The following is a 144179-nucleotide window of genomic DNA, read 5'->3' as shown; positions in this document are numbered from 1 at the left end:
GTCTCTGTTTAAACTACTGGCACACAGCTCGGACACCCATGCATACCCCAGAAGACATGCCACCAAAGGTCTCTTCACAATCCCTAAGTCAAGAACAGACTACAGGAGGCACACAGTACTACATAGAGCCATGGCTACATGAAACTCCATTCCACATCAGGTAACTGATGCAAGCAGTAGATTTAGACATACATCACAGATAAAAATATATCTTATGGAAAAGCGGGGACTGTAAAGAGACACACACAGGCGCAGACACACATGCACCTGATAAGACACACAATCTACACACACATGCACATGGATGTTGTATTGTAAATATTTGGTGGTGGAGTGGTGGTCTGTGGGATCACACTGAATGTGTTGGTAAGGTGTTATAAAATGTAATGTTATGTAGTATTTTAAAATGTATGTAACTGTTTTATGTTGCTGGACCCCAGGAAGAGTAACTGCTGCCTTGGCAGGAACTAATAAATACAAATACACCAGAGCATGCTAGGTGTTAGTATGAATGCATTGCTCATGCACCCTATTAATCACCCCTCTTACCAGATGTATCTCATATGTTAGAACACATTTCCCTAAACTCTTAGAAAAAAAGGTTAATTGTGGTTAATTGATAGCATCTTTTAGGAGTGCCATATATGAAACTCTTTTATCTAAGATTTAATCAATTTCATGTCCTTTTTATCCTTTCTCTCGTGTTTTGGAGGTCAAGCGTCAAATGAAAGCCTTATATCTAGAACGTGTCTCGCTGCTGGACACAATAACTGAGAGCAGAGAGGTGTTTGCCAGACTTCTGCCACCATAAGCCAGGACTCACTTTATGTCTTTCTGAATCTATTCCATCCTTTTCATCCTCCCTCCACAGCTGTTATTTTCTCTCTTCCCCTCTTTGACCAGCCCAGTCCAGTCCTGCCCAGTCCCCTATATCCCTCCAGTTAGTAGCCCCCCATCAACCACACTGACCACTGAATAACTCCACTCCCTCCTCATCCCTCTATCCATCCAGTTCGCCCTCACCCAGGAGAAGTTAATCCTCTCTTTATTTATCTGCTGATATTTGGCACACACAGCAGTGGCAGCCCTGCCTACCCTATCCTGGGCCTTTTGTGGCATCAGTTTAATCATTCACAATGTCTTTGTGTATCCCTCATCCTGCCTGATAAAATCATGCTATGAGCCTTCGCTCTGACCAAATGAAAATGAATGACGGAGGATATGTCCCAGAAGGCAGCCCTATTCGCATAGGGTTCTTGTTAAAAGTAGTGCACTGTATAGGGAATAGGGTGCCAATTGGGACACATTCAAAGAGGGAGAGGGGCTATGGTACGTTTGGGATGTTTTTATTGACTTAGCGTGGACTTACTTGCTTAATGGCGATGTCATTTTAAAACAGACTAAATGATCCGTCATGATGAATAAGTTACATTGAGCATTGAAAATCACAGATGCGGATTAAATCAATGGGCCAGTCTGACCTCATCCTTACTCTCTTAAAGAACACTTAAGTTAACTTCTCAAACCCTACCTCTTCAAAGAGTAGGAATGCACTAGGGGAGAGGAATGCACTAACTGTACTCCACTCTGGATAAGAGCATCTGCTAAATGACTAAAATGTCAAACGTGACTGTATCCACATAAAAAAAAACTACAGTTTACTATAGAATACTACGGTACTTATGGTAATAAAGAATTATGTAGAATAATATACTACACACTAGTATCCCTCGATTATGTGTAGTACTTACTAAAGAATGTTGTAGTATAAACACTACAGTCCGCAAAAATAATACACTTTTTTAACTATAGTAAATACAACAGTATTTAATTTGCATATACCTGCATGTCAGTCTCTCCTGGCTCAAAGTTGAGGAGAGATTGACTGCATTACTATTGGTGCGAGGTATTAATGTATTGAAGGTACCAAACTGTCTGTTCAAGCAGTTGGCACACAGTTCAGACACTCATCGGTACAACACAAGACATGCAACCAGAGGTCTCTTCACAATCCCCAGGTCCAGAACAGAGGCCGGGAAACGCACAATACTAAATAGAGCCATGACTACATGGAACTCTCTGCCACCCCAGGCAACTCAAGCAAGAAAAAAACAGATAAAATAACACCTTACTGCACAAAGGGGACTGTGAAGATACACAGCAATTTTATATATATTGTATTGTAATTTGCATTGTACTATATACTAGACCTAGATATTGTGTATATGTACTGATGAGTGAGAAACCTACATGCCAAGTATAGAGCATGTAATGGGGATTCTGATGTTTGTGCTGTTCTATAAACCTAGTTCTGTGCTCATGCAAGTGGTTGACTGAACAAATCCTTCTCTTATCAGTAGCTGCAATTTGGCAGTACACCCAGACCTTGTTTTGAGAACAAACTAAATGTATCTCTGTGTCAAGGTCTCAGCTTAAAGAGGAGAAGTCTTGTGAGGTGTTGGTCTGTCACATGTTATGAAACAGTATTGGTCAGTCACATGAATAAACAAAACGGTATTGATGAATTAATTATTCTAAATCATGCAAATATAACTTGTCTGTGTATAGCCGTATATAAGACAACTACTGAGTCTACCCAGGGAGAGCTCTTGATTGACATGTGTACTATGGTGCATTGAGTTGGTTGGAACATCTCCAGCGTGCTGACAAATAAACAATGATTCATTTAAGATTGACTTCGAGTGTCCCTGTGTAATAATTTCCACGGCAACCATATAATGTGTTCCCTACAGGCTATAGAAAAGAGCAGAAGACCCCAGTTCCATTTAGAAATTTGCTCTTTTAGTATCTTCTCAGTAGGTTTCCTGGAGGCGAAAGCCTTCACTTTGATGTCAAAGATAATAAACCACTACAGTAAATACTAAGGTATACTAGTCTGCAACACTACAATGAATACTATAGTACATAGTACATTTTAATTGTATTACTGGAGTTATACTATAGTTAACTGTAAATACTACAGTATACTACATTAAATACTACAGTCCACAAAAACAGACTTTAGTCCACAAAAACACTACAGTGAATACTACAGTAAAGTCATCAAAACACTACAGTGACTACTGTACATTACTATTCATACCATAGTATGCTATTGTATTTTTTCATGTCGCTAAGAAGTACAGGGATATTTATTTCTCCAGCATTAATTGTTTATTGCTATCTTTCATTACAAACCCTGCATCATAATACTTTTCATTTATACCCAATCTCCACATACAGCAGACCACACAACACAGTGCAGTAAGCAATCTGAAATGGTGCTATTCTATCTCTTACATTCAGAAACATTATCAGGTGCTTAATGAAAGACAAAACAACAACAACATATGGCCTGATGAATGAAGGAATTGTTTTAACAGGTCAAGTAAGGTAATGTCAGCAGCAGCGGTAGTAGTAGTCTAGTCGGCATCTGAAAATTCTGTCGGGGTGAGTTTCAGGCAACTGTATTAGGGTAAAATAAGGCCTCATGAGATATGTAATGTATTGTTAGAAAGAGGTTAACTTTTTATGATACTATTAGCTTAGGAACTTACTTGGTGAAGGCCACAGAACTGAAAATGAAGGAATTCAATGACAATGTCTCTGTCACTAACAAATACAGTCATTGGTGGTAACTCTACAATTCACGCAAAAAGGCAAGGCACACTGGGGAATTATATTGGATGGCTTAGTGTGGGTGTGGCTTTCAGTTATTTCAGCTATTTTTGGTCAACCGTGGGTCAGTCGCTGGACCAGGTTCAAGTCCGAGGCCGGGTTACCTACCAAGTTCCTTATATTGGTGTCAGGAGTGGGATCTGTGTACACGTGTACACGTGAGGGACTTAATATATAGAGAAGGGGTACATTTTTGCCACTAAAAAGGAACAAATGGCTTTGTCACTGTGGTGGTACCCTAAAAAGGCACATTTGTACCTTTTCTAAAGGTATGCTTTTGTATCTGTGGAATATATGTAACTAAGGTACTATCTCTGCACTTCTAACTAAAGCTACAATTGATGTACCTTACTGGGTGCCACTACAGTGACAAGTGTTTGTACCCTTTTAAGTACAATTCACAACTTTCTTTTTGAAGAGTGCACACACTTGACCTCCCGCATGTGGCCACACCACACATTGATTGTGAAAGCTCTTGTGAGGTCTAAGGCAAACGCTGTCACTAAATTCCGTATGGATATCAAGCTTGGTCCCATTTATCATAGGAACCGGAAACTGTCATAACACCCCATGGCTGTGAGACGATGTGGTGCGGGAGCTGGTGTCATAGGTCATGTGAAACAGATCGATACAGGGGGAGAACATCCCCTGTGTGTGTGCATGAGCGTGTGTAAACATCACAGTCGGTCGAGGTGAAGGATGTGGATCTGCCAGCAGTGTGCACTCAGCACAGCATGCTGCAGTAGGGTTGGTAGGTGTGTGTGTGTGCCTTGGTAGAGCATGCCATGGCATGTGACAGCCTGCCACCTACTCCCCCTATAGCCCTCCCAGTTGCTCCCTCCAAGTCTCCCCAGCCCCCCTTCAGCCCCTCTCCAATCCCCCATGGAAAGTCTGACAGGTTCAGGTCAAGGCCTCTCTGTAAAGCATCTAATGTGTTAGAATGCCACTGGACTACATCCCTGTGTTCCCATGGATCTTCTCCTACTCTATTTATATGCTTTATTGGGTTGCCATTGTATTGTACATGCCTATATTACTTCAAAGCTTAATGGCGTGATTTTCACAACCCTATTCTATTCTTATTTCTCGTGTGGAACAAGACATACTGTACGTCAGCCAGTCCATCTCTGACATGGTGGATCTGGGATTCGAACACATGCATGACACAATGACCTCCAATAGCACCGCTAACACCACTGACCTACAAAAAGCCAAGACATTTCTGAGTCTGGGAAAGTGGTACACTATTCCCTATATAGTGCAATACTTTTGAGCAGAGCCCTACACCATTTTAAGAATGGACGTGAGTCTTTGGCACTAGCACAGCCACAACAACCACAACAATTGCTGTGGTAAACAGTAACACATCAGCATACTATTACATTTTATTCACAGACAGACAGGACAAGCTCCTGATGATGGAAAAATCCCAGGCTAATGTGTCTGACATTCCTAACCTTTCATATCCGTCTGTACCTCTTCTTCTTTTGGTCCTGGCACCTCTACTCACCCCTACTCTGTCTAAGCCGGACGCTAACAGCTGTCCGAGCCCTGGGTGCTGCTTTTGGGAATGTTGCTGGCTTTAGATGGATGGTATTGGGTAACAAAGTCTGCCACCTGGAGAGCTAATGGGAAGAGTGGATATTTTCAACCACAGCCCTGCTCGTCAAATCTTTAAGGTCTTCTAGGAAACATTCAACAAGGCTTGGTAAATATTTAGTCAATTAAGGAAGAAGACAGGTACTGTTGTATAATAACCTGCTTTGCTTTTTTTACTCTGAGCCATCGCTATTGCATAATTGTATTTATTTGTCTAATAGGTGCCTTTCCTATAGGCCTGATAGCCCTCTCAGATTTGAAAACAAAATTCAATAACACACACAAAAAAAGAATATATAGTGCCAAATAAGGGTTATTTGGCTTGTAACTAGCAGAACCCTTTTTGGTGCTAAATAGAACCCTTTTTTGAAGGTTCTATCAAGAAACATGCTCACAAAATTCTAAATTGAAATAAACCTTTCCTAAGGTTCTACAAAGGAACGTAATAAAGGTTCTATATAGCACCAAAAAGGGTTCAGCTATGGTAGCAACCTATTTTTGGTGCTGTATGGAACACTTTCTTTTGGTTTTTAATATAATCTTTACAGAGAATGTTTCTACAAAGAACTTCTCTCAATCGCAAATGTTCAAGAAACAAACTTTTGAAGAACAGTTTTTAAAAATTCTGGTTAGCCATATTGTAAAAATTATAATTGTATTAATTCACAAGTTGAATCAGGTGTGCTAGCTCTGGAACGGCTGGGGTCCCTGATGAGAGAATTGAGAACTACTGATTTAGTCAACAGTTCTCAACTGACACAATGCCTCACACAATGCCATAGCTATATTTGACAAGTAAAGACATAACACAAAAGATTAGATAAACTGTAATGACACTCACTCACAGTTCCACAAAAAGAGCTGTGAGCAAACCAGACCCCTTTTCTGAATGGTAAAGAACCATTAAAGGGCTCAAAGGGTTCTTTGAGTCATTATGGTTCTGAAAAGAACCATCATCCTTCCCAAAGAACACTTGAGGAATCCTCTTTTCTTAGTGTGTAGACTAAAACAATATTATGTAGGCCTATTATTTTTTACTCTTTGCACTAGTATCAAATATGTAACTAGGCCTACATGAGTGTGCAGCACTCGCCAACAAGGCTATGTTGTTTTCTCTGTTGTTGCTATTACTCTCTTGCTCCTTTCTAGTTTTATATGATAGAAATGACAGAAGGAAAACATTACATTAGATTTGCAGACTAATCACTCATGTTTGTAGTGGCTATGTCATGTTTCTAAGAAAAGGGTGAGTGAGATAAGATTGAATTAACCAGAGGATCTAGCCGTGTAATGATGATGATGATGACGACGATATGAATGCTTCCTAATTAGGTGTTATTGTTTACGGTTGTCAGTGAGGAGAGGCAACGTATCCTGGTATCCAGACCAGTATTTGTTTCCTTTTAAACACTTTTCAGCCTTTTATTGAGCCTGCCTGATGGGTGGGGGTTGCACTTTTGGTATTATTCTAATGATTCCATCGCATCAGGCATCTCAATCAAGCGCAGATAAAGTATTGGAAGTGAAAACAAATGCTATTTTAAAACAGAGGGGTGTACTACAAAGCAGGATTAATGACATCTAAATATTCTGAAATATATATATTTGAAGATAAGCTTGAAATGGGTATGGTCTAATTGACTCAACAACCAAAAACGTATACTTAAGTTCAGCTTTCTTAATTAACTGAAATAAATAGTTATTTTTGGTTGTTTATCAAAGTTAGCTGGCTAACTCATTGATCCTCCTTTATACTATACCCCTCTGGTCTGATTCAGACCACGAAGCAGCTAGGCACAAACCATGGACTCGTCACCCTCCCTGATGCAATGTCATTTAGATGTGGTACTCCACATTAAACCACATAATTCTTTTGTTATTACAGCGCTGCATTGCAATCCCTTTTCCACATTCATGTACTGTCTATTATGCTAATTAGAGTATAATTAGAATAGAATCGGTATCATTAATTCAAGATTATGATTACAGTTAACCATAGCACTTTCTTCAACAGCTAGCTTATTGTGCACATTGCTGATAATATTATGATATATTTACTCAAGGTAATTTTACTCAAGGTAATTTTACTCAAGGTAATTTGAATGTACAGGATCAGCCATAGCCTTTTGGGGGCCCTAAGCGAGATTTGGTTGCCCCCGCCTCACAGGAAAATATTTTAAGTGGACCCCTCTTGATGACGAATAGAACGTTTTTAGTTGTAATCTTAATTTCCTGCAATTCTACACATTTTGTCATGGGGTGGAGATAAATGTTAGCAGTTTCAAAGCAAATGATCTGCAATTCTACACATTTTGCAAAGATTAATGTCATGTTAATTGGTAGAGGCTAATTGGAGGAGCTATAGGAGAATGGGCTCATTGTAATGGCTGGAATGTAATAAATGGAAAGGTATCAAACACATCAAACATATGGAAACCACACGTTTGACTCTGTTCCATTTATTCCATTCCATTCATTACAATGAGCCCACTCTCCTTTTGCTCCTCCGACGAGCCTCCACTGATGTTAATGATATCTGAGTGAGAGTGTCTAACACAATCAATGGGGCCCCCCAAAGGTCAGAGCACATGGACACATGCCCAGCATGCCGGTCGGTATTCGGCCATGATTACCACAAGTTTAGATAGCTGGCTAGACTAACTTACCAATCTAATAATCGTTAGCTGATATTGCTAATTGAGTGAATGTCAGTAACTGACATAACAACATAGTAATTGCTGATGCACAACCACATTTTTAAATTGCACCTTGTGTATTTTAGTGTTCTAACTCTCAAAAGTAAGTTGAGACCCAGAATGATTTTGGACGGGGGCTCTAAACGAACGCTTCTGTCGCTTATGCCTGGAGCCGGCTCTGTGACTGTATTTTCTTACAAAGCCAGGAATTCAGGGATGCACCTGCCCCTGAACATTTTGGTTGTGTTCCAATTGGCACCCTATTCCCTTTATAGGTCTAAAGTAGTGCGAATAGGGGGCCATGGGACGCATGCATTGAATTAACTAGACTAGAGTGTTTGAAATGTGTTTTGTCAATTGTAGTTCATGGTGTTGTAATGGAAGGTTGGTAGGTCTGGGGTTCAACTTCAGACTGGATTCCAGCTCTGTCTGGGTATATTTTAAGGCCAAGGAACGAATTCAGAGTACACTTTAAAGGTCCCGAACAGTCAAAATCATGTTTTCATGAAATTGGACATTTATTTGGATGAAACCAGATCGAAGTATAATGACCAAAGTATGAAAAATGACTGTTGCTTCTATATTGCTAAAGTTGAATCATTAAGTTACTGGTCCCCTCCCCCATGTCAAACACTTGGATTCTGGAGGTGGGATTAAGCAACGTTGCAGAAGGCATGTTCACAGAGGGGTGTTGTTTACATAGCTAGGTAGCTAATCTACTGATGATGCCAATATTTTGACTGCAACGTGTCAGCAAATACAATTAGAGGTTTCCCCCATTCATCTGTGTCTGGTGTTAGCTAGTTACTGGCTAGCTAGGTCTTCAGCCAGCGTGGAACAAAAGCAAGGGAAGGGTTGCAGTTGTCATGTCATTACATCAAGAGACATGCCAAATGGGAAATTCATAATGTACAAACTTCTAGACATCATTAATAGTCATGAGTTGTAAACATTGTCAGGTAACTGCCAAAATAAAGGAAACACTTGAGTAAATGAGGGATACAAAGTATATTTAAAGTAGGTGTTTCCACACAGGTGTGGTTCCTGACTTAATTTACCAACTAAATCAAAATCAAATCAAATTTTAATGGTCACATACACATATCTAGCATATGTTATTGCGGGTGTAGCGTAATGCTTGTAAAAACATCCCATCATGCTTGGGGTCATATATGAAAATACCCAGTTGCCCATTATTTAGGCTGCTATGGCTAGAAGAAGAGATCTCAGTGACTTTGAAAGAGGTGTGTGCTCAACCCAATTTAACACTTATGGGAGATTCTGAAGCGGCACAATAGACAGCATTTCTAACACCATCAATAAAACACTGAATTGTGGAATTTCTCGTGTTGCATCCCTCTGAGTTCCAGACACTTGTAGAATGTATGCTAAGGCACATTGAAGCTGTTCTGGTGGCTCTCTCGACTGGTGGTGGCCCAACGCCCTAGACACTTTATGTTGCTGTTATTTTGGCAGTTACCTGTGTATACAGTGCCTTCGGGAAGTATTCAGACCCCTTTACTTTTCCATATTTTGTTAGGTTACAGCCTTATTCTCAAAAGGATGAAAAACATTTTTCCCTCATCACAATACCCCATAATGACAAAGCAAAAACTCCACCAAAAGATTCCCCAAATGCAGGTGTGCAAAATGTTCTTTTTTGTTTTAAACCTTTTTAGAATACGGCTGTAAAGTAACAAAATGTGGAGAAGTCAAGGGTTCTGGATACTTTCCGAAGGCACTGAATGTAATGTGCCCAGACTTCCCCCTGTAAAGTTTCCACTGAAATTGTTCAAGATGAACTGGCTAGCTAGCTTGATAAACAGTGCTGACGATTCCATTTGAGCTAGCTAGCTAAGATATGCAGCCAACATTTTGTTTATATTGATGCTGTTACAATAACCAAACAGTTGAATAAACAAATAATTTGTGAAACCATGATGAGACGTATGACAGTTTCCTGTCAAAGACGTGGACGTCGATTAAGGCAGCCCCACGCACCTCTCCGATTCAGAGGGGTTGGGTTAAATGCAGAAGACACGTTTCAGTTGAATACATTCAGTTGGACAATTGACTAGATATTCCCCTTTCTCTTCCCTTTCCCTCCACTTGCCATCTGGTGTGGTGCAATGGAACACTGGGGTGGGCTTTGGGCCTCAAAGACAATTTCCTTGATTCCTTGAAAGCATTTGATCCAGTGCTGGGTAAAGCTCACAAACTCACTTTTGCAAAAACCGAGGACTTCATAAACCAAGAGGACTTTATAGGGCCATAATAACATTGTCATGTTTGTGTGTGCTTAAACGCCACTAGTAGAATGAAATTGTTTCCAAAATAGGCTATCATGAATGGGTCATTTTTCTCTCATTGACCAAAGAGAGGAAAGAGGCCACCCTCTCTGTATCTATTTGACTGAAATGTTTGTATAATCCTTTCAGTCTGATGATTCATTCATCCCATTTTTACCAGATGCTCTTATCCAGAGTGATTTTATAAATGCTCCTACTGGAAGTGAACCCACAACCATGATGTTGTTGTGCCACAGACTACCAACTGAGCCACACGGGAACACCATCTCTCATTAGACATATACAGGCTTCAGAAGCTTTTTAAAAAGTTGTACTAAAATGGCCTTTCCAATAAATACAGCATCAGTCGTTCAGTAGCTGGTGTTGTTCCTCAGTCGTTCAGTAGCTGGTGTTGTTCCTCAGTCGTTCAGTAGCTGGTGTTGTTCCTCAGTCGTTCAGTAGCTGGTGTTGTTCCTCAGTCGTTCAGTAGCTGGTGTTGTTCCTCAGTCGTTCAGTAGCTGGTGTTGTTCCTCAGTCGTTCAGTAGCTGGTGTTGTACCTCAGTTGTTCAGTAGCTGGTGTTGTTCCTCAGTCGTTCTGTAGCTGGTGTTGTTCCTCAGTCGTTCAGAAGCTGATGTTTTTCCTCAGTGGACACAGGGGCTGGTTTTGTTCCTCAGTCATTCAGTAGCTGGAGTTGTTCCTCAGTCGTTCTGTAGCTGGTGTTGTTCCTCAGTCGTTCAGAAGCTGATGTTTTTCCTCAGTGGACACAGGGGCTGGTTTTGTTCCTCAGTCATTCAGTAGCTGGAGTTGTTCCTCAGTTTTTCAGTAGCTTCCTCATTTAGGGATCATCACCCTGCTACCAATTTATTTTCTTGTTTATTACCTGCGGCTGCATGGTCTAAAACAAAATCCAGTGTGTTGTCCATTCAGATTTTGCCTGATGGCTTTCTCTCTTGCTTGACCCTGAAGTACATACTGTAGAAGTAATTGTATCACCCAGCACCACCGTCTTTTCTATGTGCAGTAACTTTAGCAGAATGCCCTATGAGGAAAATCTTTGCAGCACCAACTAGTTGCTCCTTATTCTCTGTAATCTATCAGTGTGGAGTGTAGAGGGTAAGAGAGAGAGAGAGTGAGAGAGAGAGAGAGAACTTCTTTGAGTGTAATGTTTACTATACATTTGTATTGTTTATTTCACTTTTGTTTATTATCTACTTCACTTGCTTTGGCAATGTTAACATATGTTTCCCATGCCAATAAAGCCCTTGAATTTAATTTAGAGAGAGAGAGAGAGAGAGAGAGAGGAGGGATAGAGAGAGAGAAGGAAAGGAGAGAGAGAGAGATAACTCAAATCAAAATGTATTTGTCACGTGTGCCAAATACAACAGGTGTAGACCTTACAGTGAAATGCTTGCATACAGGTTCTAACCAACAGTGCAAAAAAGGTATTAGGTGAACAATAGGTAAGTAAAGAAATAAAAAACAACAGTAAAAAGACAGTGAAAAAGAACAGTAGCGAGGCTATATACAGTAGTGAGGCTATAACAGTAGCGAGGCTATATACAGTAGTGAGGCTATAACAGTAGCGAGGCTATATACAGTAGTGAGGCTATAACAGTAGCGAGGCTACATACAGGCACCGGTTAGTTGGGCTGATAAAGATAAAGAGGGGGAGAGGGAGGGGGGAGAGAGGGGGGAGAAGGAAGGAGAGAGAAAGGGAGAGAGAGGGGGGGATATAAATGGTGAACAGACCATTTGTCACTCCTCTACGGGCTCAGGTTGCTGTGACCAGCTGCAGTGCCACCCTGGACCCTGTACCTAACCCTCCCTTAACCCCTATATCTGGCCCCTCACCACTGTCTGGTCTAGGTTGTGCCTGTATGTCCGCCTGCATGTGCCAGGTTGAGTGTATCTTTATCCTTTAATCCAGGTCCTTTGCAGGACAAAAGAGAGGAGAGGACATGAACCAAATATATACCATGTTTACAATACCTTCCCTTACATGTATAATGATTGCTTTAAAAAACAAAATCATATTTGTCTTTAACACTGCATTGTTGGAAAGGGACCCGTAAGTAAGCATTTCATTGTTAGTCTACACCTGCTGTTTACCACACATGTGACAAATAAAATGTGATTTGATTGGAGGGTTGATTGTTCAGACTCAAAGAAAATGTTATCTGGACTAGTTTCAACTAGTCTTCTCTTATACTTTTTGCCAGCTGATAGTACCTTATACATACTGTAGGACAAGAGTACCAAGATCTTACAAGATCCTCTAAGATCTTGAACAAGATTGCTACCAGGGTAGTGGCTTATTCGCTCATTCAGGTCTGGGTAGAGTTACCATCAAGACATACTTGGGATTTTCGGTTTTACACAGGGGCATGTGCTGTAGTGCTATGCGGTTTGAGTCTTATGTCTCTGTGTGTGTGTGTGTGTGTCTGTTGCCTGGGGCCACTGTCAAACAGCAGATGCAGGAAATGGAAACAAGTCTTTTGGGTATTAAGAAAAGTATTCAGCTGGTCTGCTCCACAGTACCAGATAGTTATTTCAGCCAATAGAGGATAACTAACTCAATGGGAAGAGAGATAATTATGAATTATGCAGTGTGATACAATAGCAGTAAAACAATTTTAAAAATGTATTCACTGATTTTGCCCAGTTATAGAAGTACAAAGCTACAAGTATCTAACACATTACACTGTTATGTGAAAAGTATTATGCAATATTATTCATAATTCATGGTGCAAGCCATTCATTTCAATACTTTTGAAGTTAAGTTAGCTTTGTACAATACAAGACATGATGGATTATTTTCCACCAGGTACAACCATGGTGTGCACATTCCTATTTGAAATGAATGCATTACACAGATCATATCTCTGGAGCTATTAATGTCATAACTTGCTCTATAACTTATTGCTCCCAATCGACAATGGCAATCAATGACCGACCCATTGAAAGATGGAATGATGTGGGTGGCGTAAAGGTTTCTGGGACACAAGCTCAATTTCACTCTGAAAGCGGACTCCCTAAACGTGGGCATTGTGCGGCTGTTCGGCCATGGAAACCCATTTCATGAAGCTCCAGACAAACAGTTTTTGTGTTGACTTGCTTCCAGAGGGAGTTTGGACGTGTTACGACCTTCAACACTCTGTGGTCTGTTCTGTGAGCTTGTGTGGCCTACCACTTCGCGGCTGAGCCATTGTTGCTTCTAGATGTTTCCACTTCACAATAACTTACTGTTGACTGGGTAGCTCTAGCAGGGCAAGAATTTGACAAACTTACTTGTTGGAAAGGTGATACTGCCACATTGAAAGTCACTGAGCTATTCAGTAAGGCCATTATACTGCCAATGTTTGTCTAAGGAGATTGCATGGCTGTGTGCTCAATTTTTTTTTTTACACCTGTTAGCAATGGGTGTGGCGGAAATAGCCGAATCCACTCATTTGAAAGTGTGTCCACATACTCCTGTATATATAGTGTAGCTAGATGAGACAACCACATATCCACATATGACAGTCGTAGTAAGTACATTTAGCAACTTAAGTGCTAGTACGAAAAGAACAAGACTTTGTGATGTGGTTTGTCATGTTTCTGACTGCTGCTCTACAATTTGAAAGAGGACAAAAACGTTTTTAGCGCAAGAGCAATGTGTTGCATGCTGTCTTGTTACAGAGTGGCTTGTCTCTGATGGTGACTGTGCTTGGCATGACACCAAAGAGAAGTCAACTGTATCTGGCAAAGCTTCAAAGTCGGCATTGAGGAGTCAGAGCTAGTTAGGCTTTTGAAGCCCCTGGACTGTCCGGTTCTTGAAAATGTCCTCTACCACCTTGCTAAGTTGTTTGAATGGCTCTGATAGGTAGCATCACAAAACAGTGTATTATTGACCGCTGGTATGAGCAGGCGTATTTCACACATTTGATCATCAAGATCAAATATACAAACATTTATGTCCACATATAAAACATTTTTAATGCTAGATGCCAAGGGATAAACAAAGTTATCCACTGCGTGTAGTTTTCCGAGGCCAGTTGCCCAACTATCATCTTGTTGTTGTCTATCATTGTGAGGTACATACAGTATTTACTTGCCCCATCTCCCTCTTTGGTAGACCCTGAGGTATCCTCATACTTGGAGGTGCAGTTATTTTTCAACTGGGCAGGTATTTTCTAACCCCTATTTTCTAACATCTGTCATTCAACTGTATTATAAATCACTGCAACCTTTCGACACTGTCACATACTGTCAACACGTTCAGACAGAACAGGTCAGGAACTCTGGTCCAAGAACATGAGCACTAACTGAACTGACCATTGGGGCATACCAATGATACATGGTTAAAACTGGTTAAAATTACATCATTATACATTTAAAACCAGTTTTTGGTCCTTTTGTAATCTGGTTGTAACGGCATCACATTGTCTTTTAAAAACAAATCTGCCAAAAAGTATTTTGATTTGACCCTGACGTCCCCAAAGCAAAAGGGAACCTAGCTAACCCTGCTGCTCTTCTGAGGCAGGTTTTGTCTGGCAGGTTCAATCCAGCAAACACCGGAGGGATCACAGGTCTGGAAGAGAGCTGGATCTGTCTGAAAAGCTAAGTTCCCATTCAGGTTCAATAGCAAGAAAGGGTTTTTCTGGTCATATTTTGCTTGGGGAGGGAGGTGGATTGTTTTGTGTTTTATAGCTCTAAATTGTTGTCCTTTGATTCAGATTTTGGAAAATCACAAATATTCAAAACGTTGATAAATGGTTGAGCAAAAAAAGTGTCAAATTTTGTTAGATTAAAGATTATCGAACAATAAACTGCTGCTAACACCTGGTCTCTGTCTCTTATGGGTTTGCATAATGAAAGTTAGTCCAACATTTCTTATTGGGATGTTTGTTTGCTCATATACAACTTTATTGTTTGCATAAACAGGGGAGGTGCGGGGGTGGAGGGTGGAGGGTTGAAAGGCACAATAGAAGAACAGAAGCTCACCAACAGTAGCCAGAACCGCTACCCTGCTACACTGCCACACTGCAAGGCACTTAACAATATTGGACTATTATTTCCTTTTGAACAGGAAGTAGCCTCAATGTGCCTTTCCTAGTCACTACTTTTAAATGAATAATTCAATGAATAAATGGATTATTAAATGGTGTAACCAGAAATGGATTGACTCCTTACTCTATACTTTCTCACCAATGTCCCCCTCCGTGTCTCACTTTTATTGCCCTCCTCCCTTGGCGGTACATACCCAGCCAACATGACATTGGCATGATGTGGGCCCAATAAGGGCTAAAATATTGGCCCCCACGTAGGCTTCCCACATTGGGCCGATGCACCTTTGCTTGTACGGCTCCACATTGGCCCCCAAGGCATTGGCCCAGTGTGGCACATTGTGGGCAGCCCTCATTTCGCCTGAATAAAACCAAACCTTTTGGGTCGGCTGCCCATTACATTGCATCAGAAAGAAAAGAGAGATGTTGCTATATAGATGTTTTTACCACTTAAACTTTTATCTTATTTGACATGCACTTATCTAAGTATTTTTACAGACTTCATCAATGGCAGTGTTTATCCTCTTCGGTGGAGTTTAACGGCGTTTGGCATCCAATATTAAAACCCAGCACCTTATTACACTACTTTAACCCTATCTGATCCTACCCCAGGCCAATGGCCTGAGAGGACGGAACACTACCACTCCACACACCCTGTAACTCTTCTGAAGTCAAATATCGTACACCTAAGTACGTCTCTGCAGCTGCCACCACAAAATCTATTTTCTGTGACATACATTCCATCTCTACAGTACAGTTGATAACCATTGCTATGAACAAGAAGAAGCTAACCTTACTGAGAAGCTAACCTTACTGAAACATATATCCTTCATTGGCCTATCCCTGTGTTCTGGCACAGATCTACTATTCACAGGGATCCTCTCAGAGTCCCTCAACTTTGATCCACCCTCCTCTACTTTCTTCACTGCCTCAGCATAAGATATCTTCTGCACTACTCTGACCCTGGCCACCTCAACCTGCCTTTCTCGCACCAGACACTTCTGATCTCCAGCAACATGGGCACCCCTATAGTTGACACACACAACAATTCCCACCGAAACTACACATTCCTCTGTCCCATGTCCTCCTGCACACTTCCCACATCTTGGAATCTACCTCCTACACACTGCTGCAACGTGACCATAAACATGACACCTATAATACCGCAGTGTATTCGGTACAAAAGCTCTAACAGCATAACTCATATAGAGACTCTGAATAGAAGCTCAAAATAACAGACTGTCATCTCGGTTTCACCATGCTCCCCACCGGATATGCGTTGCACCAAATAGCGGGCATCACAAACACCAGGAATTTCAGCTTAAATTGCTCCTCCTCCACACACGCTACCACAAAAATCACTCCCTTCAACAGAGCAAAGCAAGAAACAGGTATTTCCCCAAGTTGAGTCGCACAGAGCGCCTTCTCCCTCTGATCTGAAGAAACAAACAAACATCACAAGTCCACTTTAGCACCTGCTCCCTCTGATCTGAAGAAACAAACAAACATCACAAGTCCACTTTAGCACCTGCTCCCTCTGATCTGAAGAAACAAACAAACATCACAAGTCTACTTTAGCACCTGCTCCCTCTGATCTGAAGAAACAAACAAACATCACAAGTCCACTTTAGCACCTGCTCCCTCTGATCTGAAGAAACAAACAAACATCACAAGTCCACTTTAGCACCTACTCCCTCTGATCTGAAGAAACAAACAAACATCACAAGTCCACTTTAGCACCTGCTCCCTCTGATCTGAAGAAACAAACAAACATCACAAGTCCACTTTAGCACCTGCTCCCTCTGATCTGAAGAAACAAACAAACATCACAAGTCCACTTTAGCACCTGCTCCCTCTGATCTGAAGAAACAAACAAACATCACAAGTCCACTTTGGGTTTTAAATTATTGTTATTATTATATGTTTTTTGACATCACACAACAAAACACTTCAACTGGAACGACACTCCAAGAGATGTTCACACAAAAATTGCTTGTGACCTTAGAGCTACAAAGTCATATCTAAAAAATAAGATTCCAAGATCATTTGGAACGCTCATTGGCTTGAATGGTGTTTTTACATTTGGTTATTTTTCACTTATCAACATGAATTGGAGTATATGCTGAAACCACGGCCTCAAATTTTCGAATGAGAATTATGACGTAGCTGGGCTGTGCGGGGCTTGGTGTGGGCTAGCCTGTGCTGGGCTTGGTGTGGGCTAGCCTGTGCTGGGTTTGGTGTGGGCTTGGTGTTTTTGGCACCCACCAAATACCCACATGTGGCCAATAGCTTCATGTTTGCTGGGCAGTGTCTTCATCCCAAATAGCATCCAATTTGCTATATAGTGCACTACTTTTGACCAGGGCCCATAGGGTTTTTGAGTAATTCTTGACAAATGAGTTGATTCTTAGAACAGAACTGGAGTTATTATCTGACTCCATTTCTCTCTCCTCTGCCAGTTTGGTAGGAAGTGAATCAGATCACTTAGCTGCCAGAATACATCAAACACAAACACAAACACAAACACACACACACACACACACACACACACACAAACACACACACACACACACACACACACACACACACACACACACACACACACACACACACACACACACACACACACACACACACACACACACACACACACACACACACACACACACACACACACACACACACACACACACACAGCACTGACTCCAGAGTCAAGACTCCAGAAGTTGACATTAGTGTCAATCTTCATAAACTGTACACTTAGGAATTTTCCATGGAGCTCAGTTTTCTCCTGTTTTTCTCCATCATCCCTCTTCTCTCTTGAACACACGTGCAGGGGTGGAGGGTTATTGTCATCCGTTTCTTTTTGCTCTCTTCCAATACTGGATTTTGTCTTTGTGACATGATGACAGGGCAATTAACCATGTTTTTTTTCTCTCATTAATTTTGTATTCAGAGCAGACCTGTGATTTAGAGCACTCCTATAGATTCCCAGTTTAACCATAATATCTGTCACTAATGAAATATTGCTTTGTATCATTGCACATTTCCCTGACACTATAAGACTGTCTGTTGTGCAGAGATCATTGAAAGAAATGGATGTTATGTTAGAAACTTAAATTATATACATTTGTTAAATATCTTGGAGAATAAAACCACATTTTCACTCAATGTCACAGTTGAGATACATGTAAATGATGGGATGTAGAGATAAATCAGTGATAAAAACACTCCGTGGAGGATTGAAAAGTAGCCCAAAGTCTGACCATACTCTGGTCATACTTGAAATACAGCAATCCATTCTCATGGTCTTGGGAGTTACAGGAGCTGAAGTTGATTGGAAACCACAGATTGACACTCATCTATGAATAATAGACTAATTGTGAAGAATTGGAACACTCATTATGAGCAGCACAAAGATCAATACAATTACAGTGGACTGGAAGACAAGATGAGCGATGTACAGAGCAGGAAAGTGCCGGGGAAAGTGTGTCGAAGCAAGAGAAACTGAAATAGATGGATATACTGTAGGTGGAGTGTGTCAGAGTGAGAGAAATAGAAAGGGGTGCTGCTAATCCCTATTGGTTTAATAATAATCCCTAATGCGTTCTAGGAAGTCGACAAGACGTAGGACAGGGGTGCTGCTTATTATCACAAGCTAAACCACTACTGTAGAAGGTAAGACTTCTGACGCACATGTACAGGGTCCCTTCAAAACATACTCTACCAGAGCTGATCCACTGGCCCTTGGCCAATTCTGTATTTTTCCATATTGCATCCCAAATGGTACCCTACTCCCTATATAGTGTACTACATTTGACCATGGAGCAGAGCTTTGTTCAAAAGTAGTGCATTATGTAGGGAATAGGGTGCCATTTGGCAAAGACATATCTGTCTTGAGGATTGTTCATATTCTCAAAGAGGGACACTGAGATGTTCTCATAAATATATCACAAACTTTGTCTGGTTTATTCAATGGTTTGTTGCCTTAGTACTAGATACAAGATAAGGGGGGAGTTTCACAACATCCTACAGTAACCCCAGAAGCCTGATGATAGATATTTAACATATTATTTCCCTGATGGAAGAGAATACTTTTGTTTTTACGTGACCTCAATAACAGATTTTTAGGTCACTTTAAATCATTGGTGGTTTACTGTGTTACTGTATGTCAATATCTTAAATTATTATAATCATTATTACCATGGCAATGAACACAACATCATTTGATCATTCATTGAGGTTTTATTGAAAAAAGTAACAATATAATAGCATGTACAATAACAATAATAACATTATTAATAATATAAAATCTTTACATTCCATTGTTTTGCAGTAAAACTGGAAGACTCTGATACAAAATTACTGCAACAGGGAGGGAGGGAGGGGGTCTATGTACAAGAAAAGGAACATTTTAGCCGAATGGCCTTCAGTCAAAGAAATAGGAGATAGATTTGCCATAATGCAAACTCTATAGGCTTTCAATATATCTTATTAATATGCCTAGGTTACAGTACTGTTGGCTTAGTTTAAACCATGTTTTCCAATCCAAGATTCCCAAGTAAAACAATAAACAACTTAAAATGAAAAATAAAATAATATTTGATATCAAGGCATGGTAATCCTTAGGCATACTCTGGATATAAGTACATGTTCATGAACAGCAAAGACATTGATAGGGTATGATAGAGGGGTAGATGCATTGTATTTTATACTCTCCTTATTTAAAGAGAATTTAGGAGAAGATATTCTCTTTTTGTGATGGCCGAATTGTGGACGACCTAAGTACTAAGACGAAACTGATGTTTTGTTGTTTTGCTTAAACATATTTTTTACTGAAAAATAACTATTGTAACTTGAGTTATTTTTTGAGCATGTGCTAACACCTAAGAAAAACTGTTAAAACATGTTGCTGATCTAGTCTAGTCTGGCTTAGATCTTTGGCTTTGAATATGAAAATGACAGTAACACTTTACTGAAAGCCTCTCATCATAACTTTGCGTATCATGACTGTATCACAGTGAGATTGATTAAGTCTTATGCTGAATGAGTTCCAATTAAGTGCTGTGAACACATCTAAAAGGAGTGTTGGAAAATAAATATTTCCTCTACATTTTTTTTTACTTTTGAAAAATGCTCTACTTCTACAATTAACAAATAGATGAGACACTCAACAATTATTATGATGATAATAATACTCTTTGGCTTCTTCTGTTATCAAACCCTACAAAATGCAACAACATAGCAGCACTTTTTGAGAACATTTGTATGCTCATTTTCACTCCCCCTTGTCTTGTAGGCATTAATTCAGTTATGCTAAATTTCAATACTAATACCACCCTGCTCATTTCCTTCACACAAAACAGGCATGTTTCTATTGAATTGACCAGCATTGAACGGCCCTTACATGTACAGTATGTTATGTTGTATGTCTGTTATGAGACCAGCTCAAATAACAAAAGTCCATACAGGTTCAAATATCTGCTTTGGATAAGTACTGTATTGAAGTAGCAGTTCATATAAAAAGGTATCAAATTGATCATTTAGTTGTTGTTTTTTTAAAGGATTTGTTCCGCTACTTTACAACAGCTGCATAGTATTTTCTCCAATAGGTTAAAGCTACATTGAGCTACATTTCCTTTGGTGCAATTCACTAAAGCCTTCAAAGATTGCCCAGTTCACTGCAACATGAGGCTCTAGTCAAAGCCAAAATCAGTTGTGCATTCACTGGAAAATTGGTGATAAATTCCAATCTCATTATAAAGAAAAAGGGCTGAATTACAGCTTAATTGTTTGGATAAACATTAAATAACTTTATAGTACTTTGGAGATGGTTGCCCATGATCAATTAAAAAGTGCAAATTAGCTAAATAAAAACATATTTGGTTTTCACTCTGAAAGAGCAGAACTTTCAAAATGTCTCTCTTACTCTATGGGTGGACATCTTTGTTTGTTTTTCCCCAGTTCCTCTGAAACGAGAAAGTAGAGAATTTGCATATAGCAGCATTTTTCTTTTCAACTTAAGGGCAGTGAATAGAAATCAAAACTATAGTTCTTAAAACCATCTTGTTCATTATTTGCTGGACAGATACACAGAGACATGTCTGCTAATTTCAAGTCATTATATCTAACATCCCTTCCAATATTATATGGATGCATGTTCCTGTCTATCCATAGATGCTAAAGAGATGTATACTTTTCATTTTCTTGTGGGAACCATTTTTCAAGAACATTTTCCTTCATCTATGCACATTTCATAGTGCTGTTTTTGTTGTAATATGCAATTACATTGTTTTAAGAAACTATTACATACAAGTCCCCGGCTACCCCGTTCCCACAGCAGTACCTTCGGCATGAATCTGTCCTTTACACAAGGCCCAGCTCAGCTCAATGTGCCTTTTGGAACAACAGAACGTGATTCTAGAATCAGAAACTTCTTCTCTGTGAGGTGGTTTGAAGTCTCTGCACAGTTATATTTCAGATTCTCGCCTCAGGGGCCTGGGCTCTAGTGGCACAGTGGCCTGGTGACGCGCAGAGTCTGAGATATTGTCTGTGTGAGTTACGTCTGGGCCCACGCTACCCCCGTTCCCCTCGTCCGTCTCCTCTTTGTTAGTCAGCGCCACCTCGTTCTCGTAACAGAAGGAGTTGGAGCTGGACAGGATGTATTTTTTCTCTGCCAGGTCTCTGGCACTGCACAGCGGAGTGCTGGGCACCTCGTAAGTCTTATGAAAGCGAGAGTAGTCCACCTTGTAGTAGCTCTTCTCCTCGAAGAGCACTGGGTCAAAGCGGTGGCCCCAGAGGATCTCGCTGGCCAGGTAGGAGCTGCGGCACTGGGTGGTCATGGCCGTGGCCTCCACCATCCCCTCCAGGATCACCACGATCTCAAACTCGGACGTCTCCAGCTGTTGCTTGCTCATGTCATAGAATGGGCTGTCCTCGCTGATCTCGTGGACGATGGTGATGGGGGACACCAGGAAGATACGGTCAACTCCACTGTCGAAGCCCACGTCGATGTCCACTTGGTCCAGAGGGATGAACTCCCCCTCTGCAGTGGTGCGCGACTTGAGGAGCTGTGCCCGAACGTGGGCCTCCACCAGGTGGCTTTTCCTCAGGTTCCCCACGCGCCACATTAGACACAGCTTGTTGTCCCTCATGGCCACTGTAGCGTTGTGGCTGAACACCAGCGTCTCATTCCTCTTCTTGGGCTTGGCCATCTTGGCCATGACGGCGCCGATGATGAAGGCATCAATGATGCAGCCCACAATGCTCTGGAAGACCACCATGAAGACCGCCACAGGACACTCGTCGGTTACATAGCGGTAGCCATAGCCGATGGTGGTCTGGGTCTCGATGGAGAAGAGGAAGGCTGCGGTAAAACTACTAACGTTGGAGACACACTTCTGGGCGTCGTTCTCCAGGTCCCCATGGAAGATGGCGACCAGCCAGAAGACACAGCCGAAGAACAGCCACGACAGGAGGAACGCCAGGCAGAAGATGACGAACATCCACCGCCAGCGGATGTCCACACAGGTCGTAAAGATGTCGGCGAGATAACGCTGGCCCTTCTCAGAGACATTGATGAACTGCACGTTGCAGTGACCGTCCTTCTTGACAAAGCGGCTCTGGGGCTGGTGCCTCGTGTGCACCTTGCCCTTGCCGTACCCGTTGGGCACTGCCACAGTGGCCAACTTCATGCCGTGCTCCTCGGTTGACACTATGCTGTAGCGGTTGGCTCGCACACTTCCCATCACCTCGTTCTGGTGGGAGGGCTGTGGCGCTGCTTCTGCTTTGGAAAACAGTCTGAGTTTTTGGAAAAAGCGTTGGAGAAACAGTTTTGAAACGCTAAGGGGGACCAACTCAAGCAGGAAATGGGGTGGTGAAGTGAGGCGGACAGGGGGACGGAGGGAGGAGGAGACAAAGCCTCTCTCTCTCTCGGTCCTTGACGGCCTCTGGTATCCACAGGGCTGAGGATGATGAGTTGATCAGCGCTCTCTCATCGGGCGACCGGACCCCAGCAATGACGTATGCTGAGGGAAAAAGAGATAGAGAAAGGTGTTAGACTTACTGACGGTGTCAAAGAACGGATACAGAGGTAAAAATCTGTTAGTAATGATACGAGTCATGATAAAAGCAATATGAACTCAATGTCCTTATTTAACGGTAACAGCTTCCAATCTGAACTCTGTACATGAAATAGTCATGGATTATTATATCGTTATCCATTCGATTACCATGTAGTGTGTGCAGCCTGAGAATACCATCAAATACTGTATACCCAAGAGTAAGAACAAGTACGTCTCCTCAAGCCAACAATATTTCATTCAGTTATGACAAAATAACAACCGTATTCAACCCCGATCCTGGCTTTTCCACTCTCCACTGAGAGAGGTCACAGAGTAATTGGAGTAAGGTCCCACTGATGGTCATTCACAAAGCATACTTGTTTTTGTTGGCCTCAGTGTCGACAAGATAATTTCTTGTTGGATTGTGGGTTACGGTGTTTCTACGGGATCCCATGGACGGGATTCTTTGGACTTTTTTCAAGTTCTTGACCTACCGTTACTGTTAACTGATGACTGATCATCGTCGGATGCACATGTACCTTCAAAATGTTATATTTACCAGCACATTTGTTGCAACATGGAAGAGGAAATAACAGTCTTGTTAAAGCAGAAAATGAATGATTGGTTTAATATTGCTTAACAAGCAGGCCCGTCACTTCCACTCTGTGAAGTAGGGTTGTCAGTAGGCCCGTCACCTGTCAAGTAGGCCCGTCACTTCCACTCTGTGAAGTAGGGTTGTCAGTAGGCCCGTCACCTGTCAAGTAGGCCCGTCACTTCCACTCTGTGGAGTAGGGTTGTCACGACAGTAGGGTTGTCTCAATACCAGTATCGCGATACTACGAAACCTAATTTTCCATGGATAAAACTCTTTGGTCCTTTAAGAAACCTACTGTAGGTAACATATTGTGTGCTATAGCTTGGAAAATAAACATGTGATTCTGGTTGGCAACATAAGGCTGCTCGTTTCCATCATTAGAACAGTTTCCTTGGGAAATGTTGTCCGCTTCATGTTTTGTTTCCTTGCCACGATACCTCTGAGTATCGCAATTCTTTTACTGTGACAACCCTACCGTGAAGACGGCCACACCAGCCTGTTTGTCACGTTGCACGGTGCATGCACCACTCTTCCTGACTCATTGCCCACTCATTGCCCTGACTTAATGTCCATTTTCACATACCTTGCTAATCACAACCATACCCATTAAAACCAGTAGATGTTGATAGCGCTGACTTCATCCATGCATTCCAACTGAAAACTCCCAACGGCTCATGAAGCCGGAAGTATTTGAATTTGAAGTTCGCCATATGGCTGAATGGGGCTGAGTGGCACCAACAAAAACAAAAAAAATTGCTAAGGATCATGGAGAAAGTGGCCGTAACTAACAATGGATCATGGTCGATGTAATCGTTTTCATCATGCCTGAGAGTCAACTCCACGCTGCTAGATGACGTCGGTGTCAATAACGGAAGCCCCATAGACATTGGTTAGCCGGAAGCATCTCCACTTGACAGGCTCGTTGAATCTGCGCTCTCATCGGGAAAGCACATCACAACCCCTGAGGTGCACATGCAACGAGTGTGCATAAGGGCACAAGCCTCCTCGTAGCCTGCCAGTCTGTGATTGGTCTGTGCCAGCACGTGATCCTGAGTGACAACAAGTGTTGTCAGAATGGATCACCATTTAATTAAATATCTTGATTTGTAGCAAATGTTTTAATAATTAACTGTGTGGATTGAACTTGATCATAATAAACTAATTTTACAGGCCAAAATGGCCGTCAACATTTTTTATTGTTTGGCTGTTCTGGCTATCATAATTTACACAGGCTTTCTAGGGCAGACCAGGGCTTTTGGCACCGTGTAGTGGTGCTTGGTGTTTTCAGGTAGTAATGATGCGTTTTTAAATGGGGTGTCAGTGGTACAGAAATAACAGTTATTCCATTTGCTGTGTGACTTGACTACACAAATGTTTGTGGAAACTTTCCCGATTAGTGGGGAAATGTGAACATGAAAGTGTACACAGTATCCCTCTTTCTCTGGCTCATGTGTGCATTTGAGGGCATCAACGTAACTTGTTGACACAGAGTCCTCTGGGACTTCATCTTCTCTCAGCAGCAAAATGGCTGTCCTGTGAGGGCTCTAACTCTGGCACTACTGTAACACCACTCATTAAAAGAGAGCCCTTCCTGCCTGTGTCTGCTCTGTTATACATGTCCTAGCCATGGTTGCAACGGACATTGTGAACGCTTTTGTTTTGTTTGGTTGGGGTTTTTCCATTTACAAGAAATGTATTGAATTTAGTAAAGACTTTTGGGAGATTTTATGATATGAGAGTCAATGATGAAAAGGAACATGAGTGCGTCAGGAAAATATATATTTTCTTTGTGTTCCCTTGTTTGCAATACTTAAATCCCCAAATAGAATTACTTTTACTCAAAGTAAACACATCAGAGATGTTTAGCTATGATTAGACTGCAGTCTCTCTTTAGTTAATTTACAAACGTTTCTGTAGTGTGTAGACTGACTTCAGATATTTATTTTCATGTTTCTAAGTAAGTTTAAAGATGGAGTCCGCACTAGGGGAAACAGCACCACTGTCCGCCCCATGGATGTTATTGTTTTTGTTGACGAAACAGAGGTGGGGGGCAGTACATATTCTTATCCAGCAGCATACCACCCTGCATACCACTGCTGGATTGCTTCTGAAGCTAAGCAGGGCTGGTCCTGGTCAGGTCCTGGATGGGAGACCAGATGCTGCTGGAAGTGGTGTTGGAGGGCCAGTAGGAGGCACACTTTCCTCTGGTCTAAAAAAATATCCCAATACCCCAGGGCAGTGATTGGGGACACTGCCCTGTGTAGGGTGCTGTCTTTCGGATGGGATGTTAAACAGGTGTCTTGACTCTCTGAGGTCATTAAAGATCCCATGGCACTTATTGCAAGAGTAGGAGTGTTAACCCTGGTGTCCTGGCTAAATTCCCAATCTGTCCCTCAAACCATCATGGTCACCTAATAATCCCCAGTTTACAATTGGCTCATTCATCCCCCTCCTCTCCCCTGTAACTATTCCCTAGGTCGTTGCTGCAAATGAGAGTGTGTTCTCAGTCAACTTACCTGGTAAAATAACAAATAAATAAAAATGCTGCTGTTCTATAACACTTGCAATGACTGTTTGAGGGGAAAGAATATTGTTTACTGTTTGCAGTAACCTCTTTGCTGTTGTAATATCATAAAAGGACGTTTCACTATTAAGGATTCGATCTTTAAAGTGTGATATCTGCAGTATCAGCTCCTAGAATTAGTCCTAAAATATCTTATTAAATTGGATCTCAAATAGCATGTTGGTGATGAGTGGAGTTAAGAGCACCTCATTCATCAAACTTGGGCATTATTTGGGGAAGTTTGCATTGTTGGCAGTAATCAGTAATATGACATGCAAAGTCAGTCAGCATTACAACCTCTCCTCAATGAATATCAATTAGGATGATTGTCTGGTTTAGACAGTACTTGATTAATAGGAAGTTTAGTGTCGAAATTGAATAGATAAGGCTGTTTTGTTTCCTTTGTTTATTTAGATTTTGTGGTTTGACAGGATCCTTAATTTTGTGTTGCTTTTAGGAAGATCAATAGATACTAAACAGCGATATTCCTATCTGTTTCTATGGGACCATGGTAACAGAATGGAAAAGTATAACTGTCTATTATTCTATTATTACAGACCCTTTTTGATCAGTGGGGTAATTATGCTCGGTGGAAAACTGATGTCATGGTTAAAGTTTTTCTGCAGAAACAGAATTTACCGAATTTACGGTAACCCTGAGCTACTGCCAGCGCACAGTTGTTCACGAGTGCCTAAGGGATGGTCTTGCAATTGTTACAGTGCTACTATACCTCTGCAGCCACACACAAAAATATATATTTTACAATGTTTAATTTACGACTACCATTTTAACATACAATAAAATATGTATCTACAGCCAGGCTCCAAGCGGCACTCAAAATAAGGTAAATGCCATCTACAAATACGAACAGGTGCGGCCTAAAAAAAATGGGAACCAACTGCGTCTTTCAAACATTCAATTCAGACAAGTTAGAACTGTAGGCCTACACGCATATATGTTTACATTGATAATATAGGGCCTATGACTTACAATGATTGCATGGCAAATGTAAAATGTTTGTATTGCATATATTTGCAAGAAGTGTAGCCTATTGCATCATACATGCATGAATCAGCCCACCCATAAACATGACATGTTTATCGCACTTAAACGTATTATGCTGGGTTTAAATCGTTTGATCAAATGATTTAAATTCATAAACAATGATGAATAGCAGTTATATTCTCTGCAAGCTATCAGCCACAATGGATATGACTTTGTCGTGTAAATCGCCGGTATCCCTACTCCCCTGCGCCGCGCATCCATTCAAGTGCCACTGTTCCACGCTTTTCAAATAGGCCTAGAGATCAAATACAATAAAACGGAGTCTATTGAGTTGGCTAATAGTTATGTAATAGGCTCCAGTATTCTACCATGTCATGCATTCAGCATCATCAACTTCCCCAAAAGTTTGATACGAATTGCTAGAAAGAGGTTTTTAAACCTACCAGTTGCTCATTTGTAGACCGGATCAACGGACAGTTTAAATTATATTCCAGAAGTTATGTTCTCTGGTATCCACACTTTTCAAACCGTTTGTTTCTGTTTTTAAGTAGTTGCCTTGTTATGATGACAGCGATAACCGACAGTCCCTCATGTCACTAAAATGACTGGTCTTGACAATGTGGTTCGCAAATAGTTCGCCAGAGCAATTTAAATAGAGTATACCGGCATGCTCCGCCTTCTGGTCCTTACCCAGCCAATAATATTACAGAGACGAAAACGCGCTAATATAGTCGGTTGATACATTGACACTGCTGTTTGAAACTTGTGAGAAATTCCATAGACTATAGAATGAAAGTGGTGTTTGGGGAGACATGTCAGGGGTTTGGATAAGGACGGTCGTGCTTAACACCAACTTGGTAGTTTAGTGGTGTTAATTAATATTGATTATCGATAATTCGTTTTAGAGTTGCCGGGGATGGTGGATTCATTTTAAGCAGAACACAGGAACATAATTTCCCCCAAAGGGTATATTTTTATACTCTAAACCCCTCCGCCGGGACAAGTTATAAAACTCTCCTAAATGTTCTACAATGTTCAGGCAATAATGTTAGGCTACTGTCAAAGAATAAAGAGTTGTTAGAAATTAAAAGATTGAATCAAACATTTTATGCATTGTTGGCTTCAAAAGTGCCCATTACCTATACACAAGTTGAAACAGTTTTTCTATTTGCCTGCTGCTTCACATGATCCCATCTGAAGATATTCCCCTAAATCTGACCCTCTCAATAAAATAGACTTAAATATACATTATTCTTGATCTGTTTATCTAGGATATTTCCATGGTATCTAGAGCCTATGGTAAAATGCAAATGTATTTAGTAGGAAAAAGTTATTCTAACTTCCAATGTTATATTTTGGTTATCTTCCTCCACTATAAAAGTTCTGAGGATGTTTATGCCTCAAAAGTTTAATTTTAGGTCCAGATCTGTCTGTCTTGCTCCACAGCTGTTTCAGTTGGATGCCATAAGAGCAGGATGCTTACTAATGATAAGCTCTGACCCTTATCCTACCTCCTTTTCTGCACATATTGAACTGTTTATTTGTGCTATATGTCAGTGGCTCTATTAATAGCAGGTCATATATTTAGCTACCCGAACTTGCTGTGTGAGTTCTGAGTTGGCCATCGGCACTCAGCGCATGTTTGCTTTTCATGCCCAATTTACAACTACAGGAGTTAGAAGAAACAGTCATGCTGCTCAGGGCCACAAGGTGGAGAGCACGAGACTGATATTGGAACATGATTGGTCCCCACATGAGCTCTCCTGTGACGCTGTGGGGAGGAAGTAAGAGTGAGAAACATGGAGAGATGTCCATCAACTTGCATTCACTCTATATTGACATGGTGCCATATCTTTGTTCATGTCTGTGCCCTATGACCTCTCATATGATTGTCTTATGACTTAAAGAAGATATTGGGTAAGTAGGCCTATTAATCTCAATGTTCAGCTTGCTGTATATGAGCCATCATGACAGTGTAGTTACAGTAACTGTTTTAAATGTTACACCACATGTTTTGTATATCTTGGACAATATTATAGTTTTTTGATAGATTTATTATCCTCTTAAAAAACATTATACTGTCTTAATGACATTATGGCTTTAAACATCCCTGTAAAATCAAAGCAACTGAAAGGCACAGAGACAGTGTAATCTGCTTCCTTCACATCAAAGTTCCCTTGTTGTTCCTCACCTTTGTACTTACAGACATGGACCAGATTCATCAGATGCCAGGTGCTGCTCTGCCACCAATGACATGGAGGTGGATACTATAAATGCCAGGTATTGTGCTTCAGGGTATTGGGCTGCAGTGTGGGTCCAGTGGAAATAAGCATGCCAGACTAACAGGTGTTTACACCACAGTGACCACAATATGTCTCCAAATAAAAATGTACCCACTCAATTCCAAGTTAAATAACACTGATGATTCTTCAGTAACGTATTAAGAGACAAGGTAACATGAGTCGTGATTATTACTACTTTCTGCATATTCAAGGACATACATTTAGTCACTCATGATACACTCATGATTGATTTGTCAATGATGAAACTACCAACAACAAAACACCCCCACCTTCAGTGCTTCTACATCTAGTAAAAATAAAAACAGAGAGTGTTCAATTTAACAATGTTCCAGAGTCTATACAGGTCCACACTTTCCAGTGTTAAATTACCACACTGCTTAGTGTAAAGCCTTATTTATTTTTACCTTTATTTAACTAGGCAAGTCAGTTAAGAATAAATTCTTATTTTCAATGATGGCCTAGGAACAGTGGGTTAACTGCCTTGTTCAGGGGCAGAACGACAGATTTTTACCTTGTTAGCTCAGGGATTCGATCTTGCAACCTTTTGGTTACTAGTCCAACGCTCTAACCACAATAAGGCATCTATTGGTACCTGCCGCCCATATATTTGCATATATTCCAGTGTGCCTTTCGGGTGAAATGTAGAGTTTACCACCCATTACTATATTTGTTAGTGACAGAGACATGGTTGTTGCGTTCATTCATTTTCAGTCCTGTGGCTTTCACCAAGTGACGTCCTAAGCAAGTATGTTATCATTCCAATTTTATTTTTAAGACAATACATATTTCATAGAGCCTTATTTGGAGGGCCTAGTTTTACCCTAATACAGTGACCTGAAACTAATGGTTTTCAGTCCAAATCAGGCCTGCATGTCACATTATGCTGGCTTGCAAATTTCAAGCCAGCTAGAGTGGGGATATCCAATGTTTATTCACCTGTAACCCGCATTCAGAATGACTGCCAGGGTTGAGGAGACTGAGCTACAGTCTGAGACTATCTAAATCTAAACTGGAACAAACATTTCAGTAACGTGTAATAAATCTAAGTTACGGATTGAATTAGTTTTAAAAAATGAATGTTATTTATTTTTGAGTAGCTAAGATAAATTAATCAATCAATGTACATGCACAAACATAGATATTGAAACAAACAATTCTAAAAATCAACCTGCAATAGGGCATGCTGGTAAATATTATAATGATGGATGTGGTTTTTGTTCAACTCTGGTTATTAACACAAACACTGGGATTATTTTACACCACTGTTTTAATTGAACTTTTACGGAGTTACTTTCATTTCTGAATCAACACTAGAAATGTTACATTGAAAAATCAACACTAATTAACACTGGCCAATTTGCTGTGCAGTGAATCATTTTAATCATCAGTTTATAAAAGCAACAGATGTAAATGTGTATTGAACACAGCGTGTGCGCAAAAGTATCATGTTTTAAACGAACCACACAACAAGCAAAACACTTAATTCCACTGTGCTCAACATTTCTGTAATGTGATGGTACATCATTGTGTTCAACATACTCACATATAGTGCCGTCAGAAAGTATTCACACCCCTTGACTTGTTCCACATTTTCTGTTACAGTCTGAATTTAAAATGGATTAAATTGAGATTGTGTCACTACATACAATACCCCATAATGTCAAAGTGGAATTATGTTTTTAGACATTTTTACAAATTAATTCAAAATTAAAAGCTGAAATGTCTTGAGTCTAAAAGTATTCAACCCCTTTGTTACAGCAAGCCTAACTAACTTCAGGAGGAAAAAAGTTCCTTAACAAGTCACATAATATGTCGCATGGACTCACTCTGTGTGCAATAATAGTGTTTAACATGATTTCTGAATGACCATCTCAAAGACCAGGGAGGTTTTCAAATGCCTCGCAAATAAGGCATCTATTGGTAGATTGGTAAAAATACACATAAACAGACATTGAATATCCCTTTGAGCATGGTGAAGTTATTAATTACACTTTGGATGGTGTATCAATACACCCAGTCACTACAAAGATACAGCGTCCTTCCTAACTCAGTTGCCAGAAAGGAAGGAAACTGATCAGGGATTTCACCATGAGGCCAATGCTAACTTTAAAACAGATTTGAATGGCTGGGATAGGAGAAAACTGAGGATAGATCAACAACATTGTAGTTACTGCACAATACTAATCTAAATGACAGTGTGAAAAGAAGAAAGCCTGTACAGAATACAACGATTTCAAAACATATATACTGTTTGCAATAAGGCACTAAAGTTGTAAAACAAGTTGTAAAGTTGTAAGAAATTAACTTTATGTCCTGAATATAAAGCATTTTGTTTCAACAAATCCAACACAACACATCACTGAGTACCACTCTTCATATTTTCAAGCTTGTTGGTGGTTGCATCATGTTATGAGTATGCTTGTCATCGGCAAGGACTAGGGAGTTCTTTAGGATAAAAATTAACGGAATAGAGCTAGGCACCGGCAAAATCCTAGAGGAAAACCTGGTTCAGTCTGCTTTGGGGTACAAAGCACTGGGGGACAAATTCACCTTTCAGCAGGACAATAACCTAAAACACAGCCAAATATTCACTGGAGTTGCTTACCAAGACGACAATGAATGTTCCTATTTAGCAAAGTTACAGTTTGGACTTAAATCGGCTTGAAAATCTATGGCAAGATTTGAAAATGGCTGTGTAGCAATGATCAACAACCAACTTGACATAGTTTGAAGAATTTTAAAAAGAATAATGTGCAAATATTGTACAATAAGGTATGCAAAGCTCTTAGAGACTTACCCAGAAAGACTCACAGCTGTAATCGCAGCTAAAGGTGATTCTAGCATGTGAATACTTATGTAAATTTGATATTTTTGTTTTTAATTTTAAATAAAGTTGCAATAAATTCGAAATACATGCTTTCACTTTGTCATTATGGGGTATTGTGTGTAGATGGGTGAGAAAAACATATTTAATCCATTTTGTATTCAGGCTGTAACAAAATGTGAAATAAGTAAAGGGGTACTTCTGAAGACACTGTACATATTTTACAAAGCACTCACAAAATAAAACAGCATTTTATCTGACACCTCAAAGCATATTCTGAAAATAAATGAATCTCTATATAGTACTCTCTGTTGTAGATGACAGTATTAAGTTACCATAACCTCTCCATAAAAATCATGATTATCTTATTTTTATCCATTTTCTGTATCTCTTTGATTTCAGTAGTCTATCTATCATACTGAGGAGCAGACATTGTATAATTGTTTGTATTATATTGTGACTCCACCATAGATACTAAGTTTGACAAAAAACTTAGCAAGCAACACGACAGCAGTTTCCACATTTGTGTGTGCGGGTTGGGGGGGTTACTTCCTGCAAGACATTCCACTAAGTACACAGCCTGCTCTTACTGTTGCCTGTGAAGAAATGATCAAATTGTCCATGAGTTCATATGTTTCTGAATGGCCATTGATCACTGTGTTGGCATCATCATATCATTAGAACATCTATGTCAGAACGGGGTTCCTTGTAAGACACAAATGTCAATGATCCTCACAAACTGCTGCAATAGTGGCAACCGTGGCAACATGTTCTTCTGGTTTTGGGGTGCCATTCACCAGTTCTACAGTCACAGTCGGGGGTTTGCGATTAATGCATGGGCGCTTGGGGCGCGGCGAGTTGCGTGGGTAATGCCCAAGCTTCATTTGCTCGTACTCCTCTGCACTGACCTCCGGAACCAGGACCTTAGCAGTGTGGTGGAACATGGAGTAGTCTATCTTGTAGTACCTCCGGTTAACATTCAGCATCTCTTGGAACAGATGTCCCCAGTGGATCTCGTCGGGCGTGTAGGAGGTGCGGGTCTGGTGCAGGATGCCCGTCGAGTCGTCTGTGTAGGTGAAGGACACCACCAACTCAAAGTCATCTTTCCGAAGCTCCTCTAGGCTCATGCGGTAGAGTGGACTACTTGGCTCAATAACGTGGAAGATGGTGGTTGGTATCGCTAAAATTAAATCACTCTGTTTGATTTCCAGGTCCTTGTAGTTGACATCTTCCGTGCCTGTGGCGTGCATGTTGGGGCGGAAGATTTGGGCGCGAGCCTTCCCCTCCACCATGTGGTGCCGGCGGAAGTCCCCAATCCTCCAAGACAGGCACAACTGCCCATTTTGCAAGTTAATGACGGCGCAGTTGCTGAAGCCCACCGTCTGCGCCCGTTTCCGTGCCGATGCCATCTTCGCCACAGCGATACCGATGACAAATGTATCAATAAAACAGCTGATGACGTCCTGCACAGTCACAACGATAATAGCCACCATGCAGTTCTCCGACATCCCCCTAAAACCATAACCGATCGTGGTCTGGGTCTCCAGTGAGAAGAGGAAAGCCCCAGTGAAGTCCCTCACCTCGTACACGCAGGGGGCGTTAGTCGGGTCCTTCATGTCGCCGTTAGCCATGGCAATCACCCAATAGATGATGCCGAAGAAGAGCCAGGAGAAGATGTAGGAGAGGGCGAAGATGAGGAACATGACGCGCCATCTGATCTCCACCAGCGTGGTGAAGATGTCAGTGACGTACATGAGCCACTCCTCAGGAACATGGCGGAACAGGACATTGCACTTGCCATCTTTGCGGACGTAGCGGCACTTCTTGCGCTTGTAGTCGATCTCGGCCTTCACAGCGGACAGGGTGGTGGTGTAGGCGTTGACGGAGGGATCAGAGGGACTGACCTCTGTGTACTCTTTGTTCATCCTGTAAGATCTGGGAATAAGAGAGACAAGAAAATAATGTTTAATGATTGTATTATCTACTGTATAACACTGAACATGTTACTGTTATGAATCGTAGTCTCTAAAACTGGTGGCCAAACTGAGATTTGGTTCTGGGTTCCGAGATTATAAATTAAGAATTAAACAAACATAATTTACAAAATATCTGAACAAATATATTTACTAGAGTATGGTGGCATTTGAAGGACAACAGTTTTACAACAGCACACTCCATCCAGATACATTCACATGGTTTGTTGGTGGGTCATGGTCATTTTGAGTGTGTGGATTTGAGTTAGGTGTTTGTGTGTTAGGGAGGAGAACACTTATGTGGAGATGTTGTGCAATTCCATCATTATGATGGAACATTTCTGCGATTGGAATCAACTTGATGGTGATTTGGGAGAATTCTCTCTGAGATTCATTGGCAAAAGAATGTTTAGATGGAAAGCAGTTGAGTTGAAATGTGGTCGCTCTCTCTCTCTGACCCCAATTTGGTAATGATTTCAAAGAGACATTATCTATCAAGCAGTAACATTTTTATTTTATGAAAGTTTTGGAAGCAATAAAGAGTGATGGTCCACACTCAAAAAGGAGTAGCGGTAAAGCTTATTTCATTTTTTCAATATATTTACTTTCAATGATAGCTGTAAAAGCATCAAGTCTATTGTCATCACTGGCTTATACTATCATCAGACACCTCATTAAATTCTAACTTTCAGAATCCACACTTATTTAACTACGAACGATAAAGAAATCTATCAAACATGTTGGTGAAATGTGATGTACAGTATGTCATGAATAACGATGATTGAGAAAGTTACAGACACACAAATATCATACCTCCAAGAAATGCTAACCTCTCACCATTACAATAGCAGGGGAGGTTAGCATTTATTTGGGGGGGTATGATATTTGTGCGTCTGTAACTTTCTCACTCATCATTATTCACGATTAATTCAGGAATATCATTAATCATGGTAGCATCCACATTACGTAGAAGTGTTTAGAAACATATTCTATACTTATTTGCAACAGAAATGACTCCAAAATGACACAATATATTATTTACCATTAATTTCTATTGGGTACAAAATAATCTGAAACAGAACCAAAACAAACAGCAAATGCATCTAACAAGTTTGTAGAGTCACAAGCTTGATGTAGTCATTGAGCGCTAGGAATATGGGACCAAATACAGAACTTTTGACTACTTTAATAGACATATGTATACGTGAAATTGTCCCAATACTGCACTTTCGGTCCCCTAAAATGGAGGGACCACATACAAAAAGTGCTGCAATTTCTAAACGGATAATCCGAAATGGATGAAAATTTGCTCAAAATAAAGATGACAGTCTGCACTTTAACCTCATCGTCATCAAATCATTTCAAATCCAAAGTGCTGGAGTACAGAGCCAAAACAACAACAAAATTGTCACTGTCCCAATACTTTTGGAGCTCACTGTATATCCCTCTTTGACACACATGACCAAACAACTGGGAAGTAGTCCAGGTGTGACAAAACTAGAGCCTGTATGACCTGTCTGGTCGACTGAGATGTAAAAAAATATATATCTATTCTGATTAGAAGCACCTGCTGCTAACCAGTTCCCCATAAATGCTGTTTTGAATGACAAAAAAACATGTACATACACACTGAAGAAGGCTGCAAAGCTGAAATGTCTGTGTACACTATCTCTGATGCAGTGAAATGTTTTTAAAAAATGAAAAAGAAAGTAAGAATTTTGCCTTACTCTTATTAGCCTATAGTAACATATTGAATAACAGATTCATACATGGAAAAACAGATAGTCAAAAAATACATCAAAAGGAAGTTTGTTTTAAAGTGTCTGTCCTATATCTGAGAGATATAAGAAAGATCTTACATCTACACCACTGTACCTCGGCCACCTTCCGGCGCAGATGTGGAAGGCCATCGGTGGATTGAGACGCAGCTCATGCAAAATGACGTTTTTTGTATAATGCTAATTCGATTTTCTCGGGGCACATACATCGACTCTAGTTAACCTTTTATAAAACAGTAAATGGTTTAAATACTCCAAAATAAGCGGATTTAAAAAATTGTTCACACATTTACAGTCAAATGTGATGTAAAAAAACATATGTTTTTGAATGTTTTGTTATGTTTCTAACAGTTTCTAGCAAATTATTTTCATGAGCATGTCTGTTATTTATTCAAAGTGTTGTTTTTCTGTGATACTTAGAGTCTGAGATATTGGTGATCGAGCTAATCTGACATACCGGTACGACCAAAGATGGCTTCTAATATGGGTGATATGGGCACCGGTGCCAACAGACTTGTAGCTCTAACTTTAGAATGCTATGGGCTATCAGCTCAGTTCCAATTGAATCTCAAAGATGAGACTCTCACCACATACATTGATTTAAGGCAAAATATGTATTTCAATTCCTTAGTTATTTTTTTGTTATAGTGACTGCAATGCCCCACAGGGGCCAAATCTGGGGTGGCTACATCTTTTCAGTCTGCTTGCATTTACCTCTGTGCCAACTTTGGTGCTTTTATCACGAAATGCACAATTTAGTATTTTTGCTTAGTCGCCCCACTAGTGCACAAAAGTTAGATTAATTTTCATTCCTCCAAATGACACAGAAATCATTGCTGCAGCTTACTGCAGCTTGACAAAGTTGTAACATTTCAGATTGGTCCAACAAAAATATCAGTGCAGCATGAAACAATTTCAACGATTTTACTGCATTACAGTTCATATCAATACATGAATTAGGCCCTAATCTTTGGATTTCACATGACTGGGAATACAGATATGCATCTATTGGTCACAGATACTGTCACGCCTTGGTCTTAGTGTTTTGTGTTTTCGTTATATATTTTGGTCAGGCCAGGGTGTGACATGGGTTTATGTTATTGTATTTCGTATTGGGTTGTAGTATTTGGGATCGCGGCTGATTAGGGGTGTTGTATAGGCTTGGCTGCCTGAGGCGGTTCTCAATCAGCTGTCAGGTGATTCTCGTTGCCTCTGATTAGGAACAGTATTTAGGTAGCCTGAGTTTCGCTTGTCTTTCGTGGGTGATTGTTCCTGTCTCTGTGTAGTGTTCACCAGATAGGCTGTAATAGTTTCACGTTCCGTTTGTTGTTTTTTTTGTATTTATTTAGTTATTTCATGTATCGTCACTTTTCCTTCATTAAAGATCATGAGTAACCACCACGCTGCATTTCGGTCCGACTCTCTTTCAACGAACGAAGAACGCCGTTACAGATACCTTAAAAAAGGCATGGATCAGAAAACTAGTCAGTATCTGGTGTAACCACCATTATTCTCATGCACATTTGACACATATCCTTTGCATAGAGTTGATCAGGCTGTTGATTGTGGCCGGTGGAATGTTGTCCCACTCCCCTTCAGTGGCTGTTTGAAGTTGCTGGATATTTGCTGGAACTGGGGCACACTGTTGTGATATAGAGCAGCTTGACAAAGTCCTAACATTTCAGAAGGGTCCAACAAAAATATCAGCGCAACATGAAACAATTTCAATGATTTTACTGGTCAATGGGTGACATGTCTGGTGAGTTTGCAGGTCATGGAAGAACTGGGACATTTTCAGCTTCCAGGAATTGTGTACAGATCCTTGCGACATAGGGATGTGCATTATCATGCTGAAACATGAGTTGATGGCGGCAAATGAATGAAAGGACAATGGTCCCTTAGGATCTCGTCACAGAATCTCTGTGCATTCAAATTGCCATTGAAAAAATGCAATTGTGTTCATTGTCCGTCGCTTATGCCTGCCTATACCATAACCCCAGTGCCACCATGGGGCACTCTGTTCACAATGTTGACATCAGCTAATGCCATATACGCTGTTTGCCATCTGCCCCGTACAGTTGAAACCGGGATTAATCCGTGAAGAGCACACGTCTCCAGTCTGCCAATGGCCATCGACGATGAGCATATGCCCGCTGGAATCGGTTACGACGCCAAACTGCAGTCAGGTCAAGACCCTGGTGAGGATGACGAGTTTGTGGAGAAATTCTTTGTGCAAACCCACAGTTTCATCAGTTGTCGAGGTGGCTGGTCTCAGATGATCCCTCAGGTCAAGAAGCCGGATGTGGAAGCCTGGGCTGGTGCGGTTACACATGGTCTTGTCACGCCCTGACCATAGAGAGCCCTTGTTTCGGGGGGGTATTCTAGTTTATAATTTCTATGTTGTTTTCCAGTTTATACTTTCTATGTTGGTGTTTTGTATGATTCCCCATTAGAGGCAGCTGTTAATCGTTGTCTCTAGTTGGGGATCATATTTAAGTAGCTATTTTTCCCACCTGTGTTTGTGGGATATTGTTTTGTGTTTGTGCATGTGCACCACGTAGTCACGGTTATTGATTTATTGTTTTTTCTTTAAGTTTCACTTTGCAATAAATATGTGGAACTCAACATCCACTGCGCCTTGGTCCCGTACTTACGACAGCCGTGACAGGTCTGCGGTTGTGAAGCCGGTTGGGCATATTGCCAAATTCTGTAAAATTACATTGGTAAAGAAATTAACATTCAATTCTCTGGCAACAGTGCTGGTGGACATTCCTGCAGTCATCATGCCATTTGTGCTCTCCCTCAAAACTTGAGGCATCTGTGGCATTGTGTTTTGTGACAGAACTGCACATTTTAGACTGACATTTTATTGTCTCCAGCGCAAGGTGCACCTGGGTAATGATCATGCTGTTTAATCAGCTTTTTGATATGCCACACCTGTCAGGTGGATGGATTATCTTGACGAAGGAAAAATGCTCACTACCAGTGTTGTAAACAAATTTGTGCACAACATTTTTGAGAAATACGTTTTTTTTTCTTGCATCTTTTATTTCAGCTCATGAAACACGGGACCAACATTTTACATGTTGCATTTATATTTTTATTCAGTGTACCTGCGTTTGTGATTAGTGCTCGAGAAAAGAAAGCTAAGGATGCTTTTTTGTTGACAGTGAAAACTTTGAGACAAGGCATATTGACAAGGGGGAAGAGAGAGAGGAAGGGAGTGGCAGACTCTTTATTGCCTACCTTTTTCCACAGCTGGTTGTTCATAATTTCATGGAAGTGGTTTTCTTTTTTTCTTATTGGTTCTTCTTCATATTTTGTCTTTTCTCCCATGGCGCACTTTTCTGCTCTCAAGATGCTATTTTAAGATGTTAATCTGGGAATGTTTACCATCTATGATTCCCTTTTTCCCTGCCTCCATGCACTGTGTCAATACCGTTTATCATAATGAGGCAGTTGCCTAGAGATGCAAAAACCCATGGCAACAGACCCTGTTGGCCCCATTAATTTTGTGTGGTGTTTTCAGCTACTTGGAAGTATCATGTGGCATGATTATGCAGTTTATTTATATTGCTCTGTTTATTCATCTAAATCTATTAAAACAAGTTTAGTATTGCATTTGAAAACATGCCACTCACAGGGCTTCCTGTAACTTATATATTTTGTCTTACCAAGGTCATCTAAGGAGAAACACGTAACACTTACAGTAACTAGGGTGGTTTAAATTTTGTGACATGTTGATTGTTTGTAGAACCAGCAAAAATACACGTTTTGAGTCAAGTGCCAGTGGTTGGATAGTATTACTTTCAGATTACTAACTCAACGGTAATTCGATTTTACAGTGTACTTGGACAAATAATTCTGTACTCATCTTAAACCTGTAACTCGAAATGAATGAGGTTGTGCATGCAAGGCAGTGCATGGCCCACTGTTGAAGTGACTTTTATTTGGGTGGAGTCAAAAGTGTTGTGTTGTCTACAAGCCAGTAAAGGAACGCCACAGGACTGAATTGGTCTAGGTTAGACTGAGGCTGAGGAGAAGAATTAATGTGGAAACTGGAACGATCATGGGCAGAAGAAGGCTCCATCACAGCCAAACCACTGAGCGCATCCTCTTTACTCACACACACACACACACACACCACTGAAAGCATTCTCTCTTTTTCCGTCCGAGTGCAATCACTCCTATTCTCCGCCTATCTGAGTCAACCAGACTTTATAGTCTGAAACTCTGCTTCTGTCATGACTTCCGCCGAAGTCGGCTCCTCTCCTTGTTCTGGCGGCGTTCGGCGATCGAAGTCACCGGCTTTCTAGCCATCGCCGCTCCATTTTTCATATCTCCATTTGTCTTGTCTTGTTCCATACACACCTGGTTTTCATTTCCCCAATCAATCTACTTGTATTTAACCCTCGGTTTCCCATCATGTTTGTGTGTAATTGTTTATTGTCAAGCGATGTCCTTTAGCGTTTTACTTTATTGTTCCGTTCTTTTGAGCGAGTTTGTTTTGTTGTGCTCCCGGTTTGGAACTACAATAAAGTGTGCTTTATTTATCATACTCTGCTCTCCTGCACCTGACTTCGCCTTCATACACACCTTGACAGCTTCCTCCTGGCAAAAGATGTAGCTTCCTCCTGGCTAAAAATGTAGCCCCCATTGCCAGAATATAAGGTTATACAGAAAAAAGGTTCTACTAACTTTCTATAACCCATTCTTCCCCAAAATGTTAATATCTTTAAATGAAAGAAGGAAACAAAACATAATTTTGGAAACCACAATGTTAAAATTCTGACAATAATATACTATTGAATGGAAACTCCTGTATGTCTGAGCATCATCTTTACATTACCACAACTGTCTCCTTTTGAAAGTTAATCCTCCTTCTGTTAGACTGTTACACGGTATAATAGCACTAATTTTAATCACATTTCACATGTCATAAAACTTAATCACAGCAGTATGTATTTTGCCTAAAGCAACACATATTTACACTGACTATGGTCAAGATGTTCAAACGGAAAACAAAACACACAAATCCAAATGGACTTAACACAACATACTTTATAGTAAATGTGGTTGAAATTGCTTTATGTCGAAAAGGTTTTTTACTGCTATAAACTCACTGTTAAGACAGTTGTAAGCTGTGTACACACTTAGCCCCAGCTACGTTATGTTGTGACCAGCCCTAATTTGATCAACCTACATTACCCATTAGTCATCTTAAATGGCACCCTATTCCCTATATAGTGCACTACTTTTGATCAGAGCCCTTTTCCATTGTTCAAATGGGCCCTGGTCAAAAGTAGTGCACTATACAGGAAATAGGATGCAACCCTCAGTTAGGTTCAATATTGCTTAATTAAGGCCCATACCTCCCAAGACAATATGGCGAACAAGGAAAGAAGTCACAACAGCCCCCTCCAAATATGTTAGTGTTTTGTTCCCTCCCAATGTTGATAGTTTCATACAAATAGATTTCCATGAGTAAAATCTGTTTATTCATCTAAATCTATTAAAACAAGTTTAGTATTGCATTTGAAAACATGTTTAGTGATGAAGCTAGGAATATAGGAAGGAATCTACAGCACACTGGTGAGAAATAGGCAATAAAACATGAGTAGCCTATGCACCAGAATAAAGGTCTTAATTTCAGTTTAATTGAATCAAGTTACACTGTGGTCAGATTAAGTTTCACACTTTCTCTTTGATTTCTATCCAGTTTGCACTGTTCTCTATGAAGCGTCATAATAGGGTATTTCCACAGAGGCCGAGTAGACTACCAACCATATACAATGCCTGACATTTATGTCAAGTAGGTTTATTTTTCTGTTCATGTTAATTAGATTATATTATATCAGAGATCACATACAATAAGTCTATATAACATAATAATAATACTATTATAGAATAATATATCATGCATTTACAGCAAGTAACCCAGTTGTCCTTGTGGACATAGGCACCACTCACAACATAACTGTAGTTGCTTTAGGCCACAGGTATAGGGAGACACACACACACACAGAGAGAGCATCGTGTCTCAGGGTTATCCTTAGAAGACACAGGAAGGCGTTGTTCTCCACACCACCCATAAGGAGAAAAAAAATGCAGGATATGTGAAATATTTAAAGGTCTTGAACAGTCAAAATCATGTTTTTCATGAAATGGGATGATATTTGGGTGAAACCAGATCAAAGTATGATGACCAAAGGATTAAAAATGACTGTTGCTTCTACATTGATAAAGTTTGATCATAAAGTTACTGGTCCCCTCCCCCATGTCAAACACTTGGATTCAGGAGTCGGGATTATTAACGGGATAGGATGACATCACCCTAACGCTCCCATTTTAAAACACCAACGGTAACATGATATTCTCTTACTTCTCTTACTGCCGTGTAACCAACACTGCAAAGGTGTGTTTCAGAGGGGCGTGGAGAGCTAGAGAGCTATTCTACCGATGTGAAAGCTTTACTGTAGGGTGTCAGAAAATATAATTAAAAGTTTAACCTATTCATCTACAGTATGTGAAGATGCTTATATGTTTCCCCTTTCATCTGTGTCTGGTGTTAGCTAGTTACTGGCTAGCTAGGTCTTCATCTGTGTCTGGTGTTAGCTAGTTACTGGCTAGCTAGGTCTTCATCTGTGTCTGGTGTTAGCTAGTTACTGGCTAGCTAGGTCTTCATCTGTGTCTGGTGTTAGCTAGTTACTGGCTAGCTAGGTCTTCATCTGTGTCTGGTGTTAGCTAGTTACTGGCTAGCTAGGTCTTCATCTGTGTCTGGTGTTAGCTAGTTACTGGCTAGCTAGGTCTTCATCTGTGTCTGGTGTTAGCTAGTTACTGGCTAGCTAGGTCTTCATCTGTGTCTGGTGTTAGCTAGTTACTGGCTAGCTAGGTCTTCAGCCAGCATGGAACAAAAGGGCGGTGGGTGGGTGGGGGGGTTCAAAACTCTGATGCAGTTGTCATGTCAACACATCTGTCAGTGCTGCTGGGAAATGCATCACGAGAGACATGCCAAACAGGAGATGTATGTGAACAAAATTGACATTATTAATGCAATTTCAGTGTTTTAGTTGTATTGTGTGTCACCAAATCTGCTTGAGATGATTTTACTGCAACACTGCTCACTGCTTGCAAGTTGCTTGATGAAGGTGTTTCAAAGAACTGTCAGTCAAGGTGAGTTCCTGAATATAAGTTCTCCGCCCACTTAGCCTGTGTTTTCAAACTTCCTGGGAGTTAACCATGAGAGAATTTGGAACATTTCGATCCAAAACAAATATTATGTGTGATATTTCAGTGACTGAAAAGGCTTTTTTACATGGGAATCCGAATTACTGTTCGGGACATAAAATTGTCCAAATAAGTTATTTAAAAAATAAAAAATTAAATAATGTATATCATAATATATGTTATATGCATCAGAATGAATTGTTCTTTTTATTTCAAAATATAGTAAATTCTGAAATACATTAAAGAAAGTACTTTATATGCATATATCAATTTGACAAGAGCATTGCAACCAACATCCAATGGGTAGAACTTAACCTGAATCCCTTTGATATGTTGATTAGAAATGATGCACCAATATTGAATTTTAAAATCCTGTTATATGAAATCCCCTTTAGTACAGACCACAGGGAGAATTCAACAAATCAGATTTTCAATATGAATGAAGACTTGCTAAAGTGCCAAAATTCTGCATTTTCAAATGTCCCTCCATTCACCCTCTGTGACTTCTAGGAAAATATTAAACCACTAACCCCACAAAATACTCATTTTTACAATAATTGTAAAGACCAAGAAATGTAGTTACTTTTAGATGACCAAGAACACAATGATCACTCTGACAGAACTACAGAGTTCCTTGGCTGACCTGCCAGAAGTACAACAGTCTCTAAAGCACTTCACCAATCTGGGATATATGGGGGAGTGGCCAGACAGAAGCCACTTCTGAGAAAAAGGCACATGACAGCACGCCTGGAGTTTTACAAAAAGGCACATGAAAGACTGAGAACATAAGGCAAAAGATTCTGTGGTCTGATGAGACAAACATTTTACCATTTGTCCTGAATTCAAAACACCATGTCAGAACAAGAATGTGAAAGTTCTTGAGTGGCCCAGCCAAAGCACAGATTTGAATCCCATTGAAAATCTGTGGAATGTAATTTGGGGGGTTAGTGGTTTAATGTTATCTTAAAAGTCACAGAGGGTGAACGGAAGGACATTTCAAAATGCTGAATTTTGACACTTTAGCAAGTATTTATCCATATTGATCCATATCCATATTAATTGAATTCTCCCTGTGGTCTATATTGAAGGGCACTTCATTTCACATAGCAGGCTTTTAAAATTCAATATTGCTGTTCACCACCGCTCCCCATCTAAATTAATAGAACTTGAGAAAATCTGCACGTAACATTGTGCGAAAATCCCTAAATCCGCATGTGCAAAGCTGGTACAGACATACACAAGAGAACTCAAAAATGTAATCGCTGCCAAAGGAGCTTCTACAAAGTATTGACTCAAGGTTGTCAATACTTATGTAAAAGAGATATTTCATTTTCAATAAATTAGCAAAAATGTCAAAAAACATGTTTTCACATTATGGGGTATTGTGTGGGTGAATTAAATATATATATATTTCGAATTCAGGCTGTAACATAAAACGTGGAAGTCAAGGGGTATGAATACTTTTTGAAGGTGCTGTATGCATCTCTGGAAGACATTTTAAGGCATTAGATGCAAATGTTAGATTTGTAAATTTTTTATATGATGTTAAATATATTGAAACCATTTTTTTTTGTGCACCTATTTACTCCTATCATCTCTGATTGTCCTTGCTGTGCACAGTGCACACACATCGCTTGCTTGTGTGCAATAATATTCCGTAAAGCTGGTGCCCTTCCAGAATGCATGTTTGTGCTGAAAACCTTTGCCTTACTGCACTCAATACCTGCACAATTCACCTGCAATTCAGCCTCTACCCTGTTGCTGGAACTTATGCCTTTTGTGTACAAAACAGCACAGCTGACTCGACACCTACATAAAGTACACACAGCCAAAGCAAAGCAGGCTATGCCCTACAGTAAACTTTCCTCTCACACAGATCCCAAGCAAGCAGCAAGCTCGCATAAAGCTTAGCTCAAGCCTCATCTCAGATCTGTCATTGTCACACCAATGACAAGATTTGGGGACCAGGCTAGTTTATCCACTGTTCCACAATGGCACACAGCTGCGTGTCAATGATTCAGGGACAACTGGACTAGAGGGATAAAACAAGGGAAAACACTTTGGCCAACAAACAGGGTTTATTTCCTGTACCGCTCAGGGCCCTTGCTTACAACTCCATTACATGCTCACTTAATATTCAACTAATAACATTCTGCCACCCCATCCAGGGTTCACTGGCACAGAACGGTGTACTTCATGCAGGTGGCCCCAGCCCCCTATTCTGCCCTGGGCCCTCTGTCACCCCTTTTAACCTTCAATTCCTCTGAGGCCAGGCAATCTAGAGCATTCTAGAACATCATATTACTAGGCGTGCAAGACCCGTATTCATAAAGCGTGAAGTCTTTCCTGTGGTTTAGTGACAAAGAAACAAATGGCAATTACTGTCATTAACATAAATACTTGTTTACACCTTTCTAGATATTCAGACAAAGTACTTACTGTATGTACCTTGATGTAATCATTCTGTTTACTTCTCTTCTGTCTGTCTTGTTTTTTTTGACATCTCAGAAATGCAACAACATGTAGGGGCTGATATTCTGATACTTACTATAGAGTTTTCTTTAACCTTGAATAAAAGTTCAAAGGAAGACGTTTGATCAACAAAACTTTACCTATCACCCTTGGCAACTACCCTTTTTTGTAAAACCAGTCATGCATGGTAGGTCTGTAATTAAATAGCTTAGATTACAACATGTTCTCTCTCAGGTTTTCCTTTGTTGTTGTTGTCAGCAGATCGTAGTTGTCAGATCCTAGTTGTCAGTTTACACTTTAGCCTTACTTAGCTGTTGTGTCTCAACACTTAAATCTGAAAACAAAACGTTGACACCCAACAAACACCAGCACTAATCTGTGTATAGATTTGCTTTCTTGGTGAAAAAGTAGTAAAGCACAGATACATGACACCAATATTTAATTGACACTATTATATGAAATTAAGTGCCCTTTAATATAGACCACATGAACAATTCAATACATTGGATTTTCAATATGAATAAAGACATGCTAAAGTGCAAAAAATGCAGCATTTTGACATATCCCTCCGTGCACGCTCTGTGACTTCTAGGAAGATTTGAACACACTAACCCCCAAAATAGGGTGGCAGGTAGCCTAGCTGTTAGAACATTGGTCACTGGACAAAGTGAAAAAGCTGTCGATGTGCCCTTGAGCAAGGCACGTAACCCTAATTTGCTCCAGGGGTGCCGTACTACTATGACAACACATTTCACTGCACCTACCCGGTGTATGTGAATAAAAAAAAATGATATATTTATTTTATTAAATGCTCTTACGTTTTCAACATAATTGTAAATCCTAAGTAATTTTGTTGCTATGACAAAGTTCATTCTGAAGATTGTTATTTATTTAATGTGGTTAGTAATTCATTTATGTCTGTCCCTCCCTCATTTTAAGGTCAATCCTGTTACGGGAACTGAATTCTCCTTCTAAAATGGTTTAAATATTTATTTCAAAAGAAATAGTGATACATTCAAAAGAAACATTCTAAATAAATATCTGATAGTCAAATCATAGTGTAAAAGCAGGTGAGCTGATTCTAATCTTTTTGACATTTTCTTGTGTTTTGTGGTGAAAACCTGAATGTGTTAAGCATAACATTTCACCCTGTTACCCATAGATAGACAGGCCAGAAATGTTTAAATAATTAAACGTTTTGGGAATATATAAATAAATTGCCCCACCCTGTTGCACACAACAAGCTTCCATTCCCCATGTCACATGTCTGATTTAAGAAGTCAAATTAGGAACCACTTTGGCCACACTATAGACTAAATGTCATAGCCATGCATTTCTGGAATATTATATTAGCAAAGATGTTAAATATATTGACATGTATTTTTTTCCGTATGGGACTAAAACGAGAAAGAGAGAGAGAATGCATGGTTGTTTCATACCTGTTACAAAAGTAGTTGATGAATCAGTGTCCGGAGTCCGTCAACCTGTGAGTGAGACTGCTACCAAAGCAGAGACTGGCACAGGTGCAACAACGTCCCTGCCTGCAAGAATGAATCAACCCACCTGTAGCTGCACAAAGTAAAGAATAACACCTCCCCTAAGGTGCGTGCGTGTGTGTGTGTCAAGGTTATTATTGTAAACTAAAAACAAATCATTAAAAAAACGATTAAGTAAACTGAAATAAAATAACACATCTGTTTGAAAAACTAAAACTATACTAAAACTATTATGTTTGACTCCAAAACGAACTAAAATAAAATAAAAACCATCATGAATTATTTTTTATTTTTCGGGGGGGCAAAAATCTGATGGGGTTATCAAGCTTTTTTTCATTCTAATGGGGTATTCAAGCTCTGAATATGGTGGGTCACAGTGACTTCATAATTTAAAGGTAGACTCAGTGAGATGACTTTGCCATGAGCAGAACAGAAGATATTGGGCGTGTATGAGTGCTAAAGCAAAAGCAGCCGACTGGAGACAAAAGTTAAAGAATGAAGTCTGGGGAGGTGCATCTGTGACAGCTGAAAGTTGGACACTAATGTGGTTTTCTAACACCAAGGCTCAGATCAAATGGCAGTGTTGCCATTCTTTACACAAGGTTTTCTTTTTAATGTTGACTTCTTAAGGGTAGGGGGCAGTATTTTGACGTCTGGATGAAAAGCGTGCCCAAAGTAAACTGCCTGTTACTCAGGGCCAGAAGCTAGGATATGCATACAATTGGTCTATTTGGATAGGAAAAACTCCAAAGGTTCTAAAACTGTTAGAATGATGTCTGTGAGTATAACAGAACTGAATTGGCACGCAAAAACCTGAGGACAAACCATCCAGGGAAAAAAACATTGAGGTCATAGGATTTCCCAAAGGGTTTCTATGGGAAGCCCTATTTATGAAGAACCTGGTTGCAGTTCCTATGGCTTCCACTAGATGTCAACAGTCTTTAGAAATTGTTCGATGTTTTTCTTTTCAGAAAGGGAGAAGTAGGGCTATTCATTCCATGTGTCACTCTGAAGGTCCCTACTATTTTGGTGTGCGTGAACAGGAACGCTCTTCACGTTGTTTTTATCCGGTACTAGAAACAGTTTATTCCGTCTTAAATTTGATCGATTATTGACATTTTAGGATAGCTGAAGTTGGATTAGGAACGTTGTTTGAAATGTTTGGACCAAGTTTACAGGTAACTTATTAGATACTTTGTAGTCATGGGATTCTGTCTGTTTCATTCAACCATAATCTTACAGATTCTGGGTTGCAGACTGAGCAGTTTAATTGAAGTTCGGTTTATGAACATTGATAACATAATTCACGTAACAGTAACCTAGCCTCTTGAGGAACTCATACACCTCTAAGCATCATTGGCACTACAAAATTATAAATGTTCAAACATAGAACATGACAGTACAACACAACAGATTAACAGGAATGATATTTACTATCATGGGTGGCCTAAAAAGTGCTATCTGATTGCCACGCCCATACTAAGCCACGCCTCTAGACCAGGAACCCTCTGCTACATTGAAACATTTTAAGGTTCATCCATGAACCCCTAAACTGACCAAAGGTGCAAACATTAACCATTTCAAAATTAGTTCCTTTAGGATCTCCAGGGATTTCTTGAGTCACCACTAATTCTAACAGTGTACCTACAGTGCCTTCAGAAAGTACTCACACTCCTTGACTTTTCCACATTTTGTTGTGTTACAACCTGAATATACAGTACATATCACGTTTTAGGGAAGACCCAGAGGCAGACAGTGTTGAAGTAACAAGAGGCGGCAGGCGGAGGTCGGCAATCCAGATCAGAGTCCAAAGGTATAGAGCGACAGGCAGGCAGAATGGTCAAAACCAGGAAAACTAGAAAACAGGAACTAGAAACAGACAGGGAGCAAGGGGAAAAATGCTGGTAGGCTTGACAAACGAAAAGAACTGGCAACAGACAGAACACAGGTATTGTCATGCCCTGATCTGTTTCACCTGTCCTTGTGATTGTCTCCATCCCCTCCATCCCCTCCAGGTGTCGCTTATTGTCCCAGTGTATTTATCCCTGTTTCCTGTCTCTCTGTGCCAGTTTGTCTTGTATGTTTCCAAGTCAAACAGCGTTTTTCCCATTCTCCTGCTTTTTGCATTCTCCTTTTTCTAGTCCTCCCGGTTTTGACCTTTGCCTGTTTCTGGACTCTGTACCCGCCTGCCTGACCATTCTGCCTGCCTTGACCACGAGCCTGTCTGCCACCTCCTGGTTTAGACCTTTTTGCCTGTCCACGACCATTCTCTTACCTACCCCTATGGATTAATAAATATTGTAAGACTCCAACGATCTGCCTCCTGTGTCTGCATTTGACTCTCGCCTTGATAGGTATAAATACACTGGGGATAACAGGGAAGATGGGCAACACCTGGAGGGGGGTGGAGACAAGCACAAAGACAAGTGAAACAGATCCTGGTGTGACAGTACCTGGGCCTTGAAACCGGAGACAAAGGGCTGCGAGACATGAATTTGGTTCTAGACACATGAAAAGTGGGATGTATATGGGGCAACAGAAGACGGACAGCAGAGGGGCTAATGACCTTCGAGATGGGGAACGGGCCGATAAACTGGGGGAAAAGTTTGTGGGACTCCACCTGGAGGGGCAGATCCCGGGTGGACAGCCATACTCTTTGACGATACCGGGGGGCCGGGTCTGGTGGCGGTCCGCTTGTCGCCAATACATGGAGGTGATCTTGAAAAGGGCCGACAGGGCTCTTTTCCAGGTACAACGACAGCGGCGGACAAACATCTGGGCCGAAGGTATGCCGACCTCTTGCTTAGGAAACCTCTAGTGACTCCCCATCCCGCGTGCGGGAGCGTAATCATCGACTGACACTAATTAGCATAACGGAACGGACATAAATATTCCTAGAAAATATTCCTATTCATGGAAATCACAAGTGAAATATATTGAGACACATCTTAGCCTTTTGTTAATCACCCTGTCATCTCAGATTCTCAAAATATGCTTTGCAGCCAAAGCTAGACAAGCATTTGTGTAAGTTTATCGATAGCCTAGCATAGCATTTTGTCCAGCTAGCAGCAGATAACTTGGTCACGGAAATCAGAAAAGCAATCTAATTAAATCGTTTACCTTTGATGAGCTTTGGATGTTTTCACTCACGAGACTCCCAGTTAGATAGCCAATGTTCCTTTTTTCAAAAAATATTATTTTTGTAGGCGAAATAGCTCCGTTTGTTCTTCACGTTTGGCTGAGAAATCGCCCGGAAATTGCAGTCACGAAAACGCCGAAAAATATTCCAAATTAGCTCCATAATATCGACAGAAACATGGCAAACATTGTTTATAATCAATCCTCAAGGTGTTTTTCAAATATCTATTCGATAATATATCCACCGGGACAATTGGTTTTTCAGTAGGACCGTTTGGAATAATGGCTACCTCTGTATTTTACGTGAGAATCACTCTGGGAGCCATCAGGTGACCAGTTGCGCAATGTAGCCGCAGGCAGCCAAGCGTCGTCTCCAGGTCTTGTTTGACTCGAATCCGACTGGCCATTGGACTGGGGATGGAACCCAGAGGACAGGCTGGCTGATGACCCAATGAGTGTGCAGAATGCCTTCCAGAACCTGGATGAGAACTGAGGACCCTGGCCGGAGACCATGTCCACTGGGAGTCCATGGATCCTGATGCTGCACCATGAGCTGGGCAGTCTCTTTGGCAGAGGGTAGCTTGGGGAGAGGAATCTACTGTCAGGATGGTGGTGTTGCCATTAGATGGGGGAGACCCGTGAAAAAGTCCAGGGATATGTGAGAACAGAGATGGTGAGGGACAGGCAGAGGTTGAAGGAGACCAGTCAGAGCTTGCAGAGGAGTCTTGTTCTGCACACAGATCATGCATGCGGCAACGAACGCAGAGATGTCAGGAACCATGGTAGGCCACCAAAGGCGTTGTTGCACAAAGGCCAGGGTCGGACAGGAGCCCGGGTGGCAGGCAAGTCTGGAGGAGTGGGTCCACTCCAGGACCAAGGAGCAGACCGCATCAGGAACAAATATCTGGTTATCTGGGCCCCCCCGGGGTTCCGCTGGAAATGCTGTGCCTCACAAACCTGCTTCCCTATTCCCCAGCTGAGTGCCGTCGCCAGGCACAAGGTGGGAAGGATGGTCTCGGGTTCCGGGGTAGTAGCCATGGGGCTATAGCGGTGTGACAGCACATCCAGGATTGACATTCTTGGATCCCGGTCAGTACGAGAGGGAGAAGTTGAACCAGGTGAAAAGCAGGGCCCAGATAGCTTGCCTGGAATTGAGAAGCTTGGCAGTGCAAAGATATTCCAGGTTCTTGTGGTCGGTCCACATAATGAAAGGGTGTTCTTCCCCCTCCAGCCAGTGCATCCTCTCCTCCAACACCATCTTCACCATGAGAAGCTCATAATTCTCCACATCGTAGTTCCTTTCCTTGGTGTTGAGGCGATGGGAGAAGAAGGCGCAGGGATGTAGCTTGAGGTTCATGGCAGAATGCAGGGAAAGGACAGACCCCACTCCGACATCCGAAGCATCGGCCTCCACCAGGAACTGGCGGGACGGTTCAGGATGAACCAAGATGGGAGCTGTGGTGAAACGATGTTTGAGATCCCGGAACACCCGGTCAGCAGCTGGGGACCATGTGAACGGAACCTTGGGAGAGGTGAGTGCAGACAGGAGGGAAGCCAGGGCTGTAACCCCAGATAAAGCAGCTATAAAATTTGGCTAATCCCAGGAATGTTTGCAGCTTTCACCTTCCCGGGATCCATCTATACACTCCCTGCAGTGATGATGTAACCCAGGAAGGTGATAGTGAAGCGTTGGGATTCACATTTCTCTGCTTACACAAAAAGCTGGTTCTCCAGGAGGCATTGGAGAATATGTCGGACGTGGAGCACGTTTATTTGGGCAGAGCGGGAGAAGATGAGGTATGCGTTGGATGCGGAGACCATCATTAACCAGAGCCTGGAACACAGATGGCGCGTTGGCCAAATGGCATGGCCAGATACTCGTGGTGACTGCTGGCCGTGTTGAAGGAAGTCTTCCACTCATCCCCTTCCTGTGTTCGCATCAGGTGATAGGCGATCAGTAGGTCCAGCTTGGAGAACACAGTGGCATCCTGGAGGTGCTCGAAGGCCGAGGAGATGAGTGGTAGCGGGTAGCGGTTCTTCACCATTGTCGTGTCTTTGGCTATGCCGGATTAAGTGATATGACATGCTATTCTATAAAATAATTTATCTGCAATTAATATCACCTGATTGAGCTAATCATGTAAATGTAATTAACTAGAGAGTCGGGCACCACAAATTAATATTTATAGAGCTGTTATCTTCCGAATAAACTCTTAAACACCTAGTAATATTTTACATCAATAGCAGTCAATATCAATCGTCATCTTAATTCAGTCTCATCTGAAAGTTGTAAATTCTTGGTTATCTGCACGAACCCTGGCTAACAATTGGAATCAGCAATACAAAATTGGGTTGAATTATTTATTTACTAAATACCTAACTAATCACACAGAATTACACATACACATAATTAAATCATAACTTGACTACAAATTACGTCATAAAGGAAAATGTCCCTAGCAGGCGGAACAGATATGACAGCTTGTTACACAAAAGAAAAGGGCTGGGTTTGAGTGAAAGAGCGGGAAGACTGAAGAAAAAGGGGAAGAAGCTGTGCTATCGTAAATACAGTATCTTATGCATTCTAAATTACTGCCCATTTGGAAAAGGAAAATGCTATAAATATTTACTCTGAGCTGCGCTTCGGTAGGTTGGTCGTAGATGGGAGGCCGTGTTGCCCAACTGAGTCCTTTGAAGAATGTCTCTGGTTGTCAATTGGATAGGTTGTAGTAACGTCGTTGGGTGATAGACGGGATACTCTGTCTGTTCCTTCCTAACCTGCGTTTGCAGCTGCTGTTGCGAACTCAACGGCTAGGAGGTATCACTTCTGTAGTGAATAAGAGTTCAAAGTTCATACCATTCGCAACCAAAGCTCACGCTGATGTTGGCTTCATTCTGTAGTTATTATCTGAACCATTCTGACATCGGACCATCGTCCTACATCCCCGGAACAGGAAGTTCTATTGTCGTCAAGGCTTATATAGGAAGGGAGAGGATGGCGTGTTTGAAAAGTTTTATAGCCCATGTTCAATTGTTCGGGTTACCAGAATATAGTTAATTTCCCCCCACCTACTGATGTTCCCAGAATCTCTATGTTAACCAAGGTTTTTGCAAATGTAACATCACTAGGGTAGAGAGAGAAAAAAGGGGGAAATAGGTATTTATGACTGTCATAAACCCACCCCCCAGGCCAAAGTCATGACACCATGATGTAGTTGAAGCCCCAGTAGTGAATGCACAGGCGCCGGGTTTTGTCCTTCTTCCCCACAAAGAAGAACCCTGAGCATGCTGGGGAGACAGAAGGACGGATGAACCATGCCGCTAGGGAGTCCTCAATTTAGGTCTCCATAGCCTTGGTCTCCGGACCCGACAGAGAGTACAGTCATTCCCTGGGAGGAGTGGTGCCTGGGAGATGGTAAATCCCACAGTCATAGGGTCGGTGCAGTGGAAGCGAAGTGGACCGGGCCTTACTGAACACCTCCCGGAGGTCCTGGTACTCCGCAGGAATGGCGGAGAGGTCCGTGGCAACTTTCGAGCCCCCAGGAAGATGTCCCGGGGCAAGCTGAGCTGACTTCAGGCAATGAGCGTTGCAGAACAGGGTTCCAGCCAATGATGGCACCAGCTGACCTGTCAATAAGGGGATTGTGTTGCTGGAGCCAAGAGAATCACAATACCACGGGAACCTGAAGAGACTTAATGAGCAGGAATTGGATTGTCTCATTGTGAATCGGAGAGGTGAATCGGCAGTCTTCAGAGACTCTCGGGGGAAGAGACTCTTCTTTTGGCAATAGAGTTGTCAGGGACTTCCAGGATGCCTCGGAAGCGAGGTGGAATCCTTGGGCGGGCGAATGAAATCTAATCTCCTCTCCTTCCTTCATTCCTTTAGTTGCCCATCAATCCGAATGGTCAAATGGCATGAGGGAGTCGAGATCCGTCAGTAGTTCCCATGCTGCAAGCTCATCTTTTACTTCTTCCGACATTCCGTGCAGGAACATGTCGAATAGCGCTTCCAGGTTCCAGGCACTCTCAGCTGCCAACATGCAAAAATCCACCGCAGTCTGCCACATTGCAGGGGTCTTGCTGAAGCTACTTCCAGGCGGCCTCTCTCCTGGACAATGGAACATCGAAAACATTCCTTACCTCCTCCACAAACTCCTCCAGACTGAAGCATATGGCCAACTGTTGTTCCCATACTTCCGTAACCCAGACGAGACCCTTCCCAGACATTAGCGTGATGAGGTACGCTATCTTAGAGCAGTCCGAGGGGAAGATGGAGGGCTGCAGCTAGATGATGAGGGAATACAGAGCGAGAAACACCCGGCAGGTGCCCAACTCTCCATCGAAGCATTCCGGGGGAGCATAAGCGGGCTCCCTGGAAGCCGAGGTGGCTGGGGAGGCAGTGCTGCTAACAGTCGGCTTACTGAGGGTCTGGGAGGTTACCATCATGGTAGGCTGCCTCACAGACAACCCGTGGAATTGCTTCAGCAATGCGTTCAATGCTTGTTCATGGCGTTCGGCCAAGGTCTGGAATCCTTCGATCAGACCACGAAGGGGCAGACGAATCGGTCTTCTGGTCAGGCTCCTGAGACGGGCACATCGCGCACCACTCCCGAGCATACTACTCGCCAATGTCCAGTCTCTTGACAACAAGGTAGATGAAATCTGAGCAAGGGTAGCATTCCAGAGAGACATAAGAGACTAACGTTCTTTGCTTCACGGAAACATGGCTCACTCGAAACACGCTATCGGAATCGGTACAGCCAGCTGGTTTCTTCTCGCATCGCGCCGACAGAAACAAGCATCTTTCTGGTAAGAAGAGGGGTGGGGGGGTATGCCTTATGATTACCTCTCTGGGATATGTGGAACGGTAGTGTCCCAACTGGCCAACATCCAGTGAAAATGCAGAGCGCCAAATTCTAATAAATTACTATAAAAATTAGACTCCCATGAAATCACACATTCAACATACCAAATTAAAGGTACACTTGTGGTGAATCCAGCCAACGTGGCAGATTTCAAAAATGCTTTACGGCAAAAGCAAACAATGCTATTATCTGAGGATAGCACCCAAGAAAACAAACACAGACCATCATATTTTAACACTCCAGGCGCGACACAAAACGCAGAAATAAAAATATAATTCATGCCTTACCTTTGACGAGCTTCTTCTGTTGGCACTCCAATATGTCCCATAAACATCACAAATGGTCCTTTTGTTAGATTAATTCCGTCGATATATATCCAAAATGTCCATTTATTTGGCACGTTTGATCCAGAAAAACACTGGTTCCAACTCGCGCAACATGACTACAAAAGTTACCTGTAAGTTTTGTCCAACATTTCAAACTACTTTGTAATACAACTTTAGGTATTTTTTTAACGTAAATAATCACTAAAATTTAAGACGGGATATACTGTGTTCAATCCCGGAGGAAAACAATGTGTAGCGTGCTTTTCAGGTCACGCGCCTCTAACAAAGAGTACACTTCCCTCTACCCTCATTCTGAACAGTGTTACTTCTTAATTTCTCAAAGGAAAAACCTTAACCAATTTATAAAGACTGTTGACATCCAGTGGAAGCGATAGGAACTGCAAGAACGTCCCTTAGAAATCTGGATTCCCAATGAAATCTCATTGAGAAGAGTGTGACCTCAAAAATAAAATCTGAGAGTTTCGCCTGCCAAATAAGTTCTGTTATAGTCACAGACATGATTCAAACAGGTACCATAGGGTTCAATTCTCGCACCGACTCTTTTCTCTGTATATATCAATGATGTCGCTCTTGCTGCAGGGGATTCCCTGATCCACCTCTACGCAGACGACACCATTCTGTATACTTCTGGCCCTTCCTTTGACACTATGCTAACTAACCTCCAAACAAGCTTCAATGCCATACAACACTCCTTCCGTGTACTCCAACTGCTCTTAAACCTTAGTAAAACCAAATGCATGCTTTTCAACCGTTCGTGGCCCGCACCCGCCTGCCCGACGAGCATCACCACCCTGGACGGTTCCGACTTGGAATATGTGGACAATTATAAATACCTCGGTGTCTGGCTAGACTGTAAACTCTCCTTCCAGACTCATATTAAACATCTCCATTCAAAAATCAAATCTAGAATCGGCTTTCTATTTCGCAACAAAGTCTCCTTCACTCACGCCGCCATACGTACCCTAGTAAAACTGACTATCCTACTGATCCTCGATTTCGGCGATGTAATCTACAAAATAGCTTCCAACACTGTACTCAGCAAACTGGATGCAGTTTATCACAGTGCCATCCGTTTTGTTACCAAATCACCTTATATCACCTACCACTGTGACCTGTATGCTCTAGTCGGCTGGCCCTCGCTACATATTCGGCGCCAGACCCACTGGCTCCAGGTCATCTATAAGTCTATGCTAGGTAAAGCTCCGCCTTATCTCAGTTCACTGGTCACGAAAAACACCCACCCGTAGCACATGTTCCAGCAGGTATACAATAGCTCACTGATCATCCCCAAAGCCAACACCTCATTTGGCCACCTTTCCTTTCAGTTCTCTGCTGCCAGTGACTGGAACGAATTGCAAAAATCGCTAAAGTTGGAGACTTTTATTTCCCTCCCCAACTTTAAACATCAACTATCTGAGCAGCTAACCGATCGCTGCAGCTGTACATAGTCCATCTGTAAATAGCCCACCCAATCTACCTACCTCATCCCCATACTGTTTTAATTCTCGGGGTCAGGGCAGGCAAAGGTCAGTAATCCAGTGTAATGTGACAAGGTACAGAACAGCAGGCAGGCTCAGGGAAGGCAGAATGGTAAAAACCGGGAAAACTTGAAAACAGGAACTAGAAACACACAGGCGCAAGGGGGAAACCACTGGTAGGCTTGACGAACAAAACAAACTGGCAACAGACAAACAGAGAACACAGGTATAAATACACTGGGGATAATGTGGAAGATGGGCAACACCTGGAGGGGGGTGGAGACAAGCACAAAGACAGGTTATAAATATCAGGGGGTGACAGTAAAATTGATTACGTTTAGATTGTTTGTCACTGGCCTACACACAATACCCCATCATGTGGAAATTAATAACACATATGTTCAGGAGTAGAAATATGCTAAACAAGTCAAATAATAATTTGCTTGGACTCACTCTCTGTGCAATAATGGTGTTTAACATAATTTTATAATGACTACCTCATCTCTGTATCCCACACATACAATTATCTGTAAGGTCCCTCAGTCGAGCAGTGAATTTCAAACACTGATTCAACCACAAAGTCCATGGAGGTTTTCAATTGGGTCTCAAACAAGGGCACCTATTGGTAGACGGGTAAAAAAAATAAACAGACATTGAATATCCCGTAGAGCATGGTGAAGTTATTATTTACACAATGAATGGTGATTCAATACACCCAGTCACTACAAAGATACAGGCACAGATAGAAGGGGTGACGCAGACATGTCACACAGGCTATAAAGCTGAAGCATCAATTTAGACTCTTTTCTCACTACCAAAAATGGTAGTGAGAGGAACTCCAGTTGCAGGCAGTGGGAGAGGATGGAACTAGGTGAAACGGTGCGAACATTCTGCACATTTTCTCATTGGGGAAACATCTGATGTCAATACATTTTTCTGTTTCCAAAACTATAATATGCTACGAAGACTGCACTGGGTTTAATAGGAGTGCAATATTTAATTTAGCTTGTGTACGCAGAGGAGGCGTTCCCTAACAGAAATGTGCAAATACGTGAAACAATGCGCCAATGGATCTCACTAATTTGTGCTTGGCTTTGCCCACCACTTTGCTTGTTCTGCCCACTATGTTTAATAATTTAATCCCGCTGTAAACGACACAGATTAACTATTTTGGGTTAGTTATAAATACACTATATGACCAATAGTATGTGGACATGGGCATTAATATGGAGTTGGTCCCCCCTTTGCTGCTATAACAGCCTCCACTATTCTTGGAAGGCTTTGCATTAGATGTTGGAAAATTTCTGCGGGGACTTGCTTTCATTCAGCCACAATAGCATTTGTGAGGTCGGGTACTGACGTTGGGCGATTAGGCTTGGCTCACAGTCGGCGTTCCAATTCAGAGAGGTCCATCAAAAGGTGTTCAATGGAGTTGAGGTCAGGGCTCTGTGCTGGCCAGTCATGTTCTTCTACACCGATCTCAACAAACCATTTCTGTATGGACCTCACTTTGTGCATGGGGGCATTTTCATGCCGAAACAGGAAAGGACCTTCCCCAAACTGGACTTCCCCCAAACTGTTGCCACAGTGTTGGAAGCACAGAATCATCTACAATGTTATTGTATGCTGTAGCATTAAGATTTCCCTTCACTGGAACTAAAGGGCCTAGCCTGAACCAAGAAAAATAGCCCCAGACCATTATTTGTTTTTTACCATCATCTTTGAAATTCAAGAGAAAGGCCATAATGTATTATTCCAGCCCAGGTGTAGTTTAGATTTTGGCCACTCGATGGCAGCAGTGTACGGGCAAAGTGTTCGACTGATCCTATGAGCCATTGCATTTCTGTTCAAAATGTTGTATCAAGACTGCCCAAATGTGCCTATTTTGTTAATTAATAACTTTCCATGTTCAAAATTGTGCACTCTCCTCAAACAATAGCATGGTATTCCTTCACTGTAATAGCTACTGTAAATTGGACAGTGCAGTTGGATTAACAAGAATTGAAGCTTTCTGACAATATCAGATGTGTCTATGTCCTGGGAAATATTCTTGTTACCTACAACCTCATGCTAATCGCATTAGCCTACATTCCCGTGGAAAGGACACAGATCCCAAATAAGTTTGGATCAACAACATTGTAGTTACTCTACGATACAAACCTAATTGACTGAGTGAAAAGAAGGAAGCCTGTACAGAATAAAATATTACAAAACATGCAATACTAAAGTAATAATGAAAAAAAGCAATTAACTGTTTTGTCCTGAATACAAAGTGATATATTGGATTTGCCCCAAACAAACTGTAACACATTACTGAGTACCACTCTCCGTATTTTCAAGCATAGTGGTGGCTACATCATGTAATAGGTATGCTTGTAATCATTAAGCACTGTGGAGTTTTTCAGGCTAAAAAAGAAACATAATGGAGCTAAACGCATGCAAAGTCCTAGAGTGCAAAATCCTAAAAATGCACTTTGAGATAAATTCCCCTTTCAGCATGACAATAACCTAAAACACAAGGCCAAATCTACACTGGAGTTGCTTACCAAGAAGACAGTGAATGTTTTTAGTATTTTTTTTTAAATGGACAGTTTTGACTTAAAAATCTACTTGAAAATCTATGGCAAGGCCTGTAAATGGTTGTCTAGCAATGATCAACAACCAATTTGACAAAGCTTGAAGAAATCTGAAAAGAATAATGGGCAAATGTTGCATAATTCAGGCGACTTACTAAGAAAGACTCATAGCTGTCATCGATGCCAAAGGTACTTCTACAAAGTATTGATGTGAATACTTTTTTAAAGATATTTCTGTATTTCATTTCCAATTATATGTGCAAACATTTCTAAAAACATGTTTTCACTTTGTTATTGTGGGTAGATGGGTGAGAATTTAAATTTAAAATGTAATCATTTTGAATTTAGGCTGTAACCCAACAAAATGTGGAATAAGGCAAGGGGTATTAGGCACTGACCTTGAACTATAGTTCTAGGCTACTACCACTCAGGGGAATTAGGAGAGTCCATTAGCAAGGGTGAGAAACTAAAATACCTCTTTCTTCTTCCAGACGTGAAATGAGTCAAAACATGTTTTTTTAAATTGTTGAACAACCTTCCTGACAATGATTGAAAATGAGAGCTTTTACACCTGTATTCACCATGATTTGACCAAACAAAGAGTAGAAAACTCCCTCTCACCCTCATGTGCCTCTCTCTCTTTATCTAATAAATTACAGTGAAACCCTTATTGCCAATCTGACACTCCTTAGAGAGTGACATGAGTGACTTATTCAAATGTGTGGTGCTCTTCTATGTAATAGAATGTAACTCAGGTCAGGTTTCAACATGGAAATCTATTGACTAACGTGTCTCTGTAATCTTTTGTGGAATGAGATTAGCTTGATTAAGTGTGCGCGCACACGCACGGCTATGATAACCCAGGTGGGTTGTTGCTGTTGTGGGGCCACAGGACAGGGAGATATGAGGCAATGGAAATGAGAGATAACTTTCAGGTTAGTGTGACTTTTCTATCCTGGTAATGTTGATGACATGTAGCACACATACTGTACTGAAGTTAACTATGATTATTTGAACACACATACTGTACTGTAGTTAACTGGGATTATCTGAACAACACACAGAGTACTATAGTCAACTGGTATTATCGGAACAAGACACAAACTGTACTGCAGTTAACTGGGATTATCTGCCTGTGGCCAAAAATGCCTAAAGTTAGCTGGGCCGCTGTCTGGACATTGTGAGAATAATACTCTATACTAGAATTTAATGATTCTTTATGTAATATTGCAATAGAAGTAGCTAGTTAGCCTTCACAATAGTCCTTTATGCCTCTGCACATAGTGACAAATATGGTTTCATATAATTTGACGTCCTCATTTGAACACCTCCTCCTCAGAGGGTGTAGTCATAAACAGGGAATTGACTTTAGTCCACATTGTAAATTGTTTAGTCGACACAGTTCCTAATACAAAGCATAGCTACATGTGTACAAAGTAGAGAGACTGACCTGTGGTTTTTACTTCCTGATCATTTTGTGGCCACATATAGCTGTAGTAAGCCTTCTTTTCTGACTATGTTTCTCATAACCTGAGAGATTATAGGCCTACAATTGGTATGGTAAGACTGTCTAGTAACATCTATTTTTCATTGTGGAATAGAAACACACACACTTTCTACCCAGGTCTGGTATGCAGATGGTGAGCATAATAAAATGCTTCATGAATGTGAACAAAAGTTCAGCGGCTTAGTGGCTATAATGTCAGTGTTCTTAATCATTCAAGCATTAGTTTTGTAAGACATGGATCCTACACTAAAACTACCATGATTGAGCTCTATTTGCCAAGTTCCGCAACTCTCGTAGACTAAACAGCAACATTTTAATCACAAGGCTTTCCACAGCACGATATGCAGCAACAGTAGTTTTCAAACAATTGGATTGGTCTAAAATTCTATCAAGGTACACTCTACAAAACAGATTTGTTGCTCTTTTCAATTCCGTGCTGAAAATCAAATTTCAAATCAAATCAAATTGATTTATATAGCCCTTCGTACATCAGATGATATCTCAAAGTGCTGTACAGAAACCCAGCCTAAAACCCCAAACAGCAAGCAATGAAGGTGTAGAAACAAAAAAATATTTTTGTTTTAGTGATATCACGTTCTGGGTTTTGGTCATTGTGACTTAGATTTTGGGATGAAAAAGAAAACCTAATGCTGACGTTATGCCAATGTTCCGTAACACGTCCCACACATTCAAACAAACCTGAGTCAAAGCTGCAAACATATATTTAACATTTGTAAAAACATTTTTTGTTATCTATCTATAGTTACAGGGTTGACGTGTTATGCTTGAAACGCAGAGTTTTCCAACACAAAACACCAGAGCAGTATCCTACAAAGCAGGTTTGAGGAGTTAGCGAGGCAACTTTGGTCAACTCTGAGTTCAACTTGAGATAACTGGTCATACGAAAGTGACTCACATTTTAGCCAGGTAAATTTCTATAGCATCAAATCCATAAACTCACAGCTAACTCCACTTACCCCGAATGAAATGATTGAGCCACGCGTTGAGAACCAATGTAATCAGATTCCCTCCCTCTTGCTAAAATGACATCATCATCCCCATCATCTGAGGAAGACAACTGATAAAATATTTTATTAATCAAATGTTTATTTGTGTGTGAAAACATTGCAATGTTTAAATGTATCACATCTAACATTTTGTAATAACAGAATGCATTTTAAACTTCATGCACAGTAAAACATTTGTATGACTTAATACAATTATTTTATCAAAAAGAGTGGGGAAAAAAGTTGCTTGTGGTTTCCAGTCACAAACTCCTGTTAACAAACTTGGATACCTCCTGCGCCTTGACCTGTTGTTTCGGCCTGTTGTTTCCCAAGTTTTACTTTTATTTTGTTCATAACAGTTTGTGTCAACGCCTGCTAGCAACTAGTCAGCAATCTAGGTTGCAATGGAGCCCGTTTTGACTGGAATGGCTAACAAATGTTTCCAGCGCTGTAGAAGCGGTGTTTATTAAGCTCTTGTCCGGGACAATATTGACAATCCGGAGTTCCAATGCGGCAATTTTTAGCTTGCGGAGGATTACAGGAATGAGATGGCTATCCTTAGCAAATACATTTCAATTCTGTAAATTGGAACTTTCTTGTTCTCAACTCTTGTGGCTGGATGTCACTAAGGCTTGATGGATATATCCCGGGCTTGTCATCTTTCCCTATCTGAATGGCCTGTGATACCTGTAACTTACCTGCCAAGGAAGTCATCTCTATCTGCTTCTCCTACTCCATCCTGTAGTGGACAGAGAATAGCAAGAGGAGGGTTCCAATCAGTGCTGGTCCCATGCAACTAGTCGTGGAAACCGAAGGCAGCGGTATGCTGCTAAGCAGACTGGAGTGTCTGTGAGAGGTCCAGAGACGATTGTGATTAGAAATTGTGTCGCAGCCCTGGTGGCTGATCTACCTATGCCTTCATTGCTGGGACTGCCTGTGTCTGCGTCATCTGTGCTGACTCCAACTACGCTGAATCCAGCAGCAGCAGCTTTGTCTTCAGAGTTCAGTTCCTTTCCCTCTCTGGAACTGATGGGGCACTGCCTGCTGTGGGAGGTCTGGACCTATTGCTGGGAGCAGCCATCGTATGCTATCCTGCTTCTCAGTCCATGAAAGGTGTGAGGGGAAGGAATGGGCGGATTTATCCATCCTCTTCTCCAGTCGTGGTACTGGGCAGTACAATGGTGAGAAATGTCCCTGGAGCAAAAACGTTGTGCTATCCATGTCACAATGTATACATGATTGGAGATAGGCGCAGGAATATGTAATAGGGGGTTTTAATACTCTATCCAAAAATACAACATGCCATGAAATGCATGGGGACAAAGCCCAAAACCAACATGTATACAAAAACACAGAGATGTAACCAAAACAAAAGAGTGAGGTTAAACCTCTAATAAATACATGGGACGAGACCCATAATAACAATACACGGGCGGGACGAGACCCGTAATAACGAGTACACAATACACACAGCATGAAAGCCGAAACAACAAAGCACAAGTACTCACAAGACCAACGGACATGGGAACAATAACCGACAAGACAATGGTGAACAGAGGGCACATATATAAAATAACCAGTCAGGGGAAATGGGAACCAGGTGTGCGTAATTAAACAGTTCAGTGACGCCTAGAGGCCGGTGATGTAGACCTCCGGAACTGGTGCACGGAATGAGCAGCAGTACCGGGGGAATCCGTGCTAGTATCCCCCGATGTGGTTTCGAGGACGACCACAGGGACGCTGTGAGTGTCAGTCAGGGCCAGTTGCAGCTGCCAAGGTTGTGTCGTTGTCAGACGAGCCAGTTGCAGCTGCCAAGGTTGTGTCGTCGTCAGACGAGCCAGTTGCAGCTGCCAAGGTTGTGTCGTCGTTAGACGAGCCAGTTGCAGCTGATGAAGTTGCGGCAGCATTGGTTGGACCAGTTGCAACAGCGTCGGATGGGCCAGTTGCAGCAGCATCGGACGGGCCAGTTGCAGCTGCCAATGTTGCCGGTGGCGTCGGATGGGCCATTGTTGCTGTCTCCATTTAGGGTCGGTTATTCTGTCACGTTGTATAAATGATTGAAGACAGGTGCAGGAATACGTAATAGGGGGTTTTAATACACTACCCAAAAATGCCCAAAACAAACACTTATACAAAAACACAGGGATGTAACCCAAACAAGAGTGAGGTTAAACCTCTAATAAATACAGAGGACAAGACCCGTAATAACAATACACGGGACGAGACCTGTAATAACAAGTCACGGGATGAGACCTGTAATTACAAGAGCACAACAATGCACGGGACGAGACTCGTAATAACGAGTACACAATACACGCAGCACGAAAGCCGAAACAACAAAGCACAGATACTCACAAGACCAACGGACATGGGAACAATAACCAACAAAGACAATGGTGAACAGAGGGCACATATATACAATTACCAATCAGGGGAAATGGGAACCAGGTGTGTGTAATGAAACAGTTCAGTGACACCTACAGGCCGGTGATGCAGACCCCACCCGGAGCTGGTGCACCAGGGGAATCCATGACAATCCAGGAGCACAAGAACAGGACATCAATAAGCTGCATCAGGAAATTGAGTCTATCATAGTTCTTATTGGATTCAATTACATTATGAAGGAACAGCTGAAGATGGATTTAAAATAACTGATTGGCTCTCTGCTTGACACTAACAAACGCCTCATAATATCTGTCCCTGTGCCCTTCCTAAATCGTGGCATTAAGCATGTCAGCAGACTTTTAGCCCTCTATAACTGTCTAAGTGACTATTGCAGCTCTGTGGGTGTAACATTTATTGATAGTTTTGATACCTTCTGGAAACAAAGCTTGTTTTATAAGGAGGATGGGGTCCACCCAAATCATTTGGGTTCCTGGATCCTGTCACATCGTTATTAGGCTGCGTTGAGAAAATGACTAATCTATGACCCAAGCCCAGCTCAGTTTATCCCTACCATTGTGTCACTGAGTTATCATAATGCCTCAGCAAATGTACATTATCCCAGGGACGTTGGAAGACACAATGTAAATTACTTAATTTATGTCCCTCTAATTGGCCTGAATCCCTCTGCTGATCCTACAGCTATTGCATGCAGTAATCATGCACCTTTGAACCAGAGTTATACTGTTTTCACTGAGGCAGTGGGCCCTAGTAGGAAGTCCACTGTGTGCAGCTCACCCTGAACTAACATAAATAACATGAGCATGTCTACTTCTGAAAAGCTTCCCAGTAAAGCAATGAAAACAATCAATAATCCCAGAAAAGTGCTACAAATAGACCACGTTTAACATGTGTAGCTAAAGAAACAAGGTTAATGAAATATGTGATATGCTAGTAGCATATGATATTCATATTCTGACAATCTCTGAAACTCACTTAGATAATACCTTTCATGATGCAGTGGTAGGAATAGATCTTATTTACATATACCAAGAATACAGAAATGCCTTCAGTGGAAGTGTTGCCGTTTACATTCAGAACCACATCCTGTAAAGATATGAGACGATTTCATGTTAAAAACGATTGAAGTAATATGGCTACAGGTTCACCTGCCTCATCTAAAGCACATTCTTGTGGGAAGCTGCTATAGACCACCAAGTGCAAATAGTCAGTATCTGGATAACGTGTGAAATTCTTGATAATGTGCGTAATATCAACAGAGACGTACAATTACATTCGGAAGTTTACATACACTTAGGTTGGAGAAATTTAAACTTTTTCAACCACTCCACAAATTTCTTGTTAACAAACTACAGTTTTGGCAAGTCGGTTAGGAAATCTACTTTGTGCATGACACAAGTAATCTTTCCAACAATTGTTTACAGACAGATTATTTCACTTATAATTCACTGTATCACAATTCCAGTGGGTTAGAGGTTTACATGCACTAAATTGACTGTGCCTGTAAACAGCTTGGACAATTCCAGAAAATGATGTCATGGCTAATTGACATAATTTGAGTCCATTGGAGGTGTACCTGTGAATGTATTTCAAGGCCTACCTTCAAACTCAGTGCCTCTTTGCTTGACATTATGGGAAAATCGAAAAAATCTGCCAAGACCTCCACGAGTCTGGTTCATCCTTTGGAGCAATTTCCAAATGCCTGAATGTACCACGTTCATCTGTACAAACAATAGTACGCACGTATAAACACCATGCGACCACGCAGCCGGCATACCGCTCAGGAAGGAGACGTGGTCTGTCTCCTAGAGATGAACGTACAGTGAGGGAAAAAAGTATTTGATCCTCTGCTGATTTGATCAGTCTATAAAAGAAATGATCAGTCTATAATTTTGATGGTAGGTTTATTTGAACAGTGAGAGACAGAATAAGAAAAAATAAACTACAAAAACGCATGTCACAAATGTTATAAATTGATTTGCATTTTAATGAGGGAAATAAGTATTTGACCCCCTCTCAATCAGAAAGATTTCTGGCTCCTAGGTGTCTTTTATAGAGGTGAGATTGGGAGCTGAGATTAGGAGCACACTCTTAAAGGGAGGGCTCCTAATCTCAGTTTGTTACCTGTATAAAAGACACCTGTCCACAGAAGCAATCAATCAATCAGATTCCAAACTCTCCACCTTGGCCAAGAACAAAGAGCTCTCCAAGGATGTCAGGGACAAGATTGTAGACTTACACAAGGCTGGAATTGGCTACAAGACCATCGCCAAGCAGCTTGGTGAGAAGGTGACAACAGTTGGTACGATTATTCGCAAATGGAAGAAACACAAAAGAACTGTCAATCTCCCCCGGCCTGGGGCTCCATGCAAGATCTCACCTCGTGGAGTTGCACTGATCATGAGAACGGTGAGGAATCAGCCCAGAACTACATGGGAGGATCTTGTCAATGATCTCAAGGCAGCTGGGACCATAGTCACCAAGAAAACAATTGGTAAAACACTACGCAAATGTACTGCAAATTGTACTGAAACTAATCTATGAAACAAAGATAGTAAAAAGCTTTGGAGCACCTTAAATAAATAATTTTGGGCAAAAAGGCAAACTCAGCTCCATCATTCATTGAATCAGATGGCTCATTCATCACATAACTCACTGATGTTGCCAGTTACTTTAATTATTGTTTCATTGTCCCTGTGCCCTCCCTAAATCGTGGCATTAAACATGTCAGCAGACTTTTAGCCCTCTATAACTGTCTAAGTGACTATTGCAGCTCTGTGGGAGTAACATTTATTTAACAACCAGGCATGACATGCCAGTGCGGCTTTTTACATTATTGACCATAGTCTGCTGATGGAAAAACGTATGTGTTATGGCTTTATACCCACTGCTATATTGTGGATAAATATTTTCCAGAGGGTGTTCTTTAATGGAAGACTCTCAAACATAATCCAGGTAGAATCAGGAACTCCCCAGGGCAGCTGTCTATACCCCTTACTTTTTTCAGTCTTTACTAATGATATGCCACTGGCCTTGAGTAAAACCAGTGTGTCTATGTATGCGGATGACTCAACACTATACAGCTCAACAACTACAGTGCGTGAAATCACTGCAACACTTAACAAATAGCTGCAGATAGTTTCAGAATGGGTGGCAAAGAATTAGTTAGTCCTAAATATAAAAAAAAAACTAAAAGCCTTGTATTTGGGACAAATCATTCACTAAACCCCAAACCTCAACTAAATATTGTAATAAATAATGTGGAAATTGAGCAAGTTTGAGGTGACTGAACTGCTTGGAGTAACCCTGGATTGTAAACTGTTATGGTCCAAACATGTTGATACAACAGTAGCTAAGATTTGGAGAAGTATATCCATAATAAAGAGCTGCTCTGCCATTTTAACTACACAATCAACAAGGCAGGTCCTACAGGCTCTAGTGTTGTCATACCTGGTCTACTGTCTTGTGGTCAGGTGCCACAAAGAGGGACCTCGGAAAATGACAATTGGCTCAGAACAGGGCAGCATGCCTGAACCTTAAATGTACACGGAGAGCTAACATTAATAGTATGTATGTAAATCTCTCATGGCTCAAAGTGGAGGAGAGATTAAGTCTCCAGCTTCAGTGATTTTTGCAGTTCGTTCCAGTAATTGGAAGCAGAGAACTGGAAGAAAGGAAGCCAAAGGAAGAATTGGCTTTGGGGGTAACCAGTGAGATATGCCTGTTGGTGCGCATGCTACGGGTGGGTGCTGCTATGGTGACCAGTGAGCTGAGATAAGGCGGCGCTTTACCTAGCAGAGACTTGTAGAAGACCTGGAGCCAGTGTGTTTGGAGACGAGTATGAAGTGAGGGCCAGCCAACGAGAGCGTACAGGTCGCAGCGGTGGGTAGTATATGGGGCTTTGGTTACAAATTGGATGGCATCCAATTTGTTGAGTAGAGTGTTGAAGGCTATTTTGAAAATGAAATTGCCGAAGTCGAGGATCGGTAGGATGGTCAGTTTTACGAGGGTATGTTTGGCAACATGGGTGAAGGATGCTTTGTTTGCGAAATAGGAAGCCAATTCTAGATTACATTTTGGATTGGAGATGCTTAATGTGAGTCTGGAAGGAGAGTTTACAGTCTAAACAGACACCTAGGTATTTGTAGTTGTCCACATATTCTAAGTCAGAACCGTCCAGTGTAGTGATGCTGGACGGGCAGGCAGGTGCTGGCAGCAATCGGTTGAAGAGCATGCACGGCCACGAAAGGAGAGTTGTATGGCAATGAAGCTCGTCTGGAGGTTAGTTAACACAGTGTCCAAAGAAGGGCCAGAGGTATACAGAAGGGTGTCGTCTGCGTAGAGGTGGATCAGAGAATCACCAGCAGGAAGAGCGACATCATTGATGTATACAGAGAAGAGAGTCGGCCCGAGAATTGAACCCTGTGGCACCCCCATAGAGACTGCCAGAGGTCCAGACAACAGGCCCTCCGATTTGACACACTGAACTCTATCAGAGAAGTAGTTGGTGAACCAGTTGGTGAACCAGGCGAGGCAATCATTTGAGAAACCAAGGCTGTTGAGTCTGCCGATAAGAATGTGTTGATTGACAGAGTCGAAAGCCTTGGCCAGGTCGATGAATACGGCTGCACAGTAATGTCTCTTATCGATGACGGAATTGATATCGTTTAGGACCTTGAAAGTGGCTGAAGATTTTGTCATTCAACTAGCCATGTGCGACAAGCACTTGTAGTTATAACCCTGCTAGAGTTAGCGGCAGGCTGACGAGCAATATCGAACGTGGTATGGTTAGCTGAAGCTGGTTAGCTTTAGAAATCCCTGAGTAGACGTTGCTTGCTACGTAGGATACCCTTCGGGTGCCTAATTTCTTAATAATGCGTATGTACAAACTATACCCTAAAACATGCGTGTACCAGTTTTCACACAAAAAGTTGTCATTTATAAAAACTGAACTTAATGTTTTATTTATTTATTTGACCTTTATTTAACCAGGTAGGCAAGTTGAGAACAAGTTCTCATTTACAATTGCGACCTGGCCAAGATAAAGCAAAGCAGTTCGACAGATAAAACGACACAGAGTTACACATGGAGTAAAAACAAACATACAGTCAATAATGCAGTATAAACAAGTCTATATACAATGTGAGCAAATGAGGTGAGAAGGGAGGTAAAGGCAAAAAAGGCCATGATGGCAAAGTAAATACAATATAGCAAGTAAAATACTGGAATGGTAGTTTTGCAATGGAAGAATGTGCAAAGTAGAAATAAAAAATAATGGGGTGCAAAGGAGCAAAATAAATAAATAAATTAAAATTAAATACAGTTGGGAAAGAGGTAGTTGTTTGGGCTAAATTATAGGTGGGCTATGTACAGGTGCAGTAATCTGTGAGCTGCTCTGACAGTTGGTGCTTAAAGCTAGTGAGGGAGATAAGTGTTTCCAGTTTCAGAGATTTTTGTAGTTCGTTCCAGTCATTGGCAGCAGAGAACTGGAAGGAGAGGCGGCCAAAGAAAGAATTGGTTTTGGGGGTGACTAGAGAGATATACCTGCTGGAGCGTGTGCTACAGGTGGGAGATGCTATGGTGACCAGCGAGCTGAGATAAGGGGGGACTTTCCCTAGCAGGGTCTTGTAGATGACATGGAGCCAGTGGGTTTGGCGACGAGTATGAAGCGAGGGCCAGCCAACGAGAGCGTACAGGTCGCAATGGTGGGTAGTATATGGGGCTTTGGTGATAAAACGGATTGCACTGTGATAGACTGCATCCAATTTGTTGAGTAGGGTATTGGAGGCTATTTTGTAAATGACATCGCCAAAGTCGAGGATTGGTAGGATGGTCAGTGAAGTGAAGGATGTGAAGGATGCTTTGTTGCGAAATAGGAAGCCAATTCTAGATTTAACTTTGGATTGGAGATGTTTGATATGGGTCTGGAAGGAGAGTTTACAGTCTAACCAGACACCTAAGTATTTGTAGTTGTCCACGTATTCTAAGTCAGAGCCGTCCAGAGTAGTGATGTTGGACAGGCGGGTAGGTGCAGGTAGCGATCGGTTGAAGAGCATGCATTTAGTTTTACTTGTATTTAAGAGCAATTGGAGGCCGCGGAAGGAGAGTTGTATGGCATTGAAGCTTGCCTGGAGGGTTGTTAACACAGTGTCCAAAGAAGGGCCGGAAGTATACAGAATGGTGTCATCTGCGTAGAGGTGGATCAGGGACTCACCAGCAGCAAGAGCGACCTCATTGATGTATACAGAGAAGAGAGTCGGTCCAAGAATTGAACCCTGTGGCACCCCCATAGAGACTGCCAGAGGTCCGGACAGCAGACCCTCCGATTTGACACACTGAACTCTATCAGAGAAGTAGTTGGTGAACCAGGCGAGGCAATCATTTGAGAAACCAAGGCTGTCGAGTCTGCCGATGAGGATATGGTGAAAGTCGAAAGCCTTGGCCAGATCAATGAATACGGCTGCACAGTAATGTTTCTTATCGATGGCGGTTAAGATATCGTTTAGGACCTTGAGCGTGGCTGAGGTGCACCCATGACCAGCTCTGAAACCGGATTGCATAGCAGAGAAGGTATGGTGAGATTCGAAATGGTCGGTAATCTGTTTGTTGACTTGGCTTTCGAAGACCTTAGAAAGGCACGGTAGGATAGATATAGGTCTGTAGCAGTTTGGGTCAAGAGTGTCCCCCCCTTTGAAGAGGGGGATGACCGCAGCTGCTTTCCAATCTTTGGGAATCTCAGACGACACGAAAGAGAGGTTGAACAGGCTAGTAATAGGGGTGGCAACAATTTCGGCAGATAATTTTAGAAAGAAAGGGTCCAGATTGTCTAGCCCGGATGATTTGTAGGGGTCCAGATTTTGCAGCTCTTTCAGAACATCAGCTGAATGGATTTGGGAGAAGGAGAAATGGGGAAGGCTTGGGCGAGTTGCTGTTGGGGGTGCAGTGCTGTTGTCCGGGGTAGGAGTAGCCAGGTGGAAAGCATGGCCAGCCGTAGAAAAATGCTTATTGAAATTCTCAATTATGGTGGATTTATCAGTGGTGACAGTGTTTCCTATCTTCAGTGCAGTGGGCAGCTGGGAGGAGGTGTTCTTATTCTCCATGGACTTTACAGTGTCCCAGAACTTTTTTGAGTTAGTGTTGCAGGAAGCAAATTTCTGCTTGAAAAAGCTAGCCTTGGCTTTTCTAACTGCCTGTGTATAATGATTTCTAGCTTCCCTGAACAGCTGCATATCACGGGGGCTGTTCGATGCTAATGCTAATGTGAGAATGTGCTTACCTTCCCGTGTGCTTAGCTTCCCATGCGCACGCACAGTTTTTAGTGGTTGAATTATTGCATTGCCAGTAGCCTAGTATTTTGTGCAAATGGGGGATATCATGACACGTATTCACAGCAAAACAACAAGTAGGTCTAAATATAATAACAAGATGCAATCATTTGCCATTAGTAAGAAGAGTGAAAATACAGTATTTCCTATTATTTATTTAATTCCCATGATCATTGCAGAATTACATTCCTCACTTTTTCTGACTGTGATATTTTCATACCGGCGAAGTAGCTTGCAGCCTACAACATCTCATCTCTGATTTAATTGGGACTCACTTCACAGTAGTAAATAGATAAGCTATTTCAACTATTTGACTCCATGTGATTTGATCCAGAGAGCAGTTTATCGCTAAAACAGATGGTTCACCTTTTCTCTCTTCGTCTACGTCTAAATAGTCTACTGTAATGTCAAATGTCTAAAGTAAACAATATTCAATTTATTAACATAATGCATATTTTCATTACTCATTGCAGACTAAATTCAGCCCACCTTTTCTGGCCATGGTGGGTTCATTTTATAAGGGAGCGCAGTTTATAATATACATTCAAATTTAACAGCTGATATTTTGCCTTGAAGTGCAGAGGCTACCACTGTAGTTTTCATTTGTTTGAGTAGACATATTAAACAATGTATAAAATGTGCAGGCAGTGCAGCATATTTAGGTTCAGGAAAAAGATAACGCAAAACATTACTGAATTCAAATGATCTGTTTACAGGTTTCGTTCAGAAACAGTCACTGTAAAAGTTTAATATGGTTGTGGGCCACCAAGAGCTGCCAGAACAGGTTCTGCTCTGGTTCTGCCCTGCTCTGGAACTCTATTGGAGGAATGTGGTGTTTCAGGTGCCAAAATTTCCCATAAGTGTTCAGTTGGGTCGACGCACAAGCGCACATGAGACCTCTCTTTCAAAGTTACTGAGATCTCTTCTTCTAGCCATGGTGGCCAAAATAATCGGTAACTGGGCATTTTTATACATAACCCTAAGCATGATGGGATGTTAATTGCTTAATTCACTCAGGAACCACACCAGTGTGGACTTTGTATCCCTCATTTACTCCAGTGTTGTGTTTATTTTGTCAGTTACCTATACGTGATCAAAATGTTATATGTAGTGTTTTATGAAAATGCACACACAATGTCACAAGGACATAAAATGCACTCTATAAGTGGAACGACCCAAGTATTGGCTTGGCTGCTGTGGTCGACATAGGAAATGGATTTCAATGGTCACCAGAATCTGACACCCATCTTCACCCCAGTTGTATAGAGGATAAGAACAACATGATCTCATTGCAACGCCTTAGAGACATGGATGGGACACTTTTTGTCAATGGCCCCCTTGGGAGGCCACTGAGGTTTAAGGTGAGCTTGGTGGGGGAATTGAATGAGTTTAGCCAAGTAATATAATTCCATGTGCTCGCTTAAAAGGGAGAGACAAACAAAGCTGCACAAGTTGTTTAACACCTCTTGAAAACATTTGAGAAGAGAAAAGCGAGACATATCATGTTTCTCTGTACATGATTAGTTGTTTTATTTCCCTTGTTGTAACTCAGTAGAAGGCCCTCAGACAGATTCCTGTGGGTGTCTGTCTGAGAATATGTGTGTCTGTGTAACACTGCCAATTGTTTGGGCATGATTTCATATTCTGAGAGACGAAGCGTCTTTGTGTGCGTGCATGAGTTTGTGTGCGTTCGCAGGGGGGTCTGAAGAACAATTTGTAGAAATCACCTAATTTCCAGGAAAGTATAAATAATTTGTTTTCAATAAAAGAGATTCACAGAACTACATGAATAGCAGACTGCTGAGTGCTAAGCTCCTCCCCCTCCTCCCCTTTCCTCCCTCTTCTCCCCTCTCCTCCCTCTCATCCACTCTCCTGTAACTCTCCATGCAAAACATAGACCTACAGTATGTATATATTGTGTTTTTTTTGTTTATTGGTCTAGATTGCATAAAGAAGTTGTTATGATTTTTAATGTAGTAATATTGGATTTAGGCTACTAAATAATGTGGACCTCCATTCAACTCCTCTCCTTTATACCACGCACCACAATATACAACAGTTTGTTAGCTTTAAAATATGTAGTAGAATTTCATATTCCATGACGTGGTTTCATAAAATGTGCATTTTGTTCAGTCTAAAGGAAATATCTCTCTCTCCCTTTTTACAATGTTTGTACTCAAAACCACTATACTGTCTCCTCTGTTGCATCTCCTACAGACCTCTTTTCAAGCCACCAGTTTAATTCCATCTATTTGCGTCTATAGAATTTATTGTATGGTTTTATTATTATTTGTTCTTATTTTTATTTTCCTATGACGAACCATAGCTAAAAGAGTGTGTGTCCAAAAAGGTTTGCTGCTAGATGTTCATTTTGCCTGTGGATACGTTTTTGAAAGAGTCTTGTAGTCTCATAATTCACTTTCCCCCACTCTATTTGTCTTCAACAAGTGGGTGTGTCTTCAACGGGTGGGTGTGTCTTCAACAGTTGAGTGTTTCTTTAACAGGTGTCTGTTGGGTGTTCAACTAGTGTGTGGGTGTTCAACAAGTGGATGTGTTTCAACAGGTGGGTGGGTGTTCAACAGGTGGGTGTCTTCAAGGTATTTGGTCTGTAATGACTCAGAAAGAACCCCCATTTCTAAGAACCTGAACAATCAAACAAACAAATAAACACAAAAACAAACATGCCTGGTTGTAGCAGGAGGCTTGTCGGCCACCCTCACTAATGTTTACACTGTCTGTACTAGTTCTGGTTCACTGCAGGTCACTAGCTTTACCCATGTGTTAAACATTAGGAGAGAAAGAAGTTTGCCTATGCCTCCCGTTTATGCCCTTTGCTTCTGAGGACGTACACTATCTCTGTGTTCTCTTTGATCTGCATGATGTTGAGGTGTTCTCTACGACTGTATGTGCTGTAAAAAGGCTGTGGCCCAGTCAGTATGAGAATATTCTCTCCTCCTGCTGGCACATCACTGGCTCCATCAAGGCTGCTCTCTGGAGTACATTACACTGCATGCCAACAGAAATAATTGACACCCAAGATCTTTGTGTTGTTTTTATACATACAGATGTTTTGCTTCACACACACACACACACACACACACAAACACACACACACACACACACACACACACACGAGCAGACACAAAAAATCAAATCAAATCAAATGTTATTGGTCACATACACATGGTTAGCAGATGTTAATAAGAGTGTAGCGAAATGCTTGTGCTTCTAGTTCTGACAGTGCAGTAATATCTAACAAGTAATCAAACAATTTCCCAACAACTACCTATTACACACAAAACTAAAGGGGTGAATGAGAATATGTACAAAAAATATATGGATGAGCAATGGCCGAGTGGCATAGGCAAGGTGCAATAGATGGTATATACATATGTATATACAATAGATGTTATATACATATGATATCAGTAATCTAATATATGTAAACGTTATTAAAGTGGCATTATTTAAAGTGGCATTGTTGAAAGTGACTGGTGATTGGTTCTCAATATAGGCAGCAGCCTCTCGGAGTTAGTGATTGCTGTTTAGCAGTCTGATGGCCTTGAGATTGAAAACAGCTTCTGTGTCTCGGTCCCAGCTTTGATGAACCTGTCCTGACCTCACCATCTGGATGGTAGCTGTGTGAACAGGCAGTGGCTTGGGTGGTTGTTGTCCTTGATTATCTTTTTGGCCTTCCTGTGACATAGGGTGCTGTAGGTGTCATGGAGGGCAGGTAGATTTCCCCTGGTGATGTGTTGTGCAGCCCACATCACCATCTGGAGAGCCTTGTGGTTGAGGGCGGTGCAGTTTCCGTACCTGGCCATGATACAGCCCAACAGGATGATTGCGATTGTGCATCTGTAAAAGTTTGTCAGCGTTTTGGGTGACAAGACAAATATCTTCTGCCTCCTGAGGTTGAAGAGGTGCTGTTGCACCTTCTTCACCACACTGTCTGTGTGTGTGGACCATTTCAGCTGTCCCTTCGATGTGGATAGGGGGGTGCTCCCTCTGCTGTTTCCTGAAGTCCACGATCATCTCATTTGTTTTGTTGACGTTGAGTGAGAGGTTGTTTTCCTGACACCACACTCTGAGTGCTCTCACCTCCTCCCTGTAGGCTGTCTTGTCGTTGTTGGTAATCAAGCCCACTACTGTTGTGTTGTCTGCAAACTTGATGATTGAGTTGGAGGCGTGCATGGCCATACAGTTGTGGGTGAACAGGGAATACAGGAGGGGGCTGATCATGCACCCTTGTGGAGCCCCAGTGTTGAGGGTCATGGAAGTGGAGATGTTGTTTCCTACCTTCACCAAATGGGGGCAGCCAGTCAAAAAGTCCAGGACCCAATTGTAAAGTGCGGGGTTGAGACCCAGGGCCTCCAGCTTGATGATTAGCTTGGAGGGAACTATGGTGTTGAATGCTGAGCTGTAGTCAATGAACAGCATTTTTACTTACAGTTGAAGTCGGAAGTTTACATACACTTAGGTTGGAGTCATTAAAACTAGTTTTCAACCACTCAACAATTGTCTTGTTAACAAACTATAGTTTTGGCAAGTCTGTTAGCACAACTACTTTGTGCATGACAAGTAATTTTTCCAACAATTGTTTACAGACAGATTATTTCACTTATAATTCACTGTATCACAATTCCAATGGGTCAGAAGTTTACATACACTAAGTTGACTGAGCCTTTAAACAGCTTGAAAAATTCCAGAAAATGATGTCATGGCTTTAGAAGCTTCTGATAGGCTAATCGACATCATTTGTCAATTGGAGGTGTACCTGTGGATGTATTTCAAGGCCTACCTTTAAACTCAGTGCCTTTTTGCTTGACATCATGGGAAAATCAAAGCAAATCAGCCAAGACCTCAGAAAGCAATTGTAGACCTCCACAAGTCTGGTTCATCCTTGGGAGCAATTTCCAAATGCCTGAAGGTACCACGTTCATCTGTACAAACAATAGTACCCAAGTATAAACACCATGGGACCACGCAGCCGTCATACCGCTCAGGAAGGAGACGCGTTCTGTCTCCTAGAGATGAACGTACTTTGGTGAGAAAAGTGAAAATCAATCCCAGAACAACCTTGTGACGGACCTTGTGAAGATGCTGGAGGAAACAGGTACAAAAGTATCTAGATCCACAGTAAAACAAGTCCTATATCGACATTACCCGAAAGGCCGCTCGGCAAGGAAGAATCCACTGCTACAAAACTGCCATAAAAAAATCCGACTACGGTACAAGATCGTACTTTTTGGAGAAATGTCCTCTGGTCTGATGAAACAAAAATAGAACTGTGGCCATAATGACCATCGTTATGTTTGGAGGAAAATGGGGTGGCTTTCAAGCCGAAGAACACCAGCCCAACCGTGAAGCACAGGGGTGGCAGCGTCATGCTGTAGGGGTGCTCTGCTGCAGGAGGGACTGGTGCACTTCACAAAATAGGTGGCATCATGAGGCAGGAAAAATATGTGGATATATTGAAGCAACATCTCAAGACATCAGTCAGGAAGGTAATGATTGTTCGCAAATGGTTCTTCCAAATGGACAATGACCGCAAGCAAACTTCCAAAGTTGTGGCAAAATGGCTTAAGGACAATAAAGTCAAAGTTTTATTTATTTACGTTATTTTACCTTTATTTAACTAGGCAAGTCAGTTAAGAACCAATTCTTATTTTCAATGACGGCCTAGGAACAGTGGGTTAACTGCCTGTTCAGGGGCAGAACGACAGATTTGTACCTTGTCAGCTCGGGGATTTGAACTTGCTTACTAGTCCAACGCTCTAACCACTAGGCTACCCTGCCGCCCCAAAGTATTGGAGTGACCATCACAAAGCCTTGACCTCAAACCTACAGAAAATGTGTGAGCAGAACTGAAAAAGCGTGTGCGAGCAAGGAGGCCTACAAACCTGACTGAGTTACACCAGCTCTGTCAGGAGAAATGGGCCAAAATCTACCCAACTTATTGTGGGAAGCTTGTGGAAGGCTACCTGAAATGTTTGACCCAAGTTAAACCATTTAAAGGCAATGCCACCACATACTAATTGAGTTTATGTCAACTTCTGACTGTCACGCCCTGGTCCTAGTATTTTGTGTTTTTTCTTCATGTATTGGGTCAGGCCAGGGTGTGGCATGGAGTTTTTGTATTGTGGTGTGTTTTGTCTTGGGGTTTTGGTGTGTAGATATTTGGGATTGTAGCTAGTGGGGTTTTCTAGCAAAGTCTATGGCTGTCTGGAGTGATTCTCAATCAGAGGCAGGTGCTTATCTTTGTCTCTGATTGGGAACCATATTTAGGCAGGCATATTCTTTGAGTTTGTCGTGGGTGATTGTCCTATGTGTACTCTATGTTAGTTTTACACAAGTATAGGCTGTTTCGGTTTTCGTTTCGTTCTTTGTTTTGTAGTGTTTGTGTTTATTTCGTGTTACGTTTTGTTCATTAAATATGGATCGCAATCGACACGCTGCAGTTTGGTCCGACTCTCATTCATCGCCACTAGAAAGCCGTAACACTGACCCAGTGGGAATGTGATGAAAGAAACAAAAGCTGAAATCAATCATTCTCTCTACTATTATTCTGATATTTAACATTCTTAAAATAAAGTGTTGATCCTAACTGACCTAAGACAGGGAGTGTTTAAGTGGATTAAATGTCAGGAATTGTGAAAAACTGAGTTTAAATGTATTTGGCTAAGGTGTATGTAAACTTCTGACTTCATCTGTAGGTATTCCTCTTGTCCAGATAGGATAGGGCACTATGCAGTGTGATGGCGATTGCATCGTCTGTGGACCTTTTGCGGTGGTATGCAAACTGAGGTGGGTCTAGGGTGGCCGGTAAGGAGGAGGTGATTTGATCCTTGGCGAGTCTATCAAAGCACTCCATGATCACAGAAGTGGGTGCTAAGGGGCGGTAGTCATTTAGTTCAGTTATCTTTGCCTTTTGGGTACAAGAACAATGGTGGCCATCTTGAAGCATGTGGGGACAGCAGACTGGGATAGGGAGCGATTGACTATATCCGTAAACACACAAGCCAGCTGGTCTGCGCATGTTCTGAGGACACGGCTATGGATGCGGTCCGGGCCAGCAGCCTTGCGAGGGTTAACACGTTTAAATGTTTTGCTCACGTGGCCAGGGAGAAGGAGAGGAGGGGCGCAGTCCTTAGCGGCCCACGACGGTGGCACTGTATTATCCTCAAAGCGGGAAAAGAAGGTGTTAAGTTTGTTTGGAAGCGTGATGTCGGTGTCCGTGACGTGGCTGGTTTTATTTTTATAGTCTGATTTCCTGTGGACCCACGTCACGTGTCTGAGCCGTTGAAATGCCACTCCACTTTATCTGTGTACTGGCATTTAGCTTGTTTGATTTCCTTGTTGAGGGAATAACTACACTTTTTATATTCAAATCAAATCAAAAAAAATATATATATATAGCCCTTCGTACATCAGCTGATATCTCAAAGTGCTGTACAGAAACCCAGCCTAAAACCCCAAACAGCAAGCAATGCAGGTGTAGAAGCACGGTGGCTAGGAAAAACTCCCTAGAAAGGCCAATACCTAGGAAGAAACCTAGAGAGGAACCAGGCTGTGGGGTGGCCAGTCCTCTTCAGATTATAACAGAACATGGCCAAGATGTTCAAATATTCAGCCTTATTCCCAGACCTCTTCATGGTTAAATGCGGTGGTTCGCCATTTCAGTTTTGCACAAATGCCGCTATCCATCTACAGTTACTGGTTAGGCTAGGTTCTAATAGTCACAGTGGCTACGACGTGTCCAATGCACTTCTTTATCAACTCACTCACCAACTCAGCATATAGATCGATGTTGCTCCCTGAGGTTGACATATCCCAGTCTGTGTGGTCAAAACTATTTTTAAGCGTGGATTCCGATTGATTAGTCCAGCGTTGAATTGTTCTAGTCACTGGTACATCCTGTTTGAGTTTCTGCCTATAAGATGGTGAGGAATGAGGAATGTACACAGCTGCTGATAACTGACGACAATTCTCTTGGGAGGTAATACGGACGGCATTTGATTGTAAAGAATGCTAGGTTGGGTGAGCAGAAGGACTTTTTTTCACCTTTATTTAACCAGGCAGGCCAGTTGAGAACAAGTTCTCATTTACAACTGCGATCTGGCCAAGATAGCGCAAAGCAGTGCGACACAAACAACACAGTGTTACACATGGGATAAACAAACATACAGTCGATAACACAATAGAAAAGTCTATATACAGTGTGTGCAAATGTAGTAAGATTAGGGAGGTAAGGCAATAATAGGCCATAGTGGTGAAATAATTACAATTTAGCAATTAAAAACTGGAGTGAGAGGGGGCGGAGCTAGCATGTTGGAGTTAACGGCTGTGCGTGAGAGGCTCCTGCAACTTTTTTGAGAAATAATCTAATTTAACCTACTTTATGGCACTTTTTACAACAAACGTTTCTTTCTAATACAAGATTGTAACTTTTTATATGAAAATGCCGAGTAATAAGTGACCAAAGGACAATAAATCCACAGCGGAGGCCTACTCCCCACTAAACAACGAAACAGACATGGCGGGAGGCACATGCAACAACCTGACACTTACAGAACTTACCCGGGCTTTGGGGGAGCTACGTGTTGCTATAGCTGAGGATCTTAAGGCCACTATTGCTGAACTGGACACCAAAATCGAGAGCATCATTCGAACGGTCACTTCGCATGGCCAGAGTATTGTGGAAGCTATGCACGTTAGAGAAGTTAGAGTTAGAGAAGCTATGCACGTCATTGCAGGATAGTGTGCAGAGTCTTTCTGTGAAAGTGGTGGACCTGGAGGGCCGATCCAGACGTAATAACCTTTGCGTTGTTGGTCTGGCAGAGGGGGTAGAGGCGGGCTCTCGCCCCACCGACTTCTTCGCCAAGCATTTGAAGGATGCAATGGGATCGGATGTTTTGGCTTCGGATCCCCAGCTGGACCTTGCACATCGCTCCCTTGTCCCAGTGTGAGTGACCGAATGATTCACAAAGTTAAATCTGCATCTGGGGAATTACTCTCTTCCCCCAAAGACATCAATGACAGATTCCAGCAGTTTTATGAGACTCTATATACATCTAAAGCGGATCCTAATCCCTTAATTATGCAAACATTTTTGGAGGACTGTAATCTTCCTGCCCTGAACCAGGAAGATTCTAACTTCCTGAATAAGGAAATATCTCTTGATGAAATTCGAGAAACAATTAAATCTCTAAAGAGTGGCAAGACCCCGGGCCCAGATGGATACCCTGGTGAATTCCATAAAACATTCAGCAACATGCTCTCTCCCTACCTGCACAAAATGTTGGTTCAGGCCAATGAGGATGGAGCTCTCCCTTCTACTTTGGACAAAGCGTTCATTACAGTTATACATAAGTAGGGTAAAGATCCAGAAGAGGTAGGGTCATACAGACCAATATCTCTCCTTAATACAGACCAAAAGATTTTAGCAAAAACTCTGGCTAACAGGCTTAGCACTTTAATTGGCAAATTGGTCCATTCGGATGTGACTGGCTTTATCCCTAACAGAAACGCATTCTTCAATCTCAGGCGCCTCTTCAATATTATGTATTCTCAGAGGTTACCCAACGTGGACCTTGCCGTCATATCTCTTGACGCCGAAAAGGCCTTTGACCAAGTTGATTGGCCCTATCTATTCAAGGTCCTACAGAAATGTAATATTGGAGATGGGTTCATAAATTGGATCCAGCTTTTATATAGGAACCCCTGTGCCAGAATACTCACTAACCAATCATTGTCGCCCCGATTTAACCTTTACAGAGGGACAAGGCAGGGTTGTGCACTGTCGCTTATGCTCTTCGCCCTAATTATCGAACCACTCGCTCAGACGATTATATCTCATGCAGCAATACATGGCTATAATACTAAAGACACTCTAAATAAGATTTCCATATACGCAGATGACATCCTCCTCTATGTAACAACTTTGAGCGATGGGGAGAGTTGGGGATAAGTACCATAGGGGATTTATACATAGAGGGGACCTTTGCTTCCTTTGAGTTGCTGAGGGGAACTTATAATCTTCCCAGAAGTAATTTTTTCAGATACCTACAAATTAGAGACTACGTTAGAAAACACCTCCCAACATTTGGGAATGCTAAACCTTCCATGTTTGACGGATGCATAAAAATATGCCCCACCTCAAATAAACTGATATCGCGTCTATATGATGCTTTTCAATCTGTTAGCACACCTTCTACAGATGCCATTAAGGCAAAATGGGAGGAGGAACAAGGGACTGACATTTCTGTGGCAGACTGGGAAGAGAGCTTGGAGTATATCCACACATGCTCCATTAATTCCAGACATCGTCTCATACAATTCAAGGTATTACACAGATTACACTATTCCAAAACTAAACTGCATAGGATATTTCCTGATACAACCCCTATATGTGATAATTGTCAGGCTGCGCAGGGTACACTACTCCACTGCTTTGCCCTATGCTCTAGCTTGCATGGTTATTAGTGTGGAATTTTTGAGATCCTCTCTGAAGTTTTGGAGACTTCAATAGATCCAGACCCACTTCTGATAATCCTGGGAGTATCTGAGTCCCTAAACGGATTAACCAACCCCCAAAAACAACTAATCTCTTATGGTCTCATTTCGGCAAAACAACTCATCTTGTTGTTTTGGAAAAGGAGGGAAGCGCCCTCTACCAAGTTATGGCTCAGTGAATTGGCAAACACTGTACACTTAGAAAGAATTAGATATATTCTGAACAATAAATTATCAACATTTGATCAAATCTGGCAGCCTTTCCTCTCCTACTTGGACGAGTCGGCGCTGTGAATTTGTACTTATTAACGCACACTCAATTGTAATATTTTAATCTACCTTTGAGCAGCATGTGCTGGGGGGGATAAGTGGGAGGGATCTTCCCTTTTTCTTTCTACATGTCCTTGTTTTGTATGTCGTGTTTTGTATTATTTGTTTTGCACCTAGAACTCTGGGTCTTGTTGTTCCTGTATGCTCTTCTATGTTTAGATAAGAATTGTATACCTGTCTTCTATACCTATACACCATTCTTGTGTGTGTTTAATAAATTATTTTAAACGGAAATAAATAAAATGTTTAGTGCTAGATGTGCAGAAGATGAATGTGCAAGTAGAGATACTGGTGACCAGTGAGCTGAGATAAGACAGGGCTTTAACTAGTAAAGACTTATAGATGACCTGGAGCCAGTGTGTTTGGCAATGAATATGAAGCGAGGGCCAGCCAACGAGAGCATACAGTGGTGGTGGGTAGCATATGGGGCTTTGTTGACAAAACGGATGGCACTGCGATAGACTCATTCAATTTGCTGAGTAGAGTGTTGGAGGCTATTTTGTAAATGCCATCGCCGAAGTCAAGGATCGGTAGGATAGTCAGTTTTACAAGGGTATGTTTGGCAGCATGAGTGGAGGCCCGCCAGTTTCTTTCCTAACTGCCTGTGTGTATTGGTTCCTAACTTCCCTGAAAAGTTGCATATCGCAGGGACTATTTGATGCTAATGCAGTACGCCATAGGATGTTTTTGTGCTGGTCAAGGAAGGTCAGGTCTGGAGTGATCCAAGGGCTATTTTTAGATTAACTAACTTCAAAGTAATGACTCGGGACGTCGGGTTTGATACGAAAGCTTATTTTAGTAAGAATACTTGTTCACGTTACATTTAACAACTTTGTTTTGGTACAGAGCAATGCAGGTAAGATGCTATCGGAAAGTCAGCCACAATCACTAGCACCTGCACATAATTGGCGCGTTATCTTTCTCATTCCTCTCGCAAGGCATTCTGGGACTTGCAGTCAAAAAGCGTAATTCAACACAACCCAATACAATTACATATGCAAATAAAACTAAAGAAATATCTTTAGATACAGCTCAAAGAATAAACTTAAACATTAACTCTGTAACACATTAAAGTTACAACATCCCCCCCCCCCGATGAACAATTGTGTTCATCTAGATCTCTAGGCAGTATATCAACTGAATAGGTCTCCTCAACAAAGCCCCTGAAGCAGTACGAACTGAACATGCTCTAACTAGGCCATCTCGGCCTGGAAAGAGTTCTTCAATCTTTCCTAGTTTCCAGGTTTGTCTGGGTGTGTTATCTTCTCCAATGAGTACAACGTCACCCGCCTTCAGTGGGGTGGGCTGTGGTGTGTCACAGCGGTGTGCTGACTTTAGATCCAGCAAGTAGTCTCTTCGCCAACAGTTCCAGAAACTGGTCACAAGTCTCTGCCTGTACTTCCATCTGCATGTCATTTCCCCCTTGTTTAACGTTGGGTGCTGAGTGTCAGCTGGAAATGGCTTTGGAGGCAAAGAGGTTAGTCTTTTACCCACCAGGAAGTGTGCTGGGGTCAGGGGTTGTGGTTCATCCAGCTCATTGTGCACGAACGTCAGAGGCCTAGAATTTAGGATAGCTTCAACCTCTGTCAGGACTGTGCACATCTCTTCAAAATTAAGTGAAGCTCTCCCAAGAACCTTTCGCAGGCATGTTTTTACTGACCTGACGAGTCTTTCCCAGAATCCGCCCCACCAGGCTGCTCGCTCTGCGATGAACCTCCAGGTGATGCCCCTTTCTGAGAAGAACGCCAAGAGTTGGGGCTCTTCGATTGCCTTCCACAGATCTTTCAAGTCCTGATCAGCTCTCTTGAACGTTTTTGCATTGTCTGAGTAGATTACCTTGCATAATCCTATCCTTGAGATTAATCTTTTTAGAGCTAACAGGAATGTCTCTGTTGACTGATCTGAGACCAGTTCCAAATGCACTGCTCTGGTTACAGCAAGTGAACAGTGCAATGTATGACTTCTTCACAGAACCATTTTCTTTCACATAGAGCGGTCCTGCAAAATCCACACCTGTGACTTCGAATGGTGGGGATTCAGTTATTCTGTCTTTTGGTAAAGGCGCAGTGACCTGCTGTCCGGCCCTTGCCTTGAATCTCTTGCACACTATACATCTTGCCTCTGTGCTCTTGACTAGCTGCCTAGCACTCAAGATCCAGTATCGCTCTCTGATTTGTACTAGAGTGTCTCTTGCTCCAGAATGCATCACCTTCTCATGGTGGTACTGTATCAGCATTTCTGAGTATCTGTACTTATTGGGCAGAACCCATGGGTGCTGCTCTCTGAATGTGAAGTTGGACTGTTGCAGTCTTCCTCCTACACTGAGTAGTTCGTGTTCGTCCAGGAAAGGTTTCAGTTCTCTGATTTTACAGTCATTGTTTAGGCTTTTTCCTGCCTTCAGTAGTTGATCTCCTGTCCGAAACTCTGTTGTTGTGTTACCTTAATCCAGTACTTTTCTGCATCGAACAGTTCGTCAGCAGTCAGTTCACCTTGCATCTTTATGGTTGTACGAGCATTGGCTATGAATCTCTTTATCCAGGCGGTGACTCTGAACACTCTTTTCAGTTTGCTGTACCTTTCAAGCTCCAAAACAGGTTCAGTGCTGTCTGTGCTGTTTGCTGCGAGTTGTACAGTAACCTGGTAACTGGACTTGAGTTCTATATTCACCTCATCCGGAACCTTGTTATCATCAGTCTCTTCGGACTGATTGGGTGATGTCAGAATTCTGGGTCCATTCCACCATAGCTCGCTCTGTGTCAAGTTTCGAACAGTTTGTCCTCTGGTAGGGAGGTCAGCTGGATTAGTTTTCCCTTCAATATGTGACCATGACTCTGGATTGGTCAAGGACTGGATCTCTGTCACTCTGTTCGCAACAAACTGTTTCCATTTCTGAGCTGAGCTGCAAATCCAATGCAGCACGATCATCGAGTCTGTCCACATTTTGATCTGTTTTTCTTCCATTTTCAGTGTGGTCATCAAGTTGTTTGCTAGTCTCGCTCCAATCACAGCTCCCATGAGCTCCAGGCGTGGCAGCGTCATTTTCTTAAGTGGGGTTACCCTGGACTTGGATGCGACTAGACTTGTTGTTTCCCTGTCTTGTGACTCACCTTGCAAGTAAGCTACTGCACTGTAAGCCCTTTCACTTGCATCACAGAACACGTGTAGTTTCAGGGTGTGGTTATTCTGTGGCCGCATGTCTGTTCTGTACCACCTTGGTATGGTGAGCTGGTGTAACTGGGGTAGTTCTGAACACCACTGTTGCCATTCTCGTGTCAGATCAGGTGGTAATTCTTCGTCCCAGCTGAGTCCCCTCTCCCACATTTCCTGGAACATGCACTTGATCCTGATGGTGAAGGGAGTTAAGAAACCAAGAGGGTCGAAGATACGTGCAGACGACTGCAGAACACTTCTCTTTGTGTTTCTTTTTGCCTTAGAATGCTCAGTAGCGGCCTGAGGTCAAACACAAAGTCATCCGTTTCCGGCCTCCATACTAAACCTAAAACCTTCAGCACTAATCCTTGTGTTTCTAGCATTAACAGGTGGTCAGTTGTCGTACTCTCCTCCCATTTTGTTTTCAATTCAGGATAATTGGTCATCCATTTGCAGAGGTCCATGCCTGCAATCGACAGCATTCGCTTTGCAGTTGTTGTCACAAGGTAAGCCTCTTCAACATTGCGTGAACTTGCTATGAAGTCGTCTACGTAGAGTGACTCTCTCAGTATCTCTACAACTTCTGGTTGTTCTGGTTCATATTGTTTCAGGTGCTTCCTGATTGTAGCTGCCAGCAAAAATGGACTTGGGGAAGCTCCATATACCACTCTTTTCATCCTCAGCACACGCAGCTCCTCTTCATTTTCTCCCCTTGGTGGGCCAGTGAGCCATAGAAATCTCACGGCGTCTCTGTCTCTCTCTGCTAGGGATATCTGCAGGAAAGCTTTCTTGATGTCTGCCATGAATGCGATCTCATGTAGTCTGAACTTTATCAGAACACTGAGCAGATCCGGATTCAGGTTCGGTCCTGTGAGTAGACAGTCATTGAGAGATGGACAGCCATCTTCATTGGACGAGGCATCAAACACCACTCTCAGTTTTGTTGTCACCTTATCTTCTCGGAGCACTGAGGTAAGTAGTATTTTACGTTGTCTGCACTTGATGCGTTGTCCTTGGGCACGTCCTCTGCCATATCTTGTTGTAAGTAGTCTTCTACTACTTCATTGTATCTGCTGTACAACGTCACATCCTTCTTCAGTCTTTTCTTCAGACCTTCAAACCGTTTCTTGGCGATTCTATAGTTGTCTTGGAGTTCTGGCATTTCTCGTTTCCATGGCAACTCCACCTGGTATCGCCCATCTTTGAAGGTGGTTGTTTCCTCAAACCTTTGTAGACCCTCGTTTTCCTCTGTGTTTTCTCGCTTAGAATACCCAGAGACTCAAGCTCCCAGAATGCATGCAGTTGCTTGGAGACTAGTGTGTCTTCATCAAGTGGGATGAACATGCAGGTTGCCTCGGTGACACTTGACATGGACACGGGTCCCTGCACTGACCATCCAAAGGTGCTCTCTAAAGCAACTAGCGTCTCCATCAGTCGCTCCACTCTGCCTGATACTATCTGCCAGTAGTAGTCTGCTCCTATCAGGACAGAGAGTTCAGGATCATTGTCATCTCCTGGAAAGTCTGCGAGCTGCAGTCCCCTTTTACTGAGCTCATGCTGAATCCGTTCACCAGGAACCTTCATCACAGCTGTGCACACTTGTGGGGTTTCAATTGCCTATATCTCTATTCTCTGCTGTTTGTCACAGACATTCTCCGAGATGACTTTCACTGTGTAGCGTTGGGACGTTGCGGGGGCAGAGGAGCCAAACGTGTGAAGAGTGAGTGCCTCTTGTCTGATTACTGGTAGCTTCAAGCCCTTCACAAGGTTTTCATGTATGAAGCTTCTCTGACTGCCTCCATCTAGTAAGCAACGAGCTATCTTCCTGCCCGATGGGCCTTCTACCCATGCCTTTGCTGTTTGTAGCAACACAGTGTTCTGTCCATCTGGTTTCATCTTCACTGAATGGGGAATAACTGAGGAAACAACAGCATCTACAGAAACAGTAGGGGGTTGCACCTCACTCCTCTTACTGGTACACACCGCAATGGGATGTCTGCTTCCACATGACACATCTTTGACTTTACAGAATTTTGCTATGTGTCTCTGTCCTAAACATACAAAGTATCTTCCCATGTTCTTTAGTTTCTCTTTGTGTGTAGCAATATTGTAGTCAGGGCAGTTTTCTGATTTGTGGTCTGCACTGTCACAAAATAGACACGTTTGTTGTTCCTTCTGGCTGGCTGTATGCAGTGCTGCAGCAGAGGGCATGTTGGGTCTTTTTGTTTTCATTTCATTGGAGAAGCATGACTTGTTCCATGGTGTGCTCTCTTTCTGTTGGTTGTATGATCTTGTCATTTGTAGTGCTCTCTCCATGCTCTGAACCTCTTTCTGTAGGAAACTGATAATCTCAGACACATTCCATTCATCATCTACTCCCCTCTGACGACTATAGTCAAGAGCTATGTCCTCTGGAATCATCTGCAGTAAGATTGGGAATAGTAGGCTTCCATAGCTTTCTGACACTACACCCAGTGATTCCAAGCTCCTAATCTGAATTTCACATTCATCATATAGCTGCCTCAATGCATTTAGATCAGAGGATTTCTTCACAGGTGTGAGATTCAGCAGCTTTGACGTATGAGCACTAATCACAAGATCTTTCCTTCCAAATCTGCTCTTGAGTAGAGCGATTGCATTATCATAGTTACTGTCTGTTAACATCAGTCCTGCTACTGCCTTTGCAGCTGGTCCAGTGAGATATGTTTTCAGATAGGTAAACTTCTCTTTTTTACACAGTGAATCATTGTTGTGAATAGCAGTCTCATATTGGCTCCAAAACTCCATAGAATTTCTCAATACCAACTTCGGTAGCCTTACTGATTGTCTCTGTGATATGTTTGAGTTAGCGTCACTCACCCGGGCTGGTAGTGGATTGACGTCCTGTTACTTCGTTATCACTCTTTGTGCACGACTCTACAGCATGATAATGCACTCTTTATAATCCTCCGTGCATGCAATCTCTGCCTCCAATTCGTCCAATGGCGTTAACTGTTCAATTCCACGATCGAGTTCAAACAAACTGTCCTCTTTAGCTGATAACAATTCCAACAATGTACTCAAGTGATCGGTATCCGGATTTGACTGGGATATTTCCACGTCTATCTGATTCAAAATCCGTGTTGTTGGGCCTCGAATGGTACCACGCTTTCATCTCATTCTTTCTGCTTCATGCGGACATTCCTCCTCAGCCATTTCAGCCACTTCTTCGTCGCAGCTCATATCCCGGGTTTCGGCACCAAATTTTAGATTAACTAACTTCAAAGTTATGACTCGGGACGTCGGGTTTGATACGAAAGCTTCTTTTAGTAAGAATACTTGTTCACGTTACATTTAACAACTTTGTTTTGGTACAGAGCAATGCAGGTAAGATGCTATCGGAAAGTCAGCCACAATCACTAGCACCTGCACATAATTGGCGCGTTATCTTTCTCATTCCTCTCGCAAGGCATTCTGGGACTTGCAGTCAAAAAGCGTAATTCAACACAACCCAATACAATTACATATGCAAATAAATCTAAAGAAATATCTTTAGATACAGCTCAAAGAATAAACTTAAACATTAACTCTGTAACACATTAAAGTTACAACAGCTATATCTGTTCTTAGTTCTACATTTTTTAATTGGGCATGCTTATTTAAGATGGTGAGGAAAGCACTTTTAAAGAATAACCAGGCATCCTCTACTGATGGAATGAGGTCAATATCCTTCCAGGATACCCGGGTCAGGTCGATTAGAAAGGCCTGCTTGCTGAAGTGTTTTAGGGAGCGTTTGACAGTGATGAGGGGGTGTCATTTGACCGCGGACCCATTATGGATGCAGGCGATGAGGCAGTGATCGCTGAGATCCTGGTTGAAGACAGCAGAGGTGTATTTAGATGGCAGGTTGGTCAGGATGATATCTATGAGGATGCCCGTGTTTACGGATTTATTGTTGTACCTGGTAGGTTCCATGATAACTTGTGTGAGATTGAGGGCATCTATCTTAGATTGTAGGACGGCCGGAGTGTTAAAACTTCTTAAGGCTAGGGGGCACTATTTTTACGTCCTGATGAAAAGTGTGCTCAAAGTAAACTGCCTGCCACTCAGGCACAGAAGCTAGGATATGCATATTATTAGTAGATTTGCATAGAAAACATTCTGAAGTTTCTAAAACTGTTTGAATGATGTCTGTGTGTATAACAGAACTTATTTGGCAGGCGAAACCCAGAGGACAAACAATCCAGGAAAACATTTTTATGAGGTCACTCTCTTTTCAATTGGTATTCATTGGGAATCTAAAATTCTAAGGCAGTTGCCTGCTGTTCCTATCACTTCCACTGGATGTCAACAGTTTTTAGAAATTGGTTGATGTTTTTCCTTTGGGAAATTAAGAAGTAGGGCTGTCCGAAACGAGGGTCTAGTGAAGTGTACTGTTTGATAGATGTGTGTGACCTGAAAAACACGCTCGACTTTGTTTTCGTCCGGTATTGAACGCAATTTATTCTGTCTTAAATGTTATCGATTATTTATGTTTAAAAATACCTAAAGTCGGATTAGGAAAGTTGTTAGAAATGTTTGGATCAAGTTTACAGGTAACTAATTAGATAATGTGTAGTCATGTTGCGTGATAGTAATCTCTTTTGTCAAAAGGCAAAAGGTTGCTGTCCTTTCAGGCAGTATATTCCCAACAAGCCAGCAAAGTTTGGCATCAAGATATGGGTGGCCTGTTATGCACAATCCAGCTATGCTTGGAAGATGCAAGTCTACAGATGGATTGAGTGGGCACAATGTCACGTGTGACAATTTCTTCACCTCTTATGAACTCAGCCAGCAGCTCCTGAAGACGAAGATCACAATGGTTGGCACAGTTAGAAATAACAAGCTTGAGCTCCCCCCTGCACTCCTCACAACAAGGGGGAGAGAGGCCTTCTCATCAACGTTTGCCTTCACCATCACTCTAGTTTCTTACCTCACGAAGAGGAACAAGTATGTGGTCCTCCTGAGCACACTGCACAAAACGGCTGAGATCAGTGATCGTGAGGACAGGAAGCCAGCCATCATCCTGGACTACAACCACAATAAAGGTGGTGTGGACAACCTGGACAAGGTGATTGGAACTTACAGCTGCAAGAGGATGACTGCCTGCTGGCCCCTGGTCATCTTCCATAACATCATTGATGTGTCCTCATACAATGCCTTCGTGATATGGAACAAGATCAAACCTTACGTGGTTGCCTGATAACCGGAACAAGAGGAGGGTGTTCCAGGAGCAGCTGGGAAAGGCACTTGTAACCCCACCGATTCAAAGAAGGGAGCGCCTCCCCCCGCACAGCAGCCTCTGCAGTGCTTGTGAAAGCTGTTCAGGGGGCTGAATCTTGTCCTGATCCACCTGAGGCTGCAGCTGGGGCAGGCAAGAGGAGGAGATGCCAATTCTGCCCCCCAAAGAAGGACTGTAAAACAAATACTGTAATACAGTATTTATCGCTGCATTAGTTTATGTGTCGGGGGGTTAGGGCCAGTCTGTTATATCTGGAGTACTTCTCCTGTCTTTTCCGGTGTCCTGTGTGAATTTAAGTATGCTCTCTCTAATTCTCTCTCTCTTTCTTTCTTTCTTTCTTTCTTTCTTTCTTTCTTTCTTTCTTTCTTTCTTTCTTTCTTTCTTTCTTTCTTTCTTTCTTTCTTTCTTTCTTTCTTTCTTTCTTTCTTTCTTTCTTTCTTTCTCTCTCTCTCGGAGGACCTGAGCCCTAGGACCACGCCTCAGGACTACCTGACATGATGACTCCTTGCTGACCCCAGTCCACCTGGCCGTGCTTCTGCTCCAGTTTCAACTGTTCTGCCTGTGGCTATGGAACCCTGACCTGTTCACCGGACGTGCTACCTGTCCCAGACCTGCTGTTTTCAACTCTAAAGAGACAGCAGGAGCGGTAGAGATACTCTTAATGATCGGCTATGAAAAGCCAACTGACATTTACTCCTGAGGTGCTGTCTTGCTGCACCCTCGACAACTACTGTGATTATTATTATTTGACCATGCTGGTCAGCTATGAACATTTGAACATCTTGGCCATGTTCTGTTATAATCTCCACCTGGCACAGCCAGAAGAGGACTGGCCACCCCTCATAGCCTGGTTCCTCTCTAGGTTTCTTCCTAGGTTTTGGCCTTTCTAGGGAGTTTTTCCTAGCCACCGTGCTTCTACACCTGCATTGCTTGCTGTTTTGGGGTTTTAGGCTGGGTTTCTGTACAGTACTTTGAGATATCAGCAGATGTAAGAAGGGCTATATAAATACATTTGATTTGATTTGCTGCACATGTGAGAAATATATCTGCAATGTCCATACTTGCATACTGTCCTAACTGTGCTAATTAGAGTTGATTGATTTATGGTCTTCATGTTTTTGTTTTGTATCTATTGTCTTATTTTATTCCTATTTATTTTTGTTGTTTATATACCTTGTGGGTGGGAGCAATGTTTAAAAACATGGGAGAAGACTAGTATTTTGTAGTTGAATTCCTCATTTTACATTGTAGAATATATCACTATGTTGCCCAAAAAGTTCAAGACTTTTATTGTTTCCCTTCAATAAAATGCATTAAAAACTACTTTCTGCACATTTCTGTTACTTTCTTAGGTTATACAAGTGCTATGTCTTGCTAAAAACACATATGTTTACACCTATGCAGTACCTTTAGCAATAATAATAATAATAAACCTCTACTTAAGTAAAGAAAACAATTATGACAGGTGTGTTGTAATAACAAATGAGTTGTGTCCACTGATTAAATGCAGTCTTTCTGCATTGTGAAGAGGGAAAACCCAGATATTCACAAAGTTTGATGAATGACAGGCTGTTTCTTCATGCAAAATAGATTGGTGGTTTAAATTTAAATTAAGCTGCTTTATTTTAGGGGTTTAGTGAAGGAGGGTAATTTTTTCCCATTAGGAGAAGCGGAGTATACAGAATATTAAGACTACACAAGGGTTAAGCCTATCCCAAACCTTAACCCTTAGGCATTAATGCCTAACCTTAAGAATTCAGAGTTTACAGTTTAGTCATTTAGCGGATGCTCTTATCCAGAGCGATTAGGGATAAGCAACTTACTCAAAGGCACAGACAGTTTTTTCACCTAGTCAGCTCGGGGAATAGAACCAACAACCTTTTGGCTACTGGCTCAATGCTCTTAACAGCTAGACTTAACTCAAACCTTAAAAATGTGGAGTTAATGCCTACACTTAACATTTGACACTTTGAAATTATACGTTTGGCAACAACTTCGAACTTTGACGTTTGAGAAACATGGATGAACATCTAGAGCATGCAGCTTATTCCGCTGATGTTTGGATGGCTTTTAAACACCTTCTAAATGAGCGTGTGGTCTACTGCTGATAACTTCTCTGGGATATGTGGAACGGTAGTGTCCCACCTGGTCAACAGCCAATGAAATTGCAGGGCGCCAAATTCAAAACAACAGAAATCCCATAATTAAAATTCCTCAAACATACAAGTATTTTACACCATTTTAAAGATGAACTTCTTGGAAATCCAGCCACAGTGCCGATTTCAAATAGGCTTTACGGCGAAAGCACACCTTGCGATTATGTTAGGTCAGCGCAAGTCACAGAAAACCATACAGCCATTTTCCAGCCAAGGAGAAGGCTCACAAAAATCTGATATAGCGATTAAATTAATCACAAACCTTTAATGATCTTCATCAGATGGCACTCACAGGACTTCATGTTACACAATAAATGTGTGTTTTGTTCGATAAAGTTAATCTTTATGTCCAAAAACCTCATTTTGAAATTGGTGTGTTATGATCAGAAATGCATTGTCTCAAACAAACATCTGGTGAAAGTGCAGAGAGCCACACCTGGCTCAAACAGCTCTCTTTCTCTCCCCCTTCACAGTAGAAGCCTCAAACAAGGTTCCAAAGACGGTTGACATCTAGTGGAAGCCTTAGGAAGTGCAATATGACCCCATAGACACTGTATATTCGATAGGCAATGACTATCGATAGGCAATAAAACTATAAACCTCAGATTTCCCACTTCATGTTTTCTCAGGTATTTGCCTGCCATATGAGGGCTGTTATACTCACAGACATCATTCAAACAGTTTTAGAAACTTCAGAGTGTTTTTTATCCAAATCTACTAATAATATGCATATTCTAGCTTTTGGGCCTGAGTCGCAGGCAGTTTACTCTGGGCACCTTTTTATCCAAGCTACTCAATACTGCCCCCCAGTCCCAAAGAAGTTCATCTGAATAATAAAAAAAATGCACAGCTCCCTAAACAAATCTTGGTTGACTCACAGGTGGTAACTAAAATTACCTATATTCTGAACTATTTTAATAAAATTTTCTTGATGCAGGCGGATTATTTAATTGGCTTGGAGGTCAACATGATCTTCCTTTGAAATTGCCTGACACTCCCTAGAACTCCTCCAGGTTCTCCTTCTTGCCCTTTTATGTCTCAGAGTTGCTTAGAGCCCTGAAAGCAATTAATGTTTTAAAAATCCATGGCCCTGATGAGCTAGACACCTGCCTAACACAATTAGCTGTAGACACCATTGCTCCCCCTGTAACATGCACTTTAAACCTCATCCTAGAATGCATTGTAATCCCCAGGTTGTAGAAATCAGCATTTGTCCTACCTCTTTTGCAAGGAGATCCCACTCTACTGTTTAACTATCGGCCCATATCTAAGTTGTCTGTTCTGACAAAAGTATTGGAGTCCCTAATCAATAAGCAGTTTAAGGCCTACCACCAGGAAAACAATTTGAGTGGTATACAATTAGGTTTCAAGTCTTGCCATAGCCCTGTCACAGCAATGTTGAAAGTTTTGAATGATGTTCACTGTGCCCTGGATAGGAAGCTGCATTGTGTGTCTGTATTCATAGACTTGCCAAAGGTGTTTGACAATGTGGACTATACTGTCTTGGTGTAGAGATTAAAGTGTGTTGAGATTACTGGTCATGCTCTGGAGTGGTTTGTGAACTACATGTCAAATCAAACACAGTGTGTTAATCTGGTTGTAAGTTGGACACCGTAGAGTTGTTCTCAGGTGTGCCACAAGGATCCATTTTAGGTCCCCTGTAGTTTGTTTTCTTTATTAACAACATTGGGGGACATATTGACTGTAACTTTTTCCTCAGTAAAAGCACATGGATGCATGTTAAACGGATAAGCAAACATTTTAGTGATATATGCGAACACGAGATGTGTCTTAAGATGACCTAAAGGATGCAATGATCACGCAATATTGGCACTCTGCACTTGAGACAGACCAACTAAAGTGGAACAAAAGTAAACCTTGAATTTGGAGGTTTAAATATATATTCCTCTGGTGGCTGAGTTGACCCATCTTATGAAATTACATTGGTTTGGTGATAAAAAGGTTTAAGATCTTTGACAGGTTGATGGAGAATTTTTACAGGAAATAATCAATGCCACTTGATGAGGTTAGGATAGGGCTAAATGTGCCAGGTGTGAACTAATGTGAACAGCTAAACATGTATCCTTTGACCATGTGCAATTACGTGCAACTACGTCAACAAAGGGGCTACTTTCGAAAAAGTTTACGTTTAAGCGTCAGCTTCTGAGGCTTCTGTTTTCTTTTGTGTTCTGTTGCGTTTCACATCTCGTACCTGCTGTTTTGTTCTTCTATTACTTCTTGCTTCCATTGTTTTGTTTTCTGTTTCTTGTCTGTATTTATTCCATCCAACAACAACCATCAATAACATTGATTGTAACCATATGATTCATTATGTAATAGTATTGTAAAATGTAGGCCGAATACTTTACATCACCAGGTGAATTAAGTCATTAATGTATGCCTAACAGCGCTCATTTCAAAGCCTCTTGGTTAACAGTGCATTTAATAAACAACAATTAAACAAACAACTTAAACTATATTAACCTATTTAACTCTAATCACAAATGATGTGTTTTAAAAGGTTTGTAAACACTTGACTTTATGGGTGCCACCCTTAAGAGTTTGAACCTATAAAATCTAAGTGCCTGCAATTGACCAACAAAACACTATTTCCTAGATCCATTTGCACTGCTGTTTACTGGCCGTTGGATATAGGTATAAAGTGCTTCTTCTGCATCTCAATAAAAGACTGGGGCATGTGTTGTCACAGTTATTGAAATTGAATTGAAAAGGCCGGCCTGCTCTTGGGTTCAAACTTGTCTCTTGAGTTTGTCTAATTTCGTTTTACATTTTCTTTCCATCTTGTTTTTTATACACATATTACATCATTGAGTAGTTATTATTCTTAGAATGTCGTGTGAAGAAATATGATCAACATTTTCACATCCTGATCTTTCATCTGTGCATAATGTTTGTGTAAACGGTTTGGTTGCAGCGGGCGAAAATAGTTTCACCACTTTTTTTTCTCTCTCCCTCTCTCTATTTTGGAAATACTTTAATTGAACTGATCTGATTCCAGACCCAGCTGTACTAAAAATACCATTCACTCTAAGTGTCTCTGTGGCTTTGGAGTGTACCAGCTTGGTTTAGACAAATTGGAACGACCCCTAAGTATATGACCCAAATTGCACTCTATTCTCTATATAGTGCACTACTTATGACCAGGGCCCAAATTAAATATATCAGGAAATAAGGTGCCATTTGGGACAGAGCCCTAATCAGCAGATTCACAGAACACTTTGAAAAAGTATGCTACGTAATTTAGCATGAACTAGAAATTCTTCATGAGATTGTTATGATGAGAGAGAGAGCTTTCCATCCATGCAGTTAAGTCAGAGCAGAGCTCAGGGTATTGTTTTCATTTATGTGGTGGTGGATGAGAATACTCATTAATAACACACCAGACCTGGGTTCAAATAGTATTCTAAATATTTTCAAATACTGTATCTGGGCTTGATTGAGCTTGCCTGGTGCAATGGAACTAATATAATGGTTGCAGAAGAGCAGGTAGGCTAAAGCAAACATTACATGTATTTATTATGATTATTATTTATTAAAACTCATTTTTACCAGGTAAGTTGACTGAGAAAATATGATCTTTTATCAAATCAAACCAAATATTATGTGCCGTATACAACCTTACCGTGAAATGGTTAGTTACGAGCCCTTAACCAACAATACAGTTCAAGAAATAGAGTTAAGAAAATATTTATAAAAAAATGTAAATACATTTTTTAAATGATATGTAACACAAAATAATGATAATGAGACTATATACAGTGTACCAAGTCAATGTGTACATTGCTGCTACTCACTGTTTATTATCTATGCATAGTCACTTCACCCCCACCTACATATAGAAATGACCTCGACTAACCTGTACCGAGTCAATGTGTGGGGGTACAGGTTAGTCGAGGTAATTTGTATATGTAGGTGGGGGTGAAGTGACTATGCATAGATAATAAACAGTGAGTAGCAGCAGTGTACAAAAGGGAGGGGGTCAATATAAATAGCCCAGGTGGCCATTTGATTAATTGTTCAGCAGTCTTATGGCTTCGGGGTAGAACCTGTTAAAACCTGTTAAGGCTAGGGCAGAATACTGCCCCCGTTGGTGAAATGCGTGCCCATAGTAAACTGACAAAAAATCTGTAAAGAATTGCTAATATATGCATATAATAAATATTATTGAATAGAAAACACTCTAAAGCTTCTAAAACCGTTTAAATTATGTCTCTATGTAAAGCAGAACTCACAGGGCATCCATTCTTCCAAACTCTTTCTGTCATCAGAAAAGTTGGCCCAACTTTGACGTCATCGCCCCCACCCTTCCCAACCAGCTACAGATCTGGAGACAGTTTATATCTCTTCAGCGCGATGTCCTCTTTCAATGGGGCACGTCCTTGTGAAGATTGCACGCTCCCTCACCCTTTGGCGGGGCGAAACCCTCCGGTCACGCAATAATACGTATGTGCGTCAGCAATTTCTCTCTCTTTGTTCCAAGATCCACCAAACGACGTAGGCTTCTCCTTTCGAGCTTAGATCTTTTATATATGATTAAAACATGTTTTAGCTCGAATTTGAACTTAGTTTGACCAGTTTAGTCGACATATAATATGTAATTTTGAAGTTTCGATGCGCAACCCATAGATTTTTGAGTGCTTTTCAGCCGAAATTAGTCTCGTTTGACAACACAAAGACACACATTTCAAAGGGAAACGCTGGTTTTGGTAAGTATGACTTCTTCCACGACTTCTGATCGAACAACGGCTAAGGTAAGGGAAGATTTATGTGGTTAACGTCTTGCGTCGAGCCATCCCGGATCCGGGATCGTGAATACAGCCTCAAGCTCATTACCATAACGCAACGTTAACTATTCATGAAAATCGCAAATGAAATGAAATTAATATGCTAGCTTTCTCAAGCTTAGCCTTTTGTTAACAACACTGTCATCTCAGATTTTCAAAATATGCTTCTCAACCATAGCAAAACAAGCATTTGCTAGCGCACCTAGCGTAGCATTTAGCGTTAGCATTAGCAGGCAACATGTTCACAAAAACCAGAAAATCATTCAAATAAAATCATTACCTTTGAAGAACTTCAGATGTTTTCAATGAGGAGACTCTCAGTTAGATAGCAAATGCTCAGTTTTTCCTGAAAGATTATTTGTTTAGGAGAAATCGCTCCGTTTGGTGCGTCACGTTTAGCTACGAAAAAAACCTGTATCCAGGAGTGTAATTATCCCCGCAGCTCATTAGCATAACACAACATTAACTATTCATGAAAATCGCAAATGAAATGAAATGAATATGCTAGCTCTCAAGCTTAGCCTTTTGTTAACAACACTGTCATCTTAGATTTTCAAAATATGCTTCTCAACCATAGCATAGCATTTGTGTAACAGCTAGCACTGCTAGTGTAGCATTTAGCGTTAGCATTAGCAGGCAACATTTTCACAAAAACCAGAAAATCATTCAAATAAAATCATTACCTTTGAAGAACTTCAGATGTTTTCAATGAGGAGACTCAGTTAGATAGCAAATGCCTTTTTTTTCCTGAGAGATTATTTGTTTAGGAGAAATTGCTCCGTTTGGAGCATCACGTTTGGATACCAAAAAAAAAAGGAATATTCAGTCTTCAAAACGCCAGACTTTTTTCCAAATTAACTCCATAATATCGACAGAAACATGGTAAACGTTGTTTAGAATCAATCCTCAAGGTGTTTTTCACATATCTCTTCATGATATATCGTTCATTGAAAGCCTCCTCTCTCCTCTCAATCACTGGATGACTGCGTGCAGCTTGTAGATTACGCACCAATTTAGACAAAGGACACCGGGCGGACCCCTGGTAAATGTAGTCTCTTATGGCCAATCTTCCAATGATATGCCTACAAATACGTCACAATGCTGCAGACACCTTGGAGAAACGATAGAAAGGGCAGGCTCATTCCCGGCGCATTCACAGCCATATAAGGAGACAATGGAAAACAGAGCTTCAAAAATTCTGCCCATTTCCTGGTTGAAGTTTCATCTTGGTTTCGCCTGTAGCATGAGTTCTGTGGCACTCACAGATAATATCTTTGCAGTTTTGGAAACCTTAGAGTGTTTTCTTTCCAAAGCTGCCAATTATATGCATAGTCGAGCATCTTTTCGTGACAAAATATTGCGCTTAAAACGGGCACGTTTTTATATCCATAAATTAAAAGAGCGCCCCCTATATCCAAGAAGTTAAGGAGCCTTTTGGACCTAGACTTGGCGCTCCTCTTTCCGTGCGGAACAGAGAGAATAGTCTTGGGTGACTGGAGTCTTTGGATGTCAAGAAGCTTGGCCCCAGTGACGTACTGGGCCGTACGCACTACCCTCTGTAGCGCCTTACGGTCGGATGCCGAACAGTTGCAATACCATCGGTGATGCAACCGGTCAGGATGCTCTCGATGGTGCAGCAGTAGAACCTTTTGAGGATCTGGGGACCCATGCCAAATCTTTTCAGTCTCTTGAGGGGGAAAAGTTGTTATCGTGCCCTCTTCACCACTGTCTTGGTGTGTTTGGACCATCATAGTTTGGAACTTGAAACTCTCGACCCGCTCCACTACAGCCCATCGATGTGAATTTGGGCATGTTCGGCTCTCCTTTTTCCTGTAGTCCACGATCAGCTCACGTTGAGGGAGAGGTTGTTGTCCTGGCACCACACTGCCAGGTCTCTGACCTCCTCCCTATAGGTGTCTCATCGTTGATCAGTTCTACCACGCTTGTGTCTTCAGTAAACTTAATTATGGTGTTAGAGATGTGCTTGGCATGCAGTCGTGGGTGAACAGAGAGTACAGGATGGGACTAAGCACGCACCCCTGAGGGGCCCCCATGTTGGGGATCAGCATGGCAGATGTGTTGTTGCCTACCCTTACCACATGGGGACAGCCTGTCAGGAAGTCCAGGATCCAGTTGCAAAGTGAAGTGTTTATTCCAAGGGTGCTTGTCTTAGTGATGAGCTTTGTGGGCACTACGGTGTTGAACGCTGAGGTTAGTCAATGAACAGCATTCTCACATAGCTGTTCCTTTTGTCCAGGTGGGAAAAGGCCGTGTGGAGCACAATTTGACAGCAAGAACTTGGGAAAGAGTTACAGGAGGGAGGAGAGAGGATGAATGTGTCAATTGGAAGTCGGGATGTTTAGGTGGCCATGATGGTATGCGGGCCAGATTGGGAATTTAGTCAGGACACCAGGTTTAAAACCCCTGCTCTTACGATAAGTGACATGGGATCTCTAGTGACCACAGGGAGTCACATCCATTTTAACGTCCTATCCAAAAAAACAGCACCCTACACAATGTCCCCTCCACTGGGGTGTTGCTATATCCTTTCAGCAGTGCTCTCTACTGGCCCCCATCACCACTTCCAGCAGCATCTGGTCTCCCATTCAGGCACTGACCAGGACCAACTCTGCTTAGCTTCAGAAGCAAGCCATCAGTGGGATGCAGGGTGATATGTTACTGGAAATAGTATTCAAAGGTCTGTGACACGCAGCCAACACAGTGATCAGTTAGGAACGCAGCGCTGTGCGGCGTTGTTTAGACTGCCTGATGAGGCATGACGCTCACCCTGTTGCTCATTCACAAACAATGTTTTTTTTAAATATGGAGAGACAGCGCAAGAGAGAGAAAGACAGAACACATGTCCTACAAATGATCTATTAGTGGCATATCAATGAAAAGTTATTCTAAAGTGCTACCAAGACAGACAGACTGGTGACAGTGTCACAAACAGTGATGTCTACAGATGTATCAGAGCAAGAGAGGCAAACATGAGACTATGCTCATCGATGTCTGTCAATTTGCATGTGAGTGCCCAGAAATTACTCCATAAATGACTCTCTTTTGAGAGTAAATAGTATTGACTAGTTTTTTACACCCAAAACTGCAAAGAGACCCTTGAAACATTTTTAGGCTGCAATGTCACTAGATATGTACTTTCATGGTTTACTCATAATTTCAACAAAGAAAGAGATGATAAACTGTACCACTTACTGTTCATCGGCTTGGCCAGTGAACTGCTAGGTTGAGACTATAGTCCAGTAGCCACACAGACAACTATTTTCCGGAGATGACTGAAAGTGCAATACTGATGGAAACACTCGTAGTACATTAAAAGTCACTTCAACAATGACTGATCTGAGGGCATATTTGGGTTTAAAGTCCAACTGTGTGACTGGTGTCCCCTTCAAGGGATATTTTTTATGTACCCAGAGTTGGGCAGTATTTTTGATACATTTGAAATACACTATCGGGTCAAAGGTTTTAGAACACCTACTCATTCAAGGCTTTTTCTTTATTTTTACTATTTTCTACATTGTAGAATAGTAGTGAAGACATCAAAACTATGAAATAACACATGCAATCATGTAGTAACCAAAAAGTGATAAACAAATCAAAATATGTATTATATTTGAGATTCTTCAAATAGCCACTCTTTGCCTTGATGACAGCCTTGCACACTCTTGGCATTCTTGCATCCAGCTTCATGAGGTATTCACCTGGAATGTATTTAAATGAACTGGAGTGCCTTCTTAAAAGTTAATTTGTGGAAATTCTTTCTTTCTTAATGCGTTTGAGCCAATCATTTGTGCTGTGAAAAGGTAGGGGGGTATACAGAAGATAGCCCTATTTGGTAAAAGACCAAGTCCATATTGTCACGGCTGGCTGAAGGACTGGACCAAGGTGCAGCATGGTAAGCATTCATTTTCAATTTATTAAAAATGACGCCGACAAAACAAAGAACAAAACCAGACCGTAAAGCTTTGGGCTATGTGCCCTGAACAAAGTCAAAGTTAACTTCCCACAAAACAGGTGGGGAAAAGGGTACCTGAGTATGGTTCTCAATCAGAGACAATGAGCAGCTGCCTCTGATTGAGAACCACACCCGGCCAAACACATAGAAAAGCAAAGAACATAGACTGCCCACCCAAATCACACCCTGACCAAACCAAAATAGATACATGAAACGCTCTCTACGGTCATGGCGTGACACATATTATGACAAGAACAGCTGAAATAAGCAAAGAGAAATTACAGTCCAGCATTACTTTAAGACATGATGGTCAGTCAATCCGGAAAATGTCAAGAACTTTCCAGTGCAGTCACAAAAACCATCAAGCGTAATGGTGATACTGGCTCTCATAAGGATCGCCACAGGAATGGAAGACCCTGAGTTACCTCTGCAGAGTACAAATTCATTCATTACGAGCCTCAGAAATTGCACAGAGTTCAAGTAACAGACACATCTCAACATAAACTTTTCAGAGGATACTGCGTGAATCAGGCCTTCATGGCTGAATTGCTGCAAAGAAACACCGTAAAACATAGAGGAGGAGGTGTTATGCTGTGGGGGTGCTTTGCTGGTGACACTGTGATTTATTTGGAACTCATGTCATGCTTAACCAGCATGGCTACCACAGCATTCTGCAGCAATACTCCATCCCATCTGGTTTGGGATTATTGGGACAACCGGACAATGACCCAACATACCTCCAGGCTGTGTAAGGGCTATTTTACCAAGAAGGAGAGTGATGGAGTGCTGCATCAGATGACCTGGCCTCCACAATCCCCTGACTACAATCAAATTGAGATGGTTTGGGAAGAGTCGGACCACAGAGTGAAGGAAAAGCAGCCAACAAGTCCTCAGCATATGCGGAAACTCCTTCAAAACTGTTGGAAAATCATTCCAGGTGAAGTCGGTTGAGAGAATGCCAAGAATGTTCAAATCTGTCATCAAGGCAAAGGGTGGCTGCTTGAAGATTTTCAAATATAAAATATATTTTGATTTGTTTAACACGTTTTTGGTTACTACATCATTCCATATGTGTTATTTCATAGTTTTGATGTCTTCACTATTATTCTACAATGGTGAAAATAGTAAAAAATTAAGAAAAACCCTTGAATGAGTAGGTGCTCTAAAACTTTTGACCGGTACTGTACGCATTTAATTACTTTTGAATTACTTTTGAGTATTTGGGAATTTGTGTTACACTGGCCTGAACTATAATCAAATGTAATTTGTAACAAGATATTTCAAGAAATGTAATTTATATTTTCAAAATACAAAATACTTTTCTACACCATTTTTTATAGTGTTTTAGTCGATATATTGGATACATTGGATACATTTGTTTTTAGAGTATCTTATATTTGTATCAAGACACATTTTGATGTATATTTTCCCCATCTCCCAGTATACCCATGGAAAATTAGGAAAGGTGCACCAACATTAAAACGTGAGCAGGCTGGTGCATTATGTTAGTGGTCAAACATAGTAGACGTCATTTCTGACCCAAACTCAGCAACGTTTCTGACCCAAACCCAGCCTGAGAATGCAGGTTGTATTGGACCTCTATTCTCAGGCACCTCTTTAATTTCATTGTCAGCCGGTTAAACATTGCTCTCTGCCTGATGGTGGCCGTTGTCATTAGTGGGATTTATTTCCCTGTGTTCTTCTCTGGACTTGTCCATATGAAATTATGTAATCAGTTGTAACCCATCATTCAGTGCAGGTGGGGCAAAGCTTGTTTAGCATGTTATTTTGGCATTAATATGTGACACATATCAGTTTGCAAACAATGTTAAAAAATAAAGAAGCATACAAACAGTCTCTTTCTTGTATTCTTGAGTAAGGCAGCTCCTAAATGTAGGTGTTTCAGCCTAGCTCAGTGCTTTCTGTGATGGTGTGGCAGCCAGAGGGAAATACAGAGCGTAGGGATTGGTAATATTCTCCAGTTGCGCCAGGATTGGCTCAGTGTTCTATCACTCATGGGACACTACGTCACTGCAGAAATCTACAGAGAGACCTAGAATGTTCAAGCCCCTTGAGTGCTGCCATAGATTTACATCAAAAGTGCCCATCCGAGAAGGCTCAAGGTAATCGGCCACAGATAAAAAGATGTCAAATCACGTCATATCTACCATAGCTTGATTAGACAAAAACTGGCAAATCCTTTTCAATAATTGTCATATGACGAGAAATTATAGATAAAACTATATTATAGATAAAACTAAATTATAGACATAAACTTTACACAACAAGTTTGAAATCGCAAATTCAACAATGAATGGTTTGGAAGGAATCAGTGGCGAACTGCAAGCATTGCAAAGCAATCACTAGCCTGCTATTCATTGGAGAGGGTGTGTGGTTCAAATCTGGGTTTAAGGGTCTCTTTTCCAAGCTTAAAAGGATAAACATTCACTTGCAACCCCATGGGCCAGAAAATGTTGAATAGATTGGCCATGCTGTCAATCCAGCATGACTTCTGCCGGGTTCAAGACAACTGAGAACTCGGAATTCCAAGTCGGGATCTCAGGCCTCTTTCTAGAGCTACGATCTGAAAATATCTGAAGTCATGATTCAACCTTGTTTTTCTTAAGTTCCCAGTTGTCTTGAAAGCACCATAATCCAGAGAATGCCAGACTTTGATGACAAATTTTGATGACAAAATTTGCCTGCAAGAAAGACCACCACGCCACCTTCCTGTTCATGTGAGCACAGCATAACAAGAGCAAAAATACATTGTATGGGGCTGCAAAAATTATGTAATATACCAGGGAGATACAGTATGTATACTGTAGCTAAGAAAGTAATACTAAGTGTATGTTGTGTAGTAAGCTGTTAGTAGTCCATGTGCCTCACCCTATTCATTCGGTCCCTTTCCCCTCATATCTTAGCCCACTGTTCTGAGCCTATAGCTCGTTTTAGAGAAATGTCATATGAGCTTTCATCGTCTGCTTATATGCCACCATTATTTATCCTACGGTTCTGAGTTGGTGTACAGGGAGAATATTGTAAGAATGGTCCATGTTCTGAATTCTGTCGCTGTACATTTCAAAAGTGGTGAATAAATAGTTATATTAACTACGTCAATCTTAGATCACTCATTAATGTCTTAATCTAAAGTTCGGATTGCCTCTTATCTGCTCATCGTTCCCTTATACAATAGTTTGTACATCTAAATTGTCAGTAGAAACCACATTTGTTACAGCAAGTCAGCCATATCATCTATGTTTTTTAAAAAGGCAGTAAATGAGTCTGAATTAACTGTTTCACTGCTAGACAAGGCTCCGATGACAGCCAGGTGTAGTTGTTTTTAAACCTTTATTTAAACGGGGAGTCACATTGAGATTAAACATCTATTTTACAAGAGAGTGCTGTACACATTACAATATAAAAACAGAATATTAAAACAACATACACATATGTGTATAAAACAATATAATTCAGCACAATAAACAAAAGCAATCACATTCAACTACATAGAGGTCTGCAATCAATCATTTATACTGCCTGAGTGGCACCAGCACATCTAGCTGTAGTGAACTCTGCATATTGTTCCACAAATTAGGGGCAAAAACACTAAACACAGATTTTCCCAAATCTGTGGAGACTGGAGGGATCTCTAGTGTTATCCATTGCAAGTTAACTTGTGATTCTTAATTAATGATGTTACATATAGAGAGAGTTTCTGAAAGATGGCTTTGTAAATAAATGAAAGAGAACACAGCTCTTTTCTTACAGACTGAGGTCCATCCCATATTTTTATACAGACCACAATAATGAATTTTAAAATGGTCCCCTGTGATAAAACTTATTGCGGAATGGTAGACTTTGTCCAAGGGTTTTAAAACAGAGGTTGCCGCATGCATGTAAACAGTATCTCCCAAATCCAATACAAATCGTTGTTTGAACAATCGTTCTCCTATTTTTAATACTAAGGCATCATTTATTTCTATATTTAAAAAAATATCTTGGATCTGAACTTTTTTGTCAGATTTTCTATGTGTTACAAAGGACAACTTGTCATCAATCCAGACACCCAGATACTTATTTTGAGAAACAAGCTCAATTTGGGCTCCATTTATAGCGCAAATATGCAGGTCCTCAGGGTCAATATTTTGTGACCTAGAGAACAGCATGAGCTTGGTTTTACTTGTATTTAACATGAATTTAAGATTTGTAAGTGATTTCTGAATTGAATCAGTCATGCTGAAGTTCATGAATGGCCTGCTGCACTGAGGTGACACAGAAATACAAAACTGTGTCATCTGCATAGAGATGAATGTTACAAGTATTAACAGTGTTTCATGTCATTAATATACAAAGTGAACAATAATGGACCCAAATTCGAACCCTGAGGAACACCTTTTGGAATCGCAAGAAATTCAGATTTAACCCCATCAAGATAGCCTGAGTTCTGTCTCTAAGATAATTCTGATTCTATAAACAGGCTGTATATCCCAGGCCTACTCTTGATAATTTCTTCAGCAAAACAGAATGATCAACAGTGTGAATGCCTTTGAAAGGTCAATAAACAAGGCAGCACAGCTCTTTTTAGCATCCAAAGCATTGACAAGATCATTAACAACAAGCGTGGTTGCTGTGATAGTACTATGCCCAGGCCTAAACCCTGATTGGTTTATATTAAGAATACAATTTATTAGATAAAAAAGGAACAAAGTTGTACATTAACCAAGGATTCAAGAATCTTAGCTAAACAAGGTAGTCTTGAAATGGGGCGATAGTTGTCAAGATCATTTGTATCCCCACACTTATGGATTGGCAACACATATGTAGATTTCTATGCTTTTGGAATACTTCCTTATAACAATATTAAATTAAAAATGTGGGCTACTGAGCCAGCAATATAGGGAGTTGCACACTTAAGCATACCAGGCTCCACATTATCAGATTATTTTTGTCTAATGTTAACAAAGCATCCAGGACTTCTTTATCGGTAAATATTTGAAAAGAAACCTCCTGACCAGCATTTTCAGTATCATTCAATAGATTTTCTCCATCTACATCCAAACTACTTTTTTCAAATACATTCAAATATAAAGCCCACATAGATAAAATTGTGATTAAATGCATTAATGACATCAATATTGTCAGTAATAGGGCCAGAATCTAAATCAATTTATTGGGGGAGAGAAGAGGAGACACAACCCAGTGATTTAATAGCCTTCCAAAATGTAGCTGGATTCCCTGCACATTCAGATAGTGTATTAACATAATAATCTGATTTAGCTTTTTTTTACTAGTTTTACACACACTTTTCTCAATCGCCTGAAAGACTGCCAGTCCGGGCCCTAATCTGTGAATCTAGCTTTGACCCAGGCAGCATCTCTGTTCTGTATGTCTTCAGATAGCTCTAGACTGAACCAAGGGAAAAATCTATTTTTAATTCTCTGTTTTTTAAATGGAGCATGTTTGTCTACAATACAATTGAAAACATTTGAGAAGTGGTTCAGAGCCAACTCTGGGTCAGGTATAGATGCAATAAAGTCAAAGTCACCAAAATAAAGGTCACAAAAAAAGGCATGTTCATTGAAATGTTTAAAATTCCTCTTGTTGATAAAACACGGTTTGGATCAAGGCATCCATATATCCCTGACACAAACGATGGTCCAGTGGTCACTAATATCCAAAGAAAAAGCTCCACTCCCAGCATATTACTCTGGAGTATCTGTAAATATGAGGTCAATCAAAGTAGATTTCGTGGGGGCCTTTAAGTTTGGACGAGTGGTCTTTGTAATCTGCTGGGTCAAATTTAGATTTTTGTACTAATCATTTAAACAGTAGGCATCCTACATTCCCCATTCAAGATTTTTTTAAATCCGGAGATCCACACCTCTGGAGTAGTAAAAATGGCAATTAAATCAGTGAGTTAGTTTAGTTATTGGTGGAGGGTGGACGATAGATTCCTATAATTGCTATGTTGAGTTTGAACCCAACAACTCAAATGGTTTAGGAATGGAGGTAGCCTTTAACAGACACAGAAATAATATTATTTGTGTAAATACCAACACCACCACCTTTGCCTTTCTTATCAGCCCCAAACACATTGTAACCATCCATAGTAACCTCAGAGTCCAGGGTTTTATAAGTTAACCAGGTCTCAGATACAATAAAAATATCAGGGTCTGCCTGAGAGAACCAGATCTTGACATGGTCCATTTTAGGTAATAAACTACGACTATTAAGAAGTAAAATTGTCAAACCTTTTCTGCATTTAAATTCATATGGAGTTTCAATACAAGTCAGATTACTTTAAGATTTCAGAACATCAGGAGACTCAAAGATTGGATTATACCTACTAGGAAAAGAAAATACAGTAGGAATAGGAATTACATTTCTGTGGTTGGCACCATTTGGCATGTCACCACTTTCAGATACAACATCTTGATTTTTTTTATTTCACCTTTATTTAACCAGTAGGCTAGTTGAGAACAAGTTCTTATTTACAACTGCGACCTGGCCAAGATAAAGCATAGCAGTGTGAACAGACAACAACACAGAGTTACACATGGAGTAAACAATAAATAAGTCAATAACATAGTAGAAAGAAAAAAAGAGTCTATATACATTGTGTGCAAAAGGCATGAGGAGGTAGGCGAATAATTACAATTTTGCAGATTAACATTGGAGTGATGAATGATCAGATGGTCATGTGCAGGTAGAGATTTAGCTAGAACATGTGGAACTCTCACAGTGACCAAAGAGGAGATGGTAAAAACTGACATATATGCAATGTTAATATTGTCCTCACATCCATTTAGTTGACCAAGAACCTTTACAATGTTTGATGAAAACAGCCGGGAGCCATTTTCACCCAGGTGAATTCCATCTTCCACATAGTAGCCAGGCCCATTCCAAAAGTAGTCAAAATTGTCGACGGAGGACATGGCCAGGTGGTGTTAAGGATTCACTCCATGGTGCTGAAAAGAAAGCTCTGCTGTTGGGACAGCTTCATGTAGGCCCTAACATGTGAAAACTTCAAAAGAGTCGTCATGTCAATCATTTGAGAATTCCTGTGGGTTGAATTCTTTAATGTACCGTCTACTTGATTAGTTTGATCTTTACGTTGATGTGAACTAAAGTAACCTGGTTTGGTTTAGCCAATCAGAAGCCCTATTACGTTTTTGGGCCAATTGTGTGAACTTTGGGTTCGCTGTTGACGGTGACTCGAACTCATGACAGCTCGAGATGTGAGGAGAGAAAAGAGATGAACACCATTGTTGAGCTGGAACTTTTACATCTGTGAAAATACAAATTGCATTTAGCAAAAAGACTGTTGCTTAATTTCACTCACTTGTTTCAAGAGTAGAGAAAGTAAAGTTTCATATCTATCTGTCGAACTTACCTGTACTGCTGTGGAGAATATAACCAGCGATCATCGAGAGCTCGAGAGGACAGCTTTGTTCCAAGACAACCTGATAACTTCTATTGTGACACTGGACATCTTTACTGTTGCATGCAGGGCATTTTCCACCATGGATTACAAATAGGCATCAGCCTTGGAATTATTGTTTCAGGGGGTTTTGTATTTGTGTATTTGTGTAACTGATCATTTTTTATTCATAATATATTCAAGTCAAATTGTATTCAGTGTGTGGTTGTATTTTCTTTGAGTCAATCATTCATAAGCCTAAATATATCTATTATTAATTACCCTAGCCTTTTGTTTTTCAACTAACAAGTCAATATCATAAAAGTTAATTTACTGAGATGTTCTTTTCACAGATAATCCCATGCTGATTCATCTGAGCCTTGTGGTGAGAGGGGTTACATATATCTTTGACATCTTTAATTGAGCTGCCTTAGCTCTTACAGTACCACTGCAGAGACATGATGCTTATCATTAAAAACCCACATCAGATACTTATCTCCAGTTGAGTATCAAAAAGGTATCTGTCACAAAGTTGCTGCCTGGACCAGAGGAACGAGTGGAACATTATGGAAAAACCAACTGGCTGGAAACACTCACAGGACCACTCTCCTCCTTCTCTGTGTCTACAACCAAAAATAATCTCCAGAATTTGCCTTTTCTCATGCTAAGTACATTTGCTTTAGATGCACAAGTCATACGGTACAGTAGTATGACGTTGAGCTTATTCATGACTTTGAGAGGTACGGCCGGGACAAGTGAAGCAACGGTTTGGTAATTTGGTCAGTCTGGTCATGCAACTTGGTGAGCGTAGAGAGGAATGTACAGTAGCCCCAGTTAGAGCTGTATGACTTCACTTTAATACGGTATTAGTGTTGTAGTGGTAGGAACTGCCAGAAAAAGACAGTAACAGCAAACTCTGGATCATTCATAAAGACACTGAAGCATAGCCCTGCATCCAACCCTGCTGTGGTTCAGGAATTACATAATAGTAATTAAGACTATCCGCTTGGTCTAAGTACCTCTGGTAAACTGGGTTACTCAGCACTGGGATGGAGTGAGATGAGATCCTCTGAGCTCTCATCTCAAGACATTCACTCTTAATTATAATAAGACCCATAATGACCCATAGCAAGGTCAGAGGTAACCAGAGGCAGGGCAAGACTGGATGCAGGCCAGGCCAAAGTAGGGGAGAGGAAGGGAGGGCAGGCTCCAAGCCAGGCTGGTATTGGCTGACCGCAGACTGGTGAATAGGTCAGAAATACAGTGGTTAAAAAGTAAATGGAGAAGAAAATATACCCTGCTGTCTTGAACTCAGTCTTGGAAGCCCTGAACTGCAGTGCTGAGTCAATGAACTGAGAAGAGGATGAGGACATGTGGAGAAGCCATGGCTGTGGGAGTGAGATGTGTGTCGAGGGAAAGGCAATAAAGAGACTGTGCTGAAAGGCTATGAGATTTATGGGCCTTGGATCTATCTGCTACACAGGGATGTTTAGCTGGCAGGAGCTGAAAGGGGGGGAGTGAAGAAGGGACTGAGAGAGAGAGAGAGAGAGAGAGAGAGAGAGAGAGAGAGAGAGAGAGAATTGTTGAGCGAGAGTAAGCGAGGGAGAAAGGTAGAGGCATAGATCGTGTGGAAACAAGCCAATACAGCTACAGGTCCCTGTAGATATAATAACTGTAACATTGTAACGCTGTAATACTTTATAGTCACAGTCTGCCAGAGTGTGGTGGTCTGGCCAGAATCAGAACGACCTGGGACGAGCCATGAAGAACACTAAAAAAAATGCTGGGTTAAAAACAACCCGATTTGGGTTATTTGGTAACCTAGCACTGGGTAAATATTGGACAGGACACACACTAGGTTATTTTGACACAGCCAGTTGGATGCGTGAATAACCCAACAAGTTGGGTTATTGGGATTACCTAAACATGGATTCATTTAACCATCAGTTGGGTGTTTGTTTCTCAAAGCTGGGTTGACCTAGCAGCTGGGTCTTTTTGAACACAATCCTTAGGTTATTTTCAGGAGGTGTGGCTTATTATGGGTGTGGCTTTCAGATAGCACTTATTGGCCACCTGTGAGAGTAAATGTAATTCCTGTTCATGTTAAGTTTACACTGCAAATTGAAAATGTCCTTAATTCTTTTTACATGCTCTTCTATAATATTAAGATGATTTATTACACATTATAATAAGGTATAACACCTTATTGTATCCCAACAATGGGATTTACCTAGGCTTTTAAGGAACCCAGACACTCAGACAAGCTACAAAAATGTCAATATTTGACAGTAACATGTGATAACTATTCAACATAATAGATGAACAGGAATGACATTTACTCTCATGAGTGGCTAAAAATAACTATCTGAATGCCACGCCCCTACTAAACTATGCCTCCAGTCTTCTGATCTGACCCGCTGGGTCATATGTCAATAACCCAGCACACAGCATCAATAACCCAGCACCAATAACCCAGCAGTTTTTAAAGAAAATAACCCAACTAAGTGACCCAACGCCTGCAACCCAGAAATTGGGTCAACCAAACGACCCAGCATTTTTTAGAGTGAAGAACCACTCGACAGTGTCACAGGGGTAGAGAGAAGACAGCGGCTGTCAAATGGAAAATTGAATGTACAGACCACCACACCAAACCAAGCATTCTGGCTGCCTCTTTTCCTGTCACTTTCTTACCTTCGCCTGCCTCTGATTAAAAAAAAATGATTCTCTCTTTACCACCCTCTTCAGGCACAATGAATCATCTATGTCAGGGATCTCCAACTCTGTTCCTGGAGAACTACCATCCTGTAGGTTTTTGCTTCAACTCTAACGTTAACTCTAGCAGGCTTGTTACTGCGCGTGCATGTCGCACATGGTTAGTTGAAAGCCAAACTCTTCATTGAGACAATGCCGCAACATTAATTCATGGGTGAGTCAGTGTCACCTTTTAATTGATGCTGAAATCAAAATGAAGGAAAAGTTATCTTGCAAATTCAGCAGGCTATAGTTTGAAATAGACTTTTACAAGTGTTGTCTTTATTTGATTACTTACCGTTAACACAGTCTTTGGTGTGCTTATCCAATGTTCCAGTACGAGCACCTTTTTTACACTCCTAAATAATGTATTAGGTTATACAAGCATTTTACTTTGCGTGAAGTTTAAAATGCATTGTCATTACTTAATGTGATATATTGAAAAAGTCCATAGGTATTATTATTGTGTTAATTGACAAGTTGAATCAAGTGAACTACCTCTGGAACAGCTGGGGGTCCCTGAGGAGAGAAAGAAGAAACACTGACTGTTTTAATCAAAGGTTTGCAATTGACACAAGGCCATCGGCAAATCTTTCGCAAAACAGTCCAGGCCATATTCTTCTTTGAGAAGGCATAACACAGCACATTAGATAAACTGGAATGACACTCTTACTCACGGTTGCACAAAAAGCATGGTGCACAAACCCCAGCCCAAAATATTCTAATGAGCCACCTCCTCCACACTTGAATTATCACTAAATGAGCAAATAACCTTTTTGTGAACTGTAAAGAACCATTGAAGAGCTTACAGTTCTTTGAGTCATGATGGTTGTACATAGAACCATCACTCTTCCCAAAGTACCTTTGAGGAACCCTCATTTTGTTGTTTTTACATGTAGCCTGTGTATAAGAGGTCCTGGTTGCCAACCACCTACAGTTCTTCCAGGGCAGTGTAGTGTAACATAGGCCTCTGTAGGTTAAAGAGTGTTAAGGAGCCACACACATGGTTTTCCTAAACTGTAAATTTTATGGATAATTTCTGATGTGGTTACAGATTTATACCCCCCAACTAAGCACTGCAGCTGCATGTAATTACTAGCTCTCTCACCCTACTGCCATTCTCTCTGTCTCTCACTTTCCTTTTATTTCCTCTCTTTCTTTCTCTCGCTCTCTCTCTCACATACTTTTTTGTATTTTTCTTCCTCTCCCTCCTTCTCTCACTCTCCACCTTGGCTTCTGATACCCTGAGGCAGCCATATTATATGGCAGTTGCAGAGAGACAGACATAAATAGAGAGAGAGAGACAGACAGAAATACAGATAGAGAAATAGAGAGAGTAGAAATACAGAGAGAGAGAAAGAGACTTCTGACCTGTGATCCTGGGTGAGTTCCATGACCCAGACTGTGGCCACGCGGTCACCTCTGTCCCATCAATCAAACCTGGATGGATGACACTGTAAATCACTGAGCCCTGGAGCCGTTGGTGCTGGGCTGGGCACACACACACACACAGGCACGCACACACCCATACAGGCACACACACACACACACACAGTTGGGGCTGGGCTGGGCATGCTCTCTCTGGGGTGAAGTCCCAGTGTGCGCTCATGCCTGTAACTTAACTCCAGCCAAACCAACTCATTAGGACAAAACGTGTGTGTGTGTGTTTGTGTGGTTTATGCGGTGAGATTTCATGATTTCATGTTTTTCTGGACGTGTTGTCATCACGAGTGCAATATATTCTAACAATATCTCTCGGATTCCAACTACCTGTAATATTTTCCATGATATTTTCCCACAATTGCACCCATTACTCCCACACATTATATCATTTAATTACCCTGTCTTAGCTTGCACAATATTTATTAAAATCACACAATACACTCCTAAATCAGTGCCCCTATTTAATGTGCTGCTGATTATAAAGCCTGTATAAAAATGATCACATACCTCATCAGCAAACACCTCACTACAGACTGAGACTTTGATAAGAGATGTTGGCCTCCGGTGAGTTGTTTTGTAAAATCGTAGGCTATCTATAAAACATTTATAAACATTTGCTTTGTTGTCCAGTGACTTCAGTCCACTGTTTAAATCATTAAAACGTGTTGATATAATAAAACTAAACATTGAGTAACAAAATGTTTATTATCATATTCTGCTGGTCCATATGGTCCAGCAGTATCGTCAGAATCTTTGTCCTGGAAGTTCAGAGTTACAGTCATATTGTAGTCCATGATAAATGGCACTCATGGAAATTACATTAAGTTGCATATAAATAGCTATTTCATGTCATGGAAAAAGTGTATCTCTTGCAGTGTGACCAGTGTTGATTCACCATGAGCTGGTGACTGGTTTTGAAGATCTGGGGTGCTGCTAGTTAGACAAAGTTTTAGTTGAGTTTAGCTACAACATATTGGTCGTTTTAGGTATAGTTGAGATCATGTCCCTGGTTAGATTTGCTATGACTTGGGTGATAGGATCAGTCAGCACACCTACCAAACCAACCCTCCCTCTGTGCCCCCAGGAGCTCCAAAAAGCCCTTTAGCTATAACCTTAGCTTTTTATAAACAAACCATCATCATATTTTTCTTTCTTCATGGTAAGTTTAGCAAGAAGTCAGACCAGAGCAGTCAAGGCCGAGCTTTGAGGGTGTTCCAGTGCTTGTCTTATTAATCCGTCTGAAGACATAAAAGAAACAGAAAAAGAAACATTTCAGCTCTGTAACAAGGAAGTTCACTTCACCTTCTTGTCCTTTTTCTAAATGAAGAATTTACGACTGTGGCTTTGAACTCACCACCAAAACAGTAAATCTAACCCATTAGAACAAAGCAGTAGAAAGCCATGGTGGGTTAGGAATAAAGCATTCTGACTCATTAGAGAGAATGAAAGAGCTTATTTGGTTGTGTTTCTTGTTAGGCCGCAGACACATGATTTGGTGGTGGAATATTAGGCATGCTGGGGGTATTGTAACTGAATCCTTGCCTTCCGTTCAGGCTTTGATAAGGGTTGTTGCAATGATTACAGATACTTCATTGTGTAAATCAATTCAGCTGTCTCGCTAAAACACACACATGCACGCGCACGCACACGCACACACACACACACACACACACACACACACACACACACACACACACACACACACACACACAGGACTGGAGTCAATTATTGGGCACAATGGGTTTTGGTTTTGATTGTTGAACAAGCAAATGAGACATGACATAGAAAAACATATCCCTTTTTATATGAACCTGAAACTGCTTTAAGTGTGAGTCTGTCTGCCCACTGGACATGATGCATTCCATGGGAAATCAATACTAAATTTTTATGAAAGCCTCTCTCTCACACTCGCACTCAGTCTGTCTCGCTTTCTCTCTCATTCTCTCTCGCTCTCTCTCGCTCATCACTCTCTCTCTCTCCCTATTCATTGTTATGTATTTCTTGGCTTGGTAAGAGCCTAACACAATACAAGATGCATTTCATAAGGCCTTATTTTGAGGGCCTAGTTTTACCCTAATACAGAAGGCCTGAAACTCATACACATCACTAATGAACCAATAGCACGTTCATCATTATCCTATTATCCTATTTCCCAGCATGCTCTCTTGCAGGTTGATTTTTAAGAATAGTTTTTTCAATATCTATGTTTGTGCATGTACATGTATTAATTAATTAATTAATCTTACGCTACTGAAATATAAATTACAAGCATTTTCTGAACTAATCCAATATGTTACTTGGATTTATTGCACCCATTACTGAAATTGTGTCACGTTCATCATAACAAGGAGACCAAGGCACAGCGTGATGAGAATACAACGAATGCGAAGCTATAAACACTAGTGCTGATACAGGCAACTATACATAGACAATAACCCACGGAATACCCAAGGAATATGGCTACCTAAATATGGTCCCCAATCAGATACAACGATAAACAGCTGCCTCTGATTGAGAACCAATCTAAGCAACCATAGACATAAAAACACCTAGACTAGAGACAACCCACATATATCACCCTCGTCACACCCTGACCTAACCAAAATAATAAAGAAAACAAAGAATACTAAGGTCAGGGCGTGACAGTACCCCCCTAAAGGTGTGGACTCCTGGCCGCAAACCTAAACCTATATGGGAGGGTCTGGGTGGGCATCTAACCTTGGTGGCGGCTTAGGTTCTGGACGCCGCCCCCCTTCTTTACACTGAGGGCTGGGGACCCTCGATGGGGACTCAAAACCCACCGTCATTGGGCTGGGGACCCTCGTGGAAGATTCCGGACCGGGGACCGTCGTGGGAGGTTCCGGACTGTGGCCCGTCATGGGAGGTTCCGGACTGTGTCCCGTCATGGGAGGTTCCGGTCTATGGCCCATCGTTGGAGGTTCCGGTCTGTGACCTGTCGTGGGAGGTTCCGGTCTGTGGCCCGTCGTGGGAGGTTCCGGTCTGTGGCCCGTCATGGGAAGTTCCGGACTGTGGCCCGTCATGTGAGGTTCCGGACTGTGGCCCGTCATTGGAGGTTCCGGTCTGTGGCCCGTCGTTGGAGGTTCCGGTCTGTGGCCCGTCAGAGAGAATGAAGTAGACGGCACACGTCAAAAGTTTGATTGATGGCCCTATGTCCGGATGAATTGTGCATGCCCATATTGGGCATCCGGTCAGGACATTTTGGAGGGAATTTATCACGAGCTCTTGGGAGTGCCCATATTTGGGCATCCTGTCAGGACATCCTGGCGGGAACTTATCACGTGCTTATGCCCATATATGGGCATCCTGTTCTCACGCGTTAGAGGGTGTGCTAATTTATGCATATTTGCATCTATTCCTTTGAAGTTGTCATGATGATTGATGTCTAGGGCCCTCTTTGAACTGGGGGGGGTGTGTTTGAACATTTCAAAGAGTATGGCCCCCCCACCCTCTATTTTATTGACCTTAGGGCTGTTGTCTATGAGGGGTATTGGGTGTGGCAGATGCGTTATAAATAAAGCCCAGAAAAAGACATGCGGCCCCAGAACACTAAACAAGATTTTAAAAATAAACATGGATTTTGTGATCAGTGGCAAAGCAGTGATGACCGTAACAACGGAAGTAGGACCGCGGCTGAAACATAGAGAAAGGGGCAAGTATAAAGCCACAATATACAATGCCCCAAAAAAGCAGTTTCTAAGTGTGTATAGAACACACATACCACCCGCAACTGCGCTGAAAGATCAAGTGCTGATGTCTAATGGACAGCATTGGGGGTATCAATTTAGCCAATTTAGAAGGAGAAGAATATACCGGATAGACTGGACGGTTTTTCGCAAGGTTGTGTGTCCCGAACTGAGACTTATCACCAAGGGGTATAGCTTGTTCATGGGCTACGAGACCTGTTGGGAAGGTCCCCCTGACTCCTCAGGAAGAATATTTCACAGGGTGAAAATACAAAGAAAGAATGGACTTCCATGTGGCTGCGTGGAGTTCTATATCAGCAAAGAGGAAACCCGCAACCAAAACATTCGTGATGGTGGTCTGACTGGGGATTTTAGGTTGCGCATGCTTATTCCTTTTAAAAATTGGGATTTAATGGAATTGAAAATGTTAGAGTTGTTGGACGCTCTTTTTGTACAGAGCCAACAGCGGCAGAGCATTGTTCATCTGAGGAAGTGCATAATATATACAAATCCTGAGGATTATGATTCAAAGGAGCCCCAAGAAGGTACATCCTCAGAGGGTCATCCCCGGAAGAAAACTAAGTACGGGCTGCATTAACCATGCCCTGATACCCAAAGGACTGGTTCGGCAATAAAAGGAGGGCCCTTAAAGCCTCCAGTTCTTCATTTCAGCATATACCATGGATATTCATACAACATACCAGGACTCAGAAACGTCATGGGGGCCAGACCCTAAGGACTCTATGCCCCGCAGCCCAACATTCTACTCCCCCCTGGCAAGACCCTTGACACCCCCTACAAGTACACAGCCTGAGGATGTGTTTGATGGGGTGGTAAGTACTATTTTTGTAGACACCATCAAGGCCTCTGTAGCCACACTTTTAGACTTGGTGATTGGAGAGTATATAAGAGAAAAATGCAACAGTTGTGAGATCAATCACCCCAGCCAGCGTCGTCATCCGTGCCTATACGACACCCCAAGATACTACTTTTTCAACCATTTTGAGGCGCTGGTGAAAATACTTTGGTCCTACAGGTTTATATCAGCGTTGGTCAGAGCCCTGGAGTCTATGGGTCTTGTATCGTCTATTCCCAGAGTTTACGGGGTAACGAAGCCTTTCCTACATGAACTGAAGGAGACAATCTACATCCACAAGAAACTCAAAGAAATCCGACACACCCTGGTGGGCGACAACAAATACAGGGAAGCTGTGGTGGCTGACGTGATGACTTTCTGGCTCAATAAACCCCAAGAGACCGAGTAACAATTTGTTATTTAGATGTAAAGCAATGTGTATACATTCTTTTCTTTTGAGAGAACTTACAAATGTTATGCATCAAATTATTGAAAATAAAGTGAGCAGTGTATCATTCTACACAACCCATAATGCCTGGGCTAATGTAGAGCGTATGTTGAAAATGGAACAAATCATGTACGACATACGGGCGAGAGTCTACAATGGACACAACTGGTCTTGTGGATGATTCTGAAGAACTAGAAACAACTTTGTTTAAGATTTTACTTTATTTGTTTGAAACACCATTTAATTGTAACATGTATCATATTTGTTGTTAATATACTTATATAGCGGATGTGTGTGTTTTAAAAATTCAGCGACACAAGCCTGTAAATCTAAACCAAATATACAGGGTGTTGCATGCTGGGATCGTTGAGAAAACGGGGACATGTATCCTGCAACGAATCCTGAATTGTTTGTATACATAATACTTGATGTCTGCTTAAAATAAAAATTCAAAAATGAAAATGAAATGTTGTCGTTATTTGAAAGTGGCTCATTAACGTTATTGTACCTCAGAGAGGCAAGAAGGATGGCGGAGCAGATGTTGAAAAACATTTATTATAATCAGTCTAACCCCGGGTCTTATGGGGGTAAGGAACATTTACAGTGAGCTATAGCCGAAGAAACAGGTAGCCGGTTAAGCGATGCTAAAGTGAATGAGTGGTTATCAGATCAGGGTGCACATACTCTGCATAAACCTGTAAGAAAACAATTTCCAAGAAATATAGTTTTTTCTACTCAACCCTTGTCCCAATTTCAGGCGGATCTATGTGACATGCAGGCCCTTGCAGATAAAAATTATGGAAATCACTACATGCTAACGGTTATAGATATTTTCTCTGAAATAGCATTTGTAAGGGTCTTAAAAATAAGAGTGGGGCAGAGGTGACCCGGGCCTTTGACTCTATCTTGAAGGAAGGAGGAGCCCCCAAGAAAGTACAGGCTGATGGCGGAAAATAATTTTTTAATAATACTTTTCAGAAACTCATGAAGAAGCACAATATAGTACATTTTGCTACAGGCTCAGATTTGAAAGCTTCAGTTGTTGAATGCTTTAACAGAACTCTGAAGGAGCGGATGTGGCAATTTTTTACAGCTCACAACACGCATAGATATATCGATATAGTTCAAGATTTAGTAAAGGGTACAACAACAGCTACCATAAGAGTATACGTATGAAACCCTCCGAGGTCTCTTCTGAAAACTCTTTTCAAGTCTTTAAAAATCTGTATGGTTTGTTCCCCCTTCGCCGTAAGAAGAAAATAAATAAATCATAGTGGGGGACTTGGTGCGTATATCCAAGTTAAGGGGTGTTTTCAACAAAAAATATGAGAAAGGTTACAGCGATGAGGTGTTCACCGTTGCCGAATATGTGCCGCGCATACCCCCGGTCTACAAATTAAAAGATTATGACGGGAGCTTATAGAGGGATTGTTTATGAGAAGGAATTACAGAAGGTACAGTTGGGTAAAGACAAAGTCTTTCACGTGGAGGAGATTCTAGATCAAAAGAGAGAAAAGGGTAAAAATGGGTGCTGGTCCGCTGGAAAAACTGTCCCCAAAGGTTCAACAGTTGGGTAATAGAGCAGGATGTGGTGGAGGCATCGGGGGTTAACTTAAACCCCCATGCATGATAAATACACCATAATTCGCGTGTACACTGGAGTGCATCATGGAACACAGCGGCTTCTACCTGACTCTCCCCAGTAATGCGTCTGCACATATATATCGCAATAATCAGAGTTCGAATTATACAACCAATTTTCCAAAGCCTATAGAGTTATCAGTGGCCTGGGAAGTAGGTCTCAGCGAGATTACATACCCCCATAGTTGGTATAATATCAAAGATAAGGACCGTGATTTTTATGGCAAAAGGATATCGGAACCTGCGAAATGTATTAAGCTTAGAAAAGGGTTCTATAGAACCGTCGACAGGATCGTCTCAGAGTTGAATGAAATCCTAACCCTGAACAATATGGAAATACTCCTGATATACAACCCTATACATAAACATGTACAAATCTCAGGGGATGCTGACGGGGGTATAAAGACCAGCGATAATTTTACAACATATTGTGTATACCGACATCATATCCTATCAAAGGGTCGGAGACAGCTGTGTCCCTTCTGAGAACAGTTCATATAGACGGAAAGGACTGGGACATAGTTACTGTCACCTACGACAAGCCACACTACGTACCTGTAAGCAAGAAATATATTGAAAACATTCTGGTTGAGCTTAAAACGGATCAGAACGAAAACATTGAATTTACTTATGGTAAAACGATTGTAAAACTCCACTTTAGACCCACCAAAACCTCTCTACATATATAATTTTAGTATTATATATTTTTATAAACATAATACAAATACATTTAAGAAAGGGTTATGGACCACCAACATCTCGACCCTAACGGCTATGTCTCATACTATGTTGCTCAAGTGGGTAATGGGTTACCCGGCTGTTATATTTCGTAACCTCGTTAGGATGGTTTTACCATTTATGAAGAGAGGACTCAGCATAGCCAAACCGCATTTAAAATCAGTGGCTAAAAATATAGTAAGTGAGGCTATAGCCAATGCTATGACCAGAAGGGCGTCACCAGATGCCGAGCATCAAGAAGGCTCGGGGCTTATGATGTTGTCTCAAAGACCAAAAAAGAGACCTCCGGGTATAAGGTGCAGGCTTGCCCCTAAAAAGCGGAGGTTAACAGTTAAAAGGTTCAAAGAAACTCAGTAAGTCAAAGACCTGGTAAAGTGAGGATGTCTGGACCAAAAATGACAAAAGGAATACTCTGAAGTATTTTCTAAAAGAACAAGCAACATGGCTCTTTTACACCACATGTCCTCTGAAGCTATGAAGACAGAGCTCGATCTTTTCACGGCCCCCTTAACACAGCATTCAATAGAGAGGTCCAGTTATGTGGAGATAGCCCCACTCTCTGCCATTACCGACAACGGTCCTATAGAATTTTTCATACCAGGCCACGTTGACAACTATCTGGACCTCAACAACACCTTGGTGCATTTGCATCTAAAAGTGACCAAAAGAGATGGTGCTAATATTGCAGACGATGCCAAAGTGAGTCTCATTAATTATCCAATGGCCACCATCTTCTCCCAAGTGGATGTGACTTTGGGTGAATGCCTAATCAGTCAAAGCAGTAACCCCTCAAGACACAATTTAGCGCTGGGCTGTTTAGCAAGGATACTGCAGGAGTCTCTATGGAATCGACAGACCCTTCCACCGGTGCAAATGAAGGACTGGAGGCACGCGCTCGCTACTGTGCCGAATCTCGAGAGTTTCATCTGCTAGGGCCTATACACTCTGACATTTTCTTTCAAGAACGTTTACTCTTAAATTCGGTTGATTTAAGACTAAAATTAACCAGGGCCAAGGATGAGTTTTGCCTGATGTCTGCCCAGGACGGGGACTTTAGTTTAAAAGTGTTGGGGGCAACGCTTTTTATTTAAAATGTCTCTGTATCTCCGTCAGTTCGTCTGGGTGACTCACAGGCTTTGATGAAAGGAAATGCCCTTTACCCTCTCCAAAGAATTACCATCAAAACATTTCGCATACCTGTGTGCAGTAGAATCTGCAGTCAAGAAAACCTATTTCTAGGCCCTTTACCCCGATACATGGTTATAGGTTTGGTTGATCACGCCTCTAATACGGGCAGCTTAAATAAAAACCCTTTTAATTTTCAACACTTCAATGCAGAGTATGTATGTCCCTGCTAAGGCTTTCCAACCGCAATTTAATAACAACATATCTGTGCGAGAATTTTACGATCTATTCCTGGCTACCCGGAGGCATCTGAAAGATCTCTCTTTACCTATTGACCGAAATGATTTTGCAGAGGGTTACACATTGTATGCTTTCAATTTATCACCTGATGATGACACCTCAGGAAATCTTTCGGTGGTGTCCCAAGTTAACCTCAGGCTGGAAATGCGTTTCCGTACACCTTTAGCCTGTACCGTTAGCATGATTGTTTATGCATGCTCTGATTCAATCTTGTAAGTGAATGCCTGAAGACAGGTCTTAGTGGATTATTATTAAGGATCGTTGAGCAAAGACATGAATACCCAAGAGTTGGAAGGGCTCATGAGCCGACTGATTGGAAAACAATTTTGTGGAGTGTTGGCTTGTGATGAATGACCTATTGAGAAATGGCCGGAGCGTCCTGCCATGTTTATTGTCAATACCCATCCTAAACACATGCCGGGTGAACATTGGCTAGCTGTGACATTAGAAGAGGAAGGAGGAAGACAAATCTCAACTTTTTTTGTTTCCTACGGCTTCCCCCCCGGTTTTTCACATTTCCCCAAATCTATTAAAGAATTTTTGACCAAAAGCGAATCAAAGATATACTACAGCATCAAACAAGTGCAAGATAACCTTTCCACTACATGCAGTCACCCCTGTGTATTCCACCTATGCCAAAGAGCCCGGGGAGTTTCTTTTGAAGATGTTATGTCTCTTTATAAGGATGATTTACGAAGTAATGATAACGTTGTAGCTTGTTTTGCTAGAAAATATCAAAAGTGTTCAAATATGTGTCCTTTAAGACCATGTAATCAAGGCGTATGCTCACGTCAAATGTTTCAAGAATGCCACAAATGTTAAATTGCTTAATTTTTCAAATAAAATGTATTGAATTTAATCATAGTCATTCAAAAGTCATTCAAAAGTCTAACCACTCAGAGAGATCGGTATTAGGAAAAGGTCCGGAGACGTTCAGGGGGGTAAATGAGTTATCATCCCTTTCATAGGGAGGCGTGGTTGTTGGGGCATCTTTAGGGGTGCTGTATCTTGTTGAATGTTTTTGTTTTAAAGCTTGAATCTGTTGATGAAGCTTATAGTTGGGTACACCTGAGAGGGGAATGTTGAGGATTGCCAGGGCCTTAAGAAACTGAAGCCACCCGGGAGGTCTTCTGTCATCACAACCCTGTGGGCAGCTGTGGTGCTTTTAAGCAAGTCAAGCATATGTGAACCCCAGACAACAGCGCCCTGAAGGATAAACTCTCCTTGGTCATTCCAAGTAGCGGTCCCCTTTGAGTCTTTTATCTTGTTCGTAATGTATCTAACATTTTTCCTGTTATGTGCCGGGAACATGGGTCAACATGTCCTGCATAACTTTATCTTCAACAGGCATTTGATCTTCAGCCGGTAAGCTCGCAGGTACAGGCATCACATATCCTGGTTTTATATCCAACAATTGTTTTTATATTAACCTGCAACCAGAATGACTGGCAGGGTTAGGATCATTGTGAGTAGACTACGTAATAATTTTAAACTTGAACAAACATTTTATTAAAAATCACACTAACTGATTGGATTAGTTTACGCTGTTCTGGTCTCTATATGCATCCATAGACGCATAAATCAACAGAGTGTTGATTTAACACTGCATGTACATTTATTCGTTTTTTTTACACTGGAACATTTGCTGTAAAATAATGTAGTGCCATACTTATGGCCCTGAAATGGTTTCAATAGTTATTAGCGGGTAGGTTGATATCTAAGTGTGTGTCAGTGTTTCATGGTTCAGGGTAGGTTGATACCTAAGTGTGTGTCAGTGTTTCATGGTTTAGGACAAGTTGATACCTCAGTGTGTGGTATCATGCAAGTCTATTCTTAGACTGGAGTTATTGATTAACCTCTGTCAGAGAAGAGGGTCTGAAGGGATCTGTTACTGTAGGTTTTGTGTGTGTGTGTCATGTGATGTAACTGACCAGTAAATGTTGAAAGTGTTCAAAACAAGAGCGAGAAAGAGACAGGGATTCAGAGATAAGGACAGTAGGATGAAGCAAGGAGCTCTTCCTTCACTATGTGTTAGGGAGTTACATGTATAGAGTGGTACAGGGGCACAAGGTAACAACACATCTTGGCTCCCCTCTCACAATTTATAAAGCTAGGGAAACCAGACATGCAACCAGCTCTCGTATAGCTTATCCTGTGTATCCCATGTTTACTATGTGTGTGTGTGTGTGTGTGTGTGTGTGTGTGTGTGTGTGTGTCTGTGTCTGTAAGTGGCTGCTGTTCTGTATTTAATTTCTCAACGTTAGTCCGCCCGCTGCGTGGCCTCTGAGGTCCGGGCGGCTCATGTCCGTCTCATAGAGCAGCAGATGTATGCTAACTAGTAGCAGAACCTCTCCATTCTCTGCTCCCTTTGAACGGCCCTGTCAGGCCCCGGCCCCATACCAAAGGGTGTGCATCACCCCTGCCTGCTCTGTTTGGAAAGAATGAACACATTGCTGCTGCTTCCTTACGTTTTCTGAATCTATTTTACATTTACATTGACGTTTAAGTAATTTAGCAGATGCTCTTATCCAAAGTGACTTGCATTTGATGAGTTTACCAAATAAGATAGCTAGGTGGGACAACTGCAGGTACAATGCCTTTGGAAAGTATTCAGATCCTTTTACCTTTTCCACATTTTGTTACATTACAGCTTTATTTTAAAATTGTTCCTCATCAATCTACACACAATACCCCACAAAGCAAAAACAGGTATTTAGACATTTTTTGAAAGTTTATAAAAATATGTAATACATGAAAATATCACATTTACATAAGTATTCAGACCCTCTACTCAGTACTTTGTTGAAGCACCATTGGCAGTGACTACAGCCTCGAGTCTTCTTGGTATGACCCTACAAGCTTGGCACAACTGTATTTGGGAAGTTTCTCCCATTCATGTCTGCAGATCCTTTCCAGCCCTGTCAGGTTGGATGGGGGGGGGGGGGGGGGGGGTGTTGCTGGACAGCTATTTTCAGGTCTCTCCAGAGATGTTCGATCGGGTTCTAGTCCGGGCTCTGGCTGGGCCACTCAAGGACATTCAGACTTGTCCCGAAGCCACTCCTGCATTGTCTTGGCTGTGTGCTTATGGATCATTGTCCTGTTGGAAGGTGAACCTTCGCACCAGTCTGAGGTCCTGAGCGCTCTGGAGCAGGTTTTCATCAAGGATCTCTCTGTACTTTGCTCTGTTCATCTTTCCCTTGATCCTGACTAGTCTCCCAGTCCCTGATGCTGAAAATCATCCCCACAGCATGATGCTGCCATCACCATGCTTCACCGTAGGGATGGTGCCAGGTTTCCTCCAGACATTACATTTTGCTTTCAGGCCAAAGAGGTCAATCTTGGTTTCATCAGACCAGAGAATCTTGTTTATCATGGTCTGAGCATCAGTTTGGTGACTTGTGGCAAACTCCAAGTCGGCTGTCATGTTTATTTTACTGAGGAGTGTCTTCTGTCTGGCCACTCTACCATAAAGGCCTGATTGGTGGAGTGCTGCAGGTTGTCCTTCTGGAAGGTTCTCCCATATCCACAGAGGAACTCTAGAGCTCTCTCAGAGTGACCATCGGGTTCTTGGTCACATCCCTGACCAAGTCCCTTCTCACCCGATTGCTCAGTTTGGCCATGTGGTCAGCTCTAGGAAGAGTCTTGGTGGTTCCAAACGTCTTCCATTTAAAAATGATGGAGGGTACTGTGTTCTTGGGGTCCTTCAATGCTGCAGAAATGTTTCGGTGTCCTTCCCCAGATCTGTGCCTCCACACAATCCTGTCTAAAACTGGACGGACAATTGCTTCAACATCATTGTTTGGTTTTTGCTTTGACATGCACGGTCAACTTTGGAACCTTATATAGACAGTTCTGTGCCTTTCCAAACCATGTCCAATCAATTTGAATTTATTACAGGTGGACTCCAAACAAGATGTAGAAACATCTCAAGGAGGATCAATGGAAACAGGATGCACCTGAGCTCGATTTCGAGTTTCATAGCAAAGGGTCTGAATACTTAAGTAAATAAGGTATTTCTGTTTTTTGCAAACATTTCTAAAAACCTGTTTTCATTTTTTTTAACTAGGCAAGTCAGTTAAGAACAAATTCTTATTTACAATGACAGCCTAGTAACATTGAGTTAACTGCCTTGTTCAGGGGCAGAGTTACATATTTGCCTTGTTAGCTCAGGGATTTGATCTAGCAACCTTTCGGTTACTGGCCCAACGCTCTAACCACTATGCTACCTGCCACCCACATTTTCACTTTGTCATTGTTGGGTATTGTGTGTAGATAGATTACTGAGGAATTTTTTTTATTCTATCCATTTTAGAATAAGGCTGTAACGTAGCAAAATGTGGAAAAAGTGAAGGGGTCTGAATACTTTCCGAAGGCACTGTATATGTGATTGAGAGAGAGTTGAGTGCACTTGCGAACCCCTCCCTAGCTCCCTAATTGGTTCTTTGCAGTAAGTAGTCCATGATGCTCTCTCACAACAGACCCTCGGCCTATGGACTGATATGACAGCTGCACAGTATGCAGCAGAAGAGACATAACAGTAGTTATAAAACAGCTGGCCAGCTGTGGCCTAAAATCAATATTCATATGAAATAATAAACAATAATAGAAAGTGTAAACATTGATCTCACCAAATAAAAAAAGGAAACAGATGTAAGAAATGTAGTCCTCCAACGATGAAAGGCATACCCTGGCCTAGTCGCTGCATTATGTGATGGGATATAGTAACTGTTAAATGTTTTGTTTTTACTCCAAAACTGGAACTATCTAGTCCATTGGACTCCAGTGCAACAACAGGGTTAGAGTGTGTTTCTCTCTTATTTACAGAGAGTGATCTGACCTGATGGTTCTTCTCAATTATGGTCCTGCTGAGATCAGAGAGGAAGCCATCAGGACCACTCACCACTCCTAACTGACAACATCCCCTTTAATTATTATTCTAACAGAATAGAAAAAGTGAGTGGAAACTATATGCATTCCAGACTCTTGGTGGGGGAGCGGACTGAGGCTCTTAGCTGGTGGGGTAGGCTACATTTACTCTTCACGGGGTCTAGCCTGTTCTGTTAGGAGGGCGGCATCAGGATGAGGTATGGGCAATAGGACAGGATAAACACTCCCAATACATATTAAGAAAAAAGGGTTTCTCAAGGGTTCTTTGGTAAAGGTGATGGTTCTAAGTGGAAACATAATGACTCAAAGAACCCTTTGAGCCCTTCAATTGTTCGATGCAGTTCACAAAGAGTTCTTTCCTCTTATAGTGATAATTAAAAAGTAGGGGCAGCAGTACATTCTAATATTTTATGGCTTGGTTCGCGCACATCTCATTTTGGAGACTTTTATCTCCCTCACCAACTTCAAACATCAGCTATCTGAGCAGCTAACCGATCGCTGCAGCTGTACATAGTCTATTGGTAAATAGCCCACCCTTTTCACCTACCTCATCCCCGTACTGTTTCTATTTATTTACTTTTCTGCTCTTCTGCACACCAATATCTCTACCTGTACATGACCATCTGATCTTTTATCACTCCAGTGTTAATCTGCAAAATTGTAATTATTTGCCTACCTCCTCATGCCTTTTGCACACATTGTATATAGACCCCCCCTTCGTTTTCTACTGTGTTATTGACTTGTTAATTGTTTACTCCATGTGTAACTCTTTGTTGTATGCTCACACTGCTATGCTTTATCTTGGCCAGGTCGCAGTTGCAAATGAGAACTTGTTCTCAACTAGCCTACCTGGTTAAATAAAGGTGAAATAAAAAATAAATAAAAAATTGTGCAACTGTGAGAGTGTTATTCCAAGCTTTAACATGCTATAAATAACCCTGTCCTAATGTTCTATAAAGCACCAACAGGGGTTCTGCTACTATTACAACCCTTTTTTGTGCTGTATAGAATCCTTTTTAATCGTTCTTTATGGAACCTTGATGGAGAATGGCTGTATAAAGAACCATTCTCAATGTCAAATGTCAAATGTTTTGAATAACTATAGAAAGTTTTTTTTCCTGGTTATCCATATTGTATTGTTAAAATTCCATTGGTTTTATTATTGTGTTAATTAACAAGTTGAATCAGGTGTGGTAGCTAGTAACGTTGCGTTTGATAGCAGAGCTCAGAGGCATGAGTCGAAATCGCTATGAAGTATACTTCGAAGTAGTGTGCCGATGCCTGTATCACTTTATCAGAAACACGTGATCAATTACGTACAAAGCTTTGTTGAGTCGAACAGCTGCCTGATTGGTTCGGTATTGCTTTGGTAGAAGAGAAAAAGGCTACTCTTTACACGCGCTATGGCATGTGGGACGTCATCTATAATCATTTGGCTGCTCTAAATTCTTTTGACCAGCAGATGCCACTAGTGTACACTGTGTTGATCCAAGCCTCGAGTAATTAACCTATTTCCGACACAACTGATTAAAAAGTCTCAATGCTTCAAGAAGCTTCCTTTCCCCATCACTCGTGGTAGCATCTCAATTGACACAAGGCCATATCTTCCACAAGACACCACTGGTGGCCATAGTCATAAATAATGTGTAATGGCATAACACAACAGAGTAGGTAAACTAGAATGGCACTCTCACTCGGTTGCACTAAAAGAGCTTTGCGCAAACCACGCCCCATAATATTATAATGGCATAACGTCCCTAAATTTAGATTATAACTAAAATAAAAAATAGCCCTTTTCTGAAATTCAAAGAACTATTGAAGAGCTCAAAGGGCTCTTTGGATCAGTATGGTTCCACAAAGAACCATCATCCTTTCCAAAGAACCCTTAAAAAACCCATCATCCTTCCCAAATAACCCTTCTTTTTTAGTATGTATCTGCTTCTCTCTAATTTCTCTCTCCTTCCCTCCATCGTTACATCATGATCGAGGGATGTACATATTCTCATTCACCCTTTTAGATTTGTGTGTATTAGGTAGTTGTTGGGAAATTGTTAGATTATATACAGTGGGGCAAGAAAGTATTTAGTCAGCTACCAATTGTGCAAGTTCTCCCACTTAAAAAGATGAGAGAGGCCTGTAATTTTCATCATAGGTACACTTCAACTATGACAGACAAAATGACAGAAAAAAAATCCAGAAAATCACATTGTAGGATTTTTTATGAATTTATTTGCAAATTATGTTGGAAAATAAGTATTTGGTCAATAACAAAAGTTTATCTCAATTATTTGTTATATACCCTTTGTTGGCAATGACAGAGGTCAAACGTTTTCTGTAAGTCTTCACAAGGTTTTCACACACTGTTGCTGGTATTTTGGCCCATTCCTCCATGATTTTTCCACCCCCATGCTTCACAGTAGGTATGGTGTTCTTTGGATGCAACTCAGCATTCTTTGTCCTCCAAACACGACGAGTTGAGTTTTTACCAAAAAGTTATAATTTGATTTCATCTGACCATATGACATTCTCCCAATCTTCTTCTGGATCATCCAAATGCTCTCTAGCAAACTTCAGACGGGCCTGGACATGTACTGGCTAAAACCCACACAAGTGGCTCAGATAGTGCAGCTCATCCAGGATGGCACATCAATACGAGATGTGGCAAGAAGGTTTGCTGTGTCTGTCAGCGTAGTGTCCAGAGCATGGAGGCGCTACCAGGAGACAGGCCAGTACATCAGGAGACGTGGAGGAGGCCGTAGGAGGGCAACAACCCAGCAGCAGGACCGCTACCTCCGCCTTTGTGCAAGGAGGAGCAGGAGGAGCACTGCCAGAGCCCTGCAAAATTACCTCCAGCAGGCCACAAATGTGCATTTGTCTGCTCAAACGGTCAGAAACAGACTCCACGAGGGTGGTATGAGGGCCCGACGTCCACAGGTGGGGGTTGCGCATACAGCCCAACACCGTGCAGGACGTTTGGCATTTGCCAGAGAACACCAAGATTGGCAAATTCGCCACTGGCACCCTGTGCTCTTCACAGATGAAAGCAGGTTCACACTGAGCACATGTGACAGACGTGACAGTCTGGAGACGCCATGGAGAACGTTCTGCTGCCTGCAACATCCTCCAGCATGACCGGTTTGGTGGTGGGTCAGTCATGGTGTGGGGTGGCATTTCTTTGGGGGGCCGCACAGCCCTCCATGTGCTCGCCAGAGGTAGCCTGACTGCCATTAGGTACCGAGATGAGATCCTCAGACCCCTTTTGAGACCATATGCTGGTGCGGTTGGCCCTGGGTTCCTCCTAATGCAAGACAATGCTAGACCTCATGTGGCTGGAGTGTGTCAGCAGTTCCTGCAAGAGGAAGGCATTGATGCTATGGACTGGCCCGCCTGTTCCCTAGACCTGAATCCAATTGAGCACATCTGGGACATCATGTCTCGCTCCATCCACCAATGCCACGTTGCACCACAGACTGTCCAGGAGTTGGCGGATGCTTTAGTCCAGGTCTGGGAGGAGATCCCTCAGGAGACCATCCGCCACCTCGTCAGGAGCATGCCCAGGCATTGTAGCGAGGTCACACAGGCACGTGGAGGCCACACACACTACTGAGCCTCATTTTGACTTGTTTTAAGGACATTACATCAAAGTTGGATCAGCCTGAAGTGTGGTTTTCCACTTTAATTTTGAGTGTGACTCCAAATCCAGACCTCCATGGGTTGATACATTTAATTTTCATTGATACATTTTGCCTGATTTTGTTGTCAGCACATTCAACTATGTAAAGAAAAAAGTATTTAATAAGAATATTTCATTCATTCAGATCTAGGATGTGTTATTTTAGTGTTCCCTTTATTTTTTTGAGCAGTGTATTATATTATAAATATTACTGCACTGTCGGAACTAGAAGCACAAGCATTTTGCTACACTCACATTAACATCTGCTAACCATGTGTGTGTGACCAATACAATTTGATTTGGATTATAATGTGGCCTGTTTCTAACCCTGCAGTGTCCTCTGTCCTCTGCGCCAATGACCATTACTGTCCCTCTCTCTTCCCTCTCCTTCGCTTTATCCCTCAATTCTTCATCCTCTCCGCCCCACACCATGTCCCGGTCAGCCTTTCATTACATTCACCCACCAGAATGTGGAACCGCTCCACTTTATGTGAGTAGAAAACCGCAGTGTAGTTCTGGCTAGAGAGTTGGGCTGCTTCCAAGCCAGAGAACTGCTGCTGTGCTTGAGAGTAGCTTCGGTGTACAGTCTACCTGACTTCTCTCTACTCTAACAAACAGACACAAAAACCCCAGCAACCCACACGTCGGTGACTACTCTACTTCCCTCCATGTCTGCTGCATGGCTCTCAGGATGCTGACACTTGTCCATCATATTATGAACTGCTTCCTCACAGGGCTGCCAAAAAGCCCCAAGTAAATATACAGTATTGACTGACCAGAACTTTAGAAACTGTATGAACTATTTATGCATCAGCGAGTTCAAGAAAATAGGCAGTCTCATAACAGAGCTGTAAGGTGTATCAATTGGTAAGCAGTCAGAGACGACTCAAATAACACAAAGGAAAGGAAAAGGGGATACCTAGTCAGTTGTACAACTGAATGCATTCAACAAAAATGTGTCTGACGCATTTAACCCAACCCCTCTTAACTTGGGTCAATAGAATGAGATTCTTCTATTGGGCCAAAAGCGTGACATCACCACTTCCCTCTCACTGGGTGGCAGACCTGTTTTCAGTATAGTATTTAAGGTATTTCAATCACTTTCACATAGATTTTGAAGTAAGTCTTTATTATTTTTTTGAAAATACAAGTAGTTCATTATTTAGTAATGCATTTGTAAATACACTTGGAAAGTATTTGCATATATTTGAAAAGCGTTTTTAAAAATACAAATATTAAAATACTCCCATGCATTGGAACCCAGCATCACAAAGCATCTCAGGGTAGAAAAAATGCCATAGGTGCTGAGAATAGAGACATTTTAGTCCTAGCAATATCGGTAAAAGCTATGCATTAAGTCTCTTAAGTCATAAGAGTCCCACCTAGTCGACAGATAATTAGGAGACCTCCTAACCAGTTAAGAGTTACCAGCAGGTGTCTTGATAATAGAAAAAGGCAGTGAGTCAGTGGTTCCTGCCCCACATGCAATTGCTTTGTAGTTGTTGAAAGAATATTTGGATATTTCTATGTTATCAATCCATAGACCTACATGGAACAGCCTATCTCTTGCAATTTTGACAATGATTTCATGAGACCTATTTCACATGATATGCCTAAACACAAAATAATCACACATTTTCCGTTTGCTTATTGAAATAACATGCATAATGATTAAAGTTAGAAATTTGGAGGGCAATATCACATTGTTACACTCAACCAAAATAGAAACGCAACATGTAAAGTGTTGGTCCCATGTTTCATGAGCTGAAATAAAAATCCCTGAAAGGTTCCATATGCACAAAAAGCTTATTTCTCTCAAATTTTGTGCACAAATTTGTTTACATCCCTGTTAGTGAGCATTTCACTTTTCCATCCACCTGACAGGTGTGGCATAAAAATAATCTGATTAAACAGCATGATCATCACCTTGTGCTGGGCACAATAAAAGGCCACTCTAAAATGTGCAGTTTTGTCACTCAACACAATGCCTCAGATGTCTCAAGTTGAGGGAGTGTGCAATTTGCATGCTGACTGCAGGAATGTCCACCAGAGCAGTTGCCAGAGAATTTAATGTTAATTTCTCTATCATAAGCCCCACCCAACATTGTTTTAGAGAATTTGGCAGTCCATCCAACTGGCCTCACAATCGCAGACCACATGTAACCACACCATCCCATGACTTCCACATCGGGCTTCGTCATCAGCGGGATCGTCTGAGACCAGCCACCTGGACAGCTGATGAAACTGTGGGTTTGCACAACCGAAAGTGGTCTCGACCTGACTGCAGTTTGGTGTTGTAACCAACTTCAGTGGACAAATGCTCACCTTTGATGGCCACTGGCACACTGGATAAATGTGGTCTTCACGGTAGAATCCTGGTTTCAACTGTACAGGGCAGATGGCAGACAGCGTGTATGGCGTCATGTGGGGGAGCGGTTTGCTGATGTCCACATTGTGAACAGAGCGCCCCATGGTTGCAGTCTGGTTATGGTATGGGCAGGCATAATCTACAGACAATGAACACAATAGCATTTTCTCAATGACAATTTGTATGTACAGCAATATCGTGACAAGATCCTGAGGCCCATTGTCGTGGCATTCATCCGCCACCGTCACCTCATGTTTCAGCATGATACTGCATGGCCCCATGTCACAAGGATCTGTACACAATTCCTGGAAGCTGAAAATGTCCCCGTTATTCCATGGCCTGCATACTCACCAGACATGTCACACATTGAGCATATTTGGGATGCCCATTGTCGTGTACGACAGCGCACTCCAGTTCCCACCAATATCCAGCAACTTCGCATAACCATTGAAGAGGAGTGGGTCAAAATTCCACAGGCCACAATCAACAGCCTGATCAACTCTATGCGAAGGAGATGTGTCGTACTGCATAAGCCAAATGGTGGTCACACCAGATACTGACTGGTTTTCTGATCCATGCCTGATCCTACCTTCTTGGTGACAGGGGGCAGTATTTTTACGTCCGGATGAAATGCATGCCCAAATCCAACTGCCTGCTACTCATCCCCAGAAAATAAGATATGCATAGTATTAGTACATTTGGATAGCGAACAATCTGAAGTTTCTAAAACTATTTGAATCATGTCTGTGAGTATAACAGAACCTATGTAGCAGGCAAAACCCCAAGGAAAAACCTTTCAGATGTTTGTTTTTTTGAGGTCACTCTTTTCAATAAGTTTTCATTGGGAATCCAGATTTCTAAGGGACCCTCTTGCAGTTCCTACCGCTTCCACTGGATGTCACCAGTCTTTAGAAATTGGTTGAGGTGTTTCCTTTGTGTAATGAAGAAGTAGCCCTGTTCAAAACGAGGGTCACTTCAAGTGTACTGTTAGATAGAGGTACGTGACCAGAAAGGTAGCGTCAGTTTGTTTTCTTCTTGTATTGAACACAGATCGTCCCGTCTTCAATTTGATCTATTATTTACTTGAAAAAATACCTAAAGTTGTATTACAAAAGTAGTTTGAAATGTTTTGGCAAAGTTTACAGGTAACTATTGAGATATTTTGTAGTCACGTTGCGCAAGTTGGAACCGGTGTTTTTCTGGATCAAACGCTCCAAATAAATGGACATTTTGGATATATATCGACGGAATTAATCAAACAAAAGGACCATTTGTGATGTTTATGGGACATATTGGAGTGCCATCAAAAGAAGCTCATCAAAGGCATGATTTATATTTTTATTTCCACGTTTTGTGTCGCGCCTGCAGGGTTGAAATATGTTTTCTCTTTGCCAAAAAGCCTTTTTTAAATCTGACATGTTGGCTGGATTCACAACACATGTAGCTTTAATTTGGTATCTTACATGTGTGATTTCATGAAAGTTTGATTTTTATAGTAATTTATTTGAATTTGGCTCTCTGCATTTTCACTGGCTTTTGGCCAGGTGGGACTCTAGCGTCCCACATATCCCAGAGAGGTTTTAAAGATATGTGACCAACAGATACATATCTGTATTCCAAGTTGCGTGAAATCCATAGATTAGGGCCTAATGAATTTATCTAAATTCATGCATTTTGCGTTTATATTTTTGTTCAGCGTAAAAATGACTAATGCCTCTTTTTAATCAAATCCCAATTAGCCGACATCCGCATAGCGGTTGTTTTGGCTGGGTCAGAGATGGAACTGAGTTAGGGATGTTAAATCCACAAGCGACTCCTGGCATTATAGCTAAAGCGGACATTGCCATTACTTGCAAGGAGGTGCAGACTCCAACCGCAAAACCTGACTCAATAGGGGAGGGTCCGGGTGGGCATCTACCGTCGGGTGCGGCTCTGGTGCGGGGCGAAGTACCCACTTCGCTCGCAGATACGTCGTTGCTGGAGGCACCGGACCGTGGATCATTGCCGGAGGCTCCGGACCGCAGGGGGCTCTGGACCACGGACCGCCTCAGGAGGTTCCGGACCGGGAACCGTCGCCGGAAGCTCTGGACCAGGAACTGTCGCCAGAAGCTCTGGACTGTGGAGGTGCACTGGAGTCCTGATGCGTGGGACTGGTACAGGTGGCCCCGGGCTGATGACACGCACCTCAGGGCGAGTGCGGGGAGGAGGCACAGGATGTACTGGACTGTGGAGGCGCACTGGAGGGAGAGTGCGAGGAGCAGGAACAGGACACACCTGACTGGGAAAGCGCACTTCAGGGAGAGTGCCTGGAGTTGGCACAGGACGCACTGGGTTGTGAAGATGTACTGGAGACCTGATGTGTATAGCCGGCATCAATTGTTCCGGAACTTTAACACATTTCTCAGGATGAGTATGGGGAGCTGACACAGGTGGCACCAAACTGACAACAAGTTCCTTTATTCCAAATCCGTGCATCCTCCACCAACTCAACAACTCTCCCATTTCTCTCTCCTTCAAATTCTCCTTCTTCTCCCGGACTGGCTCTAGTTCACTCCTCGGCACCACCAACTGCTCCATGTGCCCCCCCCCAAAAAAAATTATTGGGGTTTCTGTGGCCTACCTCCCCGACTTTGTCCCTGTCCCTCCTTCGCTGCTTCCGCCTGCCTCCATGGCAGGCTCTTCTCTCCTGCTAATATACTGTCCCAAGTCCAGGATGTTCTCCCCCTAATCTCCTCCACAGACCAGGATGCCATTATCTCCCGGGCGCGCTGCTTGGTCCGTTGTTGGTGGGATCTTCTGTCACGCTCGTCAAAAGGAGTAGACCAAGGCGCAGCGTGATAGGCGTACATATTACTTCATTAAATGAACACCGAAACAAAAACAACAAAACACCAAACGAAACGTGAAGCTACTGGTGTGCACACAGGCAACTAATAGTAGACAAGAACCCACAACTAACAATGGGGCTAATGGCTACCTAAATATGATCCCCAATCAGAGACAACGATAAACAGCTGCCTCTGATTGGGAACCATATCAGGCAACCATAGAAATACAATTCACCTAGATGACTCACCCTAGTCACTATCACACTCCAACCAACATACAGAATAAACAGCTTTCCATGGTCAGGGCGTGACAAATACTGGAATGTGAGAGGTAATCTACACCTCCATTAGGATGGTAGAAAGCCATATTATTTAGTTTCATGATTTTTCAATTTGAGTGTTATTATTTCTATATAGCCTACACTTTCTAGTTCTGAACTTCTAACGCGAGTAGGGCGCTATACGGGTGCCTGCTATCTGCATTTAACACTTGATCTGATTTATTCTAGGACTTAGAGTTGTTAAACAGGCGTGAGGAGTGTGTTAGCAGTAATGATGTTACGTTTGATACCAGAGCTCTGAGGTATGCGTTGAAATCACTAAGCTGCTAACCTTGAAGCAGTGCGCCGATGCATGTATCACTTCATCAGAAGTACGTGATGTCCGAAGCTTCATTTTATCACGGGTGCTTTCTTCGGTTACAAGCTGCTTTCAAATACTGGCCTTTACTGGACACCATACTTACAAATATATTTAGGATTTTGTACAAAAATTTCACTTGACCAGTAGCGTATCAGGTGGAGTAGGGAACTATGGAACAATCAGGGACACAAGGGTGTGAGGTTGAATCTTGTTGAAAACACCATTTAGAGAATTGTTGGTACACATTCTGCACTGCTGTTCAAATAATTTGTTTTATTTAGTATAGTATAAGCTTCTGTCTTAAGCATCCTAAATAATGCCATAGATTCCGTTTTTTAAAATAGTACATTTGAATGCAAAAAAGGGAAGCATGATATAAGATACAAACCTGGTATTCAAACTGTCGAAACATAATCCTAAAACCTACTCTGAGCTGGAATTTTTGTTTTGTTTTCTTCAAAGAGGTTTTAACAGGATTCCTAGGACATTTTCTGATACACTGTGGATACGGACCCAGGTCCTGGTTTCCCGATAGCTGTAAAGTTCGTCGTATGAAGGAGAAGAGGAGGACCAAGGTGCAGCGTGGTATGTGTCCATATTTATTAAATGAACATGGAAATAACAAAACTAACAAAGAGAACGACCGAAAACAGTTCTGGCTGGTGCAGACACACAACAGAAAACAGAAAATAAACACCCACGCAACACAGGTGGAAAAAGGCTACCTAAGTATGATTCTCAATCAGAGACAACTAATGACACCTGCCTCTGATTGAGAACCATACCAGGCCAAACTCAAAACACAACATAGAAAAACGAACATAGACAACCCACCCAACACACGCCCTGACCATACTAAACAAAGACATAAATAAAAGAACTAAGGTCAGAACGTGACAATGGCGATGGAATTTAGGGTTACAAGTGTTTTAACGATGCATAATGAAAACAATGTCAGAAGATGTCACACCCGTTTCCCAAAACACCACGCAGTGCACAAGTTGAACTTAACTGTGTTGTTACAGGAGCTGTCCCGTGCTGAAAATTATTCCAGAATATAGGCTAAAGACCTCATTGTAGCTCTTAAATTATTTCTGCCTATTCAAAGCCATCTTCTTTAAAAAGCCCTTTTTCATACAATACAGTTATCCCATCAAGAGAAATGTTCTGTATGTTCTGTTCTGTATGTTCTGTTCTGTATTTATTAAGATGTTTTATTATGTTGCCCATGTGTTATGTATTCTAAGATGTTGTATTCAGTTGTCCATGTCTTATGTATTCCAAGATGTTGTATTGCAAGGGTTTATTGATGTTGTGGTTGATTGCACGGGTTTAATGGTGTTGTGGTTGATTGCGAGGGTTTAATGGTGTTGTGGTTGAGTGCGAGTGTTTATTGATGTTGTGGTTGATTTGGAGGGTTTAATGGTGTTGTGGTTGATTGCGAGGGTTTAATATTGTTGTGGTTGATTGCAAGGATTTATTAGTGTTTTGCTTGGTTGCGAGGGTTTAATGGTGTTGTGGTTGATTGCGAGGGTTTATTAGTGTTTTGGTTGATTGCAAGGGTGTCTTAGTGTTGTGGTTGATTGCGAGGGTTTATTAGTGTTTTGGTTGATTGCAAGGGTGTCTTAGTGTTGTGGTTGATTGCGAGGGTTTATTTGTATTGTTGTTGGTTGTAATGGTTTATTAGTGTTATGGTTGATTGTGGGGGTTTATTAGGGTTGTGGTTGATTGTGAGGGTTTATTAGTGTGGTTGATAATTGTGAAGGTTTATTAGTATTTTGGGGGTTTATTAGTGTTGTGGTTGATTGTGATGGTTTATTTGTGTTGGTGGAATTTGGGGGTTTATTAGTGTTGTGGTTGATCGTGATGGTTTATTAGTGTTGTGGTTGATTGCAAGGGTTTATTAGTGTTGTGGTTGCTTGTGAGGGTTTATTAGTGTTGTGGTTGATTGTGATGGTTTATTTGTGTTGTTGAGATGTGGTGTGCCTGTATCTGCTGTACCTTGTAGTTTGTTATTTATTTTTCTGAGTTGTTTATTCTCCATTGTCAATGAGACCCTGGTCTCAATTGGGTTCCCCTGAATATTTAAAAAATAATAATAATATTTGTAAGTCAGTGCACAAATAATTTATTGAATTACAGACATTTCTCTTTACATAAGAGTTCATCACCACTGAGTCAATGCAAGTTAAAATCACCTTTGGGAGCAATTAGGGCTATGAGTAAGTCTCTGAGAGCTTTCTGGGTAAGTCTCTAAGAACTTTGCACACTTGGATAGAACAATATTTGCACATTGTTTTTTCAATTCTTCAAGCTCTGTCAAGTTGGTTTTCAAATCTTGCCAAATATTTTCAAACTGATTTAAGTCCAAACTGGGTAACACTTTACTTGACACTCAACCGTTCGTTGCCTGCACCCGCACGCCCGACTAAAAAAATTATACTGTGTTATTGACTTGTTTATTGTTTACTCCATGTGTAACTCTGTGTTGCTGTCTGTATCTTGGCCAGGTCGCAGTTGTAAATGAGAACTTGTTCTCAACTAGCCTACCTGGTTAAATAAAGGTGAAAAAAAAGTGTCATAATATGTAATGACACGTTCATAACAATGTCATAATATGCTATAATAGCTGACATAACTTGACATAACCTGCCAAAATATGGTCATAACACGGTCATGACCCATAGATTTACACCTGATTTGACATATATTGAGTTATTTTATGACACTGGGTGTCAAGTAAAGTGTTACTAGGCCACTCAATATTCAATGTAATTTTGGTAAGCAACTCCAGTTTATATTTGGCTTTGTGTTGTAGGTTATTGTCCTGCTGAAAGGTGAATTTGTCTCCAAGTGTCTGTTGGAAAGCAAACTGAACTAGGTTTTCCTCTATGATTTTTTGGCCTGTGCTTACCTGTGTTCCATTTCTTTTGACCCTAAAAACCTCCCTAGTGCTTGCCGATGACAAGCATACCAATAACATGATGCAGCCACCACCATGCTTGAAAATATTGAGAGTGGTACTCCGTGATGTGTTGTGTTGGATTTGGCCCAAACATAACGCTTTGTATATAGAACATAAAGTTCATTTCTTTGCAAATTTTTTGCAGTTTTACTTTAGTGCCTTATTGCAAACAGGAGGCAGGATGTTTTGGAATATTTATATTCTGTATAGGCTTCCTTCTTTTCACTCTGTCAGTTAGGTTAGTATTGTGGAGTAACTACAATATTGTTGTTCAAACCTCAGTTTTCTTCTATCACAGGCATTCAACTCTGTAACTGTTTTAAAGTCAACATTGGCCTCATGGTGAAATCCCTGAGCTGTTTCCTTCCTCTCTAACAGCTGAGTTAGGAAGGACGCCTGTATCTTTTTAGTGACTGGGTGTAGTGATACACCACCCAAAGTCTAATTATTGCCTTCACCATGCTGAAAGGGATATTTAATGTCTGCTTTTTAAAATTTTTACTCATCTACCAATATGTGCCCTTCTTTGCGAGGCATTGCAAAACCTCCCTGTTCTCTGTGGTTGAATCTGTGTTTGAAATTAACTGCTCGACTGAGGGATCTTACAGATAATTGTGTGGGTGGGGTACAGAGATGAGGTAGTCATTCAAAAATCATGTTGAACACTATTATTGCACACAGAGCGAGTCCATGCAATTTATTATGTGAATTGTTAAGCATATTTTTACTCCTGAACTTATTTTGTCTTTCCTTACAAACAGGTTGAATACTTATTGACTCAAGACATTTCAGTTTTTCATTTTTATAAATTCATTTTTTACATTAAAATGTATAAAAGCATAATTCCACTTTGACATTATGGGGTATTGTGTGTAGGCCATTGACCAAAAATCTCAATTTAATACATTTTAAGTTCAGGCTGTAACACAACAAAATGTGGAAAAAGTCAAGGGATGTGAATTCTTTCTTTAGGTACTGTCACGCCTTGGTCTTAGTGTTTTGTGTTTTCGTTATATATTTGGTCAGGCCAGGGTGTGACAGGGGTTTATGTTGTTGTAATTCGTATTGGGGTTTGTAGTATTTGTATTTCGTGGGTGATTGTTCCTGTCTCTGTGTAGTGTTCACCAGATAGGCTGTAATAAGTTTCACGTTCCGCTAGTTTTTTTTTGTTGTATTTATTTAGTTATTTCATGTATCGTCGTTTATTTCATTAAAGACATGAGTAACCACCACGCTGCATTTCGGTCCGACTCTCTCTCAACAAACGAAGAACGCCGTTACAGGTACTGTACATGAAAGTGATGTCAATATTTAGCCTAATAAGCTATTAGCTATTATATAATGCAGTTATCTCGGTTTTTATACTTGTTTTTTTATCCTTGCTTTGCTTGTTTATATCATTGCTTTGTTTGTTTATATCATTGCTTTGTTTGTTTATATCATTGCTTTGCTTGTTTATATCATTGCTTTGTTTGTTTATATCATTGCTTTGTTTGTTTATATCATTGCTTTGTTTGTTTATATCATTGCTTTGTTTGTTTATATCATTGCTTTGTTTGTTTATATCATTGCTTTGTTTGTTTATATCATTGCTTTGTTTGTTTATATCATTGCTTTGTTTGTTTATATCATTGCTTTGTTTGTTTATATCATTGCTTTGTTTGTTTATATCATTGCTTTGTTTGTTTATATCATTGCTTTGTTTGTTTATATCATTGCTTTGTTTGTTTATATCATTGCTTTGTTTGTTTATATCATTGCTTTGCTTGTTTATATCATTGCTTTGTTTGTTTATATCATTGCTTTGTTTGTTTATATCATTGCTTTGTTTGTTTATATCATTGCTTTGTTTGTTTATATCATTGCTTTGTTTGTTTATATCATTGCTTTGTTTGTTTATATCATTGCTTTGTTTGTTTATATCATTGCTTTGTTTGTTTATATCATTGCTTTGTTTGTTTATATCATTGCTTTGTTTGTTTATATCATTGCTTTGTTTGTTTATATCATTGCTTTGTTTGTTTATATCATTGCTTTGCTTGTTTATATCATTGCTTTGTTTGTTTATATCATTTCTTTGTTTGTTTATATCATTGCTTTGTTTGTTTATATCATTGCTTTGTTTGTTTATATCATTGCTTTGTTTGTTTATATCATTGCTTTGTTTGTTTATATCATTGCTTTGTTTGTTTATATCATTGCTTTGTTTGTTTATATCATTGCTTTGCTTGTTTATATCATTGCTTTGTTTGTTTATATCATTGCTTTGTTTGTTTATATCATTGCTTTGTTTGTTTATATCATTGCTTTGTTTGTTTATATCATTGCTTTGTTTGTTTATATCATTGCTTTGTTTGTTTATATCATTGCTTTGTTTGTTTATATCATTGCTTTGTTTGTTTATATCATTGCTTTGTTTGTTTATATCATTGCTTTGTTTGTTTATATCATTGCTTTGTTTGTTTATATCATTGCTTTGTTTGTTTATATCATTGCTTTGTTTGTTTATATCATTGCTTTGTTTGTTTATATCATTGCTTTGCTTGTTTATATCATTGCTTTGTTTGTTTATATCATTGCTTTGTTTGTTTATATCATTGCTTTGTTTGTTTATATCATTGCTTTGTTTGTTTATATCATTGCTTTGTTTGTTTATATCATTGCTTTGCTTGTTTATATCATTGCTTTGTTTGTTTATATCATTGCTTTGTTTGTTTATATCATTGCTTTGTTTGTTTATATCATTGCTTTGTTTGTTTATATCATTGCTTTGTTTGTTTATATCATTGCTTTGTTTGTTTATATCATTGCTTTGTTTGTTTATATCATTGCTTTGTTTGTTTATATCATTGCTTTGTTTGTTTATATCATTGCTTTGTTTGTTTATATCATTGCTTTGTTTGTTTATATCATTGCTTTGTTTGTTTATATCATTGCTTTGTTTGTTTATATCATTGCTAACTCTTAAGGCTATTTATATATAACTATTAAGTTGTCGGTGGTCACAAAGAGACAGATAAACATCTACCATTCTATGTTTTGCGTAGATGTTCTGTGTGTAAAGTGATGCAGGAGGGCAAACTGTGATCTAACAAAGCATTTAGCTGTTCTACGAGTGGTCCGAGGCAGACTTCAGATTAAGAACGATTTCAAGTGCAACGTTAATACAGACAGTTTTGGGAAACGGCTTGGAAATTAAGATCTTGCATAGGTTCTAACAATGAACTTAGCCTCAAGATGCTTTTGGGTATTGAGTATTTGAAATGTATTTGCAAATAGTTTTAAATAGTGTATATATAGATTTTTCTATTTATTTTTTAAATCAAATACTTCAAATAGAAAATTCAGCAACATTATTTGAAAAATACTTATATACACAGAAAATTTGTATTTAGAATACAAATACTTAAATAATGATGTATTTGAACCCAGGTCTGCTGGGTTGTTCTGGCAGAGCTGGCTTAGCAGATTTTACTGGATGTGCTTCTTGTGAAGGTCACACAGGGGTTCATGTTCCATTCGATTCGGACCATACTGTGCAGCCCATAAAAACCCTGTCCAGACGCCTCTTGCTATCAGGCAGGGGATTGAGGTGGCGGGCCAGGACCAAGAGGATGGAGAGACCCAGATCCGTCCCATTCTGCAATCCTCCCAACATACACACACACCCAGACTCAGACCCGACCCATACTGCAACATTACCGACCCACCACACACAATTAATGCCTGTACCTTGGACCTGTGAGTTATAGGCTGTCTGCCTAACATGAAGCATGGGAAGATACATAGTGTAAGAGATGTCCCAGTGTCAGTCCACTGTGAATTTCAATAGGTCAAAGAACTGTCCACACTAGAGCCTTCAGTTCTATATTTTCACAGACTATATGGCCACACAACCAGGCACTCTGTAGTTCACTGCTGATTATATCCAGATGCCTTATACAC

At 41.3% G+C, this 144179-nt stretch overlaps 2 protein-coding genes across 3 annotated transcripts; both read right to left on the bottom strand.

Moving 5' to 3' along the window:
- Positions 1-19523: 19523 nt before the first annotated feature.
- LOC109899930 (inward rectifier potassium channel 2-like) lies at positions 19524-28160 on the bottom strand. Its single transcript, XM_020495577.2, has 2 exons — positions 27978-28160; positions 19524-23335 (listed from the first exon to the last, which is right to left on the bottom strand). Exon 2 carries the CDS (start codon positions 23054-23056, stop codon positions 21779-21781), a length of 1278 nt encoding a protein of 425 aa, XP_020351166.1. The 5' UTR covers positions 23057-23335; positions 27978-28160; the 3' UTR covers positions 19524-21778.
- Positions 28161-31086: 2926 nt separating this feature from the next.
- On the bottom strand, positions 31087-101763 carry LOC109899931 (inward rectifier potassium channel 16-like). 2 transcript variants are annotated; one of them, XM_020495579.2, is made up of 2 exons: positions 47551-47693; positions 31087-34596 (listed from the first exon to the last, which is right to left on the bottom strand). In XM_020495579.2, the coding sequence occupies exon 2, from the start codon at positions 34584-34586 to the stop codon at positions 33384-33386; it is 1203 nt and encodes a 400-aa protein (XP_020351168.1). In that variant the 5' UTR covers positions 34587-34596; positions 47551-47693; the 3' UTR covers positions 31087-33383. The 2 variants fall into 2 exon arrangements, with proteins under 2 accessions (XP_020351168.1, XP_020351169.1); XM_020495580.2 differs by lacking the exon at positions 47551-47693 and adding an exon at positions 101683-101763 and having other exon boundaries at positions 32622-34596.
- Between the last annotated feature and the right edge of the window lie 42416 nt (positions 101764-144179).

Source organism: Oncorhynchus kisutch, linkage group LG11 (assembly GCF_002021735.2).
Source record: "Oncorhynchus kisutch isolate 150728-3 linkage group LG11, Okis_V2, whole genome shotgun sequence".
NCBI classification, from domain to species: Eukaryota; Metazoa; Chordata; class Actinopteri; order Salmoniformes; family Salmonidae; genus Oncorhynchus; species Oncorhynchus kisutch.
This window is presented reverse-complemented; position numbering and strand designations above follow the sequence as displayed.

Excerpts from the sequence above, each read along its gene's own strand:
- LOC109899930 (XM_020495577.2), bottom strand. The coding sequence starts at position 23,056 with ATGGGAAGTGTGCGAGCCAACCGCTACAGCATAGTGTCAACCGAGGAG.
- LOC109899931 (XM_020495580.2), bottom strand. The coding sequence starts at position 34,586 with ATGAACAAAGAGTACACAGAGGTCAGTCCCTCTGATCCCTCCGTCAAC.